Raw genomic sequence first — 134,679 nt, 5'->3', positions numbered from 1 at the left:
TGGTTCACCATGTTAGAGGGGAGACTCAGACCAGGACAACATAGTACTGATGAGGGTGGTTCACCATGTTAGAGGGGAGACTCAGACCAGGACAACATAGTACTGATGAGGGTGGTTCACCATGTTAGAGGGGAGACTCAGACCAGGACAACATAGTACTGATGAGGGTTAAAGCTGGTTCACCATGTTAGTGGGGAGACTCAGACCAGGACAACATAGTACTGATGAGGGTTAAAGCTGGTTCACTATGTTAGAGGGGAGACTCAGACCAGGACAACATAGTACTGATGAGGGTGGTTCACCATGTTAGAGGGGAGACTCAGACCAGGACAACATAGTACTGATGAGGGTGGTTCACCATGTTAGAGGGGAGACTCAGACCAGGACAACATAGTACTGATGAGGGTGGTTCACCATGTTAGAGGGGAGACTCAGACCAGGACAACATAGTACTGATGAGGGTTAAAGCTGGTTCACCATGTTAGTGGGGAGACTCAGACCAGGACAACATAGTACTGATGAGGGTTAAAGCTGGTTCACTATGTTAGAGGGGAGACTCAGACCAGGACAACATAGTACTGATGAGGGTGGTTCACCATGTTAGAGGGGAGACTCAGACCAGGACAACATAGTACTGATGAGGGTTAAAGCTGGTTCACCATGTTAGAGGGGAGACTCAGACCAGGACAACATAGTACTGATGAGGGTTAAAGCTGGTTCACCATGTTAGTGGGGAGACTCAGACCAGGACAACATAGTACTGATGAGGGTTAAAGCTAGTTCAACATGTTAGTGGGGAGACTCAGACCAGGACAACATAGTACTGATGAGGGTTAAAGCTGGTTCACCATGTTAGAGGGGAGACTCAGACCAGGACAACATAGTACTGATGAGGGTGGTTCACCATGTTAGAGGGGAGACTCAGACCAGGACAACACAGTACTGATGAGGGTGGTTCACCATGTTAGAGGGGAGACTCAGACCAGGACAACATAGTACTGATGAGGGTGGTTCACCATGTTAGAGGGGAGACTCAGACCAGGACAACATAGTACTGATGAGGGTTAAAGCTGGTTCACCATGTTAGAGGGGAGACTCAGACCAGGACAACATAGTACTGATGAGGGTGGTTCACCATGTTAGAGGGGAGACTCAGACCAGGACAACATAGTACTGATGAGGGTGGTTCACCATGTTAGAGGGGAGACTCAGACCAGGACAACATAGTACTGATGAGGGTGGTTCACCATGTTAGAGGGGAGACTCAGACCAGGACAACATAGTACTGATGAGGGTGGTTCACCATGTTAGAGGGGAGACTCAGACCAGGACAACATAGTACTGATGAGGGTTAAAGCTGGTTCACCATGTTAGTGGGGAGACTCAGACCAGGACAACATAGTACTTATGAGGGTTAAAGCTGGTTCACCATGTTAGTGGGGAGACTCAGACCAGGACAACATAGTACTGATGAGGGTTAAAGCTGGTTCACCATGTTAGAGGGGAGACTCAGACCAGGACAACATAGTACTGATGAGGGTTAAAGCTGGTTCACCATGTTAGAGGGGAGACTCAGACCAGGACAACAGTACTGATGAGGGTTAAAGCTGGTTCACCATGTTAGAGGGGAGACTCAGACCAGGACAACATAGTACTGATGAGGGTGGTTCACCATGTTAGAGGGGAGACTCAGACCAGGACAACATAGTACTGATGAGGGTGGTTCACCATGTTAGAGGGGAGACTCAGACCAGGACAACATAGTACTGATGAGGGTTAAAGCTGGTTCACCATGTTAGTGGGGAGACTCAGACCAGGACAACATAGTACTGATGAGGGTTAAAGCTGGTTCACTATGTTAGAGGGGAGACTCAGACCAGGACAACATAGTACTGATGAGGGTGGTTCACCATGTTAGAGGGGAGACTCAGACCAGGACAACATAGTACTGATGAGGGTGGTTCACCATGTTAGAGGGGAGACTCAGACCAGGACAACATAGTACTGATGAGGGTTAAAGCTGGTTCACCATGTTAGAGGGGAGACTCAGACCAGGACAACATAGTACTGATGAGGGTGGTTCACCATGTTAGAGGGGAGACTCAGACCAGGACAACATAGTACTGATGAGGGTTAAAGCTGGTTCACCATGTTAGTGGGGAGACTCAGACCAGGACAACATAGTACTGATGAGGGTTAAAGCTAGTTCAACATGTTAGTGGGGAGACTCAGACCAGGACAACATAGTACTGATGAGGGTTAAAGCTGGTTCACCATGTTAGAGGGGAGACTCAGACCAGGACAACATAGTACTGATGAGGGTGGTTCACCATGTTAGAGGGGAGACTCAGACCAGGACAACATAGTACTGATGAGGGTGGTTCACCATGTTAGAGGGGAGACTCAGACCAGGACAACATAGTACTGATGAGGGTGGTTCACCATGTTAGAGGGGAGACTCAGACCAGGACAACATAGTACTGATGAGGGTTAAAGCTGGTTCACCATGTTAGAGGGGAGACTCAGACCAGGACAACATAGTACTGATGAGGGTGGTTCACCATGTTAGAGGGGAGACTCAGACCAGGACAACATAGTACTGATGAGGGTGGTTCACCATGTTAGAGGGGAGACTCAGACCAGGATAACATAGTACTGATGAGGGTGGTTCACCATGTTAGAGGGGAGACTCAGACCAGGACAACATAGTACTGATGAGGGTTAAAGCTGGTTCACCATGTTAGAGGGGAGACTCAGACCAGGACAACATAGTACTGATGAGGGTGGTTCACCATGTTAGAGGGGAGACTCAGACCAGGACAACATAGTACTGATGAGGGTTAAAGCTGGTTCACCATGTTAGAGGGGAGACTCAGACCAGGACAACATAGTACTGATGAGGGTTAAAGCTGGTTCACCATGTTAGAGGGGAGACTCAGACCAGGACAACATAGTACTGATGAGGGTTAAAGCTGGTTCACCATGTTAGAGGGGAGACTCAGACCAGGACAACATAGTACTGATGAGGGTTAAAGCTGGTTCACCATGTTAGAGGGGAGACTCAGACCAGGACAACAGTACTGATGAGGGTTAAAGCTGGTTCACCATGTTAGAGGGGAGACTCAGACCAGGACAACATAGTACTGATGAGGGTTAAAGCTGGTTCACCATGTTAGAGGGGAGACTCAGACCAGGACAACATAGTACTGATGAGGGTGGTTCACCATGTTAGTGGGGAGACTCAGACCAGGACATGGATGACAGGTCTGGTTGAGACCAGGCTCCAATCTGATGCTCTTCATCCACAGAGGAGAGACAGAAGAAGGAAGGGAGAGACAGAAGAAAGAGTGACAGAGAAGGGAGAGATAGAGAGACACATAAAATACAGAGAGAGGAGAGGGAGAAGGGAGAGACTATTTCCGATTACTCTCCAAATGAAGAGGTCTTGTATGAGCCTACAGGTCGTCTGTTCTAATCCATCAACAGCCATAGTAGTGGTCACACGGTGGACGAGGCAGACATACTATGAGGGGGCTGACTCCCAAAATGGCGCCCTATTCTCTATATAGTGTACTACTTTTGACCAGAGCCATATGAACCCTATTTAAAGGTAGTTGTAGAGCACTATAAAGGGAAAAGGGTGCACGTTTGGGATGTAACCTATTACTGCTGCCAGAGCAGGGGAATCTGAGAAGGCCTATCTCTTGTGGAATAGCTACATGTCAGTGGGCATCCAGGAGATTACAGTGATGTGGACTAGTGACAGCAGTAACATGTGAAGTAGAGATTACAGTGATGTGGACTAGTGACAGTAGTAATATGTGAAGTAGAGATTACAGTGATGTGGACTAGTGACAGTAGTAACATGTGAAGTAGAGATTACAGTGATGTGGACTAGTGACAGTAGTAATATGTGAAGTAGAGATTACAGTGATGTGGACTAGTGACAGCAGTAACATGTGAAGTAGAGATTACAGTGATGTGGACTAGTGACAGTAGTAACATGTGAAGTAGAGATTACAGTGATGTGGACTAGTGACAGTAGTAACATGTGAAGTAGAGATTACAGTGATGTGGACTAGTGACAGCAGTAACATGTGAAGTAGAGATTACAGTGATGTGGACTAGTGACAGCAGTAACATGTGAAGTAGAGATTACAGTGATGTGGACTAGTGACAGTAGTAATATGTGAAGTAGAGATTACAGTGATGTGGACTAGTGACAGTAGTAACATGTGAAGTAGAGATTACAGTGATGTGGACCAGTGACAGCAGTAACATGTGAAGTAGAGATTACAGTGATGTGGACTAGTGACAGCAGTAACATGTGAAGTAGAGATTACAGTGATGTGGACTAGTGACAGCAGTAACATGTGAAGTAGAGATTACAGTGATGTGGATGGACTAGTGACAGCAGTAACATGTGAAGTAGAGATTACAGTGATGTGGACTAGTGACAGCAGTAACATGTGAAGTAGAGATTACAGTGATGTGGACTAGTGACAGTAGTAACATGTGAAGTAGAGATTACAGTGATGCGGACTAGTGACAGTAATAATATGTGAAGTAGAGATTACAGTGATGTGGACTAGTGACAGCAGTAACATGTGAAGTAGAGATTACAGTGATGTGGACTAGTGACAGCAGTAGAGATTACAGTGATGTGGACTAGTGACAGCAGTAATATGTGAAGTAGAGATTACAGTGATGTGGACTAGTAACAGCAGTAACATGTGAAGTAGAGATTACAGTGATGTGGACTAGTGACAGCAGTAGAGATTACAGTGATGTGGACTAGTGACAGCAGTCACATGTGAAGTAGAGATTACAGTGATGTGGACTAGTGACAGCAGTAGAGATTACAGTGATGTGGACTAGTGACAGTAGTAACATGTGAAGTAGAGATTACAGTGATGTGGACTAGTGACAGCAGTAATATGTGAAGTAGAGATTACAGTGATGTGGACTAGTGACAGCAGTAACATGTGAAGTAGAGATTACAGTGATGTGGACTAGTGACAGCAGTAACATGTGAAGTAGAGATTACAGTGATGTGGACTAGTGACAGCAGTAACATGTGAAGTAGAGATTACAGTGATGCGGACTAGTGACAGTAGTAACATGTGAAGTAGAGATTACAGTGATGTGGACTAGTGACAGCAGTAACATGTGAAGTAGAGATTACAGTGATGCGGACTAGTGACAGTAGTAATATGTGAAGTAGAGATTACAGTGATGTGGACTAGTGACAGCAGTCACATGTGAAGTAGAGATTACAGTGATGTGGACTAGTGACAGCAGTAGAGATTACAGTGATGTGGACTAGTGACAGCAGTCACATGTGAAGTAGAGATTACAGTGATGTGGACTAGTGACAGCAGTAGAGATTACAGTGATGTGGACTAGTGACAGTAGTTACATGTGAAGTAGAGATTACAGTGATGTGGACTAGTGACAGCAGTAACATGTGAAGTAGAGATTACAGTGATGTGGACTAGTGACAGCAGTAACATGTGAAGTAGAGATTACAGTGATGCGGACTAGTGACAGCAGTAGAGATTACAGTGATGTGGACTAGTGACAGCAGTAATATGTGAAGTAGAGATTACATGGATGTGGACTAGTGACAGTAGTAACATGTGAAGTAGAGATTACAGTGATGTGGACTAGTGACAGCAGTAACATGTGAAGTAGAGATTACAGTGATGTGGACTAGTGACAGCAGTAACATGTGAAGTAGAGATTACAGTGATGTGGACTAGTGACAGTAGTAATATGTGAAGTAGAGATTACAGTGATGTGGACTAGTGACAGCAGTAACATGTGAAGTAGAGATTACAGTGATGTGGACTAGTGACAGTAGTAGAGATTACAGTGATGTGGACTAGTGACAGCAGTAGAGATTACAGTGATGTGGACTAGTGACAGCAGTAGAGATTACAGTGATGTGGACTAGTGACAGCAGTAACATGTGAAGTAGAGATTACATGGATGTGGACTAGTGACAGCAGTAACATGTGAAGTAGAGATTACAGTGATGTGGACTAGTGACAGCAGTAACAAGTGAAGTAGAGATTACAGTGATGTGGACTAGTGACAGCAGTAACATGTGAAGTAGAGATTACAGTGATGTGGACTAGTGACAGCAGTAACATGTGAAGTAGAGATTACAGTGATGTGGACTAGTGACAGTAGTAACATGTGAAGTAGAGATTACAGTGATGTGGATGGACTAGTGACAGCAGTAACATGTGAAGTAGAGATTACAGTGATGTGGACTAGTGACAGTAGTAACATGTGAAGTAGAGATTACAGTGATGTGGATGGACTAGTGACAGCAGTAACATGTGAAGTAGAGATTACAGTGATGTGGACTAGTGACAGTAGTAACATGTGAAGTAGAGATTACAGTGATGTGGACTAGTGACAGCAGTAACATGTGAAGTAGAGATTACAGTGATGTGGACTAGTGACAGCAGTAACATGTGAAGTAGAGATTACAGTGATGTGGACTAGTGACAGTAGTAATATGTGAAGTAGAGATTACAGTGATGTGGACTAGTGACAGCAGTAACATGTGAAGTAGAGATTACAGTGATGTGGACTAGTGACAGTAGTAACATGTGAAGTAGAGATTACAGTGATGTGGACTAGTGACAGCAGTAACATGTGAAGTAGAGATTACAGTGATGTGGACTAGTGACAGCAGTAACATGTGAAGTAGAGATTACAGTGATGTGGACTAGTGACAGTAGTAACATGTGAAGTAGAGATTACAGTGATGTGGACTAGTGACAGTAGTAACATGTGAAGTAGAGATTACAGTGATGTGGACTAGTGACAGCAGTAACATGTGAAGTAGAGATTACAGTGATGTGGACTAGTGACAGCAGTAACATGTGAAGTAGAGATTACAGTGATGTGGACTAGTGACAGTAGTAACATGTGAAGTAGAGATTACAGTGATGCGGACTAGTGACAGTAATAATATGTGAAGTAGAGATTACAGTGATGTGGACTAGTAACAGCAGTAACATGTGAAGTAGAGATTACAGTGATGTGGACTAGTGACAGCAGTAGAGATTACAGTGATGTGGACTAGTGACAGCAGTCACATGTGAAGTAGAGATTACAGTGATGTGGACTAGTGACAGCAGTAGAGATTACAGTGATGTGGACTAGTGACAGTAGTAACATGTGAAGTAGAGATTACAGTGATGTGGACTAGTGACAGCAGTAACATGTGAAGTAGAGATTACAGTGATGTGGACTAGTGACAGCAGTAACATGTGAAGTAGAGATTACAGTGATGTGGACTAGTGACAGCAGTAGAGATTACAGTGATGTGGACTAGTGACAGCAGTAGAGATTACAGTGATGTGGACTAGTGACAGCAGTAGAGATTACAGTGATGTGGACTAGTGACAGCAGTAACATGTGAAGTAGAGATTACAGTGATGTGGACTAGTGACAGCAGTAACATGTGAAGTAGAGATTACAGTGATGTGGACTAGTGACAGCAGTAACATGTGAAGTAGAGATTACAGTGATGTGGACTAGTGACAGCAGTAACATGTGAAGTAGAGATTACAGTGATGCGGACTAGTGACAGTAGTAATATGTGAAGTAGAGATTACAGTGATGTGGACTAGTGACAGCAGTCACATGTGAAGTAGAGATTACAGTGATGTGGACTAGTGACAGCAGTAGAGATTACAGTGATGTGGACTAGTGACAGCAGTCACATGTGAAGTAGAGATTACAGTGATGTGGACTAGTGACAGCAGTAGAGATTACAGTGATGTGGACTAGTGACAGTAGTAACATGTGAAGTAGAGATTACAGTGATGTGGACTAGTGACAGCAGTAACATGTGAAGTAGAGATTACAGTGATGTGGACTAGTGACAGCAGTCACATGTGAAGTAGAGATTACAGTGATGTGGACTAGTGACAGCAGTAACATGTGAAGTAGAGATTACAGTGATGTGGACTAGTGACAGTAGTAACATGTGAAGTAGAGATTACAGTGATGTGGACTAGGGACAGTAATAATATGTGAAGTAGAGATTACAGGGATGTGGACTAGTGACAGCAGTAACATAAACTCAGCAAAAAAAGAAACGTCCCTTTTTCAGGACCCTGTCTTTCAAAGATAATTAGTCAAATCCAAATAACTTCACAGATCTTCATTGTAAAGGGTTTGAACACTGTTTCCTATGCTTGTTCAATGAACCATGAACAATTAATGAACATGCACCTGTGAAACGGTCATTAAAACACTAACAGCTTCCAGACAGTAGGCAATTAAGGTCACAGTTATGAAAACGTAGGACACTAAAGAGGCCTTTCTACTGACTCTGAAAAACACCCAAAGAAAAATGCCCTGGGTCCCTGCTCATCTGCGTGAACGTGCCTTAGGCATGCTGCAAGGAGGCATGGGGACTGCAGATGTGGCTAGGGCAATAAATTGCAATGTCCGTACTGTGAGACGCCTAAGACAGCGCTACGGGGAGACAGGACAGACAGCTGATCGTCCTTGTAGTGGCAGACCACGTGTAACAACACCTGCACACGATCAATACATCGGAACATCACACCTGCAGGACAGGTACAGGTTGGCAACAACAACTGCCGGAGTTACACCAGGAACGCACAATCCCTCCATCAGTGCTCAGACTGTCCGCAATAGGCTGAGAGAGGATGGACTGAGGGCTTGTAGGCCTGTTGTAAGGCAGGTCCTCACCAGACGTCACTGGCAACAACGTTGCCTATGGGCACAAACCCACTGTCGCTGGACCAGACAGGACTGGCAAAAAGTGCTCTTCACTGACGGGTCGCGGTTTTGTCTCACCAGGGGTGATGGTCGGATTCGCGTTTATCGTAGAAGGAATGAGCGTTACACCAAGGCCTGTACTCTGGAGCGGGATCGATTTGGAGGTGGAGGGTCTGTCATGGTCTGGGTCGGTGTGTCACAGCATCATCAGACTGAGCTTGTTGTCATTGCAGGCAATCTCAGCTCTGTGCGTTACAGGGAAGACATCCTCCTCCCTCATGTGGTACCCTTCCTGCAGGCTCATCCTGACATGACCCTCCAGCATGACAATGCCACCAGCCATACTGCTCGTTCTGTGCATGATTTCCTACAAGACAGGAATGTCAGTGTTCTGCCAGTGCCAGCGAAGAGCCCAGATCTCAATCCCATTGAGCACGTCTGGGACCTGTTGGATCGGAGGGTGAGGGCTAGGGCCACTCCCCCCAGAAATGTCCGGGAACTTGCAGGTTCCTTGGTGGAAGAGTGGGTTAATATCTCACAGCAAGAACTGGCAAATCTGGTGCAGTCCATGAGGAGGAGATGCACTGCAGTACTTAATGCAGCTGGTGGCCACAACAGATACTGACTGTTACTTTTGATTTTGACACCCCCTTTGTTCAGGAACACATTATTCCATTTATGTTAGTCACATGTCTGTGGAACTTGTTCAGTTTATGTTTCAGCTGTTGAATCTTGTTATGTTCATACAAATATTTACACATGTTAAGTTTGCTGAAAATTAACACAGTTGACAGGTAGAGGACGTTTCTTTTTTTGTTGCTGAGTTTAAGAGGTAGCAGCAGCTCTCTCTGGAATAAATAATTGTTCTTATTACCCCCATGTGGATGTTGTGAGTCCCATATGTCCTGAGTGGGAGAACCTTGGACCCGCGTCCCAAGGTTCTCGGGGCGGCAGGGTAGCCTAGTGTGCTGGACTAGTAACCGGAAGGTTGCAAGTTCAAATCCCCGAACAAGGTACAAATCTGTCGGTCTGCCCCTGAACAGGCCGTCACTGAAAATAAGAATTTGTTCTTAACTGACTTGCCGAGTTAAATTAAGGTAAAATAAATCAAAACAATCACACCTTTTCCCCCTATGTAGTGCTCTACATTCAACCAGGGCCCTCAGACCTAGGGGGCATCCCAAATGACTCCTATTCCATGGTCAGAAGTCATGCATTATAAAAGGAATAGAGCAGCATTTGGGACACACATCGAAGTGGAATAATCAAGTGAGATTCTGCACTTAAACTGTGGATGCTGCATAAAAGCCGGGCCATAATTTAGGTTCAGTCAATTATTTCTAGCGAGGAGGAGGGAAGAAAGACTCCGAAAAAATATTTTTGCCAGGGAAGACATTTTATTTAGCAGTTTTATCATATTCCCCTCACGTCTGTCTCTTGAGGTGAGCTGTGGAAGAGCTGATGAGTTTAATTGAAATGCTGGATTAATTGATGTCATCTCGGACTCTCTTTCTCCCTCCCTCTCTCTTCCTTCTGTCCCTCTCTCTTCTCTCTGTCTCTTCCTTCTCTCCCTCCCTCTTCTCTGTCTCCCTCTCTTCTCTTTGGCTCCCTCTCTTCTCTGTCTCCCCCTCTCTTCTCTTTGTCTCCCTCTCTTCTCTTTGTCTCCCCTCACTTCTCTGTCTCCCTCACTTCTCTGTCTCCCTCTCTTCTCTGTCTCCCTCTCTTCTCTCTCTCCCTCTCTTCTCTCTCTCCCTCCCTCTTCTCTGTCTTCCCTCCCTTCTCTGTCTCCCTCTCTTCTCTGTCTCCCTCTCTTCTCTGTCTCCCTCTCTTCTCTCTCTCCCTCTCTTCTCTCTCTCCCTCTCTCTCTTCTCTCTCTCCCTCTCTCTCTTCTCTCTCTCCCTCTCTCTCTTCTCTCTCTCCCTCTCTCTCTTCTCTGTCTCCCTCTCTCTTCTCTGTCTCCCTCTCTCTTCTCTGTCTCCCTCTCTCTTCTCTCTCTCCCTCTCTCTCTTCTCTGTCTCCCTCTCTCTCTTCTCTGTCTCCCTCTCTTCTCTCTCTCTGTCTCCCTCTCTCTTCTCTGTCTCCCCCTCTCTTCTCTGTCTCCCTCTCTCTTCTCTGTCTCCCTCTCTCTTCTCTGTCTCTCTCTCCCTCTCTCTTCTCTGTCTCCCCCTCTTCTGTCTCCCCCTCTTCTGTCTCCCTCTCTCTTCTCTGTCTCCCGCTCTTCTCTGTCTCCCTCTCTTCTCTGTCTCCCTCTCTTCTCTCTCTCCCTCTCTTCTCTGTCTCCCTCTCTTCTCTGTCTCCCTCTCTTCTCTGTCTCCCTCTCTTCTCTGTCTCCCTCTCTTGTCTGTCTCCCTCTTGTCTGTCTCCCTCTTGTCTGTCTCCCCCTCTTGTCTGTCTCCCTCTCTTGTCTGTCTCCCCCTTTCTTCTCTGTCTCCACCTCTCTTCTCTGTCTCCACCTCTCTTCTCTGTCTCCCCCTCTCTTCTCTGTCTCCCCCTCTCTTCTCTGTCTCCCCCTGTCTTCTCTGTCTCCCCCTCTTCTCTGTCTCCCCCTCTTCTCTGTTTCCCCCTCTTCTCTGTTTCCCTCTCTTCTGTCTCCCTCTCTTTTGTCTCCCTCTCTTTTGTCTCCCTCTCTCTTCTGTCTCCCTCGCTCTTCTGTCTCCCTCGCTCTTCTGTCTCCCTCGCTCTTCTGTCTCTCTCTCTCTTCTGTCTCCCTCTCTTCTGTCTCCCTCTCTTCTGTCTCCCTCTCTTCTGTCTCTCCCTCTCTTCTGTCTCTCCCTCTCTTCTGTCTCTCCCTCTCTTCTGTCTCTCCCTCTCTTCTGTCTCTCCCTCTCTTCTGTCTCTCCCTCTCTTCTGTCTCTCCCTCTCTTCTGTCTCTCCCTCTCTTCTGTCTCTCCCTCTCTTCTGTCTCTCCCTCTCTTCTCTGTCTCTCTCTCTTCTCTGTCTCCCTCTCTTCTCTGTTTCCCTCTCTTCTGTCTCCCTCTCTCTTCTGTCTCCCTCTCTCTTCTGTCTCCCTCTCTCTTCTGTCTCCCTCGCTCTTCTGTCTCTCTCTCTCTTCTGTCTCCCTCTCTTCTGTCTCCCTCTCTTCTGTCTCCCTCTCTTCTGTCTCCCTCTCTTCTGTCTCCCTCTCTTCTGTCTCTCCCTCTCTTCTGTCTCTCCCTCTCTTCTGTCTCTCCCTCTCTTCTGTCTCTCCCTCTCTCTCTTCTCTGTCTCCCTCTCTTCTCTGTCTCCCCCTCTCTTCTCTGTCTCCCTCTCTTCTCTGTCTCCCCCTCTCTTCTGTCTCCCTCTCTTCTCTGTCTCCCACCCTCTCCCTTCTGTAGATAGAACCATCATTAAAGTCATCTAACCTCCTCTGTGAGCATAATCAGTTTACACAAAGGACCAAGTTGAGGGCAGAAACACTTAATGTGAATAACACTGACTGACGACACACTTCAAAATGGAATCATCTACAAAATGTGAATACATTAAACCCACCATCCTATTGAATGTAGTGAAGATGTGATGGTTAGCAGGTCATAATATCATACATTCATTTAGTGCAACCTGTTTTGCTTTCTCTTATAGTAAACACACATTGTCTATGAAAAACCTCACCTAACGACAAGCATTGAGTCCTGTCAGTCAGCCAATTCATTATGAAAAACCTCACCTAACGACAAGCATTGAGTCCTGTCAGTCAGCCAATTCATTATGAAAAGCCTCACCTAACGACAAGCATTGAGTCCTGTCAACCAGCCAATTCATTATGAAAAGCCACACCTAACGACAAGCATTGAGTCCTGTCAGCCAGCCAATTCATTATGAAAAGCCTCACCTAACGACAAGCATTGAGTCTTGTCTACCAGCCAATTCATTATGAGAAGCCACACCTAATGACAAGCATTGAGTCTTGTCAACCAGCCAATTCATTATGAAAAGCCACACCTAACGACAAGCATTGAGTCCTGTCAGCCAGCCAATTCATTATGAAAAGCCTCACCTAACGACAAGCATTGAGTCCTGTCAACCAGCCAATTCATTATGAAAAACCTCACCTAACGACAAGCATTGAGTCCTGTCAACCAGCCAATTCATTATGAAAAACCTCACCTAACGACAAGCATTGAGTCCTGTCAACCAGCCAATTCATTATGAAAAGATTAACACCTAACGACAAGCATTGAGTCCTGTCAACCAGCCAATTCATTATGAAAAACCTCACCTAACGACAAGCATTGAGTCCTGTCAACCAGCCAAATCATTATGAAAAACCTCACCTAACGACAAGCATTGAGTCCTGTCAACCAGCCAATTCATTATGAAAAGCCTCACCTAACGACAAGCATTGAGTCCTGTCAACCAGCCAATTCATTATGAAAAACCTCACCTAACGACAAGCATTGAGTCCTGTCAGCCAGCCAATTCATTATGAAAAGCCACACCTAACGACAAGCATTGAGTCCTGTCAACCAGCCAATTCATTATGAAAAGCCACACCTAACGACAAGCATTGAGTCCTGTCAGCCAGCCAATTCATTATGAGAAGCCTCACCTAACGACAAGCATTGAGTCCTGTCAACCAGCCAATTCATTATGAAAAGCCTCACCTAACGACAAGCATTGAGTCCTGTCAACCAGCCAATTCATTATGAAAAGATGAACACCTAACGACAAGCATTGAGTCCTGTCAACCAGCCAATTCATTATGAGAAGCCTCACCTAACGACAAGCATTGAGTCCTGTCAACCAGCCAATTCATTATGAAAAGATTAACACCTAACGACAAGCATTGAGTCCTGTCAACCAGCCAATTCATTATGAAAAGATTAACACCTAACGACAAGCATTGAGTCCTGTCAACCAGCCAATTCATTATGAGAAGCCTCACCTAACGACAAGCATTGAGTCCTGTCAACCAGCCAATTCATAATGAAAAGCCACACCTAACGACAAGCATTGAGTCCTGTCAACCAGCCAATTCATTATGAGAAGCCTCACCTAACGACAAGCATTGAGTCCTGTCAACCAGCCAATTCATTATGAAAAGCCACACCTAACGACAAGCATTGAGTCCTGTCAACCAGCCAATTCATTATGAAAAGCCACACCTAACGACAAGCATTGAGTCCTGTCAACCAGCCAATTCATTATGAAAAGCCACACCTAACGACAAGCATTGAGTCCTGTCAACCAGCCAATTCATTATGAAAAGATTAACATGCACAAGTTTGAATAATTTGTCTGTTTCTTATTAAAATATATTTTTTTACAGATTAATCTCATATCACAATAGTGGAACCTTATGCCATAGAGGGAAAAAATATCAAAACCAAATGTTACCCCCAATGTGTCATTACCCCAATGTGTCATTAACCCCAATGTGTCATTAACCCCAATGTGTCATTAACCCCAATGTGTCATTACCTCAATGTGTCATTAACCCAATGTGTCATTACCTCAATGTGTCATTAACCCAATGTGTCATTACCCCAATGTGTCATTACCCCAATGTGTCATTAACCCCAATGTGTCATTACCTCAATGTGTCATTAACCCAATGTGTCATTAACCCCATGTGTCATTAACCCCAATGTGTCATTAATCCAATGTGTCATTACCCCAATGTGTCATTACCCCAATGTGTCATTAACCCAATGTGTCATTAACCCAATGTGTCATTAACCCCAATGTGTCATTAACCCAATGTGTCATTAACCCCAATGTGTCATTAACCCCAATGTGTCATTACCCCAATGTGTCATTAACCCAATGTGTCATTAACCCAATGTGTCATTAACCCCAATGTGTCATTAACCCAATGTGTCATTAATCCAATGTGTCATTAACCCAATGTGTCATTACCCCAATGTGTCATTAACCCCAATGTGTCATTAACCCCAATGTGTCATTAACCCCAATGTGTCATTAACCCAATGTGTCATTAACCCAATGTGTCATTACCCCAATGTGTCATTACCCCAATGTGTCATTAACCCAATGTGTCATTAACCCAATGTGTCATTAACCCAATGTGTCATTACCCCAATGTGTCATTAACCCAATGTGTCATTACCCCAATGTGTCATTACCCCAATGTGTCATTAACCCAATGTGTCATTAACCCAATGTGTCATTAACCCAATGTGTCATTACCCCAATGTGTCATTAACTCCAATGTGTCATTAATCCAATGTGTCATTACCCCAATGTGTCATTAACCCAATGTGTCATTACCCCAATGTGTCATTAATCCAATGTGTCATTAACCCCAATGTGTCAATAATATAATCACGTTGTTTTCAGGCCTTCAACTCCAGTTGAAACGTAAACACTTCAGGAAGACACATTTTTAAATCAGGAAGCACGTGACTGGGGGAGATGGAGCACGATGTCCCACGGAAATGAAGGCCAGCATTTTCTGACACAATTCCACTGGCATTTGATTGGCCTGCAGCCAAGTGCACGGTGACAGGGACATCCTAGAGTTTTCTGACACGGTGACAGGGACATCCTAGAGTTCTGACATGGTGACAGGGACATCCTAGAGTTTTCTGACACGGTGACAGGGACATCCTAGAGTTCTGACATGGTGACAGGGACATCCTAGAGTTCCTGACACGGTGACAGGGACATCCTAGAGTTCCTGACACGGTGACAGGGACATCCTAGAGTTCCTGACATGGTGACAGGGACATCCTAGAGTTTCCTGACATGGTGACAGGGACATCCTAGAGTTTCCTGACATGGTGACAGGGACATCTTAGAGTTCCTGACACGGTGACAGGGACATCCTAGAGTTCTTGACACGGTGACAGGGACATCCGAGAGTTTTCTGACATGTCCACCTTGTAACCCGGTCCTTCATCTCTGCAGGTCCAGTCCACCTTGAAGCTTCATCGTTCACCTCTGACCTGCGAGACACAATCGACATCAACATTGAACAGAACAATACAAGATGCAGAGGAAACATTCATGGACTCAACATTAAAGTGGAACAGTTTTTTACTCAAACATTACAGCAACAATGGCTCTGAGTGAGACCTCCACGGCAAATGAGAAATGCATCCGTGGTTATATCCCAAATGGCACCCTATTCCCTATATAGTGCACTACTTTAGACCAGAGCCCTATAGAACCCTATTCCCTATATAGTGCACTACTTTAGACCAGAGCCCTATAGAACCCTATTCCCTATATAGTGCACTACTTTAGACCAGAGCCCTATAGAACCCTATTCCCTATATAGTGCACTACTTTAGACCAGAGCCCTATAGAACCCTATTCCCTATATAGTGCACTACTTTAGACCAGGGCCCTATAGAACCCTATTCCCTATATAGTGCCCTACTTTAGACCAGAGCCCTATAGAACCCTATTCTCTATATAGAGCACTACTTTAGACCAGGGCCCTTTGGTCCTATGATCCCTATGCTATAGGCCCCGGTCAAAAGTAGTGCACTATATAGGGAACAGGTTGCCATTTTGGAGCGTAGCCTCAGTGACTCATAATGCTGCTGGGCTGTGGTGGAGAACCAACCAACGCTGCTACGGCTATTAAAGGTGCCAAGTTAGAGAGCAGAGGAGAGGAAGCCAGTCTGAAGTGAGACAGCAGAGGAGAGGAAGCCAGTCTGAAGTGAGACAGCAGAGGAGAGGAAGCCAGTCTGAAGTGAGAGAGCAGAGGAGAGGAAGCCAGTCTGAAGTGAGAGAGCAGAGGAGAGGAAGCCAGTCTGAAGTGAGAGAGCAGAGGAGAGGAAGCCAGTCTGAAGTTAGAGAGGAGAGGAGAGGAAGCCAGTCTGAAGTGAGAGAGCAGAGCAGAGCAGAGGAAGCCAGTCTGAAGTGAGAAAGCAGAGGAGAGGAAGCCAGTCTGAAGTGAGAGAGGAGAGGAAGCCAGTCTGAAGTGAGACAGCAGAGGAGAGGAAGCCAGTCTGAAGTGAGACAGCAGAGGAGAGGAAGCCAGTCTGAAGTGAGACAGCAGAGGAGAGGAAGCCAGTCTGAAGTGAGACAGCAGAGGAGAGGAAGCCAACTTAACAAATGTGGGAAGCATTGGAGTCAACATGGGCCAGCATCCCTGTGGTTATCCCATGGTTATGTGTATTGTCTCTATAACTGTAAATAAACATGGTTATGTGTATTGTCTCTACAACTAAATAAACATGGTTATGTGTATTGTTTATAACTAAATAAACATGGTTATTCTCTCTCTGTGTAGATAGATTGCAGGGTAAACATGGTTATTCTCTCTCTGTGTGGATAGATTGCAGGGTAAACGTGGTTATTCTCTCTGTGTAGATAGATTGCAGGGTAAACGTGGTTATTCTCTCTGTGTAGATAGATTGCAGGGTAAACGTGGTTATTCTCTCTGTGTAGATAGATTGCAGGGTAAACATGGTTATTCTCTCTCTGTGTAGATAGATTGCAGGGTTAACATGGTTATTCTCTCTCTGTGTAGATAGATTGCAGGGTAAACATGGTTATTCTCTCTCTGTGTGGATAGATTGCAGGGTAAACGTGGTTATTCTCTCTGTGTAGATAGATTGCAGGGTAAACGTGGTTATTCTCTCTGTGTAGATAGATTGCAGGGTAAACGTGGTTATTCTCTCTGTGTAGATAGATTGCAGGGTAAACATGGTTATTCTCTCTCTGTGTAGATAGATTGCAGGGTTAACATGGTTATTCTCTCTCTGTGTAGATAGATTGCAGGGTTAACATGGTTATTCTCTCTCTGTGTGGATAGATTGCAGGGTTAACATGGTTATTCTCTCTCTGTGTAGATAGATTGCAGGGTTAACATGGTTATTCTCTCTCTGTGTGGATAGATTGCAGGGTAAACAGACATTGACAGCAGCAGAGCCCCCTCCAGACTCACTCAGCATGTCATCTGCCTGCCTCAGCTACCCCGGAGTGTGTGTGTGTGTGTGTGTGTGTGTGTGTTTGTGTGTGTGTGAGAGAGAGAGAGTGGTCTGTTTATCTGTGCGTGGTCTGTTTCTCTCTCTCTCTGTCTGTCTTTCTGTGTGCATCGACTGGCCATCACATCAGGGTGTCTCTGTAGGCTTTTTAAAGACACTGATTGGTTAGAGATGCAATTGAGTGTCTCCTAGCTGAATGTCACATAAAACACATCAAAACAACAACCGCTGAACGGAGGAAGGTGCCCTGTGTCCTATTCCACAGGTAATGATATCTAACAAACGCCACAAGACATTCCCCTTCATGACAGCAGCAGCTGTCGTTGCCGTGTGCCTGTCTGGCACGTTGATAAACCATCTATCCATCTGTCCACAGAGCTTTACAAATATGGTGTAACGTTTAACAGTCCAACAATAGAAAACAAACCCAAGAACATCTCATCATTTAAGCAGGTTAATGTTTGGTTACCAGCTGACTTTGAGAGGTATGACGCACAACTAAAACCATGTCAGCAATTATTTGTCTTGTCTTGTCTTGTCTTGTCTTGTCTTGTCTTGTCTTGTCTGTGGTGTTCAATTAACCTGACGCCATTAGCAGTTAAAAAGGTAGGACTGACCACTTAAAGGAAAAAGTTCCTCTGACCTTAAAAATGGATTAACGGCTAAATCAATTTCCTGTGTGCTGCTCCAGCCACTTCAAGCATGTAACTAACTGTATCTGCACTTCTCAAAAGGTCAAAGGTCTTTGAAATGTCTTCTGCCTTTTTCTTTCCTACACGCTTTTAAATGAGATACGGGAGCTTTCTAAGTACAATGTCAGAAATGGTACAGGATGGTTTTGAATGACAACATCGTAAACATTTGGGTATTAAAAGCCAGAAGGAATCTCAGTGGATTGGCCGACTTCACTGTGTGGATCACAACAATACGCCACTTCTCCTAACTTGGTATGAAATGAAACATGTCAGTTGGGTATATAACAATATTTAGATAAGTGTTGTTTCTCTTTGAATGTCCCAAAAACACTAACTTCAGAAACTAAAATAGATTGAATACTTGTTAGAATTTGATGAAGACATTCTTATAATGGATTTTTCATTCTAGATGAAAAATCAGAAGAAGTGGATTTAATCTTTGATAGTTTAGTGCAATATTTGTAATGATCCTAGTCTTAAAGGAGGATAGGTGATTGATTTGCCGACATCATTATTTTCAATAATCCATTGGTTTCTGTTTTGCTCTACTAAGCAGAAATGGAGAGCTGTCAACGGATAGAGGAAGATTCCTCACCCCCCCCGGGGAAAGAAAAGCCTGTTTTCTCCCTATCAGCAGATCTGTTGACTTCTGTCCTGTTAGACATGACCTGTAGGAACTAGACGTTTCTCCACAGACGCTGATGCTGCAGGAAATAGACATTTATCCACGGGAAGCAGATAAAGCATCAGTGATGCTTTAGGTGAAACCCCAAGCACAAAGAAACATCGGCATGATCTAATACTACATTTATGTAATGAGAAGAAGAAATACTTCAGAAATGATTTATTCTGAATGGCCCATGAAAACACTACAACAAAGATAGTCAACACCTCAAGAGAGAGACAGAGAGACAGAGAGAGAGACAGAGAGAGAGACAGACAGAGAGAGAGACAGAGAGAGAGAGAGACAGAGAGAGAGACAGAGAGAGAGACAGAGAGAGAGACAGAGAGAGAGAGAGAGACAGAGAGAGAGACAGAGAGAGAGACAGAGAGACAGAGAGAGAGAGAGACAGAGAGAGAGACAGAGAGAGAGACAGAGAGAGAGAGAGACAGAGAGAGAGACAGAGAGAGAGACAGAGAGAGAGACATAGAGAGAGACATAGAGAGAGACATAGAGAGAGACAGAGAGAGAGAGAGACAGAGAGAGAGAGAGAGAGACAGAGAGAGAGACAGAGAGAGAGACAGAGAGAGAGACAGAGATAGAGAGAGAGACAGAGAGAGACAGAGAGAGACAGAGAGACAGAGAGACAGAGAGAGAGAGAGAGAGAGAGAGAGAGACATTGAGACAGAGAGACAGAGAGACAGAGAGAGAGACAGAGAGAGACAGAGAGACATTGAGACAGAGAGACAGAGAGACAGAGAGAGAGACAGAGAGAGAGAGAGAGAGACATTGAGACAGAGAGACAGAGAGACAGAGAGAGAGACAGAGAGAGAGAGAGAGAGACATTGAGACAGAGAGACAGAGAGAGAGAGAGAGAGAGACATTGAGACAGAGAGACAGAGAGACAGAGAGAGAGACAGAGAGAGAGAGAGAGAGAGAGAGAGAGAGAGAGAGAGAGAGAGAGACAGAGAGACATTGAGACAGAGAGACAGAGAGACAGAGAGAGAGAGACAGAGAGAGAGAGAGAGAGAGAGACATTGAGACAGAGAGACAGAGAGACAGAGAGAGAGACAGAGAGAGAGAGAGAGAGAGAGAGAGAGAGAGAGAGAGAGAGAGAGAGAGAGAGAGACAGAGAGAGAGACAGAGAGACAGAGAGACAGAGAGAGAGACATTGAGACAGAGAGACAAAGAGAGAGACAGAGAGAGAGACAGAGACAGACAGACAGAGAGACAGAGAGAGAGACCGAGAGAGAGAGAGACATTGAGACAGAGACAAAGAGAGAGACAGAGAGAGAGACAGAGACAGAGAGAGACAGAGAGAGAGAGAGAGAGAGAGAGAGACAGAGAGAGAGACAGAGAGAGAGAGAGACATTGAGACAGAGAGACAAAGAGAGAGACAGAGAGAGAGAGAGAGAGACATTGAGACAGAAACAAAGAGAGAGACAGAGAGAGAGAGACAAAGAGAGAGACAAAGAGAGAGACACAGAGAGAGAGAGAAACAGAGAGACATTGAGATAGAGAGACAAAGAGAGAGAGACATTGAGACAGAGAGACAAAGAGAGAGACAGAGAGAGAGACAATGAGAGAGAGACCGAGAGAGAGAGACAAAGAGAGAGACACAGAGAGAGAGAGAAACAGAGAGACATTGAGACAGAGAGACAAAGAGAGAGACAACGAGAGAGAGAGACAACAAGAGAGAGAGAGACAGATGATGAATGAATATCAGAATCCATAGAAGAAATGTCTATGGTACCACAAAGTATCCCTGTCTGAACAGAACTGATTCACCCACAAAGTATCCCTGTCTGAACAGAACTGATTTATCCACAAAGTATCCCTGTCTGAACAGAACTGATTTATCCACAAAGTATCCCTGTCTGAACAGAACTGATTTATCCACAAAGTATCCCTGTCTGAACAGAACTGATTTATCCACAAAGTATCCCTGTCTGAACAGAACTGATTTATCCACAAAGTATCCCTGTCTGAACAGAACTGATTTATCCACAAAATATCCCTGTCTGAACAGAACTGATTTATCCACAAAGTATCCCTGTCTGAACAGAACTGATTTATCCACAAAGTATCCCTGTCTGAACAGAACTGATTTATCCACAAAGTATCCCTGTCTGAACAGAACTGATTTATCCACAAAGTATCCCTGTCTGAACAGAACTGATTTATCCACAAAGTATCCCTGTCTGAACAGAACTGATTTATCCACAAAGTATCCCTGTCTGAACAGAACTGATTTATCCACAAAGTATCCCTGTCTGAACAGAACTGATTTATCCACAAAGTATCCCTGTCTGAACAGAACTGATTTATCCACAAAGTATCCCTGTCTGAACAGAACTGATTTATCCACAAAGTATCCCTGTCTGAACAGAACTGATTTATCCACAAAGTATCCCTGTCTGAACAGAACTGATTTATCCACAAAGTATCCCTGTCTGAACAGAACTGATTTATCCTCAAAGTATCCCTGTCTGTAGTGTCCTGACATGTGGTCTTCTCTGCAGTGCCCTGACATGTGGTCTTCTCTGTAGTGTCCTGACATGTGGTCTATGCTGCAGTGTCCTGACATGTGGTCTTCTCTGTAGTGTCCTGACTCCTGACATGTGGTCTTCTCTGCAGTGTCCTGACATGTGGTCTACGCTGTAGTGCCCTGACATGTGGTCTACTTTGTAGTGTCCTGACATGTGGTCTACGTTGTACTGCCCTGACATGTGGTCTACGCTGTAGTGCCCTGACATGTGGTCTACTCTGCAGTGTCCTGACATGTGGTCTACTCTGTAGTGTCTTGACATGTGGTCTTCTCTGCAGTGTCCTGACATGTGGTCTACTCTGTAGTGTCCTGACATGTGGTCTTCTCTGCAGTGTCCTGACATGTGGTCTACTCTGTAGTGTCCTGACATGTGGTCTACGCTGTAGTGCCCTGACATGTGGTCTACTCTGTAGTGTCCTGACATGTGATCTTCTCTGCAGTGTCCTGACATGTGGTCTACTCTGCAGTGTCCTGACATGTGGTCTTCTCTGCAGTGCCCTGACATGTGGTCTACTCTGTAGTGTCTTGACATGTGGTCTTCTCTGCAGTGTCCTGACATGTGGTCTACTCTGTAGTGTCCTGACATGTGGTCTTCTCTGCAGTGTCCTGACATGTGGTCTACTCTGTAGTGTCCTGACATGTGGTCTACGCTGTAGTGCCCTGACATGTGGTCTACTCTGTAGTGTCCTGACATGTGATCTTCTCTGCAGTGTCCTGACATGTGGTCTTCTCTGCAGTGTCCTGACATGTGGTCTATCTACAGTGTCCTGACATGTGGTCTTCTCTGCAGTGTCCTGACATGTGGTCTACGCTGTAGTGCCCTGACATGTGGTCTACTCTGTAGTGTCCTGACATGTGGTCTTCTCTGCAGTGTCCTGACATGTGGTCTTCTCTGCAGTGTCCTGACATGTGGTCTTCTCTGCAGTGTCCTGACATGTGGTCTTCTCTGTAGTGTCCTGACATGTGGTCTACTCTGTAGTGTCCTGACATGTGGTCTACTCTGTAGTGTCCTGACATGTGGTCTACTCTGTAGTGTCCTGACATGTGGTCTACTCTGTAGTGTCCTGACATGTGGTCAACTGATTTAATGAGCCATTCGCAGTTCCACTGTACCGGCCGAGTGTACTTAGACTTGCATGGCTTAATCTTTGAGACAAGCATATGCTACTGGCAGGATCAACCAGGATCAACACTCTGCAGTGTCCTGACATGTGGTCTTCTCTGCAGTGTCCTGACATGTGGTCTTCTCTGCAGTGTCCTGACATGTGGTCTTCTCTGCAGTGTCCTGACATGTGGTCTTCTCTGTAGTGTCCTGACTCCTGACATGTGGTCTTCTCTGCAGTGCCCTGACATGTGGTCTACTCTGCAGTGTCCTGATCTGTGGTCTTCTCTGCAGTGTCCTGACCTGTGGTCTAGTCATTCCTGGAAACCTTTGCCCAGCACATCCTGAATGACATCTCTCTCTGCCAAAAGAAAAGAGTGTTGCAGCCCTTAACAATTTAATTAACCTGCAAATCAGGCCCTTTCCCCGTCCCTGTACTTACTAGGAGGGTATTATGGGATGTTTCCAAGAACGAATAAGCCAAGCTCTTGACGGTTTACCTGAGCCTGCGGTTTTCATTTCTCCCTTCCTGACAGTAACAAGCCTTAAAACTAGATGAGTCATTTGCTGCTTTTGTCAATACACCGTGGCATTTTCTACTGTCTGTCTACATGACACTGAGATCATTCTCTCTCTCTCTGTCAGTCAGTCAGTCTCAGGAGATAGGCAGTGGCTGATTAGGCCATGACTTCGGCCCGAAATGGCACCCTATGGGCCCTGGTCAAAAGAAGTGCACTATATAGGGAATAGGGTGCCATTTGGGCCAAACAGTGCATTTTGGAAAGTGTTCAAACCCCTTGACTTTTTCCCCATCAAACTACACACAATACCCCATAATGACATCACAATACCCCATAATGACATCACAATACCCCATAATGACATCACAATACCCCATAATGACATCACAATACCCCATAAAGACAAAGCGAAAACAGGTTTTTAGAAATTCTTGCAAATGTATATATAACCCCCCCTATGTAAATACGTTATTTACATAGGTATACAGACCCTTTGCTATGAGACTCAAAATGAAGCTGATCATCCTTGGAGATGTTTCCACAACTTGGATTCCACCTGTAGTAAATTCAATTGATTGGACATGATTTGGAAAGGCACACACCTGTCTATATAAAGGTCCCACAGCACTGTCAGAGCAAAAACCAAGCCATGAGGTCAAAGGAATTGTCCGTAGAGCTCCAAGACAGGATTTTAACAAGGCACAGATCTGGGGAAGGGTACCAAAACATTTCTGCAGCATTGAAGGTCCCCTAGAACACAGTGGTCTCCTTCATTCCTAAATTGAAGAAGTTTGGAACCTCCAAGACTCGTCCTAGAGCTGGCAGATGGTCACTCTTGACAGAGCTCCAGAGTTCCTCTGTGGAGATGGGAGAATCTTCCAGAAGGACAACCATCTCTGCAGCCGTCCACCAATCAGGCCTTTATGGTAGAGTGGCCAAACGGAAGCCACTCCTCAGTAAAAAAGGCACATGACAGCCGCTTGGAGTTTGTCAAAAGGCACCTAAAGGACTCTCAGACCATGAGACAACAAGATGCTCTGGTCTGATGAAACCAAGATTGAACTCACTGGCCTGAATGCCAAGCATATTGTCTGGAGTAAACCTGGCACCATCCCTAAAGACTGGGAGACTAGTCAGGATCGAGGGAAAGCTGAAAGGAGCAAAGTACAGAGAGATCCTTGATGAAAAGCTGCTCCAGAGCGCTCAGGACCTCAGACTGGGGCGAAGGTTCACCTTCCAACAGGACAACGACCCTAAGCACACAGCCAAGACAACGCAGGAGTGGCTTCGGGACAAGTCTCTGAATGTCCTTGAGTGGCCCAGCCAGAGCCCAGACTTGGACCCGATCGAACATCTCTGGAGAGACCTGAGAATAGCTGTGCAGCGACACTCCCTATCCAACCTAACAGAGCTTGAGAAGATCTGCAGAGAAGAATGGGAGAAACTCCCCAAATACAGGTGTGTCAAGCTTGTAGCGTCACACCCAAGAAGACTCAAGGCTGTAATCGCGGCCAAAGGTGCTTCAATAAAGTACAGAGTAAAGGGTCTGAATACTTATGTAAATGTGATATCTGTTTTTTGTGTGTTAAAAAAATAAAAAATAAATTGCAAACATTTCTAAAAACCTGTTTTTGGTTCGTCATCATGGGGTATTGTGTGTAGAATGAAAACCTGTTTTTGGTTCGTCATTATGGGGCATTGTGTGTAGAATGAAAACCTGTTTTTGGCTCGTCATCATGGGGTATTGTGTGTAGAATGAAAACCTGTTTTTGGTTCGTCATTATGGGGCATTGTGTGTAGAATGAAAACCTGTTTTTGGTTCGTCATCATGGGGTATTGTGTGTAGAATGAAAACCTGTTTTTGGTTCGTCATCATGGGGTATTGTGTGTAGAATAAAAACCTGTTTTTGGTTCGTCATCATGGGGCATTGTGTGTAGAATGAAAACCTGTTTTTGGTTCGTCATCATGGGGTATTGTGTGTAGAATAAAAACCTGTTTTTGGTTCGTCATCATGGGGTATTGTGTGTAGAATGATGAGGGGAAAAAACCCAATGAAGTCCATTTTAGAATAAGGCTGTAAGGTAAACCATCTGTGGGAAAAGGGGGTCTGAATACTTTCTGACTGTTTCTCTTCTGTCTCCGAGGCCTCTGGGAGCCAAGGAGGAGGGTTGAACAGATACATTCTATAGACACAACACAGTGTCACTATCAATGTTCTGATGCTCGGCAGGATGGCTGGGTCGGCTGGGGGCATTTACATAACCCTGTCTAATCATTGCTGTTGACAAGACTCCAGGAAGAAGGACAAATGTGTGTGTGTGTGTGTGTGTGTGTGTGGGTGTGTGTTCTAGCTGCTACAGTATGCTAGTAATGAGTGTCTTTGAGCTGACAGACAGAGCTAGCCAAGTGCACTCGATGGTAGATATTTCCCTCCTGCATGGCATGCCAAGCAAGCAGAGGGCAGCAGTACATCTCTCTGAGGGCAGGACAGGGGGAAGTGAATGTAGCTGAGCAGACTGTGACAGCAGGACATCTCTCTGAGGGCAGGACAGGGGGAAGTGAATGTAGCTGAGCAGACTGTGACAGCAGGACATCTCTCTGAGGGCAGGACAGGAGGAAGTGAATGTAGCTGAGCTGAGCAGACTGTGACAGCAGGACATCTCTCTGAGGGCAGGACAGGAGGAAGTGAATGTAGCTGAGCTGAGCAGACTGTGACAGCAGAACATCTCTCTGAGGGCAGGACAGGGGGAAGTGAATGTAGCTGAGCAGACTGTGACAACAGAACATCTCTCTGAGGGCAGGACAGGAGGAAGTGAATGTAGCTGAGCTGAGCAGACTGTGACAGCAGGACATCTCTCTGAGGGCAGGACAGGGGGAAGTGAATGTAGCTGAGCAGACTGTGACAGCAGGACATCTCTCTGAGGGCAGGACAGGAGGAAGTGAATGTAGCTGAGCTGAGCAGACTGTGACAGCAGAACATCTCTCTGAGGGCAGGACAGGAGGAAGTGAATGTAGCTGAGCAGACTGTGACAGCAGGACATCTCTCTGAGGGCAGGACAGGAGGAAGTGAATGTAGCTGAGCTGACTGTGACAGCAGGACATCTCTCTGAGGGCAGGACAGGGGGAAGTGAATGTAGCTGAGCAGACTGTGACTGCAGGACATCTCTCTGAGGGCAGGACAGGGGGAAGTGAATGTAGCTGAGCTGAGCAGACTGTGACAACAGAACATCTCTCTGAGGGCAGGACAGGAGGAAGTGAATGTAGCTGAGCTGACTGTGACAGCAGGACATCTCTCTGAGGGCAGGACAGGAGGAAGTGAATGTAGCTGAGCTGAGCAGACTGTGACAGCAGGACATCTCTCTGAGGGCAGGACAGGAGGAAGTGAATGTAGCTGAGCTGACTGTGACAACAGAACATCTCTCTGAGGGCAGGACAGGAGGAAGTGAATGTAGCTGAGCAGACTGTGACAGCAGGACATCTCTCTGAGGGCAGGACAGGAGGAAGTGAATGTAGCTGAGCAGACTGTGACAGCAGGACATCTCTCTGAGGGCAGGACAGGAGGAAGTGAATGTAGCTGAGCAGACTGTGACAGCAGGACATCTCTCTGAGGGCAGGACAGGAGGAAGTGAATGTAGCTGAGATGACTGTGACAGCAGGACATCTCTCTGAGGGCAGGACAGGAGGAAGTGAATGTAGCTGAGATGACTGTGACAGCAGGACATCTCTCTGAGGGCAGGACAGGAGGAAGTGAATGTAGCTGAGCTGACTGTGACAACAGAACATCTCTCTGAGGGCAGGACAGGAGGAAGTGAATGTAGCTGAGCTGACTGTGACAGCAGGACATCTCTCTGAGGGCAGGACAGGAGGAAGTGAATGTAGCTGAGATGACTGTGACAGCAGGACATCTCTCTGAGGGCAGGACAGGGGGAAGTGAATGTAGCTGAGCAGACTGTGACAGCAGGACATCTCTCTGAGGGCAGGACAGGAGGAAGTGAATGTAGCTGAGCTGACTGTGACAGCAGGACATCTCTCTGAGGGCAGGACAGGAGGAAGTGAATGTAGCTGAGCTGACTGTGACAGCAGGACATCTCTCTGAGGGCAGGACAGGAGGAAGTGAATGTAGCTGAGCAGACTGTGACAGCAGGACATCTCTCTGAGGGCAGGACAGGAGGAAGTGAATGTAGCTGAGCTGACTGTGACAGCAGGACATCTCTCTGAGGGCAGGACAGGAGGAAGTGAATGTAGCTGAGCAGACTGTGACAGCAGGACATCTCTCTGAGGGCAGGACAGGAGGAAGTGAATGTAGCTGAGCAGACTGTGACAGCAGGACATCTCTCTGAGGGCAGGACAGGGGGAAGTGAATGTAGCTGAGCTGAGCAGACTGTGACAACAGAACATCTCTCTGAGGGCAGGACAGGAGGAAGTGAATGTAGCTGAGCTGACTGTGACAACAGAACATCTCTCTGAGGGCAGGACAGGAGGAAGTGAATGTAGCTGAGCTGACTGTGACAGCAGGACATCTCTCTGAGGGCAGGACAGGAGGAAGTGAATGTAGCTGAGCAGACTGTGACAGCAGGACATCTCTCTGAGGGCAGGACAGGAGGAAGTGAATGTAGCTGAGCAGACTGTGACAGCAGGACATCTCTCTGAGGGCAGGACAGGAGGAAGTGAATGTAGCTGAGCTGAGCAGACTGTGACAGCAGTACAGACAAACAGACAAGGGCAAGACAGGGGGGCAGACAACAGTACTGATGGGGGGGGGGGGGGGGGGTGACAGACAACAGCACTGACAGAGGAGTGACAGACAACAGCACTGACAGGGGGGTGACAGACAACAGCACTGACAGGGGAGTGACAGACAACAGCACTGACAGGAAGACAGACAACAGTACTGATGGGGGGGGGGGGGGCAGACAACAGCACTGACAGGGGAGTGACAGACAACAGCACTGACAGGAAGACAGACAACAGTACTGATGGGGGGGGGGGGGCAGACAACAGCACTGACAGGGGGGTGACAGACAACAGCACTGATGGGGGGGGGGGGCAGACAACAGCACTGACAGAGGAGTGACAGACAACAGCACTGACAGGGGGGGACAGACAACAGCACTGACAGGGGGGGACAGACAACAGCACTGACAGAGGGGTGACAGACAACAGTACTGACAGACAACAGCACTGACAGGGGGGGGGGGGACAGACAACAGTACTGACAGACAACAGCACTGACAGGGGGGGACAGACAACAGCACTGACAGGGGGGGACAGACAACAGCACTGACAGACAACAGCACTGACAGGGGGGGGGACAGACAACAGCACTGACAGGGGGGGGACAGACAACAGCACTGACAGGGGGGGACAGACAACAGCACTGACAGACAACAGCACTGACAGAGGAGTGACAGACAACAGCACTGACAGACAACAGCACTGACAGGGGGGGGGGGACAGACAACAGCACTGACAGAGGAGTGACAGACAACAGCACTGACAGACAACAGCACTGACAGGGGGGGGACAGACAACAGCACTGACAGACAACAGCACTGACAGAGGAGTGACAGACAACAGCACTGACAGGGGGGGACAGACAACAGCACTGACAGGGGGGTGACAGACAACAGCACTGACAGAGGGGTGACAGACAACAGTACTGACAGACAACAGCACTGACAGGGGGGGGGGGACAGACAACAGTACTGACAGACAACAGCACTGACAGGGGGGGACAGACAACAGCACTGACAGGGGGGGACAGACAACAGCACTGACAGACAACAGCACTGACAGGGGGGGGGACAGACAACAGCACTGACAGGGGGGGACAGACAACAGCACTGACAGGGGGGGACAGACAACAGCACTGACAGACAACAGCACTGACAGAGGAGTGACAGACAACAGCACTGACAGACAACAGCACTGACAGGGGGGGGGGGACAGACAACAGCACTGACAGAGGAGTGACAGACAACAGCACTGACAGACAACAGCACTGACAGGGGGGGACAGACAACAGCACTGACAGACAACAGCACTGACAGGGGGGGGGGGACAGACAACAGCACTGACAGGGGGGTGACAGACAGCAGCACTGACAGGGGGGGGACAGACAACAGCACTGACAGACAACAGCACTGACAGGGGGGGGGACAGACAACAGCACTGACAGACAACAGCACTGACAGGGGGGGGGGGACAGACAACAGCACTGACAGACAACAGCACTGACAGACAACAGCACTGACAGGGGGGGGGACAGACAACAGCACTGACAGGGGGGGACAGACAACAGCACTGACAGGGGGGGACAGACAACAGCACTGACAGACAACAGCACTGACAGAGGAGTGACAGACAACAGCACTGACAGACAACAGCACTGACAGAGGAGTGACAGACAACAGCACTGACAGACAACAGCACTGACAGGGGGGGGGGGGACAGACAACAGCACTGACAGGGGGGGACAGACAACAGCACTGACAGACAACAGCACTGACAGGGGGTTGACAGACAACAGCACTGACAGGGGAGTGACAGACAACAGTGTCACTGCCCCTCAAAATGCCTGCACACACACACCCTCACACACACACACACAGACGGGAGAATGCTCCCTGCCTCCTCCACACTATAATAAAGCCTGATAGAGCCCTCTGCTGGCCAACAGTAGAGTGCTTTGATGTCCTGCCTGAAGAGTGATTTACACTTCTGATTTTTGAGGAAATTTACCATAATTGCTGAGATTTACCTCGTCTGTTAAACAACTGTCAAAAAAAGTTGTAAATTACTGAAAACTGACCACTTAAAATGTACAACAATTTACAGTAAAGGTAATCAATGTAAAAACCACTGTTCTCTCTCTCTCTCTCTCTCTCTCTCTCTCAAATTCAAGTTGCTTTATTGGCATGAAAAACATTGTGTCAATATTGCCAAAGCAACAATGTATACAATATACATTGTAACAAAATTGTAAATGATAGCAAATAATAATATAAAATGGTAGTAAATAATAATACAAAATTAAAAACAAAAATAATAACAGTCAATAGTAGAAATGTAATAAATATAAAATCAAATTATGGAAAATGAAACTATAACTAACTTATAACTAAATAACGGTCATCTTCCTCTTTATATCAGTACTACAACTACAATCATCATTACTACGACTACTACTACCATCACTAAACTGTTATCACTACCATTACCACCCATATTTGGAATGATAAACATTAATAATTATAGAAATAACAATAATAGTAATAATAAGTAAGTTACTGTTTACTGTGCAGATGTTATTATTCATTCTCTCTCTCTCTCTCTCTCTCTCTCTCTCTCTCACCTGAGTGAACGTTCAGGGGAGAGGTGGTCAGGAGAAGTTCAGAAGGCCAGCGGAGGTGTAGAAACCGGTGCAGTCGGTAGAATACCTCTGGGAAATCTGGACCGCATTCAGATCAAACTCCCCAAAATGGTACGACCCAAAGCTCTACGTTTAGAACAAGACAAGAGAGTTAGAACAAATGTATTGAAAATTATATACATAACTATCTAAATTACATTAGTATTTAAACCCCCTCAGTCAATACATGTTAGAATCACCCAGCGATAACAGCTGAGTCTTTCTGGGTAAGTCTCTAAGAGCTTTCCACACCTGGATTGTACAATATTTGCACATTATTATTTTTAAAAGTCTTCAAGCTTTGTCAAGTTGGTTGTTGATCATTGCTTGACAGCCATTTTCATGTCTTGCCATAGATTTTCAAGCAGATTTTAGAGGAAACTGTAACTAGGTCACTCAGGGACATTCAATGTCGTCGTCTTGGTAAGAAACTCCTGTGTAGATTTGGCCTTGTGTTTTAGGTTTTTGTTCTTACACCATCCAAAGTGTAATTAATAACTTCACCATGCTCAAATCCTTGACTTCGGCGATGTCATTTACAAAATAGCCTCCAATACCCTACTCAATAAATTGGATGCAGTCTATCACAGTGCAATCCGTTTTGTCACCAAAGCCCCATATACTACCCACCATTGCGACCTGTACGCTCTCGTTGGCTGGCCCTCGCTTCATACTCGTCGCCAAACCCACTGGTTCCAGGTCATTTACAAGACCCTGCTAGGTAAAGTCCCCCCTTATCTCAGCTCGCTGGTCACCATAGCATCTCCCACCTGTAGCACACGCTCCAGCAGGTATATCTCTCTAGTCACCCCCAAAACCAATTCTTTCTTTGGCCGCCTCTCCTTCCAGTTCTCTGCTGCCAATGACTGGAACGAACTACAAAAATCTCTGAAACTGGAAACACTTATCTCCCTCACTAGCTTTTAGCACCAGCTGTCAGAGCAGCTCACAGATTACTGCACCTGTACATAGCCCATCTATAATTTAGCCCAAACAAGTACCTCTTTCCCTACTGTATTTATTTATTTTGCTCCTTTGCACCCCATTATTTTTATTTCTACTTTGCACATTCTTCCATTGCAAATCTCCCATTCCAGTGTTTTACTTGCTATATTGTATTTACTTTGCCACCATGGCCTTTTTCTTTTTGCCTTTTACCTCCCTTATCTCACCTCATTTGCTCACATTGTATATATACTTATTTTACTACTGTATTATTGACTGTGTGTTTGTTTTACTCCATGTGTAAATGTAAATGAGAACTTGTTCTCAACTTGTCTTCCTGGTTAAATAAAAGGTGAAATTAAATAGAAATAAAAAGGGATATTTAATGTCTGCTTTTCTTTCCTTTTCACCCATCTACCAATAGGAGCCCTTCTTTGCGAGGCAATGAAAAACCTCCCTGGTCTTTGGGGTTGAATCTGTATTTGAAATTCACGGCTCGACTGAGGGACCTTACCGGTAATTGTATGTGTGGATTACAGAGGTTAGGTAGTTATTCAAAAAATCATGTCAAACACTATTACTGCAGACAGAGTGAATCCATGTGACTTGTTGTGTGACTTGTGAAGCAACTTTTTACTACTGAAGTTATTTAGACTTGGCATAACAAAAGGGTTAAATACTTATTGACTCAAGACATTTCACCTTTCAAATTCATTTGTAAAATAATTTAAAAAACATAATTCCACTTTGACATTCTGGGGTATTGTGTGTTGGCCAGTGACAAAACAACCTCTCAATGCAATACATGTCAAATTCAGGCTGAAACACAACTAAATGTGGAGAAAGCCAAGGGGTCTGAATACATTGTGAAGACACTGATCATTGGACCTAATGAGGAAATGGAGGCTGATTCCCAGTTCTAACAACACTCATAACATTCTAAATTCTTAAGACTAATAAAATGTCATTGATCTTTTCAGTTATGGTTGGTTGGAGGGATCAAACCCAGCGTGTTGAGTTGGCTGGGACTTTAGGGTTGTCTGTCAGGAATATATTTCAGGTCCAATCAACACTCTGTTCCAGTGTATCATGATCCTGGGGAACCAATAGGTAGGATGAGCCAATTAGTGGAATCAGGTGTGTAGCGCGAGGGCAAAAACTAATATTATAGATTTATTTTTTCCTTTATTTAATTAGGCAAGTCAGTTAAGGACAAATTCTTATTTACAATGACGGCCTACACCGGCCAAACCCGGACGGCGTTGGGCCAAATGTGCGCCTCCCTATGGTACTCCCAATCACGGCCGGTTGTGATACAGCCTGGAATCGAACCAGGGTTTCTGTAGTGACGCCTCTAGCACTGAGATGCGGTGCCTTAGACCGCTGTGCCACTCGGGAGCCCAAAATGAACAGAACGGTCACCATTCAAGTGAATTATTAATTTGTTCGATTCATCATATTTATGTGTACTTAATCCTATCCGATAGGATAAATCCAGATAGATAGCTTTGGAAAAACTGGGCCCAGGACTAGAGCACTGCTCCATTCAGACAGACCGCACCAGGAATATACTATTGTAGTTCTTACATTTTACCAGCAGAGGGCAGCTAATCCACATGAAACAGAGCCAGAGGTATTGTTGCATCACCTACCTGACTGGCTACCATCTTACTGACTGAATGGGCTGTCTACCATCTTACTGACTGAATGGGCTGTCTACCATCTTACTGACTGAATGGGCTGTCTACCATCTTACTGACTGAATGGGCTGTCTACCATCATACTGACTGAATGGGCTGTCTACCATCTTACTGACTGAATGGGCTGTCTACCATCTTACTGACTGAATGGGCTGTCTACCATCTTACTGACTGAATGGGCTGTCTACCATCTTACTGACTGAATGGGCTGTCTACCATCTTACTGACTGAATGGGCTGTCTACCATCTTACTGACTGAATGAGCTGTCTACCATCTTACTGACTGAATGAACTGACTACCATCTTACTGACTGAATGAACTGACTACCATCTTACTGACTGAATGAGCTGTCTACCATCTGACTGACTGAACTGTCTACCATCTTACTGACTGAATGAACTGCCGACCATTTTACTGACTGAATGAACTGCCGACCATCTTACTGACTGAATGAACTGCCGACCATTTTACTGACTGAATGAACTGCCGACCATCTTACTGACTGAATGAACTGTCTACCATCTTACTGACTGAATGAACTGCCAACCATTTTACTGACTGAATGAACTGCCGACCATCTTACTGACTGAATGAACTGCCGACCATTTTACTGACTGAATGAGTGCTGCTAATAAATCTCACTGAGTGAGTGAGTCTGCTAAATCTTACTGCATTATGTAAGCCCCGGGAGGCTTTATGTGTTCCTGGAATGTTCCTATTGCTTCTGTGAATAGTCGTTCCACCCAAAATATTATGGGAGTACTAGTCAAGAATAAAGATAACCCACAAAAACGTATTATTGCTCAATATAGGAGAGAAATGATCTCCTATGAGACAGACCTAAAGGTTGTATTGTTCCACAGACAACAGGCAGGTAAAAAGGTACCACCAGGATGTTTATTTGTTTGTGTTGTTTGACCTCTGACCTTTAATATGTTCCTGGCATCGAAGGCCTCCCGCTCCTTCATGTTCTGCTGCCTTCCTCCTCCGGCTGGAAAACACACAACAAAAGATTGGTAAACCCTGAGCACCGTGGGTAAACCCTGAGCACCGCGGGTAAACCCTGAGCACCGCGGGTAAACCCTGATACTGAAAGCATTGGCGTTTCCAAAATAGATATATTTGGGTGTTTTTGGAGCCTTTGTTGGTGTTTCATCTGTGCCTCTGCAACTGCACAACGAGCATGAGGAAGTCTATCGCTGGTGGGGTTACATTTCTTCACAACCAAGTAAAAAAAGGTGTCTGGACACTTAGAACACAACATTTACATCGAAAAATACAGATTTGGTTAACAAAAAGTTGAACTTTGAAAAAAGGTCCTTTGACCCTAATGAACAAAACACACATCTAGTGTATTAGGTGGACACCTCTATTTTATAAAATCAAAAAATGTGGGTTAATGAGGTTTAGTGGAGTTCAACGTCAACCACACCGTTTATTACAACACTGTTCAAACCAGGTGGATATCCCTATGAACTGTTCTGGGAGATATGATCCTAAATTACTCTCGCTCTGAAAAACACTAAACAGATGACAGCCTTACCACCACCACCACCCTGATTGGTCAATGGCCCTGTCTGTTATGTAACAGCTGTGATTCTAACAACATAATGCTGACCATTCATCTGGTATGCAGCAGTGACGTACCTAAAACACTGCATTCTGAGCAATTCAGTGCTATTCTGAGCTAGTCAACAACAAGTGCAGAACCAACAGTAACCTTCCCTCCCTCCCTCGCTCTCTCTTTGGCCACAACTCTGTTTGTGTGCAACAGGGCAGAGTGTTTTCCAACAGCAGTGACAAGGGGTTTCATTCAGTTGGCCGTGGATCAAGTCCAGCCCTAGTTCTTTCACGCATGAGTTTACACAGGGCTGGCCAGCTGAGAGACTGGCCAACAACTCAGGGCTGGTCAGCTGAAAGTGTGCAAGAGCACAGGACAAAGGGAGGGGTCTGTCCAAGAGCACAGGACAAAGGGAGGGGTCTGTCCAAGAGCACAGGACAAAGGGAGGGGTCTGTCCAAGAGCACAGGACAAAGGGAGGGGTCTGTCCAAGAGCACAGGACAAAGGGAGTGGTCTGTCCAAGAGCACAGGACAAAGGGAGGGGTCTGTCCAAGAGCACAGGACAAAGGGAGGGGTCTGTCCAAGAGCACAGGACAAAGGGAGGGGTCTGTCTAAGAGCACAGGACAAAGGGAGGGGTCTGTCCCAAGAGCGTCCAATAAAACTCTGTTTACTACTTCAGGAACAGGGACTGGGGCGCTCCTCTTCTCAGTTCACTGCAGCCAGCGACTGCAACGAGCTGCAACAAACACTCAAACTGGACGGTTTTATCTCTTCATTCAAAGACTCATTCCATGGACACTCTTACTGACAGTTGTGGCTGCTTTGTGTGATGTATTGTTGTCTCTACCCTCCTGCCCTTTGTGTTGTCTGTGCCCAATAATGTTTGTACCATGTTGTGCTGCTGCCATGTTGTGCTGCTGCCATGTTGTGCTGCTGCCATGTTGTGCTGCTGCCATGTTGTGCTGCTACCATGTTGTGCTGTTACCATGTTGTGCTGCTACCATGTTGTGCTGCTGCCATGTTGTGCTGCTGCCATGTTGTGCTGCTACCATGTTGTGCTGCTACCATGTTGTGCTGCTACCATGTTGTTCTGCTACCATGTTGTGCTGCTACCATGTTGTGCTGCTGCCATGTTGTGCTGCTGCCATGTTGTGCTGCTGCCATGTTGTGCTGCTACCATGTTGTGCTGCTGCCATGTTGTGCTGCTACCATGTTGTGCTGCTGCCATGTTGTGCTGCTACCATGTTGTTGTCATGTGTTGCTGACAAAAATATTTTAAAAAAAATTATATTTATAAACATTTGTATTTTATTATTTGATTTTATATATTTTTAATCCTAGCCCCCGTCCCCCGCAGGAGGCCTTTTGCCTTTTGGTTGGCCGTCATTGTAAATAAGAATTTGTTCTTAACTGACTTGCCTAGTTAAATAAAATAAATTTAAAAACATTTTAAATCTAGGGGTTGTTATTGTTGTTATGGTTGTTGCTACATCCGTGTTGTTGACATGGGGTGGTGTGTTCAGGTGTCAGTTTGTTTCACTAATGTGATTATACTGTCACTCCGTGTCCATCTTTATGCTGTGACTCCGTGCCCAGTGACTGACTTAATGTCCATCTTTATGCTGACTGACTCCGTGCCCAGTGACTGACTTAATGTCCATCTTTATGCTGTGACTGTGTCCATCTTTATGCTGACTGACTGTGTCCAGTGACTGACTTAATGTCCATCTTTATGCTGTGACTCTGTGTCCATCTTTATGCTGTGACTCTGTGTCCAGTGACTGACTTAATGTCCATCTTTATGCTGACTGACTCCGTGTCCAGTGACTGACTTAATGTCCATCTTTATGCTGACTGACTCCGTGCCCAGTGACTGACTTAATGTCCATCTTTATGCTGACTGACTCCGTGTCCAGTGACTGACTTAATGTCCATCTTTATGCTGACTGACTCCGTGCCCAGTGACTGACTTAATGTCCATCTTTATGCTGACTGACTCCGTGTCCAGTGACTGACTTAATGTCCATCTTTATGCTGACTGACTCCGTGTCCAGTGACTGACTTAATGTCCATCTTTATGCTGTGACTCCGTGCCCAGTGACTGACTTAATGTCCATCTTTATGCTGACTGACTCCGTGTCCAGTGACTGACTTAATGTCCATCTTTATGCTGTGACTCCGTGCCCAGTGACTGACTTAATGTCCATCTTTATGCTGACTGACTGTGCCCAGTGACTGACTTAATGTCCATCTTTATGCAGTGACTCCGTGTCCAGTGACTGACTTAATGTCCATCTTTATGCAGTGACTCCGTGCCCAGTGACTGACTTAATGTCCATCTTTATGCAGTGACTCTGTGTCCAGTGACTGACTTAATGTCCATCTTTATGCTGACTGACTGTGTCCAGTGACTGACTTAATGTCCATCTTTATGCTGACTGACTGTGTCCAGTGACTGACTTAATGTCCATCTTTCTGAGTGGGAGGAGAATGAGGGAAACAGGCTCACATTATCAGGAAGATACTCTGGGTCAGTTTTACACAGTTTTACACAGAGGAAAGGCTGTTTTGAGAGAGCAGTGACACTTATCTTGCATTTTCATTTCAAGTACGTGTGTTTGTGTGTGTGTGTGTGTGTGTGTGTGTGTGTGGTGTGTGTGTGTGTGTGTGTGTGTGTGTGTACTCTAGTAAGTGTCCTTGTTTTCAAGATGAAGCTCCAATACACATACCTAAAACACACATCAGTGATGGCCATAGACAAAAACCACTTTCTTCATCCTACCTGAAGCATCCTTCCTGAACAGAGTGTTCATCACTGTGCCGTGCAGTTTCACCATGTCCCATTCTCTGACCATCAGCCCTGAGGAAACAAAGTGGTCCACCAGCCGCTCCACAATGGTCTGCAGCCTGCACAGCAGACAGTCAACACACAGTCAACACAGACAGTCAACACAAGAGTTAGTTGTTGTTACCTGGGAGCAACCCTCTCACACTGTTGACATCCTATCGATGAACATCATTTTAATGTACTAATTGTCACTCAATCTGTCATTAAAAAAAGTCAACTGTAAAAATACTAATTATACTACATGGTATTTACAGTGCATTCGTTAAGTATTCAGACCCCTTGACCTTTTCCACATTTTGTTACGTTGCAGACTTATTCTAAAATGGACTAAATTGTGTTTTCCCCCTCAACAATCTATACACAATACACCATAATGACATCACAATACCCCATAATGACATCACAATACACCATAATGACATCACAATACCCCATAATGACATCACAATACACCATAATGACATCACAATACACCATAATGACATCACAATACACCATAATGACAAAGAAAAAACAGGTTTTTAGAAATGTTTGCAAATGTATTAAAAACATAAAACATAAATAGCACATTTACATAAGTACTCAGACCCTTTACTCAGAACTTTGTTGAAGCACCTTTGGCAGCGATTACAGCTTCAACTCTTCTTGGGTATGACGCTACAAGCTTGGCACACCTGTATTTGGGGAGTTCCCCAGGACTCCCATTCTTCTCTGCAGATCCTCTCAAGTTCTGTCAGGTTGGATGGGGAGTGTCGCTGCACAGCTATTTTCAGGTCTCTCCAGAGATCAATCGATCAGGTTCAAGTCCAGGCTCTGGCTGAGCCACTCAAAAACATTCTGTCATGCACTGACAACTGTGGGACCTTATATAGACAGGTGTGTGCCTTTCCAAATCATGTCCTATCAATTGAATTTACCACAGGTGAACTTCAATCAATTTTTCAAAACATATCAAGGATGATCAATAGAAACAGGATGCACCTGAGCTCAATTTCAAGTCTCATAGCAAAGTATCTGAATACTTATGTAAATAACGTATTTCAGTTTTTTATTTTTAATACATTTGCAAATCATTTTAAAAATCAGTTTTTGCTTTGTCATTATGGTGTATTGTGATGTCATTATGGTGTATTGTGATGTCATTATGGGGTATTGTGTGTCATTATGGGGTATTGTGATGTCATTATGGGGTATTGTGATGTCATTATGGGGTATTGTGTGTCATTATGGGGTATTGTGATGTCATTATGGGGTATTGTCATGTCATTATGGGGTATTGTCATGTCATTATGGGGTATTGTGTGTCATTATGGGGTATTGTGATGTCATTATGGGGTATTGTGTGTCATTATGGGGTATTGTGTGTCATTATGGGGTATTGTGTGTCATTATGGGGTATTGTGTTGTCATTATGGGGTATTGTGTGTCATTATGGGGTATTGTGTGTCATTATGGGGTATTGTGTGTCATTATGGGGTATTGTGATGTCATTATGGGGTATTGTGATGTCATTATGGGGTATTGTGATGTCATTATGGGGTATTGTGATGTCATTATGGGGTATTGTGTTGTCATTATGGGGTATTGTGATGTCATTATGGGGTATTGTGTGTCATTATGGGGTATTGTGTGTCATTATGGGGTATTGTGATGTCATTATGGGGTATTGTGATGTCATTATGGGGTATTGTGATGTCATTATGGGGTATTGTGTGTCATTATGGGGTATTGTGATGTCATTATGGGGTATTGTGTGTCATTATGGGGTATTGTGTGTCATTATGGGGTATTGTGTGTCATTATGGGGTATTGTGATGTCATTATGGGGTATTGTGATGTCATTATGGGGTATTGTGTGTCATTATGGGGTATTGTGATGTCATTATGGGGTATTGTGTGTCATTATGGGGTATTGTGTGTCATTATGGGGTATTGTGATGTCATTATGGGGTATTGTGATGTCATTATGGGGTATTGTGATGTCATTATGGGGTATTGTGTGTAGATCGCAGAGGTTTTTTGTTGTATTTAATCCATTTTAGAATAAGGCTGTGTCAAGGGGTCTGAATACTGAATACTTTTCCCAAAGGCACTGTATATAGTGCTTTTCAAGGAGCCAGAGTCACTGTGGTACAAACTGTGGTTAAAGAAAGAGACATGAGAGTATCCAGGAACCAGACTCTTACTTGTCCGAACCATCTTTCACTTGGACCTTGGCATACAGGACATCCACCATGGCTGGGTCATCGTTCATGTACTCAATCCCTGTCACTTCCAGCGGGAGAGGCTTCCCTTCTGTGATGGTCCTGAAACATAACATAATGTGTTACAAGAATAACGTGTGTTACATGACATAACGTGTTACTTGACATAACATAACAAGACAATGTGTTACTTGACATGACATAATGTGTGTTACATGACATAACATGTGTGTTACATGACATAACATGTGTTACAAGAATAACGTGTGTTACATGACATAATGTGTTACATGACATAGCGTGTGTTACATGACATGACATAACGTGTTACTTGAAATAACATAACAAGACAATGTGTTACTTGACATGACATAACGTGTGTTACATGACATAACATGTGTTACATGACATAACATGTGTTACATGACATAACGTGTGTTACATGACATAACGTGTGTGTTACATGACATAACGTGTGTTACATGACATAACGTGTGTTACATGACATAACGTGTGTTACATGACATAGCGTGTGTTACATGACATACCGTGTGTTACATGACATAACATGTGTGTTACATAATATGACATAACATGACATAACATGAGTTACATAACATAATGTGTTACTTGACATAACATGACATAATGTGTGTTACATAACATGACATAATGTGTGTTACATGACATAACATAACATGTGTTCCTGGCTCCAACTCAATTTTTTATACAATCTAGATAGGGATAGTCCCTCCCTGTTTCAGTCTGTTTTCATCTGTTTGATTCCTAATGAACATGACCCAGTTGTCAGTCAGTCATACGTACTTGATAAAGTCCTGACAGTGCTGGAGTTGTTTACATGCTTGGGTCACTTCCAGGTCGTTCAGCAGAGCCAGGGTGCCGACTGTTAGATGGAGCTTAGCAGGGTTCTGGAAGATGCTTCCATCTACTCCGTGGTCCTTAACAAGAGAGGAGAGAGACCAGCGATGAACTGACCGCACAGAGAAACACTGTAGGGTGAAGTTGCCCTTAGACACCGATCTTAGGTCCGTTTGGCATTCCCTCCACTAATGGTTGAGATTAGTATTGGAGGAAGAGGAAGCTGATCCTAGATCTGCACAATTTAACCCTTAGAACCAGACAACCAGAGAAACTAAAACAGGGACCCAAGATCTCTGATAGCTATTCAGTCAATATAAACATGAATGGAATATAGTCAAGTCTCAAACTGGAGTTTGAGAGTATTATGCACGATTTTACAGATTGTCATCCCTCCCATCCGCCATGAACGCACTCACTGACACACACACACACACACACACACACACACACACACACACACTCTTCCTTACCTGAGAACACTGCTCCAACACCTCCTCTTTAAACCTCAGGAATCCATCCTGAACTTGAGGGTGGTTAAGAGCGAACGACAGGAAGTGGGTGAACGGCTGCTTCTTGCGAAAGCTCTGCACCAGGAGCTCGACACGAGTCACGGCAGAGGACACCGCAGCCTTCTGGGAGCCAGTGATCACTGGAACAATGCGAGACCGTTATTGTGTGACTGTAAATGTGAGACTTTTATTTTTGATATCCCATGATTCTAGCCCTTAGGAGAAGAGCAGAGGTTCATGGATAATGTCTTGAGTTTTGCGTGGTTGCTGGAACCACGTTATTGGCTGACTTTTATTACTAAACTCATTAATATGTGTTGACTGCTGACAGAAAACCACTGAAATTCCCAAAGGTAGAGAAAGAAGAGTTTTGCTAGACTGGTCCCAGATCTGTTTGTGCTTGCATAGTGAACTCCTATAGTCATTGTTAATCACTTGCCTAGTTAAATAAAGGTTAAATAAAATAAAAACATTAATTGTCTTGTGATTCTGACCATAGGAGTTGGTGAGACAGCACAAACAGTCATAATATGGGACGAGGCTACAGTGTTGCACCAGTATCTTTACTATAGACCTCTGGTTTGGGCTGGTCTCCAAGCTCTGGTCCAGGGCGTTACGTGAGGCCTGACCCTTCTTCAAGAAGGCTGAAAGAAGGCTCAAGCCCTGGACCAGAGGTACTGGTCTCTCCGCTAATAAAACGCCACTCACCGATCTGTCCTTCCACTCCTTGTTTTGGAATGTGGATGTCTGTCTTTGTGTCTGCCTCGAGTCTTCTACGTGTCTCTCCTTTCCTTCCGATGATGTATCTGTTAAAAGCAACAACACACTTCTCTGGTTAGTACACCGTATCCTTGATTTTCATTGAAGATGTGCGCATAGCCCAAATGAAACACACACACAAACACCTAATTTGCCTAAAATATTACTCTGTTACCATGGTTACCTCATGTAGTCTTAACTACAAGCCAGAATGTTGAATAAAATGATATTTAAATGTGACGGTAGGAAGTGGAGATAAACACAGAGGATTATTAACCAGACTTTATGGGGCGTCGGTCTGTTTGACTCTGTCAGCTTGTATTCCTGCTACACTACATGGCCAAAAGTATGTGGACACCTGTTCAAACATCTCATTCCAAAATCATGGACATTAATATGGAGTTGGACCCCCCCCCCCCTGCTATAACAGCCTCCACTCTTCTGGGAAGGCTTTCCACTAGATGTTTGGAACACTGCTGCTATAACAGCCTCCACTCTTCTGGGAAGGCTTTCCACTAGATGTTTGGAACACTGCTGCTATAACAGCCTCCACTCTTCTGGGAAGGCTTTCCACTAGATGTTGGAACATTGCTGCTATAACAGCCTCCACTCTTCTGGGAAGGCTTTCCACTAGATGTTGGAACACTGCTGCTATAACAGCCTCCACTCTTCTGGGAAGGCTTTCCACTAGATGTTGGAACACTGCTGCTATAACAGCCTCCACTCTTCTGGGAAGGCTTTCCACTAGATGTTGGAACACTGCTGCTATAACAGCCTCCACTCTTCTGGGAAGGCTTTCCACTAGATGTTGGAACACTGCTGCTATAACAGCCTCCACTCTTCTGGGAAGGCTTTCCACTAGATGTTGGAACACTGCTGCTATAACAGCCTCCACTCTTCTGGGAAGGCTTTCCACTAGATGTTGGAACATTGCTGCTATAACAGCCTCCACTCTTCTGGGAAGGCTTTCCACTAGATGTTGGAACATTGCTGCTATAACAGCCTCCACTCTTCTGGGAAGGCTTTCCACTAGATGTTGGAACATTGCTGCTATAACAACCTCCACTCTTCTGGGAAGGCTTTCCACTAGATGTTGGAACATTGCTGCTATAACAACCTCCACTCTTCTGGGAAGGCTTTCCACTAGATGTTGGAACGTTGCTGCTATAACCGCCTCCACTCTTCTGGGAAGGCTTTCCACTAGATGTTGGAACATTGCTGCTATAACAGCCTCCACTCTTCTGGGAAGGCTTTCCACTAGATGTTGGAACACTGCTGCTATAACAGCCTCCACTCTTCTGGGAAGGCTTTCCACTAGATGTTGGAACACTGCTGCTATAACAGCCTCCACTCTTCTGGGAAGGCTTTCCACTAGATGTTGGAACATTGCTGCTATAACAGCCTCCACTCTTCTGGGAAGGTTTTCCACTAGATGTTGGAACATTGCTGCTATAACAGCCTCCACTCTTCTGGGAAGGCTTTCCACTAGATGTTGGAACATTGCTGCTATAACAGCCTCCACTCTTCTGGGAAGGCTTATCCACTAGATGTTGGAACATTGCTGCTATAACCGCCTCCACTCTTCTGGGAAGGCTTTCCACTAGATGTTGGAACACTGCTGCGGGGACTTGCTTCCATTCAGCCAGAAGAGCATTAGTGAGGTCGGGCACTGATGTTGGGTGATTAGTCCTGGCTCGCAGTCAGTGTTTCAATTCATCCTAAAGGTGTTTGATTGGGTTGCGGTCAGGGCTCAGTGCAGGCCAGTCAAGTTCTTCCACACCAATCTCGATAAAACATTTCTGTATGGACCTCACTTTGTGCACGGGGGCATTGTCATGCTGAAACAGGAAAGGGCCTTTTCCAATCTGTTGCTACAAAGTTGAAGCACAGAATCATCTAGAATGTCATTGTATGCTGTAGCATTAAGATTTCCCTTCCCTGGAACTAAGGGGCTTAGCCCGAACCATGAAAAACAGCCCCAGACTATCACTCCTACTCCACCAAACTTGGTTGGCATTATACATTGGGGCAGGTAGTGTTCTTCTGGCATCCGCCAAACCCAGATTCGTCCGTCAGACTGCCAGATAGTGAAGCGTGATTCATCACTCAAGAGAACACGTTTCCACCGCTCCAGAGTCTAATGGCAGTGAGCTTTACACCACTCCAGCTGAAGCTTGGCATTGTGATCTTAGGCTTGTGTGCGGCTGCTCGGCCACGGAAACCCATTTCATGAAGCTCCCGAACAGTTCTTGTGCTGACGTTGCTTCCAGAGACAGTTTGAAAGTCGGTAGTGAGTATTGCAATCGAGGACAGACGATTTTTATGCGATACGTGCTTCAGCACTAGGCGGTCCCGTTCTGTGAGCTGGTGTGGCCTACCACTTCGCGGCTGAGCCGTTGCTGCTCCTAGACATTTCCACTTCACATTAACAGCACTTACTGTCGACAAGCTCTAGCAGGGCAGAAATTTGACAAACTGACTTGTTAGAAGGTGCCACGTTGAAAGTCACTGAGCTCTTCAGGAAGGCCATTCTACTGCCAATGTTTGTCTGTGGAGATTGCATGGCTGTGTGCTCGATTTTATACACCTGTCAACAACGGGTGTGGCTGAAATAGCCTAATCCTCTAATTTGAAGGGGTGTCCACATATCTGCTGACGTTGCTTCCAGAGACAGTTTGGAGGGGTGTCCACATACTGTTATAGATATAGTGTATGTGAAATGAGCACGGGCAAAGTGTGTATGTATTTTCAATCTTCTGATGCATGGCACGTCGCCAAACGTACCCAAACGTTGTCGCCTGAACCACGTTTCCTTTCGCAATCAGCTGGAAGTGCTTGCGTCTTACTGCAAATTAAAAGTCTGCAACGTTCGGTCTCTGGTACGGTTACACTTGGCCATCGTTTACATATTGTGCTGCAACGTTCGGTCTCTGGTACGGTTACACTTGGCCATCGTTTACATATTGTGCTGCAACGTTCGGTCTCTGGTGCGGTTACACTTGGCCATTGTTTACATATTGTGCTGCAACGTTCGGTCTCTGGTGCGGTTACACTTGGCCATTGTTTACATATTGTGCTGCAACGTTCGGTCTCTGGTGCGGTTACACTTGGCCATTGTTTACATATTGTGCTGAAATGTTTACGTCACATACGAATTGCGTGAAGTATTGAAACTCCAAACCAACAGAACCATATACAGACCAGCGTACTGAAAGTCCGGCTACAAAACGCTTCCCTGTGGACAACGGGTAATGTAAATCAAAATGAGGTTTATTCAACATTTTCATCTGTAATGGGACGGTTCGGAAATGTTGAGCTCACGCGTTAGAGACGAGAGTGTGGGTCATCTAGTCCCGGATTCTAAAATGGACGAACAACCTCATGTGCAGTCATCGACTCATGACGTGCATCCCAAATGGCACCCTATTCCCTTAGGGCTCTGGTCAAAAGTAATGCACTATATAGGGGATAGGGTACCATTTAGGGCGCATAGCCTACATGGTGTTTGTAACTCACTTGTAAAGAACACTTGGGACATCAATGGCACAGCTGAAACCTTTGTCCGTCTGTTCTATGGAGTGGCTGTCACAGAACTCTTCTTCTTCTTCGTCAAACTGTTCACTTGCTAATCAAAACAACAAAGTGCATTTGTGAGATTGGCAAGAACATTTTGGTGTTCCATAATAGGTGCAGCAGGTACAAAAGGGAGAGGAGACAGCTACATTTAGAGGAGACAAGCATCCCACCACACAATGTGGTGGTCAATTGGTCAGCTATAACTAGCTAAGTCTCAGTAGAATAAAGTCAATAATCTGGTAGTACTGTACAGTATTGTAGCCATCTGTCTTATCTAGCTAGCTAGCTAGCTAGAGTTATCTGGGGGTGTAGGGCGCTAGCACCACTGAGGTATAATGGCTAGCACTGAGGACCTAGCTACCTGGTGGTCCCATGTAGGAGTCGTCCTCTTCACCCTCTTCATACTGGTCTTCTTTGATCGTATTTCTTCTGTATACTCTTCCACTTATGTTGATCAATGATGGACGTAAGATTTCCATTGTAGCAGTTATCTTGAACAGTAAATAAAACGAGATATACTGTAGTGAATAGTAGCTGCCAACTACGTGTGGGCTCTTTGGCTGTTTTGCGACATACGGCAGTTTGACGTAAAGTAACCAGCTGATTACGTCGTCGCTGATCTCTAAACCGCATGGATAAACATTCCGCGCTCGCAACAAATTAATGATGCGCCGATATCAACATTTGATTTATATGTCGGCCAAGCCGTAAAGCGGGGGTTATTGTTGGGGTAGCTAACCAGAAACATAAACAAAAGCAGAAGTTAGCCTGCCGCTTTCTCCATCACCAGTGGTAGGTTCATCACTTCAATAATAATCTTATGTCTGATTTATTTTGCGGAAAGTTTGCTTCAGTAGTAAATGCGCTGTGTTTCATGTTTCATGCTATGTTTGTTAGTTTATTATTCATAATGTTGTTAGCCTTGTGTTGTTAGCCAACGTTAGCTAGCTAGTCATGCTAATGTAATATGACAAAGATTTGTATAACGTGTTCTATCTGTGCTAATGCTGCTCAGCTAACGTTAGCTAAATTTACTTTGAATAAATATTGCTGGTCATTTGGGACTGTATTTATCCGCAATACACGACTCTGAACTTGGTGATCATGATTTTGCCGTTGTTGTTCCTCTTCCTCAGTTGGAATGGCAGCCTCCTCCTCATCCTCCTCTGCCGGAGGGGTTAGTGGGAGCTCCGTGACTGGCTCAGGATTCAGCGCGTCAGAGCTCATCCCCCCGCGTAAGGTCCTCTACACTTATCCCAAAGGAGCCGGGGAGATGATGGAAGGTAGGCTTTCTTTGACACAGGCCAATCACCAGTGGCTTTGGAATATAGGGTCAGAACGTTGCAAGAGATAAGACCAGTGATGAGGATTCTTTTGGAGTTCTAGAAAACCTTGTCTGTTCTGTACATTCTACCTGCAACATTCTGAACATTGTTATTGGCTCTGATTGCAATATTAATCGTGCTCATATCCCATATACAGTGATGTTGTGTGTTTCAGATCGATTAATGTTTGTGTGTGTGTGTGTGTGTGTGTGTGTGTGTGTGTGTGTGTGTGTGTGTGGTTAGCTACTGTACATGTGTGTGTGGTTCTGAATACAAGCCCCTTCTGTACATATGCCTAGCCACACTTCTCTTACAACTATTCTATCTGGCTTCAAGTCAAGTGTAGCTTGTCTGGATTTTACCCACAAGATAAACAATGTGTCCCTGGAACTTTTCACTGTTGCCTTAATGACCTAGCTACCATGCGTCGTAGTTGGCTCTTCCTCCAGGAGGACGTGCACTGCTACCAGCGACAGTCAATGCTCTGCCTCAACGTCACCCCACAACGCGCATCGCCAGTGTGCCCCACTTCCCTCACACCCAAATCAATCTGGCTTCAAGTCAAGTGTAGTTAGTGATCCTTTGATCTGGAGTTGGTGACCCATGATCCTTTTGAATCATAGTTGGATCTTCATCCAACAGAGGACGTACATGGGCACCAGCAAGCAGTCAGTGCTCTGCCAATGAGTCAGCCCACAACACCCACCACCAGTTTTGTCACATCACACAAGAGGATCTGTTTGTTTGAACCCAACGGGCCATCTGGCTCCTTGCCCCTGCTTTGTGCATCCCAAATTACACCCTATTACCTACGTTGTGCACTCATTTTGACCAGAGCCTTATGTGCCAAAGTTGTACACTATATTAGGATAGGGTAACCCCATCCTTTGTTACCTCATAGACCCCAAATCAAACATTGTGTTGTGATGAATGTCTTAGTTTGGATCATTGTGCTGGAAAGCACTGGGTGTTCAGAGGACTAATGGGCTCACTGTTAAGTGGGACAGCAGTGAAGCTGGTGGCCAGGGTTGGTGTTCTTTTCCGCTTTGTTTTTGGGGCCTGTGCCATAGGGCGGCGCACAATTGGCCCAGCGTCATCCGGGTTAGGGGAGGGTTTGGCCGGGGTAGGTCGTCCTTGTAAATAAGATTTTTTTTCTTAACTGACTTGCCTAGTTAAATAAAATAAAAAAATATATTACAAAATTATTAATAAATGGTACCCTATTCCCTATACCAGGGATCATCAACTAGATTCAGCCGCTGGATGATTTTTGTTTTTACTTGAGTGGATGGTCGGGGGCCTGGACATAATCAGAAATCGCAAGAAGGCCAAACAGATTGTTTTAGTCAAATATTATATCAAACCTAGCTTACTTGCATACTGTATATGATCAGATGTGTCTCTCTATTCTGCCCAGGAATACTTGGGAACAGATTTCGCAAAAAATGTAATCACTTGGAGCTGATGTTTTGATTCTTTTGGCCAACATTGAAAATGGGGGGGACCGAATTCGGTCCGTGGGCCGCCAGTTGAATAACCTAATCCTACCTTGTGCACTAATATCATGTGGGCCATGGTCAACAGTAGTGCACTGTCTAGGCCCATGGTCAACAGTAGTGCACTGTCTAGGGCCATGGTCAACAGTAGTGCACTATCTAGGGCCATGGTCAACAGTAGTGCACTGTCTAGGGCCATGGTCAACAGTAGTCCATTGTCTAGGGCCATGGTCAACAGTAGTGCACTGTCTAGGGCCATGGTCAACAGTAGTGCACTGTCTAGGGCCATGGTCAACAGTAGTGCACTGTCTAGGGCCATGGTCAACAGTAGTCCATTGTCTAGGGCCATGGTCAACAGTAGTGCACTGTCTAGGGCCATGGTCAACAGTAGTGCACTGTCTAGGGCCATGGTCAACAGTAGTCCATTGTCTAGGGCCATGGTCAACAGTAGTCCATTGTCTAGGGCCATGGTCAACAGTAGTGCACTGTCTAGGGCCATGGTCAACAGTAGTGCACTGTCTAGGGCCATGATCAACAGTAGTCCATTGTCTAGGGCCATGGTCAACAGTAGTGCACTGTCTAGGGCCATGATCAACATGTCTAGGCCCATGGTCAACAGTAGTGCACTGTCTAGGCCCATGGTCAACAGTAGTGCACTGTCTAGGGCCATGGTCAACAGTAGTGCACTGTCTAGGGCCATGGTCAACAGTAGTGCACTGTCTAGGGCCATGGTCAACAGTAGTCCACTGTCTAGGCCCATGGTCAGCAGTAGTGCACTGTCTAGGCCCATGGTCAGCAGTAGTGCACTGTCTAAGGCCATGGTCAACAGTAGTCCACTGTCTAGGGCCATGGTCAACAGTAGTCCACTGTCTAGGGCCATGGTCAACATGTCTAGGGCCATGGTCAACAGTAGTGCACTGTCTAGGGCCATGGTCAACAGTAGTGCACTGTCTAGGGCCATGGTCAACAGTAGTCCACTGTCTAGGGCCATTGTCAACAGTAGTGCACTGTCTAGGGCCATGGTCAACAGTAGTGCACTGTCTAGGGCCATGGTCAACAGTAGTGCACTGTCTAGGGCCATGGTCAACATGTCTATGGCCATGGTCAACAGTAGTGCACTATCTAGGGCCTTGGTCAACAGTAGTGCACTGTCTAGTGCCATGGTCAACAGTAGTGCACTCTCTAGGGCCATAGTCAACAGTAGTGCACTGTCTAGGGAACAGAGTGCCATTTGTGACACATTGTGTGCTAGTTGATTATTTTGGCTAGTCTTTTTATTCTCCAGCAAACTGAACGGTGGCACATGTTGGCATAATGTGAGGAGTTATATCATGTTTTAGCCAACTCCTCTACTTACTTACTCAGTAATTACTGAGGATTGTGCTCGCCCGGAGGATTGGGTATTAAATAGTTTGTACCACAAAACCATATACTATAATACGTTATGTTATATAATAGATCTATAGCCTAATAGTTTAGTGTGAGTGTGTGCGTGCGCGTGCATGCGTGTGCTGGTTTGGGTTGTGATCCAGAAGGCACGTTTCCATTCTTGTTGTTTAAACTATCTCAGGGCTAAACTAACTTGTCTACCACTACGGTATTTTGTAACGTGCTAGTTGAGGAAAGCGTAACAGTAGTTGATGTGATAGTGAACATGAACTCTTGTGTCTTCAGACGGCTCAGACAGATTTCTGTGTGAGTCTGTGTTCAGCTACCAGGTGGCGTCAACACTGAAACAAGTGAAGCACGGTAAGTCCATCAGTCTCTTCATTCAGTTATTTTATTGCAGTTGTCTTTTTTAAAAATTAATGCCTAAGAATGCATCTCAAATGGCACCCTATTCCCTATATATAGTGGACTACTTTCAACCGGAGCCCTATGGGCCTGGTCAAAAGTAGCCCACTATATAGGGAATTGGGTGCTATTTAGGACGTATTTGTTGTTTAGGGAAAAATAACTCTGGTAAGGGATACAAACAACTGCAATGCTTTGATCTAACAGGATATTTCACTGATCTGTTTTTTTTTTAGATCAACAGGTATCTAGAATGGAGAAACTGGCCAGTTTGGTTGAAGAGCTGGAAGCAGATGAGTGGCGTTACAAACCAATCGAACAGCTTTTGGGATTTACTCCGTCTTAGAGGTCCAAATAAAGACCTGCTCAGTAGCCCGCTAGCTGGTCACCACTGGAGGAACACGTTGACCACAGAACACTACTTTATTTCCAACACATTTGCTTTATTGTCATTTGTTGTGTCATTCCCACAGGGAAGGATGTTCCTGCCTGTTATTGGCCCATGTTTAGCTGTGGTCACTAACTGGAGGAAGGAACACCCTGATACGAGAGAGCTATTGTTGTGACCTAAAAAAAAAAAACTTTATCACTGCAATGAATTATGAATTGAGTAATTAATCATGTTATAGTGGGGAAATTGATGAATTTGTGTTTTACTGGTGTTTTTTTTTAAATAAACTAAATTATATTAAGGAATAAGGAATCCTCTTCCTATGTATTAAAATGAAAACATGAAGTACTTGGATTATCATTTATTAAATATTGAAATAAAAATATACAGAATCAATTGTATTCAAGTTATTTACTGTTTTATAACATTATTACAATGGATTATTTGTTATCACACAGTTGAAAACAATTAGAACCAGGCTAATTGTATTACTGTAAATACCAAGGTCAAGGAGAATGTAGGGCAACACAATAACATCTGCAGCAACAGCCAGGCCTGTTATTCCCCACGCATTCTGAAGGGAGGGGACTGAACAGGCTGATGTTCTGGATGACGGTGCTAGTACGTCCATGTGTCGATGCCCTCCGAGCTGCTCTCAATATGCAGATACACACACACACACACACACAATAACATCAGGCAGTCAGTCATTAAAGGACAAGGGGGGAGAGAAGTAGGTTTTGTTAATAAATAACCACCATTCTGTCTACACTACCAGGGCTGTAGGTGTTCTGTCTACACTACCAGGGCTGTAGGTGTTCTGTCTACACTACCAGGGCTGTAGGTGTTCTGTCTACACTACCAGGGCTGTAGGTGTTCTGTCTACACTACCAGGGCTGTAGGTGTTCTGTCTACACTACCAGGGCTGTAGGTGTTCTGTCTATACTACCAGGGCTGTAGGTGTTCTGTCTACACTACCAGGGCTGTAGGTGTTCTGTCTACACTACCAGGGCTGTAGGTGTTCTGTCTACACTACCAGGGCTGTAGGTGTTCTGTCTACACTACCAGGGCTGTAGGTGTTCTGTCTATACTACCAGGGCTGTAGGTGTTCTGTCTACACTATCATGTTCTGTCTACACTACCAGGGCTGTAGGTGTTCTGTCTACACTACCAGGGCTGTAGGTGTTCTGTCTACACTACCAGGGCTATAGGTGTTCTGTCTACACTACCAGGGCTGTATGTGTTCTGTCTACACTACCAGGGCTGTAGGTGTTCTGTCTACACTATCAGGGCTGTAGGTGTTCTGTCTACACTACCAGGGCTGTAGGTGTTCTGCTAACACTACCAGGGCTGTAGGTGTTCTGTCTACACTACCAGGCTGTAGGTGTTCTGTCTACACTACCAGGGCTGTAGGTGTTGTTTACACTACCAGGGCTGTAGGTGTTCTGTCTACACTACCAGGGATGTAGGTGTTCTGTCTACACTACCAGGGCTGTAGGTGTTGTCTACACTACCAGGCTGTAGGTGTTCTGTCTACACTACCAGGGCTGTAGGTGTTCTGTCTACACTACCAGGCTGTAGGTGTTCTGTCTACACTACCAGGGCTGTAGGTGTTCTGTCTACACTACCAGGACTGTAGGTGTTCTGTCTACACTACCAGGGCTGTAGGTGTTGTCTACACTACCAGGGCTGTAGGTGTTCTGTCTACACTACCAGGCTGTAGGTGTTCTGTCTACACTACCAGGGCTGTAGGTGTTCTGTCTACACTACCAGGGCTGTAGGTGTTGTCTACACTACCAGGGCTGTAGGTGTTCTGTCTACACTACCAGGGCTGTAGGTGTTCTGTCTACACTACCAGGACTGTAGGTGTTCTGTCTACACTACCAGGGCTGTAGGTGTTCTGTCTACACTACCAAGCTGTAGGTGTTCTGTCTACACTACCAGGGCTGTAGGTGTTCTGTCTACACTACCAGGGCTGTAGTTGTTCTGTCTACACTACCAAGGACAGACTGTTTACCAGGAGTCTGATCAGTACAGTCCAGGGACAGACTGTTGTTTACCAGGAGTCTGATCAGTACAGTCCAGGTACAGACTGTTGTTTACCAGGAGTCTGATCAGCAGGGTGCAATGTTACAGGATATTGGGATAGAACTGTATTGTGGAACTTATATGTTGTCTGTAATGTCCAGTAGAATAGAGCATTTTAAAATGTCAGCTCTATTTTTATGGCATTTCTATCTGCGGTGTTCCTCCACAGTGTTTGTCTACTGAGCGTGGCCCTGGCAGAGATCCAGTCTCTTTCACCCTGGTGTTTGGTGGGTCTTATTGAATCAGAAGTCAGGAAATGTGCTGTACTTGGTGATCACACCAGTGAATGAATGTTTTTCAGTTGAATGAGCAGTGGGGAAGCTCAGTGGTTGGTTGACTGTACAGAATGTACTGTACTAGTTTACAAACTTTTTTTTTTTTCAATAAAAGGGTGTGACTAACCGAGAGGAACACTTCTGGGTCCTAAAGTTAGTCCTGTTAAAACTTGTTTTTAACCAGGCTCCTGTTTCTCTACACTTTGTCTCTTGCTGTGTTAAAACTTGTTTTTAACCAGGCTCCTGTTTCTCTACCCTTTGTGTCTCTTGTTGTGTCCGTTGGTAGATTTGTATTTTTACAAAGTACACATAATAAAAGTTATTTCAAACAATCAACTTGCCTCTACTGATTTCGGTAACCTATCTATTTTCCTTGATCAGATAGAGACAGAGGTTGTTGAAGGTAGCCTTAAGTCATTTTATGACAGCACATTGTTTGTCTTGCTGCAGTTCACATTGTGTGCCTTGTGCCTTGTCTAGCAGTTCAATCTCCTTGACTAGTACAGTCCGTCCATCTCTCGTCATGTGTTGTTTCACTGCATATGTGATACCTGGCTGCCATCCAAAAACTGTTATTTTCTTCCTCTGGCAGACCACAAAAGCCTGGTTGAGAATGTGTTCTCCTACTAGCAGCAAGGCCTGATACAGAACACACTAGTTTACCAGCCGATCACGTTATTCTGCCAATTTTGGGACAGTAAAAAGTGACTTTACTGAGCCGACGCAACACAACTTAAGTTAGTTCCTAATCAGTAGGTCTTTTTGTGAGTCCGATATTTTATGATTACTCATATTTTATTTTTCAAGTAGCATGTTTAGTGTACATGTAGAGGGTGTCAGAAGTACTTTAAACATATGACTAAGGCATACTGGGGTTTAGATAGCACCACTATGGCTACCATGCTGGTTGCAGTTGTCTTAGATGATAGAAAGATGATAGTACTGCCATGTCTGTGGACTTGTCAAAAGCTTTTTATACTGTAGACCATGTTATTCTGTTGAATAAGCTGTCCTGATAGGGTAATATAGACCATGTTATTCTGTCCTGATAGGGTAATATAGACCATGTTATTCTGTCCTGATAGGGTAATATAGACCATGTTATTCTGTCCTGATAGGGTAATATAGACCATGTTATTCTGTTGAATAAGCTGTCCTGATAGGGTAATATAGACCATGTTATTCTGTCCTGATAGGGTAATATAGACCATGTTATTCTGTCCTGATAGGGTAATATAGACCATGTTATTCTGTCCTGATAGGGTAATATAGACCATGTTATTCTGTCCTGATAGGGTAATATAGACCATGTTATTATGTCCTGATAGGGTAATATAGACCATGTTATTATGTCCTGATAGGGTAATATAGGCCATGTTATTCTGTCCTGATAGGGTAATATAGACCATGTTATTCTGCCCTGATAGGGTAATATAGACCATGTTATTCTGTTGAATAAGCTGTCCTGATAGGGTAATATAGACCATGTTATTCTGTCCTGATAGGGTAATATAGACCATGTTATTCTGTCCTGATAGGGTAATATAGACCATGTTATTCTGTCCTGATAGGGTAATATAGACCATGTTATTCTGTCCTGATAGGGTAATATAGACCATGTTATTCTGTCCTGATAGGGTAATATAGACCATGTTATTCTGTCCTGATAGGGTAATATAGACCATGTTATTCTGTTGAATAAGCTGTCCTGATAGGGTAATATAGACCATGTTATTCTGTCCTGATAGGGTAATATAGACCATGTTATTCTGTCCTGATAGGGTAATATAGACCATGTTATTCTGTCCTGATAGGGTAATATAGACCATGTCATTCTGTTGAATAAGCTGTCCTGATAGGCTTGGGTACTGATGCTTGCTGATGATTTCGTAATTATCTCAATGACAGAACTCAGGCCATCAAGGTAGATGAGGTCAAATCCGAGATCCTTGAGTTACATACCTCGGCCTGCTAACGTTTACAATCTATATAGAAATAAAAAAAACATTAGTAATGCTAATTACAATGTAAACAATTGTAATATTCATTTTGTGTGCAGACGATAGTGTTGTATTCCATTACTGCTGTCACGTCCTGACCTTAGTTCCTTTTGATGTCTCTATTTTAGGTTGGGCAGGGCGTGAGTTGGGGTGGGCATTCTATGTTGTTTTTCTAGGTTTGCTTTTCTATGTGTTTGGCCTGGTAAGGTTCCCAATCAGAGGCAGCTGTCTATCGTTGTCTCTGATTGAGAACCATACTTAGGTTGCCTGTTTTCCCCACTATGATTTGTGGGTAGTTGTTTTCACCATACAGAACTGTTTAGATTTTCATTTCGTTCCTTCAAGTTGTTATTTTGTATTTTTTCGTGTTCTGATGTAATAAATAATCATGGACACTTACAACGCTGCATTTTGGTCCGATCCTTCCTACTCCTCATCAGACGAAGAAGTTCGTTACAACTGCATCAGTTGGCCAAGTCTTTTCACGTTTAAAATCTGATTTGCTAGCACTGCAGAGGTCACTGTTGGATCTACAGTTGGTGGTAATTACAAACAAAACCAAACGCATGCTTTTGTTCTAGGTCCTATAATCCAGATTTAAATGAATTTGTAATGACTAGTTTGAATGCTGCACAAATTGAGCGAGTTCCTTCCTACAAATATCTTGGTATCTGGCTTGATGACAAAATGGAATTTAAAAAAAAACATGTCACTAAGGTGGTGAAGAAGATGAAAGTTCAAGGTTGGTTTCTTTTACAGAAACAAAGCAAAACAACGCATGTCTGACTTTTGATATCAGGAAGGATATTGTCCAGGCCACTTATGTCTGTTTTAAGATTCTGGGGATATTCTCTAAATGCCTGCAGCAGCAACTATACTTAAACCAGTAGATGCTGTTTTCCATTGGGCCCTTAGGTTTATTAATGGTTATGGTTCTAGAACTCAACGTTGTGCCATTAGGTTTATTACTGGGGATGGTTCTAGAACTCAACGTTGTGCCATTAGGTTTATTACTGAGGATGGTTCTAGAACTCAACGTTGTGCCATTAGGTTTATTACTGGGGATGGTTCTAGAACTCAACGTTGTGCCATTAGGTTTATTACTGAGGATGGTTCTAGAACTCAACGTTGTGCTTTGTTTAAAAAAAAAGTGGGTAGGGCTTCTTTGTAGGTAAGGAGAGAGTAGCATTATCTTGTGTGAATTTACAAAGCACTCGTGCAGAAACCTCATGTATCTGTCGTCATTAATTACACTTAGACTTACAAATGACCAAACCCGGTTACAGGCTTGGATAACACTGGAGGCCCCTTCGGTCTCCACAGAGTTGGGGAAAGATGCTTTTGTTTTTTTTCTGTGCCCTTTATGTGGAACAACTCAGAGCTCTCTGAAATGAGTAGTTCTGGTGCCCCATTGGTCAGTTCAGAGTCATGATCAGAGCTCTCTGAAATGAGATGTTCTGGTCCCCCTTGGTCAGTTCTCCTCTATGTTGATAAATGTGATACATTTTTCTCAATATATTTTGTATATTGTATGTTGTGTGTGTGTATATACACTGCTCAAAAAAATAAAGGGAACACTTAAACAACACAATGTAACTCCAAGTCAATCACACTTCTGTGAAATCAAACTGTCCACTTAGGAAGCAACACTGATTGACAATAAATTTCACATGCTGTTGTGCAAATGGAATAGACAACAGGTGGAAATTATAGGCAATTAGCAAGACACCCCCAATAAAGGAGTGGTTCTGCAGGTGGTGACCACAGACCACTTCTCAGTTCCTATGCTTCCTGGCTGATGTTTTGGTCACTTTTGAATGCTGGCGGTGCTTTCACTCTAGCGGTAGCATGAGACGGAGTCTACAACCCACACAAGTGGCTCAGGTAGTGCAGCTCATCCAGGATGGCACGTCAATGCGAGCTATGGCAAGAAGGTTTGCTGTGTCTGTCAGCGTAGTGTCCAGAGCATGGAGGCGCTACCAGGAGATAGGCCAGTACATCAGGACACTTGGAGGAGGCCGTAGGAGGGCAACAACCCAGCAGCAGGACCGTTACCTCCGCCTTTGTGCAAGGAGGAGCAGGAGGAGCACTGCCAGAGCCCTGCAAAATGATCTCCAGCAGGCCACAAATGTGCATGTGTCTGCTCAAACAGTCAGAAACAGACTCCATGAGGGTGGTATGAGGGCCTGACGTCCACAGGTGGGGGTTGTGCTTACAGCCCAACACCGTGCAGGACGTTTGGCATTTGCCAGAGAACACCAAGATTGGCAAATTTGCCACTGGCGCCCTGTGCTCTTCACAGATGAAAGCAGGTTCACACTGAGCACATGTGACAGATGTGACAGTCAGGAGACGCCGTGGAGAACGTTCTGCTGCCTGCAACATCATCCAGCATGACCGGTTTGGCTGTGGGTCAGTCATGGTGTGGGGTGGCATTTCTTTGGGGGGGCCGCACAGCCCTCCATGTGTTCGCCAGAGGTAGCCTGACTGCCATTAGGTACCGAGATGGGATCCTCAGACCCCTTGTGAGACCATATGCTGGTGCGGTTGGCCCTGGGTTCCTCCTAATGCAAGACAATGCTAGACCTTATGTGGCTGGAGTGTGTCAGCAGTTCCTGCAAGAGGAAGGCATTGATGCTATGGACTGGCCCGCCCATTCCCCAGACCTGAATCCAATTGAGCAGATCTGGGACATCATGTCTCGCTCTATCCACCAACGCCACGTTGCACCACAGACTGTCCAGGAGTTGGCGGATGCTTTAGTCCAGGTCTGGGAGGGGATCCCTCAGGAGACCATCCACCACCTCATCAGGAGCATGCCCAGGCGCCACACACACTACTGAGCCTCATTTTGACTTGTTTTAAGGACATTACATCAAAGTTTGATCAGCCTGTAGTGTGGTTTTCCACTTTCATTTTGAGTGTGACTCCAAATCCAGACCTCCATGGGTTGATAAATTTGATTTCCATTGATAATTGTTGTGTGATTTTGTTGTCAGCACATTCAACTATGTAAATAAAAAAGTATTTAATAAGAATATTTCATTCATTCAGATCTAGGATGTGTTATTTTAGTGTTCCCTTTATTTTTTTGAGCAGTGTATGTTTGCTGTATTTATGCAGGGCTCATCTGAAAAAGAGGCCCTAGTCTCAGCATGACTTCCCTGACATAATAACGGTGTAATAATACTATGCAACATGGCATGTAGCCTAGCGGTTAGAGCGTTAGTCCAGTAACCGAGAGGTTGCTGGTTCAAATACCCGAGCAGACAAGGTGCAAAATCTTGAGCAAGGCACTTAACCCTAATTTGCATCAGGGGTGCTGTACTACTATGGCTGACCCTGTAAAACAACACCTATCATACTACTATGACTGACCCTGTAAAACAACACATTACACTGCACCTATCATACTACTATGACTGACCCTGTAAAACAACACACTGCACCTATCATACTACTATGACTGACCCTGTAAAACAACACCTATCATACTACTATGACTGACCCTGCAAAACAACACCTATCATACTACTATGACTGACCCTGTAAAACAACACCTATCATACTACTATGGCTGACCCTGTAAAACAACACCTATCATACTACTATGGCTGACCCTGTAAAACAACACCTATCATACTACTATGACTGACCCTGTAAAACAACACCTATCATACTACTATGACTGACCCTGTAAAACAACACCTATCATACTACTATGACTGACCCTGTAAAACAACACATTACACTGCACCTATCATACTACTATGACTGACCCTGTAAAACAACACCTATCATACTACTATGACTGACCCTGTAAAACAACACCTATCATACTACTATGACTGACCCTGTAAAACAACACCTATCATACTACTATGACTGACCCTGTAAAACAACACCTATCATACTACAATGACTGACCCTGTAAAACAACACCTATCATACTACTATGACTGACCCTGTAAAACAACACCTATCATACTACTATGACTGACCCTGTAGAACAACACCTATCATACTACTATGACTGACCCTGTAAAACAACACCTATCATACTACTATGACTGACCCTGTAAAACAACACCTATCATACTACTATGACTGACCCTGTAAAACAATGACTGACCCTGTAAAACAACACCTATCATACTACTATGACTGACCCTGTAAAACAACACATTTCACTGCACCTAATCCGGTGTCTGTGACAATTAATAAAAAAAACACAGAACAATGCAAAACATGTCCCTGCATCCTCCAAACACAAAACCAACTAATTTGTTTATCTGCATTAAGAACATGATGTTCACGACATGAAGATAATGTTCCAACCCACTTCCTGAAAACAGTTCCTCACACTCAATAGTCACCATGTTATCCTTTTTATAGTGACATCAGCAACATGATCAACAGATAAGGTATTACAGACAGTTCAGCAATACGTCTGAGACTAATATAATGTCGTTTGTTGATAAAGGATCAGTATACCTGTAAATGCTCTCTGCCTTGCTGTACAAATGGTAACAGAGAATATTCTATCCTGTGGGGAGTGGAAGATGCAAAGTTACAATATACAGTATGTACTACAACAGCAGCTGAGCATAACATAGTAACATACCTGGACTGAATAACACAAAGAGCTGTTACTGTAACCAACTGATGAATTGACATAATGTAAAAGGCAACATGAAAACGTATAAAGTCGAGCTGTATTATAACCAGAAGTGTGTCCATTGTCTGCGGTTCTCTTGTTTACCTGCAGTGGACAGTTTCTATGCCTATTGCCTGTGGTTTGGGGGGCTGGGGGTGGGGGTGGGGGGTACATGGGATGACAAAACAACATTTTCGACAGTTATTCTCGCAAGTAAAATCATAGCTATGCACCACCAAATGATGACAAAACATTTTCGACAGTTATTCTTGCAAGTAAAATCATAACTACGCACCACCAAATTGATGACCCTGCTGTTGTAAGTTATTTTTAGGGTATCAGGTAAAATGCATGTTGTATCTAGAACTATGTGTAGTGTAGTAAGCAGTGGACTATGCCTACTCAGCTGGTACAATGTAATACGCTCAGTTTAAATCAGATACATGGTTCCAAACCCATGACGTAATGTTACACTTTCTGCTTAGTCAATGTATTGCGACCTATTCTTTTGGAAATGAACAAGTGCACGGAGTTTTAAGATGTCCTGGCTATGTCCGGGCTAGTACTACGTGCAACAAAGACTGTAGCTGGTGTTTTTCCCGATCAGAAAATACATTTTGAGGGTCCCACCCCCCCTTCACCATGTCTGTGTCCTTCCTTCTGCCCCCTCTGTGATTAACCGCATGTTACCAGGCAAGATAGAACACCGATGACGTGCCCCTGCTTCTGATTGGCTGAAGAGTGAGAGCTGGGCGTGCTGTCCTGCCTCTGATTGGCTGAAAAGTGAGAACTGGGCGTGCTGTTCTCCCGTCTGCATATTTAAACAGCTTCGTCGTTGCAGAATATCTGCAGAGCTGAGCAGCTGTGCGACGGGAGAGTTACATGTATAGTCGGCTTGACTGGGAAGCCTTTGTCCTCAATCGCAGCAACAAAAATAAATAAACTGGATTAGCAACAGAAAGAACATTTCCACGTTAGCAACATATCTTTGTAAGTATCATTACTGTCACTGGCTATTGTTTCAACCTATTGTCTCGACCGTCAACTTTGAACAAGGGAATGAAAGGACTAACGTTAGCTAGCTTAGTCAACTGCATTTCCTCCACTCGGTAAACGTTTATTACAATAGATAACTAGCTGTATTGTTAGATTGTCTGATGTGTAAATTCTAGCTAGTCAACGTTACTGTACCTAGCGAGCTACTCTTCATTTCAAATTCAGTGGTCTCATCTTTTGCCCTTATTTCTCTCCACAGAACCTGATCTATGATCCCTGAGACTTGGAAAGTTACAAGAAGTTGAACACTTGACCAGTTGGAAATGATGCATGCACTTCCTACAACCATGATGGTCCATGATTTAGATATCTTCAGCTCATCTCCTTCTCCAATGGACGCCACTGCCAAAAGGTCTTCATGGGGGAAACTGGTGCAGAAGTTAACGGACTTCAGTGGAGACGGCCAGAGCAGCCGTCACAGTTTAGACTCCGACTCAGACAATGGCAGCAGGACTGATCTCTCAGACTCCGGTAAATATTTTAATAACTCGACCTAGCCTGGTCCCCGGACCTGTTTGTGCTGTCTTATTGAGGATAGGAGTTGGCTATTAATACAGAAACAAACAGATCTGAGACCAGGTTATTATTGCTAGTTAGATCTATTTTTTTGTTGTCAATCTGATGTTCTGTATGACTAAAACTGCCCTCTGCCTTTTCAGGGTTTGACTTTCCCTCTATCTCCTCATCTGATGACTTCAGCAACGTGCTATACGATGATCTCCTCTCAATGGAGGAGACCCTTCTGAAAGAACTTGTGCACCTAATTGCCAGTAGCTTAAGGGAAGCCAAAGACGGTGCCCTTAGATGTTCGAAACTACTCATCCCTGAGAAGCTTCTAGAACACATAGGCCAAGAGCTCCTTCACCTGGCGGCCAGCGAGCCCTGTGGCCTGAGGGGGGCTCTCATAGACCTCTGTGTGGAACAGGGGGAGGTGTGTCAGAGTATGGAACAGATCGCCGTGGACCCATATCTCGTCCCAACCTTCCAGCTCACACTGGTGCTGAGGCTCGATTCTGGAGGACTGTGGCCCAAAATCCAAGGGCTTTTCTCCACAAAGTCTCCATCCAGTCCCGTAAAGAGACAGGCAATTAGACTGAGCACGGGCTTCAGAGTGATCAAGAAGAAACTGTACAGCTCTGAAGAGTTGCTCATTGAAGAATGCTGAGAGAAACCAAAGAGACTTTCTTTAGATATTTTTCTAATAAACCTCGTTGTACCAAGTGTCCTACCTACAACGCTCATCAGAGCCCTAGTGATCAACGTTTGGGATTCTAGTCAAATGTATGATTTTCTAGGACATTTTCTTAACTGTTAAGATGAATCGCCGATTACTTTGCTATGTTCATTATTTGCCGATTGGCGTTCCTGTGTAGGGGAGCCACCGTAACTGGTACGTGGAAAGTTAATAAGAACAACTATTGTGCTTAAGAGAATGGAGCAGGGAGCCACACAGTAAATGGTACGTGAGTAGTTTAGTGTGCTTAAGAGAATGGTGTTAACCCGAACACTGAAAAATGAAGTTTCTGGCACTTTTGCAAACCACTAATATCTATTTTTATACAAGCTGGGTGGTTTGGTTTTCCATTTATTATTAAAAATGTTTACCTGTTTCTATTGAAACCAGACAATGGCAGCTAGCTGTGTGGTAATGTTTGTATGTAGCCATTTAGAAACTGTGGTAATATAATTTTTTTCTTCATGGCATTTCATTGTACACTATGGTGAGGGGACCAGATTGACATGTTTGGTTAGAGACCAACATTACTTAGCAGTACTGGCTTCTCCGTCTGTAGCGTCCATTCTGTGAACCACAGGTCAGTTTACTTGATTCTTTATTTCCGGTTTCGACTGGATTGTCCTCCTGCATACTCATCTGTGCATCATTTTATTTGATATTCAAATATCTGTACTGTCTTGATACTTTCCATTTTATGAACCTCGGACAATAAAATATTTTTTGTTTACAAAACTCATTGTTGCTTTGACCAAACCTTTCAGATTGTCTTATGAGACCTATCACTGAATGAAACTCCACTTTTACCTCATTGAATCAAGAACCCCATATGTAGGTTGCACACAGTGGCTGCATTTTACACAGGCAACAAAATTCTGTCCCCCCCCCCACTGATTGGGCTTGACTTTTGATCAGTTAGATCAGATCTTTCTTCTTTAGATCTTATATCTAATTGGGACAAATGATCCACATTTATCTGCCTGTGTATTGTGTAAAAGTAGCCAGAGTAGGAAAGGCTCATCATTAGATGAACTGGAACATGAATAGTTCTGAAGGATCATGAAGCAACACAGCATTAGATACTAGGATTCTTTGCAACACAGGCGCATTTTTTTTGTTTTTCTCCATTCATTGCAGGGCCTTTGTCTGAGCTCCACCACTTGTTTTTCTCAGACGTGTTTTTTTAAAAATTGCGTTAGCGCCCTCTAGCGATACAGCAAGTGAACTACAGGTGTTGACCATAAACTGAGAAATATATTGCAGTATCCCAAGAACTGGCCTGTGTATATGAGACACATTTCCTTGGAAAGCATCTGTTCTAAAAGGGGCAGTCGAGTACTGAGAAGTATATAAAAACTAGTGTACCAGTGAGTGCCGACCGGCCCCAGGGTAGATGTTCATTGTTATTACTTCTAGTTCCTCACCACTGATTTGCTTGTGGTTTTAAATACATATTGTAGATAATGAAGCCGTCCCTGGGAAACGTGCACAACAGCCCACCTGGTTTGGTAGAAAACGTGCACATCTTCACGTCTTTGCTACAGCTAGTCACTGTTGTACAAGCCAATTTTTTTGATGAGTAATGCACTCACTGGTCTGGGCACTTGTCCAACTCCCAGCTCTCCCACACACACACACAGAGAGAGAGGAAGAATGACAGATGGGGCACGTAGAATATTTATTTTCCCTGTTTGAGTAAAAACATAATATGGACGTGTCATCGTGAGCAAGACCTACTTTATTAGATAGCCGTTGTGTTCTAATGAAGAAAATCTTGATTAAAAACATTTTTTATATTTTAGAATTCCAACAATAAATAAAATTACTTTCTCAGTCACTGGGTTCACTCATTGTAAATACATAGGTCTGCAAAATTAAAATGGCTCAGTACATGTCTCCGAGAGGTGTATGTTTACCTTACTGACTCTGATAGGAGAATATATATAAATATAATCCCTGCATAGTGAAAATCATAATTTACGTATAAAGTATAAAATCAGGAAACCAACTGTCTTCGATGTTTTCACCAGATCGAAATAAAAGATGAATATCTCGGAAGTATCACTTGCTAAAAGGAGGACATCTATAACGAACCACTTCTGATCGGAGTATTTCCTGATTATAACACCGCCCTTACATCATCTGACTCGAGGGTGCATCCTAAAATAGCACCCTATTCTCTATATGCTGCACTACTTGTGACCAGAGCCCTATGGGCCCGGATTTAAAAAAAAAAAAAAAGTAGTGCACTATATAGTAAATAGTGTGCCATTTAGGACGTAAGAGGGTAAAAGCAGGAGTCCCTAACAGTGCATTTGTAAAACAGTCAGCTTGTAACAGAGCACAGTCACTTCATGACACATCACCATGATCATCAACACAGAGGGCTTTCATTCTTCCTCAACAAGACTTTAGGTCATTCTCTTCTTCTTTGCCATACGAGATCTCCAACTCAAGGAGAGAGAGAGTCTGTCCGAGTTTTGGTGTGCAGTGAAGTCACAGTCCCGAATGTTGAAAAGCGTACGTATTTACAGGCAATAAAATTGTTTTGTTTTTTTGCGGTTTCGATATAACTACCTAAAAGAGAGAGAGCAAAAAACAATTCAGTTTGGACATGTGCACTCTGTTCATGGGACTCATAAGTTACATAGTTAGGTAGACCTTCATAACATACCGTGGCAAGAAGAAGTGTGTGAACCCTTTGAAATTACCTGGAATTTCTCAAACATTGGTCATCAAATTTGATCTGATCTTCATCTAAGTCACAACAATAGACAAACAGTCTGCTTAAACTAATAACACACATGGTATTTTTCTTGTCTATATTGAATACATCATTTAAATAATCACAGTGTAGGTTGGATAAAGTATTTGAACCCCCCTAGGCTAATGACTTTTCCAAAAGCTAAAACAGGAGTCAGCTAACCTGGAGTCCAATCAATGAGATGAGATTGGAGATGTTGGTTAGAGCTGCCCTGCCCTATAAAAAACACTCACAAAATGTGAGTTTGCTATTCACAAGAAGCATTGCCTGATGTGACCCATGCCTCGAACAGAAGAGACCTCAGAAAACCTAAGATGAAGAATTGTTGACTTGCATAAAGCTGGAAAGGGCTACAAAAGTATCACTAAAAGCCTTGATGTTCATCAGTCCACAGTAAAACAAAATGTCTATAAATGTAGAAAGTTCAGCACTGTTGCTACTCTCCCTAGGAGTGGCCGTCCTGCAAACATGACTGCAAGAGCACAGCGCAGAATGCTCAATGAGGTTAAGAAGAATCCTAGAGTGTCAGCTAAAGACAAAAATCTCTGGAACATGCTAACATCTCTGTTGACGAGTCTACGATACGTAAAACACTAAACAAGAACGGTGTTCATGGGAGGACACCACGGAAGAAGCCACTGCTGTCCAATAAAAACATTACTGCACATCTGAAATTTGCATAATTGCACCTGGATGTTCCACAGCGGTACTGGAAACATATTCTGTGGACAGATGAAACTACAGTTGAGTTGTTTGGAAGGAAGACACAACACTATGTGTGGAGAACAAAAAGGCACAGCACACCAACATCAAAACCTCATCCCAACTGTAAAGTCTGGTAGAGGGAGCATCATGGTTTGGAGCTGCTTTGCTGCCTCAGGGCCTGAACAGCTTGCTATCATCAACGGAAAAATTAATTCCCAAGTTTATCAAGACATTTTGAAGGAGAATGTAAGGCTGTCTGTCCACCAATTGAAGCTCAACAGAAGTTGAGTGATGCAACAGGACAACAACCCAAAACACAGAAGTAAATCAACAACAGAAAGGCTTCAACAGAAGAAAATACACCTTCTGGATTGGCCCAGTCAGAGTCCTGACCTCAACCCATTTGAGATGCTGTGGCATGACCTCGAGAGCGGTTCACACCAAACATCCCAAGAATATTGCTGAACTGAAACAGTTTTGTAAAGAGGAATGGTCCAAAATTCCTCCTGACCGTTGTGCAGGTCTGATCCGCAACTACAGAAAACATTTGGTTGAGGTTATTGCTGCCAAATTAGGGTCAACCAGTTATTAAATCCAAGGGTTCACATACGTTTCCCACCCTGCACTGTTAATGTTTACACGGTGTGTTCAATAAAGACATGAAAAAGTATAATTGTTTGTGTGTTATTACTTTCAGCAGACTGTGTTTGTCTGTTGTTGTGACTTAGATAAAGATCAGATCAAATTGTATGACTAATTTATGCAGAAATCCAGGTAATTCCAAAGGGTTCATATACTTCTTCTTGCCATTGTACATAGTTCAGTAGGACTTCATAACTAACCCAATGGGGACACTACAACAACAGAGCCTTATATAGAGACAGACTGTGCCTGACTGTGTCCATAATGGCATCCTATTCCCTATAGTGTCCTATGGGCCCTGGTCAAAAGTAGTGCACTAGAAAGGGAATAGGGTGCCATTTTGGGTTGTTTTAGTGGTGAGCTCTTACCTATCAGTGTGGCGATCAACAGCCTTCCTTTATATTTAACCACCCAAGGAAACGGAGATGTCAGACAGCCTGGAGCAGCTCGGTGTGCCCATCTTCTGAGCCCTCTGGTACAACTCATTGTCTCCAAAATAGCGAGCTCGATACAGCAGGCCCTCCTCTGGAACACAACAACAAAAGTACAACGGCTCAGTCCCCAATATTTCCCAGAAGTCTGCGCTCCCTGTCGTGGATTTAAAAGCATATGATTGTTGTAAGCATTGTCTGGAGTGAGTTTCCACTATCGTTAAATCCATGCACAAAACTGAGCAAGTGGACACCTTGGGAGAAGGGAGCAGAACTGTGATGTAGTCTAAGACAAACGCCTACTTGGGCATCCAGTACAATACAAGTTAAATAAGATAACAGGAAGTACAATAGAGGCTGAAAAGAGGATCCTAATTCCTTTGCATTTTGCCCAGACAACCAATCATCTGAATGATGTGTTGTAATGTAAAACTGCTGTGTGTCTTTCCCCCTGCCATGGAAACAGCGGTGGCTGGCACTTTAAAATAGGAGGACAGGCTCATAGTAATGTCTGGAACAGAATAAATGGAATTGTACCATTCCTAGGGTTTGAGAAAATCCGCAATGATGAGAATGAGGACGGAATCACGGAATCCAGACATTAAAACGGAATCCAACAATGTACTAAACTTAGTAGGGAATCAAATAAATTAATTGAAAATTAAGTTTATCATAAGACATGAACAGAATGAATCAGTGATTGGTATTTCCTGCAACTTTCTGAAGAGCCAATGAGAATTCCCCGTCTGTATGTGTGGTGTGTCGCCGCTAGCGATGATCTTTCTGGACATGGGAAATCCTTTCCTTATCCAAAATCCTTCTCACATTAAATGTCATCTAGGAAGTAGGCTGTGCTGACCTGGCAGAACCATATGAGGATGATTATTGTGGCTATTTGGTTTTACAAAAACACCTCTAAAACAAACAGCCTCAGTACACTGGAATTAAAATGGTAACTAGACCCAAACATTTATCAACATAATCCCAGACCTTAAGTGTTCTCCTGATGTGGTTTAAGCAGTGTTGTGGACTTGATTGAGAGCAAAAACATGAAACTGTAGGAAATTGAAACCTGGGAAAACAACATGGAAAAAACAGAATCAGGCAACAAAAATATATATATGTTTTTTTAGGTCCCTACATGCCAGTCACTGTATTTCAGCCATTATTATGAGCCGTCCTCCCATCACCAGCCTCCTCTGCATGTGAAGTAGTGCTATTTCTTCACAGAGAATATCACTTTCTGGTACCGTGTTATCCATCTTACGTTACAGCAAACAGAACACAACCGGTTAAGGTCGGATCAGAACACCCGAAGCCTCCAAACTAAATCATTAAAACACTCCTCCAGTACACATTCATTTTAAAAGTAGCCAGCCACGTGGAATTGACCGCAGGGCTCTCCAGAGGGTGGTGAGGTCTGCACAACGCACCACGGGGGGCAAACTAAATGCCCTCCAGGACACCTACACCGCCCGATGTCACAGGAAGGCCATAAAGATCATCCAGGACAATAACCACCCGAGCCACTTCCTGTTCACCCCGATATCATCCAGAAGGAGAGGTCAGTACAGGTGCATCATCACCACCCGAGCCACTGCCTGTTCACCCCGCTACCATCCAGAAGACGAGGTCAGTACAGGTGCATCATCACCACCCGAGCCACTGCCTGTTCACCCTGCTACCATCCAGAAGGCGAGGTCAGTACAGGTGCATCATCACCACCCGAGCCACTGCCTGTTCACCCCGCTATCATCCAGAAGGAGAGGTCAGTACAGGTGCATCATCACCACCCGAGCCACTGCCTGTTCACCCCGCTACCATCCAGAAGGCAAGGTCAGTACAGGTGCATCATCACCACCCGAGCCACTGCCTGTTCACCCCGCTACCATCCAGAAGGCGAAGTCAGTACAGGTGCATCATCACCACCCGAGCCACTGCCTGTTCACCCCGCTACCATCCAGAAGGCGAGGTCAGTACAGGTGCATCATCACCACCCGAGCCACTGCCTGTTCACCCCGCTACCATCCAGAAGGCGAGGTCAGTACAGGTGCATCATCACCACCCGAGCCACTGCCTGTTCACCCCGCTACCATCCAGAAGGCGAGGTCAGTACAGGTGCATCATCACCACCCGAGCCACTGCCTGTTCACCCCGCTACCATCCAGAAGGCGAGGTCAGTACAGGTGCATCATCACCACCCGAGCCACTGCCTGTTCACCCCGCTATCATCCAGAAGGCGAGGTCAGTACAGGTGCATCATCACCACCCGAGCCACTGCCTGTTCACCCCGCTATCATCCAGAAGGCGAGGTCAGTACAGGTGCATCAAAGCAGGGACCTAGAGACTGAAAAACAGCTTCTATCTCAAGGCCATCAGACTGTTAAACAGCCGTCACTAACACAGAGAGGCTGCTGCCCTACTGTACATAGACTTGAAATCACTGGCCCCTTTAATAATGGAACACTAGTCACTTTATGTTGACATATTTTGCATAACTCGTCTCATTTGTACACACTGTATTCTATCCTATTCTAATGTATCTTAGTTTATGTCGCTCTGACATTGATTGTCTAAATATTTATATATTCTTAATTCCCTTCCTTTACTTTAGATGTGTGTGTATTGTTAGATATTACTGCACTGTTGGAGCGAGAAACACAAGCATTTCACTAAATCCGCAATAACATCTGTTAGACACGTGTACGTGACCAATAACATCTGTTAAACACGTGTACGTGACCAATAACATCTGTTAAACACGTGTACGTGACCAATAACATCTGTTAAACACGTGTACGTGACCAATAACATCTGCTAACCATGTGTATGTGACCAATAACATCTGTTAGACACGTGTACGTGACCAATAACATCTGCTAAACACGTGTACGTGACCAATAACATCTGTTAAACACGTGTACGTGACCAATAACATCTGTTAAACACGTGTACGTGACCAATAACATCTGTTAAACACGTGTACGTGACCAATAACATCTGCTAACCATGTGTATGTGACCAATAACATCTGTTAGACACGTGTACGTGACCAATAACATCTGCTAAACACGTGTACGTGACCAATAACATCTGTTAAACACGTGTACGTGACCAATAACATCTGTTAAACACGTGTACGTGACCAATAACATCTGTTAAACACGTGTACGTGACCAATAACATCTGTTAAACACGTGTACGTGACCAATAACATCTGTTAAACACGTGTACGTGACCAATAACATCTGCTAACCATGTGTATGTGACCAATAACATCTGTTAGACACGTGTACGTGACCAATAACATCTGCTAAACACGTGTACGTGACCAATAACATCTGTTAAACACGTGTACGTGACCAATAACATCTGTTAAACACGTGTACGTGACCAATAACATCTGTTAAACACGTGTACGTGACCAATAACATCTGCTAACCATGTGTATGTGACCAATAACATCTGTTAGACACGTGTACGTGACCAATAACATCTGCTAAACACGTGTACGTGACCAATAACATCTGTTAAACACGTGTATGTGACCAATAACATCTGTTAAACACGTGTACGTGACCAATAACATCTGTTAGACACGTGTACGTGACCAATAACATCTGTTAAACACGTGTACGTGACCAATAACATCTGTTAAACACGTGTACGTGACCAATAACATCTGTTAAACACGTGTACGTGACCAATAACATCTGTTAAACACGTGTACGTGACCAATAACATCTGCTAACCATGTGTATGTGACCAATAACATCTGTTAGACACGTGTACGTGACCAATAACATCTGCTAAACACGTGTACGTGACCAATAACATCTGTTAAACACGTGTACGTGACCAATAACATCTGTTAAACACGTGTACGTGACCAATAACATCTGTTAAACACGTGTACGTGACCAATAACATCTGCTAACCATGTGTATGTGACCAATAACATCTGTTAGACACGTGTACGTGACCAATAACATCTGCTAAACACGTGTACGTGACCAATAACATCTGTTAAACACGTGTACGTGACCAATAACATCTGTTAAACACGTGTACGTGACCAATAACATCTGTTAAACACGTGTACGTGACCAATAACATCTGTTAAACACGTGTACGTGACCAATAACATCTGTTAAACACGTGTACGTGACCAATAACATCTGCTAAACACGTGTACGTGACCAATAACATCTGCTAAACACGTGTACGTGACCAATAACATCTGTTAAACACGTGTACGTGACCAATAACATCTGTTAAACACGTGTACGTGACCAATAACATCTGCTAAACACGTGTACGTGACCAATAACATCTGCTAAACACGTGTACGTGACCAATAACATCTGTTAAACACGTGTACGTGACCAATAACATCTGCTAAACACGTGTACGTGACCAATAACATCTGCTAAACACGTGTACGTGACCAATAACATCTGCTAAACACGTGTACGTGACCAATAACATTTGATTTGGAGAATATTGATTCATCAATAGTACAACTTCATCATCCCAAAGACAGACAAAAAGGTCAACGGAGAAGAAGCTTGTTAGAAAAATCAACCTACTTCTGCTTCCAGCAGCTGTAGTTCTAAGAGTATGGGGTTGTGGGTTCGATTCCCACACGGATCAACATACTGAATTAGGTGTCACTGTCCACGCTGACCGTTCTGGAAGTGTCTGCTAAATGACCATGTTATTCTCACACTACAATGTGAACGTACTCTGTTGTTTCTCCTTCCAGCAGTTGTTTCTGAGGTTGGAGATGTAGTCATCCTCCACACTCCTCTCCACAGTCTTCAGATTCAGTCCGTTGTACTCCCTGGAGAAGTGGTCTCCCACATAGTACGGCACCCTCAAGGTCTCCGTGTACCTCTTGTGGGTGTGTCCAATAGACCTGAATTTGATGGAGATACAGACAGAGACAGCGAGACAGAGAGAGAGAGATACAGAGACAGCGAGACAGAGAGAGAGAGATACAGAGACAGCGAGAGAGAGAGATACAGAGACAGCGAGACAGAGAGAGACAGAAAGACAGAGAGAGATAGAGAGACAGAGAAAGACAGAAAGACAGAGAGAAAGACAGAGAGAAAGACAGAGAGAAAGACAGAGAGAGAGAGATACAGCGAGACAGAGACAGAAAGACAGAGAGAAAGACAGAGAGAGAGATACAGAGAGAGTAGTGAGTGAATTGTTTTTATTATTTTTATTGAACTAGGCAAGTCAGTTAAGAACAAATTCTTATTTACATCGACAGCCTACCAGGGAACAGTGGGTTAACTGCCTTGTTCAGGGGCCGAACAACAGATTTTTTTTTTTTACCTTGTCAGCTCGGGGAATCGATCTTGCAACCTTTCAGTTACTGGACCAATGCTCTAACTACTAAGCTACCTGCTGGTTACTGGCCCAACTCTCTAACCACTAGGTTACCTGCTGGTTACTGGCCCAACTCTCTAACCACTAGGCTACCTACTGGTTACTGGCCCAATGCTCTAACCACTAGGCTACCTGCTGGTTACTGGCCCAATGCTCTAACCACTAGGCTACCTGCTGGTTACTGGCCCAACACTCTAACCACTAGGCTACCTGCTGGTTACTGGCCCAATGCTCTAACCACTAGGCTACCTGCTGGTTACTGGCCCAACACTCTAACCACTAGGCTACCTGCTGGTTACTGGCCCAACGCTCTAACCACTAGGCTACCTGCTGGTTACTGGCCCAACTCTCTAACCACTAGGCTACCTACTGGTTACTGGCCCAATGCTCTAACCACTAGGCTACCTGCTGGTTACTGGCCCAATGCTCTAACCACTAGGCTACCTGCTGGTTACTGGCCCAATGCTCTAACCACTAGGCTACCTGCTAGTTACTGGCCCAACGCTCTAACCACTAGGCTACCTGCCATCCCAGTGAAGCAGCTTCACATGATCCAACCCACCAACACCAATCCCTTCAACTACTCTCTGACACAATCACTATAGTCTCCCACACGACAGTAACAGTGGTGATAACAGACAGACAGAGGAGTAGGGTATTGGTGGTGATAGCTTGTTGGTTAGGTGCGTAGGGCCAGTAACCAAAAGTTTGCTGGATCGAATCCCGGAGTTGACAGGGTAAAAATCTGTCGTCCTGCCCCTGAGCAAGACAGTTAACCCACTGTTCCCCTGAACAAGACAGTTAACCCACTGTTCCCCTGAACAAGGCAGTTAACCCACTGTTCCCCTGAGCAAGACAGTTAACCCACTGTTCCCCTGAACAAGACAGTTAACCCACTGTTCCCCTGAACAAGACAGTTAACCCACTGTTCCCCTGAACAAGACAGTTAACCCACTGTTCCCCTGAACAAGACAGTTAACCCACTGTTCCCCTGAACAAGACAGTTAACCCACTGTTCCCCTGAACAAGACAGTTAACCCACTGTTCCTAGACCAGTTAACCCACTGTTCCTAGACCAGTTAACCCACTGTTCCTAGACCAGTTAACACACTGTTCCTAGACCAGTTAACACACTGTTCCTAGGCCAGTTAACCCACTGTTCCTAGACCAGTTAACCCACTGTTCCTAGACCAGTTAACCCACTGTTCCCCTGAACAAGGCAGTTAACCCACTGTTCCTAGACCAGTTAACCCACTGTTCCCCGGGCACCGATGACGTGGATGTTGATTAAGGTAGCTTCCCGCACCTCTCTGATTCAGAGGGGTTGGGTTAAATAAGGAAGACACATTTCAGTTGAAGGCATTCAGTTGTACAACTGACTAGGTATCACACTTTCCCTTATTGCACAAGTTGACTGCGGGTATTAATTTAAAAAGTAGCTACACATATTCACATTTATTGAGAAATTACAAATAAATCGTTTTAACGGTATTGAAAAACCATACCGTGGCTTTTTCCAAATACCCTGGTATACTGCTCAAGCCTACCAGCCATCACTGAGCCTTAACCACGGGCCAGCCTTCACCACGGGCCAGCCTTCACCACGGGCCAGCCTTCACCACGGGCCAGCCTTCACCACGGGCCAGCCTTCACCACGGGCCAGCCTTCACCACGGGCCAGCCTTCACCATGGGCCAGCCTTAACCACGGGCCATTCATCACCGGGCCTTAAACACGGGCCATTCATCACCGGGCCTTAAACACGGGCCATTCATCACCGGGCCTTAAACACGGGCCATTCATCACCGGGCCTTAAACACAGGACAAAGAGTCCATGCTGACGACTACTTTCCCCTAAAGTCAATCTATGACCTGTGACCTCCCTAAAGACTACCAGGCGGTGTTCCAAATGGCACCCTAGTCCCTATTTAGTGTCCTACCATTGAACAGAGCCCATAGGGATAATGCACTATATAGGGAATAGGGTGCCATCTCACCACCCAAGTCAAACTAATACAGCTAGCAAACACAAAAAAAAACTGCTGAAAACCAACCTTTCCAAACAATTTCCAAATTGTGAAATCCATTGTCATAGCAGGATAACATAGCAACTGGAGGATAATCAAAGACAGTTCAGCATTTTGTAATACAAGGAAAGAAGACTCATCAAATGATTGCATTATTCTGGGGGAAGTTGTGTAATAATACAGCATAGTCAGATATCTGACTATAGGAGTTTAAGACAGCACAGCTAGGGTTGCAAAACTCCGGTAAATTTTCCAAAATTCCAGATGTCCATTAATCCTGGTTGGAACATTCCCAAAACCTCTCTCATCGTCACTCAATACCTAGGTTTACCTCCACTGTACTCACATCCTACCATGCCCTTGTCTGTACATTATGTATTGAATCTATTCTTCCACGCCCAGAAATCTGCTCCTTTTACTCTGTTCCGAACGCACTAAACGACCAGTTCTAATAGCTTTTAGCCGTACCCTTATCCTACTCTGTTCCTCTGGGGATGTAGAGGTTAACCCAGGACCTGCAGCCCCCAGCACCACTCCCATTCCCCAGGCGCTCTCATTTGTTGACTTCTGTAACCGTAAAAGCCTTGGTTTCATGCATGTTAACATCAGAAGCCTCCTCCCTAAGTTTTGTTTTATTCACTGCTTTAGCACACTCTGCCAACCTGGATGTCCTAGCCATGTCTCAATCCTGGCTTAGGAAGACCACCAAAACCCCTGAAATTTCCATCCCTAACTATAACACTTTCCGACAAGATAGAACTGCCAAAGCGGGCGGTGTTGCAATCTACTGCAGAGGTAGCCTGCAGAGATCTGTCTTACTATCCAGGTCTGTGCCCAAACGAATCGAGCTTCTAAAAATCCACCTTTCCAGAAACAAGTCTCTCACCGTTGCCGCTTGTTATAGACCCCCCTCAGCCCCCAGCTGTGCCCTGGACACCATATGTGAATTGATTGCCCCCGTCTATCTTCTGAGTTCGTACTGTTAGGTGACCTAAACTGGGATATGCTTAACACCCCGGCCATCCTATAATCTAAACTAGATGCCCTCAATCTCACACAAATTATCAAGGAACCTACCAGGTACAACCCTAAATCCGTAATCATGGGCACCCTCTTAGATATCATCCTGACCAGCAGGTAACCTATGATGAAAATTACAGGCCTCCCTCATCTTTTTAAGTGGGAGAACTTGCACAATTGTTGGCCGACTAAATACTTTTTTGCCCCACTGTATATCTCACTGGTCACCCCCAAAGCCAACACTTCCTTTGGCCGCCTTTCCTTCCAGTTCTCTGCTACCAATGACTGGAACGAATTGCAAAAATGACTGAAGCTGGAGACTCTTACCTCCCTCCCTCACTAACTTTAAGCATCAGCTGTCAGAGCAGCTTACCGATCACTGCACCTGTACATAGCCCATCTGTAAATAGCACCCGCAACTACCTCACCCCCATATTGTTATTTATCTTCTTGCTCTTTTGCACCCCAGTATCTCTACTTGAACGTCATCTGCAAATCGATCACTCCAGTGTTGATGCTAAATTGTAATTATTTTGCCTCTATGGCCTACTTATTGCCTTACCTCTCTAATCTTCTACATTTGCACACACTGTATATAGATTTTTCTATTGTGTTATTGACTGTACGTTTGTTTATCTCATGTGTAACTCTGTTGTTGTTTTTGTCGCACTGCTTTGCTTTATCTTGGGCAGGTCGCAGTTGTAAATGAGAACTTGTTATCAACTGACCTACCTGGTTATATAAAGGTGAAATAAATAAAGACCAGGCTACTCCATGAGGTGATTATCCAGGTGTGGGGGGGGGGGTCAGGGGTTAGACTCACGGCCTGAAGCTGAGGCTGTAGGGGGCGGCGGAGACCATCATCTGACTGAGAGCTGACACAACCACTAGGATGACGATGGGCAGCAGCTGGACAAAGAGCGCAAAGCCTCCCTGAAAATCACAACACACAGGTTAGTTAGACAACAACAACAACCTGACATGGTAAACTATACAGGTTAGTTAGACGACAACAACAACAATGACAAACTGACATGGTAAACTATACAGGTTAGTTAGACAACAACAACAATGACAAACTGACATGGTAAACTATACAGGTTAGTTAGACAACAACAACAATGACAAACTGACATGGTAAACTATACAGGTTAGTTAGACAACAACAACAACAACAACCTGACATGGTAAACTATACAGGTTAGTTAGACGACAACAACAACAATGACAAACTGACATGGTAAACTATACAGGTTAGTTAGACAACAACAACAATGACAAACTGACATGGTAAACTATACAGGTTAGTTAGACGACAACAACAACAACGACAAACTGACATGGTAAACTATACAGGTTAGTTAGACAACAACAATGACAATCTGACATGGTAAACTATACAGGTTAGTTAGACGACAACAACAACAATGACAAACTGACATGGTAAACTATACAGGTTAGTTAGACAACAACAACAATGACAAACTGACATGGTAAACTATACAGGTTAGTTAGACGACAACAACAACAACGACAAACTGACATGGTAAACTATACAGGTTAGTTAGACAACAACAATGACAATCTGACATGGTAAACTATACAGGTTAGTTAGACGACAACAACAACAACGACAAACTGACATGGTAAACTATACAGGTTAGTTAGACGACAACAACAACAACGACAAACTGACATGGTAAACTATACAGGTTAGTTAGACAACAACAATGACAACGACAAACTGACATGGTAAACTATACAGGTTAGTTAGACAACAACAATGACAAACTGACATGGTAAACTATACAGGTTAGTTAGACAACAACAACAATGACAAACTGACATGGTAAACTATACAGGTTAGTTAGACAACAACAACAACAACAACCTGACATGGTAAACTATACAGGTTAGTTAGACGACAACAACAACAATGACAAACTGACATGGTAAACTATACAGGTTAGTTAGACAACAACAATGACAATCTGACATGGTAAACTATACAGGTTAGTTAGACGACAACAACAACAATGACAAACTGACATGGTAAACTATACAGGTTAGTTAGACAACAACAACAATGACAAACTGACATGGTAAACTATACAGGTTAGTTAGACGACAACAACAACAACGACAAACTGACATGGTAAACTATACAGGTTAGTTAGACAACAACAATGACAATCTGACATGGTAAACTATACAGGTTAGTTAGACGACAACAACAACAACGACAAACTGACATGGTAAACTATACAGGTTAGTTAGACGACAACAACAACAACGACAAACTGACATGGTAAACTATACAGGTTAGTTAGACAACAACAATGACAACGACAAACTGACATGGTAAACTATACAGGTTAGTTAGACAACAACAATGACAAACTGACATGGTAAACTATACAGGTTAGTTAGACAACAACAACAATGACAAACTGACATGGTAAACTATACAGGTTAGTTAGACAACAACAACAACCTGACATGGTAAACTATACAGGTTAGTTAGACGACAACAACAACCTGACATGGTAAACTATACAGGTTAGTTAGACGACAACAACAACCTGACATGGTAAACTATACAGGTTAGTTAGACGACAACAACAACCTGACATGGTAAACTATACAGGTTAGTTAGACAACAACAACAACCTGACATGGTAAACTATACAGGTTAGTTAGACGACAACAACAACAACGACAAACTGACATGGTAAACTATACAGGTTAGTTAGACAACAACAACAATGACAAACTGACATGGTAAACTATACAGGTTAGTTAGACAACAACAACAATGACAAACTGACATGGTAAACTATACAGGTTAGTTAGACGACAACAACAAACTGACATGGTAAACTATACAGGTTAGTTAGACAACAACAATGACAAACTGACATGGTAAACTATACAGGTTAGTTAGACAACAACAACAACCTGACATGGTAAACTATACAGGTTAGTTAGACAACAACAACAATGACAAACTGACATGGTAAACTATACAGGTTAGTTAGACAACAACAACAATGACAAACTGACATGGTAAACTATACAGGTTAGTTAGACAACAACAACAATGACAAACTGACATGGTAAACTATACAGGTTAGTTAGACAACAACAACAATGACAAACTGACATGGTAAACTATACAGGTTAGTTAGACAACAACAACAACCTGACATGGTAAACTATACAGGTTAGTTAGACGACAACAACAACCTGACATGGTAAACTATACAGGTTAGTTAGACGACAACAACAACCTGACATGGTAAACTATACAGGTTAGTTAGACGACAACAACAACCTGACATGGTAAACTATACAGGTTAGTTAGACAACAACAACAACCTGACATGGTAAACTATACAGGTTAGTTAGACGACAACAACAACAACGACAAACTGACATGGTAAACTATACAGGTTAGTTAGACAACAACAACAATGACAAACTGACATGGTAAACTATACAGGTTAGTTAGACAACAACAACAATGACAAACTGACATGGTAAACTATACAGGTTAGTTAGACGACAACAACAAACTGACATGGTAAACTATACAGGTTAGTTAGACAACAACAATGACAAACTGACATGGTAAACTATACAGGTTAGTTAGACAACAACAACAACCTGACATGGTAAACTATACAGGTTAGTTAGACAACAACAACAATGACAAACTGACATGGTAAACTATACAGGTTAGTTAGACAACAACAACAATGACAAACTGACATGGTAAACTATACAGGTTAGTTAGACAACAACAACAATGACAAACTGACATGGTAAACTATACAGGTTAGTTAGACAACAACAACAATGACAAACTGACATGGTAAACTATACAGGTTAGTTAGACAACAACAACAACAACGACAACCTGACATGGTAAACTATACAGGTTAGTTAGACGACAACAACGACAAACTGACATGGTAAACTATACAGGTTAGTTAGACAACAACAATGACAAACTGACATGGTAAACTATACAGGTTAGTTAGACAACAACAACAATCTGACATGGTAAACTATACAGGTTAGTTAGACAACAACAACAATGACAAACTGACATGGTAAACTATACAGGTTAGTTAGAGTTAACTGGTAACACTGCAAAACCAACTACTGACCTTAAGCCTAGCAATCCACTTTGCACAGGCTAATTTCACATACACTATATGTACAAAAGTATATGGACACACTTTCAAATTAGTGAATTCGGCTATTTCAGCCACACCCATTGCTGACAGGTATACAAAACTGAGCACGCTGCCATGCAATCTCCACAGACAAACATTTGTAGTAGAACGGCCTTACTGAAGAGCTCAGTGACTTTCAACATGGCACTGTCATAAGATGCCACCTCTCCAACAAGTCAGTTCATCAAATGTCTACCCTGCTAGAGCCGCCCCGGGCAACTAAGTGTTGTTATATTGAAGTGGAAACGTCTAGGAGCAACAACGGCTCAGCCGTGAAGTAGTAGGACACACAAGCTCCCAGAACAGGACTGCCGAGCGATGTAGCCCATAGAGCATAACAATAGTCTGTCCTCGGTTGCAACACTCACTACAGAGTTCAAAACTGCCTCTGGAAGCAACGTCAGCACAAGAACTGTTTGTCAGGAGCTTCATGAAATGGACTTCCATGGCCGAGCAGCTACACACAAGCCTATGATCACCATGTGCAATGCCAAGTGTCGGCTGGAGTGGTGTAAAGCTCACCGCCATTGGGCTCTGGAGCAGTGGAAACACGTTCTCTGAAGTGATGAATCACACTTCACCTTCTGGCAGTCCGTCAGACGAATCTGGTGTTGGCAGATGCCAGGAGAACGCTACCTGCCCCAATGCATAGTTCCAACTGTAAAGTTTGGTGGAGGAGGAATAATGGTCTGGGGCTGTTTTTCATTGTTCGGGTTAGGCCCCTTAGTTCCAGTGAAGGGAAATCTTAACGCTACAGCATACAATGACATTTAAGACGATTCTGTGCTTCCAACTTTGTGGCAACAGTTTGGGGAAGGCCCTTTTCTGTTTCAGCATGACAATGACCCTGTGCACAAAGCGAGGTCCATACAGAAATTGTTTGTCGAGATCGGTGCGAAAGTGGAACTTGACTGGCCTGCACTGAGCCCTGACCTCAACTCCATCAAAAACCATTGGGATGAATTGGAACGCCGACTGCGAGCCAGACCTAATCACCCAACATCAGTGTCAGACCTCACTAATGCTGTTGTGGCTGAATGGAAGCATGCCCCCACAACAATGTTCCAACATCTAGTGGAAAGCCTTCCCAGAAGAGTGGAGGCTGTTATAGCAGCAGCGTTCCAACATCTAGTGGAAAGCCTTCCCAGAAGAGTGGAGGCTGTTATAGCAGCAATGTTCCAACATCTAGTGGAAAGCCTTCCCAGAAGAGTGGAGGCTGTTATAGCAGCAATGTTCCAACATCTAGTGGAAAGCCTTCCCAGAAGAGTGGAGGCTGTTATAGCAGCAATGTTCCAACATCTAGTGGAAAGCCTTCCCAGAAGAGTGGAGGCTGTTATAGCAGCAAAGGGGGGGGGGACCAACTCCATATTAATGCCCATGATTTTGGAATGAGATGTTGGACAAGCAGGTGTCCACATACTTTTGGTCACGTAGTGTAACAACACAGTTCTACCCAAGTAGATCATTCTCAGTTTGCAGTGCAAAAACAACAAGGACTCCCCCTGCTGTACAGCAGCAGTACATTAGAAAGCCATTAGAAAATGGCTAAATGTATCTACTTAAAGACCTGAACTGGAAAATGTGCAATCACGAAAAAAAAAAAACACTGGCATACCTCTCTCTGTTGTCCCCGTTGCCCCGCTGGCCTCTGATGCCCATTTCTGTATACATGAACGTTGCCTTGAGAAGCAAAACAGACGACCAATAAATAAAGCATTAGCAGTGGAGGTGGCAGTAAAATATGTAGATGTAATGGTCTCTAATGACTGTGTGTGTGTGTGTGTGTGTGTGTGTGTGTGTGTGTGTGTGTGTGTGTGTGTGTGTGTGTGTGTGTGTCACTCACTTGCTGGAAAACCCCCTCCGAAGAACATATTGAAGAGGTCCTCTGGTGAAATATCGGCCTGGAAGTCGCCGTTGGTCTGGCCCTGTCTTGACGGATGTCTCTTCTCCTCACCACACTGGTCATACTGTTTCCTCTTGTCAGCATTACTCAGGCAGGCATAGGCATTTCCAATAGCTGGGGGGAAACAAACACCTTTTTGGGTACCTTCAAATTACATTAAATGATATACAATTCATTGGACCGGTTTCCTGGATACAGATTAGCCTAGAAAGCATTCTCAGTTTAACACCTTTTAGTCCAGGACTAGGCTTAATCTGTGTCCGTCAAACCGGATCCTTTGACTGGTTATCACATTCTAATAATTAAGAAAATAAGTATGGTTTGAGGGGCGTACCTTTAAACGCCTCAGTGGCACCCGGTGCGTGGTTTTTGTCGGGATGGAATTTCAACGCTAATTTTCGATATGACTTCTTGAGATCATCTTCAGACGCATCTTTCTTCACTCCAAGAATCTCATAGAAGTCTTTACACTGTTTTATTCTGGAAACAAAGAAGAAAACTATAAAGACATCAAGATATTTTCATGTTCTGATAAGGAAGATTCATTGTGGAAAGTGGGAGTTAAAAAGATGTTTGATGTTAATGTTTTAGAAGCCTTGACGCAGTTTCAATATAACATGCCATTTAGCAGATGCTTTTATCAACAAATATATATATATATATATATATATATATGGTCCCAGCTCAGCAGGAACGTTGGGCGGCAGGTAGCCTAACGGGTAAGAGTGTTGGATGAAAAATCCAGCGACCTTTCGCATTTAACCCCCAACAACTGTTCTCCGGGCAGGGATGACATGGATGTCGATTAAGGCAACCCCTCGCACCTCTCTGATTCAGAGGGGTTGGGTTAAAGCAACCCCCCTCACCTCTCTGATTCAGAGGGGTTGGGTTAAAGCAACCCTCCTCACCTCTCTGATTCAGAGGGGTTGGGTTAAAGCAACCCCTCGCACCTCTCTGATTCAGAGGGGTTGGGTTAAAGCAACCCCCCTCACCTCTCTGATTCAAAGGGGTTGGGTTAAAGCAACCCCTCGCACCTCTCTGATTCAAAGGGGTTGGGTTAAAGCAACCCCTCGCACCTCTCTGATTCAGAGGGGTTGGGTTAAAGCAACCCCTCGCACCTCTCTGATTCAGAGGGGTTGGGTTAAAGCAACCCCTCGCACCTCTCTGATTCAGAAGGGTTGGGTTAAAGCAACCCCTCGCACCTCTCTGATTCAGAGGGGTTGGGTTAGATGAGGGGAGACACATTTTGGTTGAATGTATTCAGTTGTGCAACTGACTAATTGTCCTTTCCCTTCACTTTCCTTGTAATTACATTATATATGATAATAATTGCAATGATACTAAATTCCATGCATCCTACTTCTTGACAGCATCCAGTTGATCTGAGGTGTAGGATTTGGCTGTCTGCGAGGCCTTCTCTCCTTGGTCCTCCTCCCCAGGTCTTCGCTGCCTCGGCCCAGTGCCATCACTGGTTCCTCCTGACTGGTTGTCGTGACCAGGGGTGAAACCATTTTTTGCAATCAAGTCCAGCAGTGCTGGAAATACAGATGGAGAGGAACATTAGAGTATCGTAGTATCCCCCCAGAAACGTCTCCACTGAGCAGGCCCATTGGGGCAAATCTCTGATGACATCTCCCTCTTGTACAGTCAGAAGCACACGGAGTGAGTTATTCGAAGTAACAGCGTCAAAGACCGCTAGCTATGCAGCTACACCGTTTGTATTTAACTAGCAACATGAGATTGGGTGCAACTGAATGTACTGACTACATAACTAGCGTTAGGTAGCTCGCTAATATAACCAGCAGAATTAAACGGACTGTGTATACTACAACAGTGACAATGCAAAATCCAGATAGATTAGATGTTTTATATAAAAACTCGGCGATAATTAGCTAGCTATAGCAGCGAGATGGGTAACGTATTTCCGTAACTATAGAGGGCCCTCAATTTCCCAAGAAAAAATATAGCCTGGATGCTAGCTGGCATTCATGTCGCTTCTCAAGCGGCCGTCTCTTACCTCTCGCCTTATCCGTCGGAAAAAGTTTCTGTGCCTTTTCTAGAAATCTAACAGCCTTCTCTGCTTGATTATTTGTTAATGCAGCAGTTGCAATGTCAATGCAACGCTCTGCTTCGTCCCTGTTTACTTCCATTGCGGGACGCAGCTTGAGGTAAATAAAAAAATAACGCTATAATAGCCGTTGTAGGGCGCTTTCTAATGACGCCACGCAGTGAGTAGGGACGAGGTGGTGGGGTCACGCTGGTATTGCCTACTAGATGGAGCCAAACTTTCCATAACAAATCCATCACCTACAGAGAGATGAACCTGGAGAAGCAGGCTGGTCCTGTTGACAAACACAAACAGAGCCCCAGGACAGCAACACAATTAGACCCAACCAAATCATAAGATAACAAAAATATAATTACTTGACACATTGGAAAGAATTAACATAAAAACTGAGCAAACTTGAATGCTATTTGGCCCTAAACAGAGAGTACACAGTGGCAGCATACCTGACCACTGTGACTGACCCAAACTTAAGGAAGGCTTTGACTATGTACAGACTCAGTGAGCATAGCCTTGCTATTGAGAAAGGCTGCCATAGGCAGACATGGCTCTCAAGAGAAGACAGGCTATGTGCTCACTGCCCACAAAATGAGGTGGAAACTGAGCTGCACTTCCTAACCTCCTGCCCAATGTATGACCATATTAGAGACACATATTTCCCTCAGATTACACAAACCCACAAAATGAGGTGGAAACTGAGCTGCACTTCCGAACCAACTGCCAAATGTATGACCATATTTTGTATTTTATTTCTTTACCTTTATTTAACTAGGCAAGTCAGTCACATATTTCCCTCAGATTACACAGACCCACAAAGAATTTGAAAACTCCCATATCTATTGGGTGAAATACCAGTGTGCCATCACAGCAGCAAGAAAAGGGCAACCAGTGAAGAACAAACACCATTGTAAATACAACCCATATTTATTTTTTATTCATTTTCCCTTGCAACACTGTATATAGACATAATATGACATTTGAAATGTCTCTGTTTCCTTTGGAACTTTTGCGAGTGTAGTGTTTACTGTTCATTTTATATTATTTATTTCACTTTTGTTTATTATCTATTTCACTTGCTTTGACAATAAAGCCCTTTGAATTGAATTGCCCTTATGGGGCCCCATGATTGAGCCAGATGGTGTTTTAAGTGGAATCAAATCTCATTGAAGTACGGCTACGTACCGTTTTTTCGCAGTTCCAGCAAAATGCTTATGTATCTAGTTCAAACAGTGCAGTAATATCTAGCAATACAAAATAACAATACGCACATAATCCAAAGGTTTAATAATAATAATAATAAAGAACAAGATATTAAGACGTCAGAATGAGCCAGAGGTGTTCAAAAGTGGTGTGGAAAAATTAGTAAGTGTCTTTTCTCGGGCCTGGAGTTTTTCCTGATCTCATGACCTGGTCTCTCTGCTGTCTCCTGTAGTCCACGATCAGCTCCTTCCTTGTGTTGAAGTTGAGGGAGAGATAAGCAAACTGACCTGTATATTTGTCTATGGATTTCAACCGGAATCCCTTATTATTACTTTAATAAAATAATACGGGTTGCAGGTTTGAATCCCAGGTCCGATGAGAATTGTCTGGTTGGGATAGCTAACAGAGGCTTGTTATGAAATCCTAGATACCGTGGTTTAATGTTGGGCTGAAACAGGCAGGTATTCCCAAACTGGGGTACGCGCGCAATGCCGTCGGGGGTACGCAAAATAAAAATGTGATTCACATTTAAAATAATAATTATAATATTTTCCAACGGGGCTAAACATTTGGGTGAGTTTTTTTTCTCGCCTGAGTAGCCTCGTTTCACTGCCCCTGTAACAGAGGGGAACCACTACTTCAAGGTCTCAGAGCAAGTGGCGTCAACGATTGAAACGCTATTTAGCCCGCACCACCACTAGTTGGTGCGCGCTAAATAGCGTTTCACATCCGTTACACCCCCCCCCGATGATGGTGGAGCAAAAGCCATGACAGGGAGACATAGTGGAGTCGTAACGCGCGTGCCAGCAGTTGCTCCCGACGCCACTTGGGTACACTGCAGCATCCACGGAGAGGTTCTTGCTGGAAAAGGTGCATGCATACTCATTCATTAGACAGACACACAAAATAGTTTGTTTGGCAGTAGGTCAATGGTTTGCAACATTCAGGTCATTAAAATCCAGACAGAAAATATTTACACAAGAAGCAATCTAATATCACACAGTCAAAACTCTCCGTCGTTTAGTTAAGTTCGATGAAAATGATTAAAATAAAACCTAATATAACTCAAACGGAAAGCATTTGCATTTTTTGCGCAGTCCAGGCAGTGCTGAGAGGGATAGAATACACGACTCAGTTAATTTCCCCTCGTCTTTGACGTGTTGATTGTGCTTTGGCTTATTATCAGGTCTGTTATTATTGAGATTATTATATAATATTTACAACTTTACTTACAGATTAGGCAAAAGGTACAATGTATTTTTTATTTGACTGGGCATTTGAACAATATATTAATTCATATCAATGTGGCATTTAAATACAGGAACATACAGTATCTTCAACACAGTATATTGCCCACCCGTAGAAAATCTTCTATTTACAGTGCATTACAACATTCCTCGCAAAATGTGTCAAGACTGTTGCTAAGGCAAAATGTGTCAGACTGTTGCTAAGGCAAAATGTGTCAGACTGTTGCCAAGGCAAAATGTGTCAGACTGTTGCTAAGGCAAAATGTGTCAGACTGTTGCCAAGGCAAAATGTGTCAAGACTGTTGCCAAGGCAAAATGTGTCAGACTGTTGCTAAGGCAAAATGTGTCAGACTGTTGCTAAGGCAAAATGTGTCAGACTGTTGCCAAGGGAAAATGTGTCAAGACTGTTGCCAAGGCAAAATGTGTCAAGACTGTTGCTAAGGCAAAATGTGTCAGACTGTTGCTAAGGCAAAATGTGTCAGACTGTTGCCAAGGCAAAATGTGTCAAGACTGTTGCTAAGGCAAAATGTGTCAGACTGTTGCCAAGGCAAAATGTGTCAGACTGTTGCCAAGGCAAAATGTGTCAGACTGTTGCTAAGGCAAAATGTGTCAGACTGTTGCCAAGGCAAAATGTGTCAAGACTGTTGCTAAGGCAAAATGTGTCAAGACTGTTGCTAAGGCAAAATGTGTCAAGACTGTTGCTAAGGCAAAATGTGTCAAGACTGTTGCTAAGGCAAAATATGTCAGACTGTTGCTAAGGCAAAATGTGTCAGACTGTTGCCAAGGCAAAATGTGTCAAGACTGTTGCTAAGGCAAAATGTGTCAAGACTGTTGCTAAGGCAAAATGTGTCAGACTGTTGCTAAGGCAAAATGTGTCAAGACTGTTGCTAAGGCAAAATGTGTCAAGACTGTTGCTAAGGCAAAATGTGTCAGACTGTTGCTAAGGCAAAATGTGTCAGACTGTTGCTAAGGCAAAATGTGTCAAGACTGTTGCTAAGGCAAAATGTGTCAGACTGTTGCTAAGGCATTTCAAGAATACTGGAAAAAAATAACTGCACTGCAAAACAGTAGAGCAACAACAATTCATTTAATTATACATTTATTGAAAATATCTCTGAATTTTACTTCAGAATATATTTCACATTTTACATGTACCAGAACATAAGAATGATAACAGTTTTGCTTCCCTCAACATGACAGAATTAACAATATTTATTTTTGGGATTGTTGAATAATACTGCAAGAGAAGTATTTGAATGACTCGTTGTAATAATTTGCAGTTCAGTAAAACTCTACGATTAGTTCTCAGTAGCATTTCACATTAAAGTATTCTGTCCCCAGATCAACGTGTGCTGTATAGCCAACTCCTACAGCTGTTTTGATGTACAGCACAAACCCATCCGGAACTGAGACCAGGCTAACATGAAAGCCCCTTTTTTTGTTCAAAAGTTCCATGCAGATGTCATGTCCTGTCTCTGTACCTCCTTCAGGTTGGCACGTCTATCGGACTCAGCCATGGTCCACTAAAGTGCATTAAATACAGTAAACCACCAATTCATTCATATCTGATGGAACTAAAACACTTAGATCTGCATTGTGGTACGTGTCATTTCTGCCTTTCACGGCCTTTGGCTGTTTTTAACCAGACTAAATGGGATGTGAACACAGAAAGGATCAGGAATGGATTAAAGTAATCATAAGGCATTGGGCAGTAGTAGAGTATCCTGACTCAGTCTTTTTAAGTACAGTCAACAATGTGATTTCCTGTGTTTTATATATATATATATATATATATATATATCCTTTTAGTGGTAAGAGCTGTTTGAAAAGACTGCCTGAAATTTCAGCCTGTTTTGGTGAGAGGGAGTTTTGGCCTCACATGGTGACATCACCATGTGGTAAATGAGTTAATATAGACCAATAAGAAAGAGAGTTCCAGACCTCTCTGCCAATAACAGCTCGTCTTCAGTTTCCCCCTTCTCACTCAGAACCACTTCCAGACACTTGCTTGAGAAATTGCTTTTTGCTACAAAGCTATTTTTCTTTTTGACCATATTAATTGAAAACAATCACACTAAGGTAGTTAAATTGTTACCCAGAAATGCTAGACATTGCGATAAAAATAGCTGCTTTCGACCTTTAAAATGGTTTAAAAAGGTGCTCAAATAATTCATTTTATTAAGGAAAAAAGTACTTAAAGCAATACATTTTCATGCCATTTTCTTTCAGTAAATGAAAACCACAAATGGCGAAAAAAATACACAATAAATGCTTACAGAACATTTTGTCAAGCTAACATACAAACAGAATCTTTCAAGTTGAATGAAAAGTAACTCCCCTATTGAACAAGGTCCTAAGTCACAATCTGTGCCTCTGTAGAACATCCAAACAGCCCCTGGATCTTCTATCGACCAAATAACACCTGGGCCTCACTGCATGGTGTTACTTCCTTACTGAGACAAACACATCACCGAGAATGCATCCGTGTCAATGTTATCGTTTGCATGCTATACGACTGTCTCAGGTAACAACTAATTGACTTTATGTAGCTAGTGTCAGGGAAATCAGGGCAGTTGTTTAGGTTATGACAAAGACCACACTTTTAAGCGTTGGCCCAGTAACCGAAAGGTCACTGGTTCGAATCCCAGAGCTGACTAGGTGAAAAAAAAAAAAAAAAATGCCGATGTGCCCTTGAGCAAGGCACTTAACCCTAATTGCTCCTGTAAGTTGCTCTGGATAAGAGCCGTCTGCTAAATGTCTGAAAAAGTTTTAAAATCTTGTACAATCTTATGACCTAAGTAGCTTGCTAAACAGCATTATCCAGCTACAAGCGGCTAATAACGTCTCTATGGTAAGGCTGCACTAACTAGACATGTCCAACCAATGGCACATTATGGGCACATAGAGGTAACTGGCCAAATAAAAACAACACCAATATCGTCTCAATAGAACACTGGCCCACCACCAGCCAGAACAGCTTCACCTTGGCATAGATTCTACACGTGTCTGGAACTCTGTTGGGAGGCTTGCGACACCATTATTCCAGGAGAAATTCCACCAGTTGGTGTTTTGGTGGCGGCGGTGTAAAACGCCGTCTCAGGGCGCCGCTTCAGAATCTCCCGTAAAGTGTTCAATTGGGTTGAGATCTGGTGACTGAGACGGCACATGGTTTACATCGTATTCATGCTTATCAAACCACTCGTGCCCTGTTGTGGAATGGGGGGCATTGTCATCTTATGGGGACGTAGCCATGGTAACCGTAATAAATGGCCTGCCCAGCCATTTGTATGCATGACCCTAAGCATTATGGGATGTTAATTGTTTAATTAACTCAGGAAACCACACCTGTGTGGAAGCACCTGCTTCAATACACTTTGTATCCCTCATTTACTCCAGTGTTATTATTTTGGCAGTTAGTTGATTTTCTCGTAATATTTGATAATAAATCTAACATTTTCATGTTATGGCAGAGAGGAAGGTATGGAAGAAATGTACCGTAAAGTAGTTGGTGAATGTTTTAAACTAAATGTGTATTAACTCCTTATTTAACCGTGTTATTAATAAGTTAAATATATTATATATAATATAATATTATGATACTGGGGATACTGGGGCAGGTAGTCTAGTGGTTAGAACGTTGGACCAGTGACCGAAAGGTTGCTAGATCAAATCCCCGAGCTGACAAGGTAAAAATCTATCGTTCTGCCCCTGAACAAGGCATTTAACCCACTGTTCCTAGACCAGTTAACCCACTGTTCCTAGACCAGTTAACCCACTGTTCCTAGACCAGTTAACCCACTGTTCCTAGACCAGTTAACCCACTGTTCCTAGACCAGTTAACCCACTGTTCCTAGACCAGTTTAACCCACTGTTCCTAGACCAGTTAACCCACTGTTCCTAGACCAGTTAACCCACTGTTCCTAGACCAGTTAACCCACTGTTCCTAGACCAGTTAACCCACTGTTCCTAGACCAGTTAACCCACTGTTCCTAGACCAGTTAACCCACTGTTCCTAGACCAGGTTAACCCACTGTTCCTAGACCAGTTAACCCACTGTTCCTAGACCAGTTGAACCCACTGTTCCTAGACCAGTTAACCCACTAGGTCGTCATTGAAATTAAAAATGTATTATTTAACTGACTTGCCTGGTTAAATAAAGGGAAATATAAATACTGCAGGTCCCTCTTCAGGGATTCAGAAGTACATTTTATGGCCATAATCCTAACAACTACATTTTACATTCACCTTTTACTAGTTTACGTTTTATCAACAAATCATTTTTTATTGAGTTGTCTTTTTGTCAATGCAATTCAAAAGTGCTGTAGACTACAAATAGCTTGTGAAAAGAGTACACACAGCCTACAGTAGAATGGTCATGGCATAGACAGAGAACTGTTTCATATTCATGGCCGGATTACCAACTGGGAAATTAGCTTTAAAACTGATTTTTTTTTTATCTCTGCCCCATGGCAAAATGTGTACAATTGCAGGAAGTTAGCTTTAAAAAATGTCTCGCTCCACTGCCATGAGGGGAGGGGGGCTTCAAAATATTATTGCCTAGGGCCCCAGATGTGGTTTGTCAGCCCTGCTTCTATAAGAAACAGCACATAAAAAAATATTTTTTACTATATATGTTTTTTTGTATAGCTCTAACCTGGTTGACAATCTAGTGAGGGGGAGCATGTATTCTTCATTTGTTTTCTAAGATGTATAAAATCTCTTTTTGTGACAGTACCGCCATGCCTGTGCTTTATCCAGTTGCACTGCGACCCCTCTCATTTATCCAGTTCCCCTGTGACCCCTCTCATTTATCCAGTTCCACTGCGACCCCTCTCATTTATCCAGTTCCCCTGCGACCCCTCTCATTTACCCAGTTCCCCTGTGACCCCTCTCATTTATCCAGTTCCCCTGCGACCCCTCTCATTTATCCAGTTCCACTGTGACCCCTCTCATTTACCCAGTTCCACTGTGACCCCTCTCATTTATCCAGTTCCACTGCGACCCCTCTCATTTATCCAGTTCCCCTGTGACCCCTCTCATTTATCCAGTTCCACTGCGACCCCTCTCATTTATCCAGTTCCACTGTGACCCCTCTCATTTATCCAGTTCCACTGTGACCCCTCTCATTTATCCAGTTCCACTGCGACCCCTCTCATTTATCCAGTTCCACTGTGACCCCTCTCATTTATCCAGTTCCACTGTGACCCCTCTCATTTATCCAGTTCCCCTGCGACCCCTCTCATTTATCCAGTTCCCCTGCGACCCCTCTCATTTATCCAGTTCCCCTGTGACCCCTCTCATTTATCCAGTTCCCCTGCGACCCCTCTCATTTATCCAGTTCCACTGCGACCCCTCTCATTTATCCAGTTCCACTGCGACCCCTCTCATTTATCCAGTTCCACTGCGACCCCTCTCATTTATCCAGTTCCACTGCGACCCCTCTCATTTACCCAGTTCCCCTGTGACCCCTCTCATTTATCCAGTTCCACTGTGACCCCTCTCATTTATCCAGTTCCACTGTGACCCCTCTCATTTATCCAGTTCCCCTGCGACCCCTCTCATTTATCCAGTTCCCCTGCGACCCCTCTCATTTATCCAGTTCCACTGTGACCCCTCTCATTTATCCAGTTCCACTGCGACCCCTCTCATTTATCCAGTTCCCCTGCGACCCCTCTCATTTATCCAGTTCCCCTGCGACCCCTCTCATTTATCCAGTTCCACTGCGACCCCTCTCATTTATCCAGTTGCACTGTGACCCCTCTCATTTATCCAGTTCCACTGCGACCCCTCTCATTTATCCAGTTCCACTGTGACCCCTCTCATTTATCCAGTTCCACTGCGACCCCTCTCATTTATCCAGTTCCCCTGCGACCCCTCTCAATAAAGTAAGACTCCTTCCGCATCATTTAAACACTGTGCTGTAAACTGTAACAATGTTGAATAACAACCAAGTCAGTTGAAACCTAATAAATCTCATATACTCTACGAAACGGAACATGATTTTCCACGTTTCAGGACTCTATTCCTCATTAATATCCAGTAAATCATTTAAGTATTAAAGTTACTTCCAGATTTTTATGAAATATGAAATAGTTTTCCTTTCAATTTAAAAAAAAAATGAAGCATCTTTTCTGTGTTGGAATGGTGTGGGCGTATCTATCGGTCAGTAAAAATATTCATGTGAGTAAACCGCTGATTGGCCAGCACTTCATACTCTATCAGGAAATAGCAAGGCTTTTTTAAACCGTCTGTTTGAGATATAACTTTGAATTTTAATTTTTGAAGTGTTTTTTTTTCTTCTCTTCCTCCCAATTTATGCTTTTGTCCACAAATACAAGTCTAGGACGAGTCCGCAACATTCTTTGGGTTTGAGTAAACAGAACATGACCTTTTAAAAAGTGAGACTTTCACTGGACAGTTACTTTAAGAATAGAAAAGTATCTGTGTTGGTTGCACGACCCACATTACATGAAAGCTATGGACACAACTGACAGCTTCACTTCAAGACGGGAGATTTAAAAGGTGTCACAACAAACAAGTTTAAAATGTTTTTTTTTTTTTTTAAAAAGCTTTCTTATTTTTCAAATCTCTCCTTTAATATTTGACAGCAATATTAAAGAGAAACTGTGGATTGATTGCCTTTGCAACATCAATGTAACATTACAGCAGAAGAAGCATTCACAGCTCATGAACACCTCCTCCAGCCTACTGAGGGAGGCTCGACCAATGGCAGCATGAGGGAGGCTCGACCAATGGCAGCATACCAGCTTTGGCAACAGACAGATTTGTACCATTTCACACAACAGACTATTTGCTGCAGCGAAGAAGAAATGAAACAGTATAACGTAAAGTTGATTAAAGTCCTTATTTTAAAAGCTAACATGAATCTTTAAGAACTCTTTAGGAAACCCGTAAAAAGCTCACAAAGGAGAAGAGTGAAGCTGTGACTGTAGCTACAAGATAGAGAAGCATCTCTCAAAATTACACTGCAAACTAAACTTCTGTCGGTTTTATATCTATGTATTTTTTTTTTTTTTTTACATTGGTTTTTTTTGGAGCTTTTTTGAGATTGGGGGAAAACCTCCTAGCCACTCCGGTTCCGGGTGCTTCCGTCCCCAGTGCGCTGAGCCCGGGCCAGCACTATTTCAGGGGACACTCTCTTGCGGTCCTTTGCCAGGCCGAGGAAACACATCAAGTCGATGAAACAGGTGGTCAGGTTCAGTTTGCAGCCAAACTCACTTGATGCGTAATCATATGGGAAGGTGTGGTGATAGTTATGAAACCCCTCACCTGAAAGTGACAGGAAACCACAGTCAGGGTAACCGTTGGCCGTTATTTACACACAATCATACATTCAAGATGTCTTGTAAGATGTGAACACCCACACATGGTTTGATATAGAGCTACTATAAATATTATTTTCTGTCAACTCAAAAAAACCTAAAATTCATGGTCTGCATAAACTTGCTCTTCATCGACAATGAACAACCAATCCCCCTTTGGATCTCTTTGACAAACAAGTTAAACACATATCACGTTGTTCAATATCACCCAGGAAGGAAATTACAAGCACAGAAGTCAACGCTCGTTCTGTTAGGCTACTGTTCTGCGATAATTGTGTAGTATAGAGTCAGTTATTTATTTACCCCAGTTTTCTCCCCAATTTCATGGTATCCAATTGGTAGTTAACAGTCTTGTCTCATCGCTGCAACTCCTGTACGGACTCAGGAGAGACGAAGGTCGAGAGCCGTGCGTCCTCCGAAACACAACCCGGCCCCAAGCCGCACTGCTTCTTGACACAACGGCTACTTAACCCGGAAGCCAGTCGCACCAATGTGTCGGAGGAAACGCCGTACACCTGGTGACCGTGCCAGCGTGCACTGCGCCCGGTCCGGCCCGCCACAGGAGTCGCTAGTGCGTGACGGGACAAGGACATCTCTGCCGACCAAACCCTCCCCTAACCCAGACGACGCTGGGCCAATTGTGCACTGCCCCATGGGTCTCCCGGTCGCGACAGAGCCTGGACTCGAAACCAGAATCTCTAGCGGCACAGCTAGCAATGCGAGGCAGTGCCTTAGACCACTGCGCCACTCAGGAGACCCGAGTATAGTCATCTACGATATAACTACCATGTTATAAAGGAGCGACTTAATGAAAGATCTTAAGATCTTTTAAAATGGCAAGAGGTAGCTAACATACCTATGGCACTAAGGGTGACAAACTTGTTCTCTCTGGGGTTGATGTTGGTGTCGTAGGGCCGGTTTCCCCACATGTGGGCAGCACTGTTGACCAGCCAGGTAGCGTTCAGTACCAGGGTGTACCTCAGCAGACCCGGCACGAAGTAGCCCAGCCACAGGCTCTCTCCCCACAGGCACCAAGGAACAAACATGGGGATGGAGAAGCACATCAGCACCACTGACATCTTGTAATACCTGTGGAGAAGACCAGAGACATATCCTCTATGACATCTTGTAATACCTGTGGAGAAGACCAGAGACATATCCTCTATGACATCTTGTAATACCCGTGGAGAAGACCAGAGACATATCCTCTATGACATCTTGTAATACCTGTGGAGAAGACCAGAGACATATCCTCTATGACATCTTGTAATACCTGTGGAGAAGACCAGAGACATATCCTCTATGACATCTTGAAATACCCGTGGAGAAGACCAGAGACATATCCTCTATGACATCTTGTAATACCTGTGGAGAAGACCAGAGAACAGAGACATATCCTCTATGACATCTTGTAATACCCGTGGAGAAGACCAGAGACATATCCTCTATGACATCTTGTAATACCTGTGGAGAAGACCAGAGACATATCCTCTATGACATCTTGTAATACCTGTGGTACGGAGGCAGCAACAGAAGATACATGTCTATTCAAACTGTCAGTGTAACAGCAGTTACTCTCCGTGGGGTCTGGCAACATGAAGGCAGTTATACAAAAAACATCACAATACAGTCATAACAGATTTCACAACACACTGAGTGTGTGCCCTCAGGCCCCTACTCCACTACCACATATCTACAACACACTGAGTGTGTGCCCTCAGGCCCCTACTCCACTACCACATATCTACAACACACTGAGTGTGTGCCCTCAGGCCCCTACTCCACTACCACATATCTACAACACACTGAGTGTGTGCCCTCAGGCCCCTACTCCACTACCACATATCTACAACACACTGAGTGTGTACCCTCAGGCCCCTACTCCACTACCACATATCTACAACACACTGAGTGTGTGTCCTCAGGCCCCTACTCCACCACCACATATCTACAACACACTGAGTGTGTGCCCTCAGGCCCCTACTCCACTACCACATATCTACAACACACTGAGTGTGTGCCCTCAGGCCCCTACTCCACTACCACATATCTACAACACACTGAGTGTGTACCCTCAGGCCCCTACTCCACTACCACATATCTACAACACACTGAGTGTGTGCCCTCAGGCCCCTACTCCACTACCACATATCTACAACATACTGAGTGTGCCCTCAGGCCCCTACTCCACTACCACATATCTACAACACACTGAGTGTGTGCCCTCAGGCCCCTACTCCACCACCACATATCTACAACACACTAAGTGTGTGCCCTCAGGCCCCTACTCCACTACCACATATCTACAACACACTAAGTGTGTGCCCTCAGGCCCCTACTCCACTACCACATATCTACAACACACTAAGTGTGTGCCCTCAGGCCCCTACTCCACTACCACATATCTACAACACACTGAGTGTGTGCCCTCAGGCCCCTACTCCACTACCACATATCTACAACACACTGAGTGTGTGCCCTCAGGCTCCTACTCCACTACCACATATCTACAACACACTGAGTGTGTGCCCTCAGGCCCCTACTCCACTACCACATATCTACAACACACTGAGTGTGTGCCCTCAGGCCCCTACTCCACTACCACATATCTACAACACACTAAGTGTGTGCCCTCAGGCCCCTACTCCACTACCACATATCTACAACACACTGAGTGTGTGCCCTCAGGCCCCTACTCCACTACCACATATCTACAACACACTGAGTGTGTGCCCTCAGGCCCCTACTCCACTACCACATATCTACAACACACTGAGTGTGTGCCCTCAGGCCCCTACTCCACTACCACATATCTACAACACACTGAGTGTGTGCCCTCAGGCCCCTACTCCACTACCACATATCTACAACACACTGAGTGTGTGCCCTCAGGCCCCTACTCCACTACCACATATCTACAACACACTAAGGGTGTGCCCTCAGGCCCCTACTCCACTACCACATGTCTACAACACACTGAGTGTGTGCCCTCAGGCCCCTACTCCACTACCACATATCTACAACACACTGAGTGTGTGTCCTCAGGCCCCTACTCCACTACCACATATCTACAACACACTGAGTGTGTGCCCTCAGGCCCCTACTCCACTACCACATATCTACAACACACTGAGTGTGTGCCCTCAGGCCCCTACTCCACTACCACATATCTACAACACACTGAGTGTGTGCCCTCAGGCCCCTACTCCACTACCACATATCTACAACACACTGAGTGTGTGCCCTCAGGCCCCTACTCCACTACCACATATCTACAACACACTGAGTGTGTGCCCTCAGGCCCCTACTCCACTACCACATATCTACAACACACTGTGTGTGTGCCCTCAGGCCCCTACTCTACTACCACATATCTACAACACACTGAGTGTGTGCCCTCAGGCCCCTACTCCACTACCACATATCTACAACACACTGAGTGTGTGCCCTCAGGCTCCTACTCCACTACCACATATCTACAACACACTGAGTGTGTGCCCTCAGGCCCCTACTCCACTACCACATATCTACAACACACTGAGTGTGTCCCCTCAGGCCCCTACTCCACTACCACATATCTACAACACACTGAGTGTGTCCTCAGGCTCCTACTCCACTACCACATATCTACAATACAAAATCCATGTGTACGTGTGTATAGTGCGTATGTTATCGTGGCGTGTATATATCCATGTATCTGTGAAGATAGACTATCAGTCTAACAGACCTCTCTGTACAGGACCCAACACAGCAGATAGACCTCTCTCTACAAGGCCCAACAGCAGATAGACTATCAGTCTAACAGACCTCTCTGTACAGAAACCAACACAGCAGATAGACTATCAGTCTGGCAGACCTCTCTCTACAGGACCCAACACAGTCTCGGCTGGCAGCCTCTTCTTTGACAGATGATCACATTATTACGTTACAAATACACAACATGCCATGAGGTTATGGATGTTACTGATCTCCATTGTTAAGAGGCTTCTCCAACCTTCTGAGTCATACTGGTGATCTAACTATGAACAGGACAGGTTTAGTGGGGAGTCATACTGGTGATCTAACTATGAACAGGACAGGTTTAGTGGGGAGTCATACTGGTGATCTAACTATGAACAGGACAGGTTTAGTGGGGAGTCATACTGGTGATCTAACTATGAACAGGACAGGTTTAGTGGGGAGTCATACTGGTGATCTAACTATGAACAGGACAGGTTTAGTGGGGAGTCATACTGGTGATCTAACTATGAACATGACAGGTTTAGTGGGGAGTGAACAGAAACAGTTATGGAAAAAGAGAATTCAAGGAATACGGTTGAAATGGATCGTCAGGAAGGAACACCTACTTCCTCTGGAACATGACGACCTTGTCAGCCTTCAAGTCACTGAGCTCCAGCTTCTTCCCCTTCTCAATGACGTCCGGGTGTTTACGCACCAGGAGCCAACCGATGTGGGCGAAGAAGAACCCTCGGACGGCGTTGTGCGGGTCGGCATCGGTCTCTGAAAACTTGTGGTGAACTCTGTGGTCCCGAGCCCATTCAAAGATATCATTCTGTAGTGGGGGGCACAAAGACAAATACATAGAATCCATAGAACGGGCCTGATGGCATAATGGGTGGACTTGGCAGCCATTTTGAGTGTACCCATGTCGAGGTCGTTAATATACTGGTTAAGACAGCGGAATAATTACATGAGGAGCGTTTGAAAGGAAACACATTCATTGGTCAGATCAGATCCAATATCCCAAGTGGCAGAGCAGATAGAGACGTAATCTAGCAGAGCTGCAGGGGCAGTGGTCTGGTCCTCACTAGGATAATGACAGTATACACACACACACACAGTCAGGACAGTGGTCTGGTCCTCACTAGGATAATGACAGTATACACACACACACACAGTCAGGACAGTGGTCTGGTCCTCACTAGGATAATGACAGTATACACACACACACAGTCAGGACAGTGGTCTGGTCCTCACTAGGATAATGACAGTATACACACACACACAGTCAGGGCAGTGGTCTGGTCCTCACTAGGATAATGACAGTATACACACACACACCGGCAGGGCAGTGGTCTGGTCCTCACTAGGATAATGACAGTATACACACACACACCGGCAGGGCAGTGGTCTGGTCCTCACTAGGATAATGACAGTATACACACACAGACAGTCAGGACAGTGGTCTGGTCCTCACTAGGATAATGACAGTATACACACACACACAGTCAGGACAGTGGTCTGGTCCTCACTAGGATAATGACAGTATACACACACACACAGTCAGGACAGTGGTCTGGTCCTCACTAGGATAATGACAGTATACACACACACACAGTCAGGACAGTGGTCTGGTCCTCACTAGGATAATGACAGTATACACACACACACAGTCAGGACAGTGGTCTGGTCCTCACTAGGATAATGACAGTATACACACACACACAGTCAGGACAGTGGTCTGGTCCTCACTAGGATAATGACAGTATACACACACACACAGTCAGGACAGTGGTCTGGTCCTCACTAGGATAACGAATCGGCACCGCATTCAGTGCCGGTGCCGATTCTACAGGATGAGCATTGAACACGTGACCAGCGGTCGGGACATCAAGTAATAAAAGTGGATGTAGATCATTTGAAAAATGTTTAAATGACCAGAACGACAGTTATTCTGTGTTTACTGAGTAGTCAGCTGAAATTAACTACGATTGTGTTTATTCTCCACATTCATGGCGAACTTTCAGTACGGCTAAAATTCACTTCCCAGTCCTTTTTTTATATCGCTAATCCTGTAGAATCAGTGACGCGACGCTGGTCCAATGAATTTGTTTATTTTCAAACGCTTCTGCATGGGATTATTACATTGGCCGAAACGTTGTTAGCTTCAAACTAGACCAATCCAGGAAATAAAAACAGGAAGTGTACCTTTCAATCTTTGCTGTGTTGTCAACTCAAATTACATGACAAAAATCCATTGCATGTGACATACACAGGGCCTTGGGCAAGTTTTCAGACCCATTCACTTCTTCCAAACGTTTGTTAGGTTAGTTACAGCCTTAATCTAAAATTGATTTGAAAAATAATTATAATCAATCTACACACAATACCCCATAATGACAAAACAAAAATATATATACAGTGTATAGATTTAAAAAAACAAAAACATTTTTGCTAATGTATGAAAAAAACAACAACGAAAATATCACATTTACATAAGTATTCAGACTCTTTACTCTGTACTTTATTGAAGCACCTTTGGCAGCGATTACAGCCTTGAGTCTTCTTGGGTGTGACGCTACAAGCTTGGCACACCTGTATTTGGGGAGTTTCTCCCATTCTTCTCTGCAGATCTTCTCAAGCTCTGTTAGGTTGGATAGGGAGTGTCGCTGCACAGTTATTTTCAGGTCTCTCCAGAGATGTTCGATCGGGTCCAAGTCTGGGCTCTGGCTGGGCCACTCAAGGACATTCAGAGACTTGTCCCGAAGCCACTCCTGCGTTGTCTTGGCTGTGCTTAGGGTCATTGTCCTGTTGGAAGGTGAACGTTCGCCCCAGTCTGAGCTCCTGTGCGCTCTGGAGCAGATTTTCATCAAGGACCTCTCTGTACTTTGCTCCGTTCATCTCTGCCTCGATCCTGACTATTCTCCCAGTCCCTGCCGCTGAAAAACATCCCAACAACATGATGCTGCCACCACCATGCTTCACCGTAGGGATGGTTCCAGGTTTCCTCCAGACATGATGCTGCCACCACCATGCTTCACCGAAGGGATGGTTCCAGGTTTCCTCCAGACATGATGCTGTCACCACCATGCTTCACCGTAGGGATGGTTCCAGGTTTCCACCAGACATGATGCAGCCACCACCATGCTTCACCGTGGGGATGGTTCCAGGTTTCCTCCAGACATGATGCTGCCACCACCATGCTTCACCGTAGGGATGGTTCCAGGTTTCCTCCAGACATGATGCTGCCACCACCATGCTTCACCGTAGGGATGGTTCCAGGTTTCCTCCAGACATGATGCTGCCACCACCATGCTTCACCGTAGGGATGGTTCCAGGTTTCCTCCAGACATGATGCTGCCACCACCATGCTTCACTGTCGGGATGGTTCCAGGTTTCCTCCAGACGTTATTCAGGCCATAGAGTTTAATCTTGGTTTCATCATAGATTCTTGTTTCTCATGATCTGAGTCTTTAAGTTCCTTTTGGCAAACTCCAAGCAGGCTGTTTTTATGTATTTGTTTAGTATTGAACCTTTATTTAACTAGGCAAGTCAGTTAAGAACAAATTCTTATTTAAAATGACGGCCTACCAAAAGGACACAACACTACATAAAGAGAGACCTAAGACAACAACATAGCAAGGCAGCAACACATGACAAAACAACATGGTAGCAACACAACATGGTAGCAACACAACATGGTAGCAGCAGAAAACATGGTAGCAACACAACATGGTAGCAGCACAACATGGTAGCAACACAACATGGTAGCAACACAACATGGTAGCAGCACAACATGGTAGCAGCACAACATGGTAGCAACACAACATGGTAGCAGCACAAAACATGGTACAAACATTATTGGGCACAGACAACAGCACAAAGGGCTGTCATGTCTCTTTTACTGAAGAGTGGCTTCTGTCTGGCCACTCTACCATAAAGGCCTGATTGGTGGAGTGCTGCAGAGATGGTTGTCCTTCTGGAAGGTTCTCCCATCTTCACAGAGGAACTCTGTCAGTGTGACCATCGGGTTCGTCGTCACAGCCCTGATCAAGGCCCTTCTCCCCCGATCGCTCAGTTTGCCGTGAGGCCAGCTACAACTAGAGTCTTGTTGGTTCCAAACTTCTTCCATTTAAGAATGATGGTGGCCACTGTGTTTAAGGGGACCTTCAATGCTGCAGAGATGTTTTGGTACCCTTCCCCAGATCGGAGCCTCAACACAATCCTGTCTCGGAGCTCTAAGGACAATTCCTTCTACCTCATGGCTTGGTTTTTGCTCTGACATGCACTGTCACCTGTGGGACCTTTATATAGACAGGTGTGTGTCTTTCAAAATCATGTTCAATCAATTGAATTTACCACAGGTTGATTCCAATCAAGTTGTAGAAATGTCTCAATGATGATCAATGGAAACAGGATGCACCTGAGCTCAATTTTGAGTCTCCTAGCAAAAGGTCTGAATACTTATGTAAATAAGTATATATATATATATATATATATATATATATATATATATATATAATAATTATTTTTTATACATTAGCAAAAATATCCCAAAACCTGTTTTCGCTTTGTCATTATGGGGTATCGTGTATACTAGTATATTTAATCTAATGTAGATTAAGGCTGTAACGTAACAAAATGTGGATAAAGTCAAGGGGTCTGAATCCTTTCCAAAGGCCCTGTAAATTAGCACAATTTGAATGAACATTCTCCATTACAGCCTGATCTCGCGACAGCTCACATTCTGAGTGCGTGCAGTCGTCTGCTTGACCAGGCTAACAGACCGATACTTCGGGAAAGTTTGTTCATCATAACAATGGAAGAGGTTTTTGTGTGTGTGTACCGCTTATCGTCTGTCTTCTGATGTTCAACCCGGTTCAATAAAGGTGAGGTGGGAAAGACCCATGTTGTACCTGAAAGGCCATGGAGTTGGCAGTGGCAAGGAAGATTCTGAGAGGTAACGAGGCCTTGTAGGACCTGTGGCTCCATAGCCGGTGAGCCCCCGCAGTCACTCCTAAAGCACTTGTTAAAAAGCAAAACACAACTGTGTGGAAAGAGAGAGAACAAGGAAGATAGAGGAACAAAATATATTGAAATGGTCATATGACAACAGCTCCTCGCGCGCAGAATCATTTGCATGATAAACAGAGAAAACACAACCATAATCATGAATAGCATCAGGTGGCAAAGAATGGGTCCTGTACTCTGTTTTTCCTAAAAACATTCATTCATTTGTTTGCCATCTAATCCAGAAAAAGGGTCTGCTATTCCATAACAGAGTATAAACGAGCCATAGTGAATAATAATAGACACGTCAAACGGAGTGGAAGGTTTCACAGATTAGAATGTCTCTTTTCCATAGAATCATTCATTTGGAGTTTATCTCCGGGATACAATAATCATATTTGGAGTAAGAGTTTTTTTAATGAATGCATAATAACAACTGTTTCTAGAACTTTCTACATGTCTGGTTATTATAGTATTACATTTGCAGAGAAATGACAACCATCCGTGTTCACCAGCAGGGGAGAGAGAAAGAGGCAGGGGAGCTTGCGCTACGCAGCACTGAAGACTGGCGAATCCAGCTGTGCTGTGTGCCCAATCCGAGGTGAAAATTAACTACGCCATAAAAAACAATATGAAAACTCAGTTCATTTGAAATAACAAGTGGGTTAGCTTTATCATACTTACACCAAGCCCAGGTCAAAACGTGAGCAGATGGGACGAGGGTGATGCCGTACACGGCTCCAATGTGCAATAAAGTCATCAATATGATATTTCTCCACACGATTATCATGGAAGGTTTAGGACCTTCTTTCTCTTTGTACGTTTCATCAAACACATCATCTCTTTTTGTCGCCGATTCTGCGAGCACATCACCGTTCCTGTGTCTCCCCGGACCCTCGATCTCCGTGTCAGTCATCCTCGCCGTGATTTTGTTGATGAATGAAACTGGCAACGAAAGCAGACATTTTGTTACCTTCAAAATAACGAGACAACACAACAGTCATAAAATAGTGGCGTGAATGTGAATTAAATGTAATGTTTCTGCAGAAATTGACATTTGTAACTAATGTCACTCGAAATTGTGGTTAAACGTTGCACGATGGTGACGAAACCTGTCTGTTGCTGGGTGATGCTGAACACTGGCATCAAGACGTACGTTAGTTAACTACTGTTGGATGAAACATCCCCGTATTATATTCAATTCAATATCAAACGTACCTTATGAAGACTACTTCTGTTAATTGATGCGAACAAATATGACAGAATCCAGTTTCAAATGGTGGTAAACGGCACTGAATTGAAAATAATATAATAACACTGTGATGACCTAAGTTCCAGTGTTGCTGAAGCCGTTTACCTTGCTAGGTGCTCCGGGGTTTGGAGAAGATATTTGCGAGACTGTAATTGGACAAGCTGGGTTTGATACCACCTTTCTCGCCTCGTTTCATTGGTTGCCCTGTTATCTGATGTTCACGTTGTTACAATAACTTGTTAATAGAATATTCTCATCATTTACATAATAATATACAACAGTCTGGTTTTCATGTCTATGCATAGTCACATGTACGAATTACCTCGACTAACCTGTACCCCCGCACATTTACTCGGTACCGGTACCCCCTGTTTATAGCCTCGTTATTGTTATTTTATTGTGTTACTTTTGATTTTTTTTGGTAAATATTTTCTTAACTATTTCTTGAACTGCACTGTTGGTTAAAAGAGCTTGTAAATACGCATTTCACGGTATGGTCTAAACATGTATGTCGAATACATGTGACAAATAAAATTGGATTTGATTTATGACTACAGTACAGTTCTGGGTTATTACACCCCCCCCCCCCCCCCCCCCCTCGAAGATGAATATTGGATGGAGAAAGTGTAGGCCTATCTATTGTACAGGCTTACACAAATAGTTTAGATGTTTTATTGGATTGGCACTCTAGAAATTGAGTGCAATACTGACAATACCAGTAGTCCATGCTAAAAACATCAAACGGTTGGTTTGGATCATCAGTGATCGCGACACTGTCAGCATGATGGGACTATCTTCAGCCATTAGATAGTAGATAGGCTACAGTCGTTCCTGCGCTCTCTGCTTCAGTTTTGCCATGTGATGTTACCACGTCTAGTGCTGTGCTTCCCACACCTATATGATGAATTCAACAGGAAGCCTCAATGTCACACCACATTTCAGTGGTTTCGGTGGTTCATGCGCTTTGTGAAAATAGGCATGTCTTTAATGTGCTTGATTCATTCATCATATCTTTTTTTTAATATCACAACTTTCATTCAAACACTGAAGAAAGAGGAGAAGAATACTTTGTCCATTGATACAGCCACACCCACACGGTTGCCCTGCAATGATGGGAATGCAGTGAGAGATGATGTCTAAGATTGCTTGACTTGGGCCGGAGCTGTCCCGACGAGCTCCATACCCAGACTTCACATTTTTTGGTAATTGCAAACCAGCTCCTCTGTAAAACAAAGTAGCATGTCGCCGGCGCAGATTCACACACCGAGGTAAAACACGGTGATCAAAACGGAATGGAAGGCGGGATCTGCATTGAATAGCAATGACATTTTGGCATTCATTTCCTGATTCCGCTTTGTTGAAATTGATTTGCCGCTAGTCTGTGAAACTATGCATGACTGTAGGATGTTCCAGATTGTGCAGATTGAAAATGCGCCAGCCTGAATGGCATGGTGTCAAATTAGGGTTTTTAAGGTCATGAAAGGTAATTGAAATGAGTTGAATAATTTTTGTTAATATAATTAATTAATGAAGGCACACTTTTAAATATGATCAATCACTTAAAAATCGACATATCAGCCATTACCGGAAGGACCATTCATTGCGTGACTGTTGTACACTGCACGTCTGCCAGTATGAGTGGTCTGTTGCCCGAGGAGAGACAGCGCGGCAATTCAGCAGCAGGTATAACATAATGACAGACAACAGACCAACTACCCTGAACTAAAATATAAACGCAACATGCAACAATTTAAAAGATTTTTACTGAGTTTACAGTTCATATAAGAAAATCAGTCAATTGAAATACATTCATTAGGCCCGAATCTATAGATTTCACATGACTGGGAATACAAATATGCAACTGTTGGGTCACAGACACCGTGTGGATCAGAAAACCAGTATCTGGCAGGGGCGCAACAAGTCCCCACCACATTCCCCTATTTTATCATTGGAATGTGATAGAAACCTAGGAAAAGGTGTGCTTTAGGACCATGCAGACGTTTGGAGTGTTTATCTGTCTGGATTTTACAAATATATATATATATATTTAATATATATTTGTGCTCGGAAGTTTACATAGACTTAGGTTGGAGTCATTGAAACTAGATTTTCAACCACTCCACAAATTTCTTGTTAACAAACTATAGTTTTGGCAAGTCGGTTAGGACATCTACTTTGTGCATGACACGTGTAATTTTTCCAACAATTGTTTACAGACAAATTATTTCACTTATAATTCACTGTATCACAATTCCAGTGGGTCAGAAGTTTACCTACACTAAGTTGACTTTAAACAGCTTGGAAAATTCCAGAAAATGATGTCATGGCTTTAGAAGCTTCTGATAGGCTAATTGACATAATTTGACTCAATTGGAGGTGTACCTGTGGATCTATTTCAAGGCCTACCTTCAAACTCAGTGCCTCTTTGCTTGACATCATGGGAAAATCAAAAGAAATCAGCCAAGACCTCAGAAAAAAATTGTAGACCTCCACAAGTCGGGTTCATCTTTGGGAGCATTTTCCAAACGCCTGAAGATACCACGTTCATCTGTACAAACAATGGTACGCAAGTATAAACACCATGGACCACGCAGCCGTCATACCGCTCAGGAAGGAGACGCGTTCGTTCTGTCTCCTAGAGATTAACGTACTTGGTTGCGAAAAGGAAGGTAGAAAAGTATCTATATCCACAGTAAATCGAGTCCTATATCGACATAACCTGAAAGGCTGCTCAGCAAGGAAGAAGCCACTGCTCCAAAACCGCCATAAAAAAGCCAGACTACGGTTTGCAACTGCACATGGTGACAAAGATCGTACTTTTTGGAGAAATGTCCTCTGGTCTGATGAAATAAAAGTAGAACTGTTTGGCCATAATGACCATCGTTATGTTTGGAGGAAAAAGGGGGAGGCTTGCAAGAACACCATCCCAATCGTGAAGCACGGGGGTGGCAGCATCATGTTGTGGGTGTGCTTTGCTGCAGGAGGGACTGGTGCACTTCACAAAATAGATGGCATGAGGGAGGAAAAGTATGTGGATATATTGAAGCAACATCTCAAGACATCAGTCAGGAAGTTAAAGCTTGGTCGCAAATGGATCTTCCAAATGGACAATGACCACAAGCATACTTCCAAAGTTGTGGCAAAATGGCTTAAGGACAACAAAGTCAAGGTATTGGAGTGGCCATCACAAAGCCCTGACCTCAAGCCTATAGAACATTTGTGGGCAGAACTGAAAAAGCATGTGCGAGCAAGGAGGCCTACAAACCTGACTCAATTACACCAGCTCTGTCAGGAGGAAGGGCCCAAAATTCACCCAACTTATTGCGGGAGGCTTGTGGAAGGCTACCTGAAACATTTGACCCAAGTTAAACAATTTAAATGCAATGCTACCAAATACTAATTGAGTGTATGTAACTTCTGACCCACTGGGAATGTGATGAAAGAAATAAAAGCTGAAATAAATAATTCTCTATTCTATGATTCTGACATTTCACATTCTTAAAATAAAGTGGTGATCCTAACTGACCTAAGACAGGGAATTTTTACTAGGATTAAATGCCAGGAATTGTGAAAAACTGAGTTGAAATGTATTTGGCTGAGGTGTATGTAAACTTCTGACTTCAACTGTATGTCCCCCCCCCACTTCTAAAACCAATGTTGTGCCCCTTGTATCTGGTGTGACCACCATTTACCTAATGCAGCAAGACACTCTCATGGAGTTGATCAGGCTGTTTGTGGACTGTGGAATGCTGTCCCACTCCTCTTCAATGGCTGTGCAAAGTTGCTGGATATTGGCGGGACCTGGAACACGCTGTCGTACACATAGATCCACAGCATCCCAAACATGCTCAATGGGTGACAAGTCTGGTGAGAATGCAGGCCATGGAAGAACAAACTCAGTTTCAGCTTCAAGGAATTGTGTACAGATCCATGTGACATGGGGCCGTGCATTATCATGCTGAAACATGAGGTAATGGCGGCGGATGAATGGCACGGCAATGGACCTCAGGATCACGTCACGGTATCTGTGTCAATTCAAATTGCCATCGATAAAATGCAATTGTGTTCGTTGTCCACAGTTTATGCCTGCCCATACCATAACCCCACCGCAACCATTGGACACTGTGTTCACAATGTTGACATCACCAAACGGCTCGCCCACACCACGCCATACACGTTGTCTGACATCTGCCCGGTACAGTTGAAACCGGGATTCAAGGTCACGACCCTGATGAGGACGACGAGCACACAAATGAGCTTCCCTGAGACGGTTTCTGACAGTCAACTGTCCAGGTGGCTGGTCTCAGACGAACCCGCAGGTGAAGAAGCCGAATGTGGAGGTCCTGGGTTGGCGTGGTTACACATGGTCTGTGGTTGTGAGGCCAGTTGGACGTACTGCCAAATTCTGGAGGCAGCTTATCGTAGAGAACATTAGATTCTCTGGCAACAGCTCTGGTGAACATTCCTGCAGTCAGCATGCCAATTGGACACTCCCTCAAAACCTGAGACATCTGTGACATTGCGTTGTGTGACAAAACTGCACATTTTAGAGTGGCCTTTTATTGTCCCTAGCACAAGGTTCACCTGTGCAATGATCATACTGTTTAATCAGCTTCTTGATATACCAGACCTGTCATGTGGATAGATTATCTTGGCAATGGTTAAATGCTCACTAACGGGGATGTAAACAAATTTGTGCACAAAATTTGAGAGAAATAATATTTTTGTGCGTATGGAACATTTCAGGGATCTTTTATTTCAGCTCATGAAACATGGGACCAACACTTTACATGTTGGGTTTATATCTTTGTTCAGTGTAGATAGCCAATTCAAAACAACGTATAGCAGTTATCTCGCTAGTTAATTATAACTAATGTCGTTGTCGCCTTTCCACCCGCACTAGCCTAAATAAATCTGCACCGTTGGAAAACTGGGATTACCCTCTATTAAACCGTAGCCGTGTAATTGCGACAACAAAAATGGTAAGAATTGACAAATGACTTGCTGTGCATCACAGGAGGTTGGTGGTACCCTAACTGGGGAGAACAGGCTCATGGTAATGACTGGAGTGGAATCAATGGAATGGTATCAAACACATCAAACACCTGGTTTCCATAGTTTCCAGGTGTTTGATGCCATTCCATTTGCGCCGTTCCTGTCATTATTATGGGCCGTTCTCCCCTCAGCGGCCTCCTGTGCTGTGCATAGATATCTCCTGAAATATGAATATTTGAGCCTTATATATAAACAGTTAAGCCGTGTTCACATTGGCAGTTTGAAGTGACTCAAATCCTATTTATTTGCATAATCTTAGCTTGCTACATAACGTCTGAGTGATAGGAAGCACAAGCACCACCACTAATCAGCCTACACTACACCACTATGGCATACACCTGTTGTTACTATGACGACTAGGGTAGCCTTGTCTGCAAATGACTGCTGTTTGAACACACACAAATCCGATTTGGCCACGCTGTTTGGACAGTCAGTAGTCCAAAACGGATTTGGCCACCCTGTTTGGACAGTCAGTAGTCCGAAACGGATTTGGCCACGCTGTTTGGACAGTCAGTAGTCCAAAACGGATTTGGCCACCCTGTTTGGACAGTCAGTAGTCCGAAACGGATTTGGCCACGCTGTTTGGACAGTCAGTAGTCCGAAACGGATTTGGCCGCGCTGTTTGGACAGTCAGTAGTCCGAAACGGATTTGGCCGCGCTGTTCGGACAGTCAGTAGTCCAAAACAGATTTGGCGGCGCTGTTTGGACAGTCAGTAGTCCGAAACGGATTTGGCCACGCTGTTTGGACAGTCAGTAGTCCAAAACGGATTTGGCCACGCTGTTTGGACAGTCAGTAGTCCGAAACTGATTTGGCCACGCTGTTTGGACAGTCAGTAGTCCGAAACGGATTTGGCCACGCTGTTTGGACAGTCAGTAGTCCAAAACGGATTTGGCCACGCTGTTTGGACAGTCAGTAGTCCGAAATGGATTTGAAAAACAAAACTGATTTGAGCATTAAGGCTTTAGATACCTTGCTTTGAAGTATCCTACCTTATCCATATGATCAATGTATCCATCTGATCAATATATCCATCTGATCAATGTATCCATCTGATCAATGTATCCATCTGATCAATGTATCCATCTGATCAATGTATCCATCTGATCAATATATCCATCTGATCAATATATCCATCTGATCAATATATCCATCTGATCAATATATCCATCTGATCAATATATCCATCTGCAATATTTTATATGAAGGGTAGCAACCATCCTCCAGGATAGCAGTGGTGAAAAAAGTACTACATTCTCATACTGGAGTAAAAGTAAAGATACTTTAAAAGAAAATGACTCAAGTAAAAGTGAAAGTCACCCACTAAAATTCTACTTGAGTAAAAGTCTAAAAGTATTTTTAAATATACTTAAGTATCAAAAGTAAAAGTACCAATAATGCAAAATTCCTTATATAAATTCCTTATATAAATTCCTTATATACAGCCAGGGTCACACGCCAACACTCAGACATAATTTAAAAACAAAGCATTTGTGTTTAGTGAGTCCTCCAGATCAGAGGCAGTAGGGACGACCAGGGATGTTCTCTGTTTAGTGAGTCCTCCAGATCAGAGGCAGTAGGGAGGACCAGGGATGTTCTCTGTTTAGTGAGTCCTCCAGATCAGAGGCAGTAGGGAGGACCAGGGATGTTCTCTGTTTAGTGAGTCCACCAGAACAGAAGCAGTAGGGATGACCAGGGATGTTCTCTGTTTAGTGAGTCCATCAGATCAGAGGCAGTAGTGATGACCAGGGATGTTCTCTGTTTAGTGAGTCCTCCAGATCAGAGGCAGTAGGGATGGACCAGGGATGTTCTCTGTTTAGTGAGTCCTCCAGATCAGAGGCAGTAGAGATGACCAGGGATGTTCTCTGTTTAGTGAGTCCACCAGATCAGAGGCAGTAGGGACGACCAGGGATGTTCTCTGTTTAGTGAGTCCTCCAGATCAGATGCAGTAGGGATGACCAGGGATGTTCTCTGTTTAGTGAGTCCTCCAGATCAGAGGCAGTAGGGATGACCAGGGATGTTCTCTGTTCAGTGAGTCCACCAGATCAGAGTATGTATGCAGTATGGATGACCAGGGATGTTCTCTTCATAAGTGTGCGAATTGGACCATTTTCCTGTCCTGTTAAGCATTTAAAATGTACGAAGTACTTTTGGGTGTCAGGGAAAATATATGGAGTAAAAAGTACATCATTTTCTTTAGGAATGTAGTGAAGTAAAAGTAAAAGTTGTTAAAAATATAAATAATAAAGTACCCCAATAAACAACTGAAGTAGTACTTCAAAGTATTTTTTTACTTAAGTACTTTGCACCACTGCAGGAGAGCTACTGGGTGTGCAGGCTTTTGTTCAAGCCCTGCTCTAACCACATTGTAGCCTAAACATCAGTTGCTCAACAGGACCTTGATAAGCAGACTTGGGTGTTTCAGGGATGGATCAAAAGTCAAGCCTGAACACCCAGAAGCTCTCCAGATGGAGGGTTGACCACGTGTTGACAACATGCGACTAAGAGTGCAGGTCTACTTTGTGGAGGTTAAGTGCCTTGATCAATGGCACAACGGCCTACAGGGGATCAGACACCGTGTCAAACACCGTGACATCAGCTCAGGGATTCGATACAGCAACCTTTTGGTTACTAACACAATGCTCTAACCACTGGGCTAGTTGCTAAGGGCTTGTAAGTAAGCATTTCACGGTAAGGTCTACCTACACCTGTTGTATTCAGCATTTCACTGTAAGGTCTACCTACACCTGTTGTATTCAGCATTTCACTGTAAGGTCTACTACACCTGTTGTATTCAGCATTTCACTGTGAGGTCTACTACACCTGTTGTATTCAACATTTCACTGTAAGGTCTACTACACCTGTTGTATTCAGCATTTCACTGTGAGGTCTACTACACCTGTTGTATTCAGCATTTCACTGTAAGGTCTACTACACCTGTTGTATTCATCATTTCACTGTGAGGTCTACCTACACCTGTTGTATTCAGCATTTCACTGTAAGGTCTACTACACCTGTTGTATTCATCATTTCACTGTAAGGTCTACCTACACCTGTTGTATTCAGCATTTCACTGTAAGGTCTACTACACCTGTTGTATTCATCATTTCACTGTAAGGTCTACCTACACCTGTTGTATTCAGCATTTCACTGTAAGGTCTACCTACACCTGTTGTATTCAGCATTTCACTGTAAGGTCTACCTACACCTGTTGTATTCAGCATTTCACTGTAAGGTCTACTACACCTGTTGTATTCAGCATTTCACTGTGAGGTCTACCTACACCTGTTGTATTCAGCATTTCACTGTAAGGTCTACTACACCTGTTGTATTCAGCATTTCACTGTAAGGTCTACTACACCTGTTGTATTCAACATTTCACTGTAAGGTCTACTACACCTGTTGTATTCAGCATTTCACTGTAAGGTCTGTTGTATTCAGCATTTCACTGTAAGGTCTACTACACCTGTTGTATTCAGCATTTCACTGTAAGGACTACCTACACCTGTTGTATTCAGCATTTCACTGTAAAGTCTACTACACCTGTTGTATTCAGCATTTCACTGTAAGGTCTACCTACACCTGTTGTATTCAGCATTTCACTGTAAGGTCTACTACACCTGTTGTATTCAGCATTTCACTGTCAGGTCTACTACACCTGTTGTATTCAGCATTTCACTGTAAGGTCTACTACACCTGTTGTATTCAGCATTTCACGGTAAGGTCTACTACACCTGTTGTATTCAGCATTTCACTGTAAGGTCTACTACACCTGTTGTATTCAGCATTTCACTGTGAGGTCTACCTACACCTGTTGTATTCAGCATTTCACTGTAAGGTCTACTACACCTGTTGTATTCAGCATTTCACTGTAAGGTCTACCTACACCTGTTGTATTCAGCATTTCACTGTAAGGTCTACCTACACCTGTTGTATTCAGCATTTCACTGTAAGGTCTACCTACACCTGTTGTATTCAGCATTTCACTGTAAGGACTACCTACACCTGTTGTATTCAGTATTTCACTGTAAGGTCTACTACACCTGTTGTATTCAGCATTTCACTGTAAGGTCTACTACACCTGTTGTATTCAGCATTTCACTGTAAGGTCTACCTACACCTGTTGTATTCAACATTTCACTGTAAGGTCTACTACACCTGTTGTATTCAGCATTTCACTGTAAGGTCTACCTACACCTGTTGTATTCAGCATTTCACTGTAAGGTCTACTACACCTGTTGTATTCAGCATTTCACTGTCAGGTCTACTACACCTGTTGTATTCAGCATTTCACTGTAAGGTCTACTACACATGTTGTATTCAGCATTTCACTGTAAGGTCTACTACACCTGTTGTATTCAGCATTTCACTGTCAGGTCTACTACACCTGTTGTATTCAGCATTTCACTGTAAGGTCTACTACACCTGTTGTATTCAGCATTTCACGGTAAGGTCTACTACACCTGTTGTATTCAGCATTTCACTGTAAGGACTACCTACACCTGTTGTATTCAGCATTTCACTGTAAAGTCTACTACACCTGTTGTATTCAGCATTTCACTGTAAGGTCTACCTACACCTGTTGTATTCAGCATTTCACTGTAAGGTCTACCTACACCTGTTGTATTCAGCATTTCACTGTGAGGTCTACTACACCTGTTGTATTCAGCATTTCACTGTAAGGTCTACTACACCTGTTGTATTCAGCATTTCACTGTGAGGTCTACCTACACCTGTTGTATTCAGCATTTCACTGTAAGGTCTACTACACCTGTTGTATTCAGCATTTCACTGTAAGGTCTACTACACCTGTTGTATTCAGCATTTCACTGTGAGGTCTACCTACACCTGTTGTATTCAGCATTTCACTGTAAGGTCTACTACACCTGTTGTATTCAGCATTTCACTGTAAGGTCTACCTACACCTGTTGTATTCAGCATTTCACTGTAAGGTCTACCTACACCTGTTGTATTCAGCATTTCACTGTAAGGTCTACCTACACCTGTTGTATTCAGCATTTCACTGTAAGGACTACCTACACCTGTTGTATTCAGTATTTCACTGTAAGGTCTACTACACCTGTTGTATTCAGCATTTCACTGTAAGGTCTACTACACCTGTTGTATTCAGCATTTCACTGTAAGGTCTACCTACACCTGTTGTATTCAACATTTCACTGTAAGGTCTACTACACCTGTTGTATTCAGCATTTCACTGTAAGGTCTACCTACACCTGTTGTATTCAGCATTTCACTGTAAGGTCTACTACACCTGTTGTATTCAGCATTTCACTGTCAGGTCTACTACACCTGTTGTATTCAGCATTTCACTGTAAGGTCTACTACACATGTTGTATTCAGCATTTCACTGTAAGGTCTACTACACCTGTTGTATTCAGCATTTCACTGTCAGGTCTACTACACCTGTTGTATTCAGCATTTCACTGTAAGGTCTACTACACCTGTTGTATTCAGCATTTCACGGTAAGGTCTACTACACCTGTTGTATTCAGCATTTCACTGTAAGGTCTACTACACCTGTTGTATTCAGCATTTCACTGTAAGGTCTACTACACCTGTTGTATTCAGCATTTCACTGTAAGGTCTACTACACCTGTTGTATTCAGCATTTCACGGTAAGGTCTACTACACCTGTTGTATTCAGCATTTCACTGTAAGGTCTACTACACCTGTTGTATTCAGCATTTCACTGTAAGGTCTACTACACCTGTTGTATTCAGCATTTCACTGTAAGGTCTACTACACCTGTTGTATTCAACATTTCACTGTAAGGTCTACTACACCTGTTGTATTCAGCATTTCACTGTAAGGTCTACTACACCTGTTGTATTCAACATTTCACTGTAAGGTCTACTACACCTGTTGTATTCAGCATTTCACTGTGAGGTCTACTACACCTGTTGTATTCAACATTTCACTGTAAGGTCTACTACACCTGTTGTATTCAACATTTCACTGTAAGGTCTACTACACCTGTTGTATTCAGCATTTCACTGTAAGGTCTACCTACACCTGTTGTATTCGGCGTAAATACATTTTTATTTGATTTACTTAACAGATCCATGGCTAGATAGATAGAACATCTTTGTCTTTGAGGCCAAAGCTCTCAGTAAATTGCAAGTCGAGGGTTCCCCTAAAATTCAAAGCTGGCTAGAGCTCCAGGAATCATGTCTGGGTAGGACTATGAATGTAGATATTATCTGCTCCCCAAATGGCACCCTATTGCCAATATAGTGCTTAACTTGACCAGGGCCCTCTTTTCAAAAGTAGTGCACTATATAGGGAATATGGAGCCATTTGGGATATATCCCATATGACTCTGACACACCCCGCCAACACAATAAGACTGTGTTCATTTCCCATTGGTGAATGTAGGATAATTACATATGCATTGTGTTTGATGGAGGTTATGGTTACATCACCTTGTCAAGAAGAGGTTACTTTAGGTCATAATGGCACTAGGGCGGTTCACCTGGTAAAATCACCCGCACAACAGCTTACGTCGTCTGATTCAACACAACCAATCAGCAGCAGTTCTTCAACATGTGTTCCCCTCTGACCAATCCTACGACATGCCTGCAAAGTGAGTGAAAACCTTAGCAAGACATCACGTCTGAAGTAAATGAAAAAAAAGAATCCAACCTATAAATTACAGTCATTCCTATATGAGCTCATTGGGACGTCCCTACCCTAAACCCGAACCTTACCTATAATTTACATTCCCCTTAGATGATAGTGGCACAGATGGAACAATGAGCCAGATCTTTCACTGGCTGTATAAATGTGAAGAAACCGGTTGGCGTTTCCACTCACTACCTAATATGGTGATAAGAGGAACCCCAATAGCCGGCTGTGGGAGAAGATGGAGCCAGATGGATTTTGGCCTACAATCTGCAAAATTTTCTCATCGATGAAACATTTGATCTCCATACGGGTTTCTGTTTCCAAAACTAGAGTCTGTAACAAACATAGTAGATGTTTTGTAGATTTTACGCTTTGCCAAATGTTTAAAAAAAATGCGTTGTTTAGGAGTGCAAGAGCGAATTTGGTTATTGTACACGTACTCTTCAGAGTAGGCGTTCCCTTAACAGAAATATGCAAATAAACTCTAGAACACGCCAATAGGATCTCACTAGCTCGTGCTTGGCTCTGCCCACCTCCTTCCTTGTTCTGCCCACTATGATTCATTTGCTCTCATTGGAAAGGACAGGCTCTGGTATATCTTGGGTTAGTTATAGAAATCTTTGATAGTGGGGTGACGTGTTCCCACCTTAAAACCTCCAGCTTTGTTGTATGGCTATAGCTGAGTTTTGGCGCCACCTACCTGTCAAGACATAACATGACAAGGCAGAACATTCGTAGTATCACGGTCTCGTAATTGGGTGATTCTGCAACTACGGGCATTTCCATGTCAGGTCAATTTTGGGGATTTTATATATATAAAAAAAGAAGAAGAATATATATATTATATTTTAAGTTGACACTACAAGCGGTTCCATAATAGTTGGTTCCATGCTGTTGGTCCGCTCCATACTCACCACTCAGTTCAGCCTGACCTGCTGTTATTAAGTCTCTCGCGCCATTCATTCATTCATTCGCCTTCTCTCCTGTAGACCCACATGTACATCAGCCTACTCTGCGGAGGAATCAACCTTACACAATCATAAATCCCTTGATACACTTTCTGCACTAAACATGGACACTTCCTTATTTATACAAGTCTGAATTATTATTTTATTTCAAAACAAAAATATATACAGCAAAGGATGGCAAAGTAAGCATCAATGGATTGGATAAATATTTATGTGCATCAAATAATGAGCACTGGGTGAGGTGCTTCATTGCCTTCTGTTGCCACATGATGTTCTCTGTTTGCTCTCTCTGGCCAACCTGTTTAACTGACTGACATCTCTTCAACCAACCTATAGTACAGGACTAAAGTAATACACAACAGGGTGTAACATAGCACATCAGATAGTCAATTACATGACCAAAAGTATGTGGACACCCGCTTGCTATAACAGCCTCCACTCTCCTGGGAAGGCTTATCCACTAGATGTTGGAATATCAATACGGGGACATGCTTCCATTCAGCCACAAAAGCATTAGTGAGGTCGGGTACTGATGTTGGGCGATTAGGCCTGGCTCCCAGTCGGCGTTCCAATTTTTCTCAAAGGTGTTTGATGGAGTTGAGGTCAGGGCTCTGTGCAGGCCAGTGAAGTTCTTCCACACCGATCTCGACAAACCATTTCTGTATGGACCTCGCTTTGTGCACAGGGGCATTGTTATCATGCTGAAACAGGAAAGGGCCTTCCCCAAACTGCTGCCACAAAGTTGGAAGCACAGAATTGTCTAGAATGTATGCTGTAGCATTAAGATTTCCCTTCACTGGAACTAAGGGGCCTAGCCCGAACCATGAAAAACAGCCCTCCTCCACCAAACTTTACAGTTGGCACTATGCAGTAGGACAGGTAGCGTTCTCCTGGCATCCGCCAAACTCAAGATGCGTTCGTCGGACTGCCAGATGGTGAAGCATGATTCATCACTCTAGAGAACGCATTTCCACTGCTCCAGCTCTCAACCATTTGATTTAGCACATTAGATCTCGACTAATATTAAGTACATACGTAATCATAGGCCACTCCCAATGAGAACAAAACACTAGAATGGATTAGCTTTGGTGTGATCATTTTTTGTGCACAAACCCCCTCCTGAAAAAGAACAAGGTGGCTCTGGGAAGGTCGTTTCTATGGCTACGCACAATTAGAAACTAAATATAGGACGCAACAGGTCACATAAGAAATGTCTAATTCCTTATTAAAACAGGGGTAATTGCTAATTCCTTATTAAACACAGGGAATTACTAATTCATGATTAAAAATGGGGAAATACTAATTAATTATTAAAAACAGGGAAATAGTCAACAACCACCCCCCCAAAAAATAGGGGGAGTGTAGCTTACGCACCACTTACAATTCACAAAAATATTTCAAGAGATTTATTCATGGGTTTCTTTGCCATAATTCATATTTGTCGATAACTGCCACGTTCTTCAATCAGCATGAAATGTCGAGTGTAACCACGCCAAAGCTGTTTACACTGGTGTGCTCATTACAGTTTATACACAACAGAAGCCAGCACACTATAAACAGGGGGCAAAGCCAACAACCAGGACACACACAGTTCTCATACAGTATCTCAATCACACAAGCTAGCTGACAGCAGTGGGCCGCTCTATAGTGACTAACGCGGACTGACTATAAAACACATCCAGCAACTCCACAAGAATCATTCAATTACATTCTGTTGTTGCATAGCTCTGGACCAGGGCGTAATGTGCAGGCTCTGACACAGCTCTGAGTCAACAAGCTGCACGTAACACCCTGGATCAGAGCTAGTCGTTGCAGTGCTTTGGCCTGAAAAACGGAACAAAGTAAGAGATGGCACACTGGTCTGTAGAGCACACTGGTCTGTAGAGCACACTGGTCTGTAGAGCACACTGGTCTGTAGAGCACACTGGTCTGTCAGTGAAAAGTAAAAATGTCAGCGCTGTGGTACAGTATGCATTACAAAAGTGTATATAACTCATTCACTCTTCCTAACTATTGTAAAAATCAGCTGGACGTTGTGTGGTTTGTTAAGGAAAGATGAGGTAGCAAGGTGGACGAAAACAACCTCGCTCTCCAAAGTATTCCCTTAGTTGGATGTGTTACCATGTTTAGAACTACTGACCGCCAGAGAATCCAATCCCACATTGTTCAGAGACATTTGCGTATCTTTCTCCATTCTCAAACATATGACATTAAAATCCTCAGCGATCTACAATCCTCCCACATCAGTAAACCCCCCACCTCTTTAATATTTAACATCAGGTATCTTCCCATCGAAAAGCTAAAAGGACTCAACTTCTTTAGTACTATTGGGTGTTTTGCTGTTGATAACCACCCCAGTGACTCGTCTTCTCAGGAGAGAAGAACACCTCCCGTCATCAGCCAAGTCTGAAACCTTTTCAATGAGTCGGCTTTAGTCAAGCGAAAACCACACATCTGCAATCATGTTCTTTATCAAAGCACATTTCAACAGCTGAAAAATAAATACATATCTAATCTATAACATTGTGATCCATCCATATGATAACACTGAAGGCTGTTTTTATCTTGGTGTGTTTTGAGTGTTCCAAATGGCACTCTACTCCCTATTTAGGGCACTACTTTTGACAAAAACCCTCGGGGGCCCTCATAGACCCCTCGGGGCCCTCATAAATCATAGGGCCCACGGGGCCTGTAAAGAGCCCATAGGGTCTGGTCAAAAGTAGAGCATTATAGGAATTAAGGTTTATTCTAGAAGCCTGCCTTGGTGTGGGATCAGTGGTCAGACGCCCAGCTTGTTGGCGATGGTCATGACCACTTTGAGGATGGGCATGAAGGCTTGGATCTCGCTGAAGTTGCTGCTGGTGACCACAGCAGTGTGGACCTCCAAGCCACGCTGGTAGTTCTGGCCCGCCACACAGCGGCTGATCTCATGTAAACCCCCCAGGATGTTGTTAGACAGCTACAGGATGAGGGGAGAATTTAAAGTTACTATAGGCATGTACAGATTTCCTTTGGGTCTGTTATGTAGTGGACTAACTTGACTGGGTCTGTTATGGAGTGGAGCACCATGACTGGGTCTGTTATGGAGTGGACTAACATGACTGGGTCTGTAATGTAGTGGAGCACCATGACTGGGTCTGTAATGTAGTGGACTAACTTGACTGGGTCTGTTATGGAGTGGAGCACCATGACTGGGTCTGTTATGGAGTGGAGCACCATGACTGGGTCTGTTATGGAGTGGAGCACCATGACTGGGTCTGTTATGGAGTGGAGCACCATGACTGGGTCTGTTATGGAGTGGAGCACCATGACTGGGTCTGTTATGTAGTGGACTAACTTGACTGGGTCTGTTATGTAGTGGACTAACTTGACTGGGCCTGTTATGTAGTGGAGCACCATGACTGGTTCTGTTATGGAGTGGACTAACATGACTGGGTCTGTTATGTAGTGGAGCACCATGACTGGGTCTGTTATGGAGTGGAGCACCATGACTGGGTCTGTTATGTAGTGGACTAACTTGACTGGGTCTGTTATGTAGTGGACTAACTTGACTGGGCCTGTTATGTAGTGGAGCACCATGACTGGGTCTGTTATGGAGTGGAGCACCATGACTGGGTCTGTTATGGAGTGGAGCACCATGACTGGGCCTGTTATGGAGTGGAGCACCATGACTGGGCCTGTTATGGAGTGGAGCACCATGACTGGGTCTGTTATGTAGTGGAGCACCATGACTGGGTCTGTTATGTAGTGGAGCACCATGACTGGGTCTGTTATGTAGTGGAGCACCATGACTGGGTCTGTTATGTAGTGGAGCACCATGACTGGGTCTGTTATGGAGTGGACTAACATGACTGGGTCTGTTATGGAGTGGCCTAACATGACTGGGTCTGTTATGGAGTGGAGCACCATGACTGGGTCTGTTATGGAGTGGAGCACCATGACTGGGTCTGTTATGTAGTGGAGCACCATGACTGGGTCTGTTATGGAGTGGACTAACATGACTGGGTCTGTTATGGAGTGGACTAACATGACTGGGTCTGTTATGGAGTGGACTAACATGACTGGGTCTGTTATGGAGTGGACTAACATGACTGGGTCTGTTATGGAGTGGAGCACCATGACTGGGTCTGTTATGGAGTGGAGCACCATGACTGGGTCTGTTATGGAGTGGAGCACCATGACTGGGTCTGTTATGGAGTGGAGCACCATGACTGGGTCTGTTATGGAGTGGAGCACCATGACTGGGTCTGTTATGGAGTGGAGCACCATGACTGGGTCTGTTATGGAGTGGAGCACCATGACTGGGTCTGTTATGGAGTGGAGCACCATGACTGGGTCTGTTATGGAGTGGAGCACCATGACTGGGTCTGTTATGGAGTGGACTAACATGACTGGGTCTGTTATGGAGTGGAGCACCATGACTGGGTCTGTTATGGAGTGGAGCACCATGACTGGGTCTGTTATGGAGTGGACTAACATGACTGGGTCTGTTATGGAGTGGAGCACCATGACTGGATCTGATATGGAGTGGAGCACCACGACTGGGTCTGTTATGGAGTGGACTAACATGACTGGGTCTGTTATGGAGTGGAGCAACATGACTGGGTCTGTTATGGAGTGGAGCACCATGACTGGGTCTGTTATGGAGTGGAGCACCATGACTGGGTCTGTTATGGAGTGGAGCACCATGACTGGGTCTGTTATGGAGTGGAGCACCATGACTGGGTCTGTTATGGAGTGGAGCACCATGACTGGGTCTGTTATGGAGTGGAGCACCATGACTGGGTCTGATATGGAGTGGAGCACCATGACTGGGTCTGATATGGAGTGGAGCACCATGACTGGGTCTGTTATGGAGTGGACTAACTTGACTGGGTCTGTTATGTAGTGGACTAACTTGACTGGGTCTGTTATGGAGTGGAGCACCATGACTGGGTCTGTTATGGAGTGGAGCACCATGACTGGGTCTGTTATGGAGTGGAGCACCATGACTGGGTCTGTTATGGAGTGGACTAACTTGACTGGATTAAAATGAGAACTAACTGACATCATGGTACAGGAGTTGCGTTAATAGAGAATTGTGTGATTTTCACGCAGAAAAGAAAGAAGATAAAACGAATAAGAAATATCTTGCTGTGTTTTGTACAGCAAAACTAAAATGCTTCTTATTGTAATTTCTGCTCTGCATCAGACTAATTTTGTGCTTCAGTTGCACTTCTCCACTCGGATGAGACTTCAGGAACGGCATTCTATCAGCACAGATAGCGCTCTGACTGATGTGTAGCTACTTTTCCGCGTAGCCAACTTTTCTCTGGTAAAATACAAGATTAACTTCAAGCAAAACATTGGGAAATGTAGCTGGCTACATTGTCTCTATGCTAAACAGAAATATGATGGCCATGCATCGTTTTTGCAACAAAAAAAAAGACAGTGCTTTTTAATTGTAAACTAATTTACTTGTGTGGCTGCCAGCCAAATGGCGTTCCACTTCTGTTGTCATCTGATGAAAACGAAGCTATTTTCTGCCAGAATGTGTTGCACTAATGTATTTTCTGTGAAGGAAAACTATAGCTACATGTCCCTGATCACTCTATTGAAGCAAAAAATCTAAAAACAGCCGACTTTCAATATAAAAACACAGGTTTTAAAAAACACAGATTATTTTTTTTGAAGGTGTGTGTGTTTTTAAACAGCAGATTTGTGAACTCTAAGGCTGGGGCCCTGTGGTAGAGTATCTGCTCTGTGTTCTCACCGAATGCTCTCTCAGCTTGTCATACAGGTACCCAAGGCGTTTCGATGCATCGTCAAGTTTCCTCTTTGTTTGCTGAGGAAAATAAATAAATATATTGAATATTAGGACGTCAGACTCGAACAGCAGCACCTTCAGAATGGCTCTGTGTGTCTTATGCAGGTAGACGGGTAGGAATTCACAAGAGCCAAAACTACCGCCTTGTGTAAAGACTTACTGGGTCTTGTGCGGCTAGCTGGCAGCGTTGAACCAGGCTGTCGAAGGTCTGCTTGAGGACCATGTGCTCTGCAGGGATCTCTCTCTGCTCCACCCTCTCAGCCGGCAGCGCCTGGAGGAGCTGAAGGGACACACAGGGGTTAGAGATCTGTCTACCTATAAGTAACTGGTAGCCTGACTTTAGGGGTTAGAGGTCAGACTGTCAGGCCTTTAATAAGAAAGTAAATAGTAGCCTGACTTTAGGGGTTAGAGGTCGGCCTGGCAGGCCTTTAATTCGAAAGTAAATGGTACTGGGTTAGGTTGGCACTAGTCTCATGCTACCAGAAATCCCACTGTATTCTGGCTCCAGAACTGGAGAAACACAGAAGAGACGAGGTTGTCACTGACCTGTACGCTGGGCTCCTGAGGGGCCCCTGGGGGGAACTGCTGCGTGCGGCTGGGGTCGTGGCCCTGCTGTCCTTGGGGCTGATGATGATGGCCCTCCATGGGGAAACCCCCCATAACAGGGGCGGTGATGGGAGCCGGAGGGGTGTAGTTGTCTGGGACAACCTGAGACGCGGACAGAACACAGATTCACACACTGGCAGGTTTATTATTACAGACATAAAAGCTTCACCTTATACTGGTTAACATACAGCTAAGATCTTACTGCATGTTTAAACACGTGAAAGTACTGAAATAGCAAAGACCCGTCTACAACATCTGGAGAACATGGATTCACTGAATACTGGTTTACATACAACTAAGATTGTAGCTATTAACATTTCCAAGATGGTCTACTGGTCCACATTTCTCCAGTCTGAGCTAGTCCATGTTATCAGAGAGGATGGGGAATCCGGTATGAAGGTCATTTATCCAGAGGAGATACCTTTTTCTTCCTAGAACCCCCTCGTACTGCTGGTGGGTCGTTCCAGCCATCTTGTCCTATAGATAGTGAAAGATGAATAGTCAGCCACAAGACACCTGACGCTTTTTAAGAATCCAGACAGCAGCCAAAGCCAAGAAGCCTAGAGACCTGGAGATCCATGGAAAGTTCTGGGACATTAAGTTGAGCAGGGTTATTTCTCAATCTCTTAGGAGGATAAATTAAGTCTTAAAAATCACTTTCAACTCTGAAAAACAAAAAAAGGTATTTCCACTCGAGTAGCAACAAACAGGTCACTTCAACAGACAGCAGGCCACGGCCAGGCAGCAGGTCACTTCAGACAGCAGGCCAGGCAGCAGGTCACTTCAGACAGCAGGCCACGGCCAGGCAGCATCACAGTGCAGTTAGATTGAACACACTGACTGACAATAATAACACATTGTTGTTGCATTATCTTCACTACTTGGCATAGCCTAATACTGTGGTAAATGTACATTTTTTAGTACTCAAATATCATAAACTTAAAACAGATATTTCGGTATTAAATTAGTAAAATGTAAATCACCAACAACAGTGATTTAGCATGGATTATTTCACTACATCGTTACAATGTTTGTTATAAATCAAAGACCGGCTCAACACGTTCCTGTAAAATCATGTGACGGCACAAGCAAACACCTTTCTACATGTCTGCATTAACACAGTCTTATCCCACCATATCTAAACCTAGCCCTGTCTGCATTAACACAGTCTTATCCCACCATATCTAAACCTAGCCCTGTCTGCATTAACACAGTCTTATCCCACCATATCTAAACCTAACACAGTCTTATCCCACCATATCTAAACCTAACACAGTCTTATCCCACCATATCTAAACCTAGCCCTGTCTTATCCCACCATATCTAAACCTATCCCTGTCTGCATTAACAGTCTTATCCCACCATATCTAAACCTAGCCCTGTCTTATCCCACCATATCTAAACCTAGCCCTGTCTGCATTAACACAGTCTTATCCCACCATATCTAAACCTAGCCCTGTCTTATCCCACCATATCTAAACCTAGCCCTGTCTTATCCCACCATATCTAAACCTAGCCCTGTCTTATCCCACCATATCTCTGTCTGCATTAACAGTCTCATCCCAACATATCCAAACCTATCCCTGTCTGCATTAACAGTCTTATCCCACCATATCTCTGTCTGCATTAACAGTCTTATCCCACCATATCTCTGTCTGCATTAACAGTCTTATCCCACCATATCCAAACCTAGCCCTGTCTTATCCCACCATATCTAAACCTAACCCTGTCTGCATTAACAGTCTTATCCCACCATATCTCTGTCTGCATTAACAGTCTTATCCCACCACATCCAAACCTAGCCCTGTCTTATCCCACCATATCTAAACCTAACCCTGTCTGCATTAACAGTCTTATCCCACCATATCTCTGTCTGCATTAACAGTCTTATCCCACCACATCCAAACCTATCCCTGTCTGTCACTCTCACTGTCACCTTCATCATCGTCAACAAGGGGAGTACTCAGCCAAGGGAAGTACCCTGAAAGTTAAACAAGGGGGACAGCTCAATCAGAAGCATGTATAAATTAACATTACGTTATTCACGTCTCAAATCTCACTACACATGATTTAGTATCTATAAAAGAGACAAGTGTTAAACAAGAATCCACCATTTCTTCTTTAAGCATAAATGAATAAAGATATGATTAAAGATGACTATCATAACAGATAAACAGTGGTGTTACAGGCCCGTGTCCCAAATTACACCCCATTCCCTTTATAGTACGAGCCCAGGTAAACAGTAGGGTCCTACCGACGGTACGATCCCCGGTCAACGGTAGGGTCCTACCGACCGTTACGATCCCAGGTCAACAGTAGGGTCCTACCGACCGTACGATCCCAGGTCAACAGTAGGGTCCTACCGACCGTACGATCCCAGGTCAACCGTAGGGTCCTACCGACCGTAACGATCCCCGGTCAACCGCTAGGGTCCTACCGACCGTACGATCCCAGGTCAACAGTAGGGTCCTACCGACGGTACGATCCCCGGTCAACGGTAGGGTCCTACCGACCGTACGATCCCAGGTCAACGGTAGGGTCCTACTGACCGTACGATCCCCGGTCAACCGCTAGGGTCCTACCGACCGTAACGATCCCCGGTCAACCGCTAGGGTCCTACCGACTGTAACGATCCCCGGTCAACCGCTAGGGTCCTACCGACCGTACGATCCCAGGTCAACAGTAGGGTCCTACCGACCGTACGATCCCAGGTCAACCGCTAGGGTCCTACCGACCGTAACGATCCCCGGTCAACCGCTAGGGTCCTACCGACCGTAACGATCCCCGGTCAACCGCTAGGGTCCTACCGACCGTACGTTCCCAGGTCAACAGTAGGGTCCTACCGACGGTACGATCCCCGGTCAACGGTAGGGTCCTAACGACCGTACGATCCCAGGTCAACGGTAGGGTCCTACTGACCGTACGATCCCAGGTCAACGGTAGGGTCCTACTGACCGTACGATCCCAGGTCAACGGTAGGGTCCTACTGACCGTACGATCCCAGGTCAACGGTAGGGTCCTACTGACCGTACGATCCCAGGTCAACAGTAGGGTCCTACTGACCGTACGATCCCAGGTCAACAGTAGGGTCCTACTGACCGTACGATCCCAGGTCAACAGTAGGGTCCTACTGACCGTACGATCCCAGGTCAACAGTAGGGTCCTACTGACCGTACGATCCCAGGTCAACAGTAGGGTCCTACTGACCGTACGATCCCAGGTCAACAGTAGTGCACTCTACCAGGCATAGGATGGCAACACATGAATTGCATCATGGTCAGTACCTGTAGGAGGAGGAGCAACCGACGGAGCAGAGAAGGACTTGACAGCCGGGGCTCCAGGACCTCCTTGTGGGTACCCAGGTCCCAGGGGTGGGTACGGACCAGAGGGGGGACCTGCAGGTGGGCCCTGGCTGTGAAGGTGAGACCCCCCTGGTGGGTACATGCCGACGGGGGCCCCAGGCTGCTGGTAGCTGAGTGGCATGGGGCCTGAAGGGAGCGAGGTGGGGGTGAAGCCTGACGGAGGTGGCCCTGGGCTGGGCATGGTGGGGAGGCCGCCAGGGGCAGAGAACGGAGGCAGGGGGTGTCCAGATAGGCTGGAGCCTGGCATAGCAGGTCCTGTAGGGAAGGCAGAGAGGCCGGGGCCACCTAGTCCTGCAGACATGGGCTGCTGTTGTGGCTGGAATGGCTGGAGTGGAGAGAACCCTGAACAGACAGAAGACAGACATGTTACATCAAGACCAGTCTGGAGTAGTGTCTGGCAGGTGACAGAGTAGTACCTGGTTCAGCAGGGCACAGCTTGTATATTACGTTCAGATAGAAATATATAATGTAGAACAAACATGTTTCAATGTCACATACACAAGTACAATGAAATGCCTTTCTTACAAGCTCCAAACCCAACAATGCAGCAATCAATATCAAATGTAGCACTAAAAATAACAAGGTAGAACAAACACACAGGATAGAAAACCAACCAGATGAAGTCAGTAAGCATACTACACACACAGGGTCAGTTCCAGACTTAACACCTGCTGAACACGGCCCTGGACGGAGGGCGAGTGCCTACCTGGGGCAGTGGCAGGATGTTGAGGGTAGGCTGGCCGTAGTCCTGTACGTGGCAGCCCACTCGGTGGAGGAGCAGGGGAGGAGGGTGGCAGACCGCCATACGAAGGAGGAGGCGGCCCTCTGGAGAGAGCAGCAGCTTGAGGAGTGAAGACTGTCGTCATAGGAGGCTGGCCACCCACTGACATCACAGGAAGAGGAGGCTGGTAGGGCCCCTGGAGAGGAACATCATTTACACACAGCCGGCGTCCCAAACGGCACCCTTTTCCCTTTATAGTGAACTACTTCAACAGTAGACTGGAACGCAGCCACAGGAACACACACGAGAGAATAACACTATACCAAGCTGATGTTCCACAACATGAACGCTAGCAACTGCTATGATATCTTCAAGTGGAGATTAGATTCATCGATGTATAAATCAATGGAAATACATCTGTTTACTTTGTGTTTTAGAATCCTCAATCATTTTTACGTGTGTTTATTGTTGCATTCATTCCTAAATACCGGTGTCTGTATTGGTGGTTGTGCTTGGACAGGGGCAGCAGGGGCCTGAGCGGGGTCAGGGTTGCCCCCAGTCACCCTGACTCTGTTGTAAGGGCACGGTGGGGGCTGTTGCCCCCCTGCAGCTCCTCCCTCTCCCTGGGCGTGGAACAGCCGGTCTCTCATCATCATGATGCAAGCCTGCAGGAGGACAAACACCACAGAACAACAACACAGTTATAATAGTACTGGAAATATTTCAAACAGTTTGATGCTTCAGCCTGCAGGAGGACAAACACCACAACACAGTCATAATAGTACTGGAAATATTTCAAACAGTTTGATGCTTCAGCCTGCCCGAGGGGGTAAACTATAAACCAGGGAGTTAGCAAGCTAACTTACCCATTTCAAGCTTATCAAAAAAATAATAATAATAATAATAATAATTCATAATATTTAGGCATGGTTTTATTGACTCAACAGCCAAGAGCGCATGGATGTTTAGCTTTGTTAATGAACCAGAAACTGTGTAGTAATTTCTGGTTGTTGATCAAAGTAAGCCGGCTAACTCATTGATCCTGCTCTGCAGTACAGCCCTCTGGAGTAACAGATGGTAGGAAAAAAAACCTTTCTGGACGACAACAACATTAGTTCTCTTTCACCAGGCAAGATCAACGAAGCACAACTTACATATTAAAATGCAGGTCTGAACACGATCCAGGAGAGCGAAAACAGTGTCTTTGAAGCATGAGGACACGTTTAAAACACTTCCTGGTTGATAAGGTATCTTGAAGAGGAGTGGGAGGTTGTGTTTACCTGGTCTGAGGTGTCTGGCAGGTAGGACAGGGCTGTAGCCAGGCTGCCTTGTGAAGCTAGGAGACCAGCGTAGTGAGTCAGCTTGTCAGCCAGGACAGGACTCTGTACAGCCACCTCGCTGTTCCTCAGACGCTCCACAGACTTACGCAGAACCATCATCTTCTCTACCAAGTCCTGGCGGTCAATCACACAGACGACATAATGTTACCACCTGGTTACTGCCACGTCAATACAGATGGTATCTGTGGCCAGTTATCACATCATCATAACGCTTGGGTTCACTTGGTAAAGTGACTTCCATGGTTAAATGAAGGATAAATATATAGATAGATATATAAAAAAATGATTTCTTACCTCTAAAACCAGGGGAGATGAGCAGTCCCTCTGCAGGGCCCAGCATTCCACTAGTTTCTCAATGTTCCCAGAGCAAATGTAACAGAGACATGCCTGCAGACAGCGTTTCTCTGTCCTCTCCCCCTCCAGACGCGACCCCAGGGTCTCTACAGTACCAGGAGAGGGCGGGAGAGCAAGGAAGAGAGAGAGGGAGAGAGAGGAGAGGTTAGATAGAAGATGTAACAGAGGTCAGTTATATAGTCCAACCAGGAGAAAGGGAAGGAGGGGTTAGATAGGACTATAACTGACCTCTGTTACATCTTCTACCAGGGGAAAGGGAGGGAGGGGCTAGGAACAAGAAGCTGAAGAGACCATCAGGTACAATCAGGTCTCTCTTCTGAAATAGATTTCTAGTGACTTGCAGAAATAAGTGCTGAACTCAAGGTAAAAGCAAGCCTGGGTTTACTGATGCCTTTGTTTACGATCCTCAACATCTTATTCTTACCACACAGATGAGCAAACTCTTTGGGGTGAGCCGTACGACCCCCTCAACATCTGGTTCTTACCACACAGATGAGCAAACTCTTTGGGGTGAGCGTAGGTTAGGAGTGCAGCGAGAGCCTCCTTCCAGTTATCCAAGGTACAGCTCTGCACGATGTCTCCCCAGTTCTGGGTCACCACGGATGAGATCAGCTGAGGACGGTCGACAGTAAACTTAACCATGTTGTATGTATTCATGTTGACTCAGTAAAATCTGATTATTTTGCCCTGTTGATACAAAATAACTATATTCTGAACTAAACTAACTTTGCTAGCTAGTAATCAAGTCATACAAATATGATATAAATCAAATAGCCGCGAGGGTAAGTCCCAAATGTCCCCCGTCTTACCATAGATGCTGTTCCTCTGCTCGTCCAGGTATGTCCCCCCCCGTCTTACCATAGATGCTGTTCCTCTGTTCGTCCCCCCTGTCTTACCATAGATGCTGTTCCTCTGCTCGTCCAGGTATGTCCCCCCTGTCTTACCATAGATGCTGTTCCTCTGCTCGTCCAGGTATGTCCCCCCCTGTCTTACCATAGAGATGCTGTTCCTCTGCTCGTCCAGGTATGTCCCCTGTCTTACCATAGATGCTGTTCCTCTGCTCGTCCAGGTATGTCCCCTGTCTTACCATAGATGCTGTTCCTCTGCTCGTCCAGGTATGTCCCCCCTGTCTTACCATAGAGATGCTGTTCCTCTGTTCGTCCAGGTATGTCCCCTGTCTTACCATAGAGATGCTGTTCCTCTGCTTCTCCAGGTATGTCTGCTGGGTCTTCTGCAGTAGCTCCTGTCCTCCACTGATCGCCAGCAGGATGGCCTCAGCGTAGCGCCCCTCGTTCAGACACAGGTCCACCGCTCCCTCAAAGTTTCCCACCAGCAGAGCCTGGCTGATCAGACCATCTGCATCTAATACAACAGGAGCATAAAGCAACTGAATGAGATACGGGAGAGTTACAGTCATACACAGGGCCAGTTACCAGGACAACAGATTCATATTAAGACTTAAAAAAAAAGGTTTTACGTTGAACATTCTATTTGTTATGTGTCCGGGAAACCAGTCCGTACTGTTTAGATTTCACAGGAAGAGAGAGCTGAAGTCACGTCCTACTGCTGGGATACTGAACGGAAGACGAGCAGTACCTGCTGAGACAGGGATCGGGAAGCTGATCTTCTTCTCCTTGTCTTGTGGTTGTGGTGGGATCTGACTGAAAAAGTCAGAGGGCGAGGATGAACCCGGAGTCTTGGTGGAGTCAACCTCATCCCCGGATTCTTCTGACCTCTGGAAACGAAACGAGGACAATGTACTTTTATGGAAGGTTGGTGGTGATAATATAAAAAGGTGACAGGATTCATGTTGTTATGAAGAGACCACATATCGCTTCTGAAACTCGTCACTGCCCTCTAGTGGACGGTGGAAGAACTGCAGTCTAGACGAGCAGTAGGACTACTATAAAAGAGAATGGGCTATGAAGAGGTTTGTTCCTGGACTGACCTGAGTAGAGAGAAGCTGTATCTTCTCAGCCAGATCGTTGGCATCCACTCCGTGTCCGTTAGGCTGCAGGTTCTTCCCCAAGCAGGTGGATATCTTCCTCTCTAAATCCTCTTTGCTGAAACCCAAAAGTCTCAGGAATTTGACCCGGGCTTCATCTTCAAAGTTGACCTGCAAACATCAGGAGGTGGACGACATTAGAAACCTACACAACCCTTACAGAACTTGGTGTTCATCATATGTCGGTCTTGACTCCTGAGTGCCTTTCTATCCAAATACATTGTACAGAGAAGCCTACTGTTCATGGAAATGCGTCCTCTCCATAGGTGTTCTGTGAGTCCCACTACTGTCCAGTCGGAAGGACAGACAGGGACACTGATAACTGGACTTTAAAAAAAAATTTTGGCAATGAAGCAACTTTTCTACTTAACGAGGGTCAGATGAATTCATGGGTACTATTTTAGCATGCGAACAGTTCCAGGAGACTTCCAGTCATTGTGCTAACGCCAGTTAGCAATGGCTACCGAAACTACCTTCAAAACTGCATGCAGAGGCAAAAAAAATTGTATCCATGAGATCATATGACCCTGGGTGAGGAGAAAAAGGGATTAAATGCCAAAAATGTCACACCGTCTCTATAATGTTACATTGTTTGACCCTGGGGTATGTAGAAAAGTTGATTAATTGCCAAAAATCGTCCATTATTCCTTTAATATGAACCTTTCGTGCCACTGTGCAGTGTCATAACACCTACCAGGAGAAACCTCCATATGTCCTGTTCAGAGTCTGTGGGGGCCTTGTGGATCTTGGCCTGGCAGTAGTCTGACAAGGATCCAGATTGCAGAGCAGCCTGCAGCTCTCTGGAACGTTGGAGGAGCTCTGTTTCCGTGGTGACCTGGCTCACAAACACCTGCCTGGGGACAGGGACGGGCTGTGGGCTCTGGACTGGAGCCTTAGGACTCTCAAAGGTGATCAGCTTCCCACCAAACTACAAGGAGAAGAGAATAGGGAGGGGGTACTATTACTATGATGCAGTTATAATACATTGTAAGACTTGTCATAAGCACTTACTGTCCCTTTAAGAGTAGAGCGTGACCAAAGAGTAGCACTTTACGTCATGCCAAAGAATAGACTTTAACCGTGTGTTTCCACCATAATCCCCGGGTTGTCATGCCTAGGAATAGACTTTAACCGTGTGTCTCCACCATAATCCACGGGTTGTCATGCCTAAGAATAGACTTTAACCGTGTGTCCCCACCATAATCCACGGGTTGTCATGCCTAAGAATAGACTTTAACCGTGTGTTTCTACCATAACCAACGGGTTGTCATGCCTAAGAATAGACTTTAACCGTGTGTTTCCACCATAATCCACGGGTTGTCATGCCTAAGAATAGACTTTAACCGTGTGTCCCCACCATAATCCACGGGTTGTCATGCCTAAGAATAGACTTTAACCGTGTGTTTCCACCATAATCCACAGGTTGTCATGCCTAAGAAAGACTTTAACCGTGTGTTTCCACCATAATCCACGGGTTGTCATGCCTAAGAATAGACTTTAACCGTGTGTTTCCACCATAATCCGCAGGTTGTCATGCCTAAGAATAGACTTTAACCGTGTGTTTCCACCATAATCCACGGGTTGTCATGCCTAAGAATAGACTTTAACCGTGTGTTTCCACCATAATCCACGGGTTGTCATGCCTAAGAATAGACTTTAACCGTGTGTCCCCACCATAATCCACGGGTTGTCATGCCTAAGAATAGACTTTAACCGTGTGTTTCCACCATAATCCACACGTTGTCATGCCTAAGAATAGACTTTAACCGTGTGTTTCCACCATAATCCACGGGTTGTCATGCCTAAGAATAGACTTTAACCGTGTGTTTCCACCATAATCCGCAGGTTGTCATGCCTAAGAATAGACTTTAACCGTGTGTTTCCACCATAATCCGCAGGTTGTCATGCCTAAAAATAGACTTTAACCGTGTGTCCCCACCATAATCCACGGGTTGTCATGCCTAAGAATAGACTTTAACCGTGTGTTTCCACCATAATCCACGGGTTGTCATGCCTAAGAATAGACTTTAACCGTGTGTTTCCACCATAATCCACGGGTTGTCATGCCTAAGAATAGACTTTAACCGTGTGTCCCCACCATAATCCACGGGTTGTCATGCCTAAGAATAGACTTTAACCGTGTGTTTCCACCATAATCCACAGGTTGTCATGCCTAAGAATAGACTTTAACCGTGTGTTTCCACCATAATCCACAGGTTGTCATGCCTAAGAATAGACTTTAACCGTGTGTTTCCACCATAATCCACAGGTTGTCATGCCTAAGAATAGACTTTAACCGTGTGTATCCACCATAATCCACAGGTTGTCATGCCTAAGAATAGACTTTAACCGTGTGTTTCCACCATAATCCGCAGGTTGTCATGCCTAAGAATAGACTTTAACCGTGTGTTTCCACCATAATCCGCAGGTTGTCATGCCTAAGAATAGACTTTAACCGTGTGTTTCCACCATAATCCACAGGTTGTCATGCCTAAGAATAGACTTTAACCGTGTGTTTCCACCATAATCCGCAGGTTGTCATGCCTAAGAATAGACTTTAACCGTGTGTTTCCACCATAATCCGCAGGTTGTCATGCCTAAGAATAGACTTTAACCGTGTGTTTCCACCATAATCCACAGGTTGTCATGCCTAAGAATAGACTTTAACCATGTGTTTCCACCATAATACACGGGTTGTCATGCCTAAGAATAGACTTTAACCGTGTGTCCCCACCATAATCCACAGGTTGTCATGCCTAAGAATAGACTTTAACCATGTGTTTCCACCATAATACACGGGTTGTCATGCCTAAGAATAGACTTTAACCGTGTGTCCCCACCATAATCCGCAGGTTGTCATGCCTTACTGCTTAAACATATTGGGGTTCCTCACAATAGGCATTCACTGATGTTATTTACCTTCTGAAATACAAAAAATGTATATATATATATATTTTTTAAAGGTCAAATCCATTGCACTTACAGCGAATGAGGCTCCTACGGGCCTACGAACCCACTTGGGGGGCTTCTTCAGCGGAGCGACGAGGGTGGTCTGAGGGGTGGGTTGGGGAACTTGCAGAGGGGGCAGCACCTGGCCTGTCCCAAACGGATCCATGGTGTCAAAGGACGAGGAGATCTGTGGGAAAGCACCACACAAAGACTGCATTCCAATCTAAATATTATATAAAGGAAAGATAAATGAGCAGAGGTCTTTAAATTATTATTATATTTTTACCTTTATTTAACTTGGCAAGTCAGTTAAGAACAAATTCTTATTTTCAATGACGGCCTAGGAACAGTGGGTTAACTGCCTTGTTCAGGGGCAGAACGACAGATTTGTACCTTGTCAGCTCGGGGGTTTGAACTTGCAACCTTTCAGTTACTAGTCCAACTCTCTAACCACTAGGATACGCTTCCGCCCAAATGAGGTCTACAACCATACCAGGCTAGACACCTGACTACGCCAAAATGTTACTACAATCATATCTATTCCATAAATAGTAAACCACTTTTGTCCCCTGGTCAGAAGTAGTGCACTACATAGGAAACAGGGAGCCTTTGACGTTTTAGCATTTAGCAGACATTCTTATCCAGAACGACTCCCAGCGGCAACACTGGATTGTGGGCGGTTTCCTTTAGACAGTAAACAGACATGGGTCACAGATGGAGGCTCTCTACCTGATCAGCCCTGCTCTGCTGCTGGGCCTCCAGGCTTCCTCCCATCACGCTGTAAACACTGATCCAGCCGTCAAACGAGGCCGCCGACAGCAGCGCTGGGTTCCTGGGACACCACTGGATGTCAAAGCACCACTGATTGGTCGTTGGTAATTCATAGATCACCTAAAGAGACGGGAGAGAGAGAGATTGGATCACCACGACATTGTAGAAACAGATCACCTAGACAACAGGGGCATCTGAAGAAGCCCTGGGCAGGGAAAGATGGCGGGGGCTTTGTGATGGGAGAGAGAGGGAGATTGGATCACCACGACATTGTAGAAACAGATCACCTAGACAACAGAGGCATCTGAAGAAGGCCTGGGCAGGGAAAGATGGCGGGGGCCTTGTGATGGGAGAGAGAGAGAGAGAATGGATCACCACGACATTGTAGAAACAGATCACCTAGACAACAGAGGCATCTGAAGAAGCCCTGGGCAGGGAAAGATGGCGGGGGCCTTGTGATGGGAGAGAGAGAGAGAGAATGGATCACCACGACATTGTAGAAACAGATCACCTAGACAACAGAGGCATCTGAAGAAGCCCTGGGCAGGGAAAGATGGCGGGGGCTTTGTGATGGGAGAGAGAGGGAGATTGGATCACCACGACATTGTAGAAACAGATCACCTAGACAACAGAGGCATCTGAAGAAGCCCTGGGCAGGGAAAGATGGCGGGGGCTTTGTGATGGGAGAGAGAGAGAGAGAATGGATCACCACGACATTGTAGAAACAGATCACCTAGAAAACAGAGGCATCTGAAGAAGCCCTGGGCAGGGAAAGATGGCGGGGGCCTTGTGATGGGAGAGAGAGAGAGAGAATGGATCACCACGACATTGTAGAAACAGATCACCTAGACAACAGAGGCATCTGAAGAAGCCCTGGGCAGGGAAAGATGGCGGGGGCCTTGTGATGGGAGAGAGAGAGAGAGAATGGATCACCACGACATTGTAGAAACAGATCACCTAGACAACAGAGGCATCTGAAGAAGCCCTGGGCAGGGAAAGATGGCGAGGGCCTTGTGATGGGAGAGAGAGAGAGAGAATGGATCACCACGACATTGTAGAAACAGATCACCTAGACAACAGAGGCATCTGAAGAAGCCCTGGGCAGGGAAAGATGGCGGGGGCTTTGTGATGGGAGAGAGAGAGAGAGAATGGATCACCACGACATTGTAGAAACAGATCACCTAGACAACAGAGGCATCTGAAGAAGCCCTGGGCAGGGAAAGATGGCGAGGGCCT

At 44.4% G+C, this 134,679-nt stretch overlaps 6 protein-coding genes across 13 annotated transcripts in view; 2 read left to right on the top strand and 4 right to left on the bottom strand.

Moving 5' to 3' along the window:
- Positions 1-13,978: 13,978 nt before the first annotated feature.
- Positions 13,979-46,174, bottom strand: LOC110489354 (activating signal cointegrator 1 complex subunit 1). Of its 3 annotated transcripts, none has more exons than XM_090228771.1 (10): positions 45,943-46,174; positions 45,522-45,630; positions 41,955-42,052; positions 41,208-41,386; positions 40,681-40,814; positions 39,838-39,957; positions 37,586-37,710; positions 34,169-34,233; positions 30,540-30,683; positions 13,979-15,662 (listed from the first exon to the last, which is right to left on the bottom strand). In XM_090228771.1, exons 1-9 carry the CDS (start codon positions 46,058-46,060, stop codon positions 30,567-30,569), a joined length of 1,065 nt encoding a protein of 354 aa, XP_090084897.1. In that variant the 5' UTR covers positions 46,061-46,174; the 3' UTR covers positions 13,979-15,662; positions 30,540-30,566. The 3 variants fall into 3 exon arrangements, with proteins under 3 accessions (XP_090084897.1, XP_090084898.1, XP_090084899.1); XM_090228772.1 differs by lacking the exon at positions 13,979-15,662 and adding an exon at positions 21,406-23,024; XM_090228773.1 differs by lacking the exon at positions 13,979-15,662 and adding an exon at positions 26,187-27,831.
- Positions 46,175-46,295: 121 nt separating this feature from the next.
- anapc16 (anaphase promoting complex subunit 16) lies at positions 46,296-50,981 on the top strand. The gene is given in 4 exon segments (NM_001160610.1): positions 46,296-46,373; positions 46,718-46,864; positions 50,077-50,151; positions 50,433-50,981. Coding segments are annotated over 3 exon segments (327 nt in total). The 5' UTR covers positions 46,296-46,373; positions 46,718-46,722; the 3' UTR covers positions 50,543-50,981.
- A 9,463-nt stretch (positions 50,982-60,444) lies between these two features.
- On the top strand, positions 60,445-62,638 carry LOC118966075 (DNA damage-inducible transcript 4 protein). Of its 2 annotated transcripts, none has more exons than XM_036988401.2 (3): positions 60,445-60,597; positions 60,863-61,134; positions 61,323-62,638. In XM_036988401.2, the coding sequence occupies exons 2-3, from the start codon at positions 60,927-60,929 to the stop codon at positions 61,826-61,828; spliced, it is 714 nt and encodes a 237-aa protein (XP_036844296.2). In that variant the 5' UTR covers positions 60,445-60,597; positions 60,863-60,926; the 3' UTR covers positions 61,829-62,638. The 2 variants fall into 2 exon arrangements, with proteins under 2 accessions (XP_036844296.2, XP_036844302.2); XM_036988407.2 differs by having other exon boundaries at positions 60,454-60,716.
- A 918-nt stretch (positions 62,639-63,556) lies between these two features.
- Positions 63,557-83,386, bottom strand: dnajb12b (DnaJ heat shock protein family (Hsp40) member B12b). The gene is made up of 9 exons (XM_090228770.1): positions 83,044-83,386; positions 82,387-82,561; positions 81,361-81,506; positions 80,967-81,140; positions 80,739-80,803; positions 75,706-75,815; positions 71,185-71,357; positions 66,377-66,533; positions 63,557-64,474 (listed from the first exon to the last, which is right to left on the bottom strand). The coding sequence occupies exons 1-8, from the start codon at positions 83,174-83,176 to the stop codon at positions 66,412-66,414; spliced, it is 1,098 nt and encodes a 365-aa protein (XP_090084896.1). The 5' UTR covers positions 83,177-83,386; the 3' UTR covers positions 63,557-64,474; positions 66,377-66,411.
- Positions 83,387-92,542: 9,156 nt separating this feature from the next.
- Positions 92,543-103,228, bottom strand: LOC110531805 (acyl-CoA desaturase). Of its 2 annotated transcripts, XM_090228768.1 has the most exons (6): positions 102,830-103,228; positions 102,296-102,556; positions 101,518-101,648; positions 97,228-97,433; positions 93,738-93,970; positions 92,543-92,828 (listed from the first exon to the last, which is right to left on the bottom strand). In XM_090228768.1, exons 2-6 carry the CDS (start codon positions 102,525-102,527, stop codon positions 92,623-92,625), a joined length of 1,008 nt encoding a protein of 335 aa, XP_090084894.1. In that variant the 5' UTR covers positions 102,528-102,556; positions 102,830-103,228; the 3' UTR covers positions 92,543-92,622. The 2 variants fall into 2 exon arrangements, with proteins under 2 accessions (XP_090084894.1, XP_090084895.1); XM_090228769.1 differs by lacking the exons at positions 92,543-92,828; positions 93,738-93,970 and adding an exon at positions 94,320-94,391 and having other exon boundaries at positions 102,830-103,218.
- A 13,692-nt stretch (positions 103,229-116,920) lies between these two features.
- The window catches only part of sec31b (SEC31 homolog B, COPII coat complex component), a 24,531-nt gene continuing 6,772 nt past the window's right edge, over positions 116,921-134,679 (bottom strand). Inside the window, exons 9-26 of one of the 4 annotated variants that reach the window (XM_090228765.1) lie at positions 133,402-133,563; positions 132,707-132,859; positions 130,418-130,651; positions 129,667-129,834; positions 129,315-129,453; positions 128,902-129,080; positions 128,204-128,330; positions 127,659-127,804; positions 127,305-127,478; positions 126,513-126,689; positions 126,010-126,220; positions 125,226-125,645; positions 123,878-123,922; positions 122,363-122,418; positions 121,882-122,043; positions 121,496-121,615; positions 121,282-121,353; positions 116,921-118,488 (exon numbers count right to left, since the gene is read on the bottom strand). In XM_090228765.1, coding sequence (XP_090084891.1) covers positions 118,309-118,488; positions 121,282-121,353; positions 121,496-121,615; positions 121,882-122,043; positions 122,363-122,418; positions 123,878-123,922; positions 125,226-125,645; positions 126,010-126,220; positions 126,513-126,689; positions 127,305-127,478; positions 127,659-127,804; positions 128,204-128,330; positions 128,902-129,080; positions 129,315-129,453; positions 129,667-129,834; positions 130,418-130,651; positions 132,707-132,859; positions 133,402-133,563 — 2,925 coding nt within the window. In that variant the 3' untranslated portion in view covers positions 116,921-118,308. Of the gene's footprint in view, positions 118,489-121,281; positions 121,354-121,495; positions 121,616-121,881; positions 122,044-122,362; positions 122,419-123,877; positions 123,923-125,225; positions 125,646-126,009; positions 126,221-126,512; positions 126,690-127,304; positions 127,479-127,658; positions 127,805-128,203; positions 128,331-128,711; positions 129,081-129,314; positions 129,454-129,666; positions 129,835-130,417; positions 130,652-132,706; positions 132,860-133,401; positions 133,564-134,679 lie in introns of those variants that run through there. The other 3 variants (XM_090228766.1, XM_090228767.1, XR_016493792.1) reach the window with 3 other exon arrangements.

This window comes from Oncorhynchus mykiss, unplaced genomic scaffold (genome assembly GCF_057628025.1).
Source record: "Oncorhynchus mykiss isolate SJ-2025 unplaced genomic scaffold, ASM5762802v1 scaffold101, whole genome shotgun sequence".
NCBI lineage: Eukaryota > Metazoa > Chordata > Actinopteri > Salmoniformes > Salmonidae > Oncorhynchus > Oncorhynchus mykiss.
This window is presented reverse-complemented; position numbering and strand designations above follow the sequence as displayed.

Excerpts from the sequence above, each read along its gene's own strand:
- LOC110489354 (XM_090228771.1), bottom strand. The coding sequence starts at position 46,060 with ATGGAAATCTTACGTCCATCATTGATCAACATAAGTGGAAGAGTATAC. Across the intron at positions 41,387-41,954 it reads AGGAGTGGAAGGACAGATCG|TGATCACTGGCTCCCAGAAG; the intron begins GTGAGTGGCGTT and ends GCATTGTTCCAG. Across the intron at positions 40,815-41,207 it reads TGTTGGAGCAGTGTTCTCAG|GACCACGGAGTAGATGGAAG; the intron begins GTAAGGAAGAGT and ends TCTCTTGTTAAG.
- LOC118966075 (XM_036988401.2), top strand. The coding sequence starts at position 60,927 with ATGATGCATGCACTTCCTACAACCATGATGGTCCATGATTTAGATATC. Across the intron at positions 61,135-61,322 it reads GACTGATCTCTCAGACTCCG|GGTTTGACTTTCCCTCTATC; the intron begins GTAAATATTTTA and ends CTGCCTTTTCAG.
- dnajb12b (XM_090228770.1), bottom strand. The coding sequence starts at position 83,176 with ATGGAAGTAAACAGGGACGAAGCAGAGCGTTGCATTGACATTGCAACT. Across the intron at positions 80,804-80,966 it reads CGGAGGGGGTTTTCCAGCAA|GCAACGTTCATGTATACAGA; the intron begins GTGAGTGACACA and ends TTGCTTCTCAAG. Across the intron at positions 66,534-71,184 it reads CTGGAAGGAGAAACAACAGA|AGGAGGGCCTGCTGTATCGA; the intron begins GTACGTTCACAT and ends GTTGTGTTCCAG.
- LOC110531805 (XM_090228768.1), bottom strand. The coding sequence starts at position 102,527 with ATGACTGACACGGAGATCGAGGGTCCGGGGAGACACAGGAACGGTGAT. Across the intron at positions 97,434-101,517 it reads CCAACTCCATGGCCTTTCAG|AATGATATCTTTGAATGGGC; the intron begins GTACAACATGGG and ends CCCCCACTACAG. Across the intron at positions 92,829-93,737 it reads TGTCACCCTTAGTGCCATAG|GTGAGGGGTTTCATAACTAT; the intron begins GTATGTTAGCTA and ends TGTCACTTTCAG.